Source organism: Scardinius erythrophthalmus, assembly GCF_964197995.2.
Source record: "Scardinius erythrophthalmus genome assembly, chromosome: 9".
NCBI classification, from domain to species: domain Eukaryota; kingdom Metazoa; phylum Chordata; class Actinopteri; order Cypriniformes; family Leuciscidae; genus Scardinius; species Scardinius erythrophthalmus.
Genome location: NC_138229.1, coordinates 26,772,219 through 26,900,153, shown reverse-complemented (window position 1 = coordinate 26,900,153; position 127,935 = coordinate 26,772,219). Strand labels below are relative to the sequence as shown.

Sequence of the window (127,935 nt, the reverse complement as noted above, 5' to 3'; positions counted from 1 at the left end):
ACTCTCGCCAAAATTTAACCTAGGCTCTTTTTGTTAATCTACCCGAGTCAAACTTTTGTGTAAAAGCATAATTATAATGGAAACGCCACTTTTAAGATTGACCGCATTTTCGTTTTAGGTCAAAATGCCTTTTGAATGGGAGTGCATGGGGCACTTATGATAGCATCAAAATCGCTATTTTTAAAACACTAAGGAGGCTCGACACAACATAAAACTGTGCTCGAAGTATCAGGGCTCTACACATGAACTTGAGCATTGACTACATTGTTTGTGTGCACAGTTTACTAAAAAGAAAGATTTTGTATGACTCACTAGGCTATAGAGAGCCTAAGTCCCGCCCCTCCGATTCAGGCTCATGGGACCTTACTTCGGAAAAAATATGTATGGAAGTCAATGGCGAGAGATAACTTATCTATTTATTCCTTCTGAACTGTGCCCTGAATTACACATATGATGTTTGTCAATTTAAAAGGTAATTATGAAAGTCAAGAAAGGCGCAGTTTGTCATAAAACAGAAGAGTAACGTTTAGTTTTATGTGAAAATCGCTCAATGAACTACATCTCTCGTCTCGCACTATGTACGTCACAAGATCCGTTGCTCGTATGTGTGTATTCTGGCTCAAAACACTCAGGCATGACGGCGTAACGTTACGATTATAAGGTAAGACTATAGAAAAAACGACAGACGTTAGCTTCAGTAAAGTTACCTTCATTCATTGAGAGAAAAGGTATGACGTCGCATGTGCGCCTTCTGGGTTTGTAGTCTTTCTAATTACGTATTTTCACAGTCTTATACCTCAGCAGTTTTACATCAAGCTGCGACTTTCTTGACATTAAAATGTATCTTTTCAATTGACAAACATCATATGTGTAAATCAGGGCACAATTCAAACGAGATCAAAATATTTGTTGTCTCTCGCCATTGACTATCATACAATATTTTTCAGAAATAAGGTCCCATGGTGGTCGACCGGAAGGGGAGGGACTTAGGCTCTCTATATCAGTTAGTATTTCCGGTGGCTGACATTTTGTCAGTCAAAAGTAGTCGATCTCCGAATGCAACGTAATGAACTGACTCCATATGAGGAAATGTCATGAACTTGTAACTTCAATGAAAAGCATGATAAATTATCCGTGAATTTATATGGAAATATGCTTTAGGAGCTTTCCATCTTTACTCTCCTCATGTTACGTTGCATTCGGAGATCGACTACTTTTGACTGACAAAATTCCAGGATGGAAAAAAAATTAGGATGGAAGATTTTTTTTTAATCTTTTGCGTTCCCCCGAGAAACTTTGAATAGGCCTACCCTCGCAAAACTTTTGCGTTCCCAAGCAAAACTTTTGCGTTCCCTGCAAAACCTGTGTTTAATGTTTAACGTTCCGCTGCCAGTGCTTCAGAGCTCCATTCGTTAATTTAGCGTTTTGAACTTGGACTCAAATATAAAGAAATGCGGTCGGTGCTTTACTCAAGGAGTTCAGTGAAGTTGTCAATAGGCTATATAGCCTACACACGCTATTCGAAGTTCCCGGATTCGTGAGCTAAACGTTATTAAAACACAAAATAGGCCTACACCTATTTACAATCACAGTAACCTAGACAACGAGCTACAACCCAATTTTCCTCAAAACGAGCTTTATAATATAAATTTGTCTCTAACCAGCCAATTGAGAGAAGTCCGAATAAGGGACCGTCTGCAAAGTACAAAACCCTTCTGCACATTTTATTAAACATATTCAATATCTTCACTGTGACAAACAGTAGGATACTGTTACCAAATTCAGTTTACACATCACTGCTCTCCTGCTGGTTATACTACAATACTTTTTTATGATATGAAACAAAATCAATAACTTCACCTTTTTAGAAAAAAATATTAAATAACTTCACACTGTAATACAGTGTAATGCCATCAAATTCAGTAAGCAAATATAAGGCAAAAGCTATGTTGTAACTATAATGTCAGCTGCATATAAGATATAATTTGTGAATAGGCATTTATGTGCAATTACTTCCCAAACCAAGTGTTGTATAACCAACATTAGAGCAGTGATATGTGAACTAAATTTGGTGTGTTACAGAATATTTTTCATAATATAAAATGTGCAAAATTAGTGTAGTATGACCAGTGGGACACCATTGGTGTAAACTAAATTGGGTGGCACTACAGTTTGTAACATTGAAGTTAATTACTATTTTTGTAGTCACGTTTTTTTAGGTTATATTGCACAGATGGTCCCTTTGGACTTGTCTCTCAGCCACCTGCTCATAGAGATCCATTTACCTATATTATAAAGCTCGTTTTGAGGGAAATTTGGTTTCTCGCTCTACGTTACTGTGGTATAATTTATGTTTTATCAACGTTTAGCTCACGAGTTATTGATCCGAGAAGTTCGAATCTGTATCTTGAGTTAAGCACTGACCGCATCTCTTTATATTTTAGTCCAAGTTCAAACACTATGAAACGCTCCATTACAGAGCTCTTAAATACTGCTAGCGGGACATTAAACAGGAAATGTTTGTCCGAGATCACAACAGGTTTTGCGAGGGAGCGCAAAGTTTCTCAGGGGAATGCAAAAAAAAAAAATCTCTTTTTTTCACTATTTAGGGGCTCCGTAGATTCTTTTTTTATATCCTTGTTATACAGTTATTACTTTGGATGTTTGTCACATATTGTCAGTGTTTTGATTCTTTGTGTTTAGTCCCTGTCATGTGGTTAGTCAATCGATCAGTCCCACCATTGTTCTTCTTTGAACCAAAAAGCCTCAGTCTTTTGTTTGCATTTAATAAAGAATTGTTTGCAATTAGATTCGCCTTAGTGCTCCTTCCTTGACAACCAGGCGTGACACTATGAATGTTAGCGCATATATTGTTGGATATATAGGCATTTTTAAGTTAATTTCATTAGATGCATTATGGTAAATGCTTCTTTATTCATAAGTTCTTTTGCCCATATAATCTTTAAGCTAATAAGGTTGAGCGTATTTGGCTTGCTGTCCGCAGTGGAGGGGCTCAAGGAAGCAGCTTCAACTCGAGCTTAGATATACCCCCTAGTGGGACTACTAATGCTTAGATGATGAGTATGGTAGCAAGATGCCTAAATTATGTTTGTGGAGGTGGAGAGATGACAAAACAGCTGATACCAGAGCAAGGTGAGCGGCTGCTTATATGCTCTAGCGCTTAATTGAAAGATTAGATGGGTTCACTCATCCTGAAATTACAGTATGAACTTCACTAAATAGCATCAGATGTGCTATTGTCTATTTTGTCACTGACAATGTGAATTGAAATCATTTTGTTTCTGCATTGAGCATGTTGCAATTTTTTGGCCTCTGAATAAGAACATTTTTGTGAGAAATCTTCTATGATTATGTGTGTGAACTTCTCCTCTATTTGGACATTTCCTTATTTGACCCTAAAACACAACACGATGCAATCTGTAATTCAAAGTCCTGGGAAAACACCGGTGAAAAATCAATACAGAAAATTATTTTATATTAGTCCGATACATTGGACCCTTTTCTTTACTGACTGAGTGTTTATGATGTTCCTGGTTAGCATTTTATTGCCTGTCATCATCCCAGTGTTGTGTGATGTTCTTCTTGTAATGTTTGAATGAGCGAATGAGATGGGAGACAGTGAGGAAGTATCGTGTGACAGCAGAACAAGCTATCAGCCATTTCATGTCAAAGTTTGTCCTCTTTAACAGAGTTCAAGGTGTCTGAATCAGACAAGAAATCTCATCTCATCTCTCTCTGCTGCATTATCTGGTAATTGCCCTGTTTGCTAATGTGCTGTTGTTGATTCCCAGTGAAAATGCAGGATCTCTAATTAGAAACAGACAGTGTCAATCTGAAGCACGTGTGTGTGTACTTAGCCTGTGGATACCAAAGAGCCACAGTGAAAGAAGAGGAAAATTGCTTAATGTGCTGAGAGGATATTAATTCAGCCTGCATCCACATCCTACTGTCAATAGGAGACAAATAAAACACTGCAGTCTGATAAAAGCCCTGGTTTGTACCACCTGTCTTATTTTGAGAGCTGCGTGGTTTAATGTAGTTGGCCCGACCACACTCAATTAGCCAGCTCGTCATTCTTTCATTCAGACGTTCACCCACTCATTTAGTCTCCATCTGTTTTTTTTTTCTTTAAGTGTCAGCTAGTAATGAATTTTATGCCATTATACCATCTTAACTCAATGAGGCACCTATTATTTGGATTACCTAGACAACAGTGATATGTGATACTTTAACTTCTATCTGCTCAAATTCTCTTAATTTCATTTATTACAATCTTATGTGTAAAGTATACTATAGAGGTAATGTAATGTTCTCTAATAAAATCCCATTCACATGCATTAACACTTCTAAAACCAGACAGAAAGCAACGAGACAAAGAGCTTTGCCATTTAGAGTCTTTATTATTCAAAACAAGATGCATTTAGCATCTCTCGACCTATCTAGAAGAACAAATTTAGCAATGTGGCCTTAAGAATAAATGAAAATCACTCTGGGTATCTGTTATTAGTCCTGTCTTGTCAGCTGAGGAGTCACAAGATGAACAATTCTAATATCTCCCCTGACCAGATGCTAACATTACCACACATTCCTTAGAGAAGCAATAATGCTACAAGGAGGCTGTTAGTCACCCAAGCACCATAACATTTTCAAAACGTGTCTTCAAACGATTCATGTCTTTCTATGTGGCTTACAATTTTGAGAGAAGAGATTTGCTTAATAGTCCCTAAGAGACAATGAAGCTATACAACATTAGAGATAAAGATATATGTTATGGAAAGCACCAATGCTATGTTTTGAGGCTATTGCAACCTAAGAAGTGCATCTGAGAAGCTCTTTCTTCCATCTGAGTTGGGATTTGCTTTTACAACGTTGTGTATTAATTCCAAAACATTTTTTTATTTTCTAACATAAAGATTTACCCATGAAAAGTAAGTGATTAGTTTTACATCTGGTGCCTATAAGCTAAAAAAGAGCAAATCATTATTAGTGAAATACAGCATGGAAAATGCAAAAAAACTGCGCAAACTCATTCATTCACTACAGGCTTGTTTGTTAGCATGTTTTAGCGGCATATCATTAGCGTATTATTTAGCGGGAGCACTTCGACTCGGCGCAGTAAAAAGTCACGCCTGAAAAATCCTCTCCCTCTCACTTCTGTCATTAGAACCAACGTGACTTTTTACTGCGCATAGTCGAAGTGCTCCCAGTGCTATTCCGCCATACATTATAGTTATCCTTTTTACCCGCTTAGAAAAGCGCCACGTTTTATTTTGTGTCACCATACTTGGTCATGTAACTACTCGTGTAACTGTATTTAAATAGTGGAAACGTGGAGGTGTTTGGTCGCTTCTAGCTTCATCTCTGTTTGGTCCCTAATGAATGAACTGGGCTAAGCTAAGTGCTATTAAAGTGTCGCCGCGCGCCAGAGTGATTGAGTGCACGCAATGAGACGAGAGAGGTATGTATCAACTCGTCTTAGTTAAGGGAATAACATAGTTTTAATATGAAAAAATGGTGGAGTGTTCCTTTAAGCAGTAGGTATTGGCTGAAATATGGCAGAAATGAGTATTACAGTAAAATGCTACTACACCACAGGCCTGTCCAAATACCTACACTTGCAGTCTATGCACTTGACCACTTGACGTATTTCCTGTATTTTGCCCCAGTGATCAAGTGGGCTTGAGAACCCTGTTAGAACGGTGTCGTGTTAGCGGCCCCTAAGTTAATAACTAATGATGGTTGCAATGGAAGTGAATCGATCAAAACTAACTTGAGCTGGACAATAACTTTATTTTGATAACACAATATAACATTGACACCAAATGAAAAGAGTTTTTACTGTAATAAAAACAGATTTGGGAGCATTAGCAGAACTGAAGGTGTCCGAATATATACACGAAACTCACATGGTCATTTTCATCAGTGAAACCGACCAATCGTGAAACAGCTGTCGTTATCAGAATTTGTGCAGTCATTTGCTCTCAAATCGCTCTCGCAGTGCGATAGTATATGTCTACATCACAGTCACGTGGCGTCGCCGCTGTCTCAAGTCATTCAAAATTTCTAACCAGCATACACTACTTCAAATCAGACACCGATCAGTCATTTTCGGATTTGACATTTCAGCTCCTATGGTCATGAGATACCGCAGGCTATTTGCCTTGGTATGTGTAGTCCTATTTTGTACAACATTTGCAACTGTTTTTATCACTAGGCTATAATTAGAAGCACCACAATTTTAAATTTGTGTCTTCTGTTAGTTACATAGCGACTAGCGAACAGACATGTAGAAGTTTATTTTAAAATGCAAAGTATTGAAAATATAATAAATAAAAGCTCTGTAAACACTTGCGTTTTTTGCAACTAAGTGTGTCCCATCGGGTGATCAATAGTTCTACACATAAGCTACTTTGAATCTTTATGCCTACTTGAATACTTGGGCCAAATAGAGGAAATATGTCATGCAAGTAGACAAGTGGTCAAGTGCAAAGACCGCAAGTGTGGGTATTTGGACAAGACAAACGACTACACACTTCAGAATCTCAGTGGATGCCATACTTTATGTGAATAATTGTCCGCTTATGTGTCATGAATTTGGACATCCTACTCATGGACATGTGCATAGCATTAGTGTTTTTACTGCATTTTTCAAATGAATGCAGCCTTGGTGAGCATAAGAGACTTCTTTCAAAAACATATTGTACATGTGCATCTTTGGTGGGGTTTTATGAATTGGAACAGAAAGAAACAAATTAATTTCCTATTCATTAAGCTCAGCCTATTTCATGCGGGATGGTTGTGTAGGTGGCTTCAAAGTTTAGTTTCCCTATCATAGGAAAGAAGTACAGGAACGCAGGTGAGCTGAAAGCGACACCTGTGGCATTTTTTCCTTGCCTTTTTCAATTAAAACCTCTCCTGAGCTCCTGAAAAAAGCAAAGACTCGTGTTTCTCACCTTTGAAAGGGGCGAGACTAAGTCACAGCGGCTCCATCACACATCTTTCACAGCACACGATTCAGAATCTGTGCTCTGCTGGGAAACATTAAGCATCTTTCATTCTCTCGCACGCTCTCTTGTGCTCTAATGACATCTCAGGGACAAAGACAGTTCACTTTAACTGTGCTTGTTGCGTCTGAACAAAGACTGGAAAATTTGGAAAGAATAAAGAGAGAAACGGCGCTTGAGACTGTGTGTAAGGGTGAAAGACAGAGATGCGTGGAGGGAGATGACGGAGGAGAAAACCAAACGCTCTGATGGGTCATTAGATTACAGCATTTTTACGTCAAGGTACGATGTGATGAGCAAACACATCACACAGATAACGTCACTCTTGCTGACAGCACATCATCATTTAGATGTGAATGAAGACATAGCTCTCAGTCTATCACTCCTAACACCTCTCCACATCCATTTGATTAAAAACCAGGTTTTTCAAACTGTGGTCTGGGGAATTCAGTAATTATTTTGAATTAAAAAGATTTTTAATGTTATTTATGCTCACCAAGGCTGTGTTTATTTGATTCAATTGATTTGAACACAAAAAAACAGTAACATTGTGAAATTTATTACAATTAAAATAACTGTTTTCTATTTGAATATTTAAAATGTAATTTATTCTTGTCATTTAAAGCTGAATTTTCAGCATCATTACTCCAGTCTTCAGTGTCACATGATCCTTTAGAAATCATTCAGATATGATGATTTGACACTCAAGAAACTCTGTAGTTATAAATTGTAATAATACTTCTCAATATTTTTGTTTTTACTGTATTTTATCAAATAAATGCAGTCTTGATGAGCATAAAATACTTCTTTCAAAAACATTTAAAAAAATCATAACTTTTGACAAGAAGTATATATATATATATATATATATATATATAGACTGGAATTCTTTTCATACGAAACTGATTTTATACAGAATTTGGTGTCCTTCAGTCATTTTAAAATTGTCATGTGTGATCTAAAGAATGAATCGATGTGTAAATGTTGTAAAGGCTGTATGTTTTATGTTTGTTTTATTACATGTTGTTAATTGTCAAATATATGTATTAGTAAATGGCAATTATTTATTTTATTTAAGAATTAATCTATAGCTGCCTTTATATTTTAAGAAGGGATTCCTCATATTAGGGGGTCCTTGGCTTTAAAAAATGTAAAAACCCTGCTAAACTACCTCAGCAAGAACAAATGAACAGCAGAAGGTTTAATACTGCAGTCAAGGAGATGTGCGTACATAATTAAAAATTGACTTAGTTAACAGTTAATCACTAAACAGCTTTAAGGCACACAAAATCGAGCCATAATTTATTTAGACAAATTTAAGGCACTGACTGACCATTAGAAATTGATGCCGCAATTCATGAATGAATGGCTCGATTGGGACATTGAAGCTCTATCATGAGGGACATACATCAACACCATTGACCACTGAGACATCGGTCAAATGTCCCCAGTGTTTGAAGTAAACAAGTGTGGTGCATTAGCACATCCAGTAACTGAGGTCTTCAATTAACTTTTCCAAATAAAAATTATCAAAGGGCATGAGAGACAGATCATGTGCAAAACAGGATCTCAATCCAACGTACACTATAGCATTCAATAGTTTGTGTCAGTAAATTTTTTTCATGTTTTTGAAAGAAGTCTCTTATGCTCACCAAGGCTGTATTTATTTGATCCAAAATATGGTTGAAATGGTAAAGTTGAAATGGCAAAGCTGAATTTTCAGCATCATTACTCCAGTCTCTTCACTTCACAGTGCACGTATTGTCTATGTATTCACAGACACAATGCTCTATGTCACAGCTGTTATACGGCTGGAGGACTGTATTATCCAATCAGGAGCCATAAACCAGCATACTTCAAAACTAAAGTAAGTATGCTAAATGTAATAAAACAATAAAATTTTACTTTGTAGATGTAGATCTTAAATATTTACTTGCATGGGTTTCAGTCTGCATTGGAACATAATAGGTGTGCTATTTGCAGAAGAAAAAAAAACTATACATAATGTAGTATACGAAATATTCAGGGTTTTGTTTTATGTTATTTTCCTTTCCAATAGAGGAAGGTAAATGCTAAACAGAAATATGTGTCATGACTCAATGTCATCAGTAATTTCAACCATGCTCTGAGTGTCAAAACAACTGTAGACAGTAACAAAGGCATAATGCAACCAGGCTTAGCTGTGTGATATTTCTATAGCAACAGCTAATCTTGTAATTTGTTGAAACGTGCTTCATTAATGTAATTGATTCTCTATTGACATTCCATTGATTGAGTGTGTAATCACCCTTTTTGTTTTTTCTCTCACGGGACATTCATCACAACAAGGGAACAACTGAAATGATTTGGAGCAATAATAATTCACTTGACATGGACAGTTTAAAGATTTAATTTTATTTTACACAAGTTACACAAAACCTGTCCTTGTATATAGTGTATGTGTGTGTGTGTGTGTGTGTGTGTGTGTGTGTGTGTGTGTGTGTGTGTGTGGAAAAAAAATATATATACAGATATATATACAGATATATAAAAAGATATATATACAGTGCTATGCATAAGTTTAGACACCCATGTTGACTAAAAAGAGGAATAAAAAATCATATTTTGGAAATTGAACTTAATGCCTTAATTTAAAAAATTAGGAAAAATCCAACCTTTAAGGACACCAATTTTCTTTGTGAATGAATAATGTATCGTAAATAAATAAATGTTCTTCCTTAAAATACAGGGTGCATAAGTTTGGACACCCCTATGTTAAATTCCCATAGAGGCAGGCAGATTTTTATTTTTAAAGGCCAGTTACTTCATGGATCCAGGATACTATGCATCCTGATAAAGTTCCCTTGGCCTCTGGAATTAAAATAGCCCCATATCATCACATAGCCTTCACCATACCTAGAGATTGGCATGGAGTATTTTCCATGAGATCATCTCTCAATGCAAATCAAACTAGCTGTTAGGCTAACTGAAATAAAACCATGCCAATAGGTATGGAGATATGCACCCTGTATTTTAAGGAAGAACATTTATTTATTTACGATACATTAATCATGCAGAAAGAAAATTGATGTCCTTAAAAGTTGGATTTTTCCAAATTTTTTTAATTAAGGCATTAAGTTCAATTTCCAAAAGATGATTTTTTTATTCCTGTTTTTAGTCAACATGGGTGTCTAAACTTATGCATATCACTGTATATACATATATATATATATATATATATATATATATATATATATATATATATATATATATATTTTTTTTTTTTTTTTTTTTTTTGCTATATTTGTACACATGTAAATATGTAGGCTACTTTATATGTTTTAAAATGTAATTTATTCCTGTGATGGTAAAGCTGAATTTTCAGCATTATTACTCCAGTCTTCAGTATCACATGATCCTTCAGAAATCATTCTAATCCAGGCTAATGATTTGCTGAAACATTTATTATTATTATCAATGCTGAAAATATTTGTGCTGCTTAATATTTTTGTGGAACCCAGGACAAAAAAAAGAAAGTTTAAAAGAACAGCATTTATTTGAAACAGAAATCTTTTGTAACATTATAAATGATCATTTTGATCATTTCAGTCATTGCTGAAACTTTTGAACCCTAGTATATTAACAAGTGAATTTTAAAATCTTGTTAAAAAATATGTAATTTTAATCGTTTGATTGTGATTAGACTGTACTGAGATCCGGTAGCCTAACAGATTACATGTAACGCCAGTTACACAAACAGAGTACCTTTTTCAAGTAGGTCTAACGAACACATTACTTTTAAATTTACAACAAAATCTACTTTCTTAAATAAGTAACGCAAGTTATTTTGTTTTCCCATTTGTAGACTGACACCTCTCCTGTCCTCATGTATAGAGAAATCGGGAGTAGGTGCCGAGCATCCACTATGCAAGTTCGGACACGGAAGCTCGTGAGCCCTTGCACACGTCACGAGCCCTTGTTGGCACCGGAAACACGGAGGTTCCGCACGGCTCGTCCATTGAAAACAATCTGAAAAATACGCTTTGGTGGACACATGGCCTAAATGTGAGCATACATTTATCTAGCCTATCTCACATGCCCAAAAACGGATTCAGTATTGCTCAAAATTAATAAAAATAGCCTAGTGAAATACTAATTAAATAGGCTATTACGCAAACCTGCTTTAAAGCTTTATGTATTTAGCTGCGCCCTATAATGTACACGTGCGTGAATTTGCTTTTCCTTCACCCTGAGGCTTAGCCTATTCATTTCATTTTGGTGTGAAAGAGCTATTAGAACTTTTATTTTATTTTGTTATTAAAATCAAACGAGCAAGCCCAGCCCAGGTGAAAAAGAAGTAGGCTAACACAAACATAACCTAACGTATTACTTTCCATAAAAAGTAACCAAGTAACACAATTAGTTATACTTTTGTAAGGAGCAGCACAATATTGTAACTCTTTACTTTTAAAAGTAACTTTGCCCAACACTGCTGAAATCTAGCTATATTACATAATGATTTTGTACTAAATGGGAAATGATCAAGGTGAATGATTTATGCACCACTATTTGTGCTATAAATGATTCTCCACAGACATTTATAGTATGTTTGCTCATAAAATAGATATCTGTATATACTTACCACACACACACCTGTACAAAAGCAGGGTATAAATGCCTCCTCTCCTGTGTGTGATGTGGGCGTGTGAGTGTTGGCGTCTATGGCCAAAAGGTTATTGTAGCAAGATATGAAAGGCTGAGTGAGATGTTTGCCCGGGGTGCCGGTCGCACACACACTGACTGCTGCTTGCATCAGGGCAGAATCTACTTATAAAGACAGAGACACAGCAGAGCCGTCACACGGTGGCATCCCTCTTTAACTCCCTCGTGATGATGAATTCTTTCATTACCTCTAATTAGACCTCAAGCCCTGGGTTCATGATTGCTATCCCTGTGGTAGACAGAGGAAGAGCTTTATCGAGATCCTGTGTTGAGAAAGGCTCTCCCACACTGGCTTTATATAGATTCCTGCAGATTCATAACCCTCCCCGTGCCTAAATACTCCCAAATGGATTAGGAGATGGATGCAAAGACTGTCCCAGTCCAAACACAGAGATCAATACCTCTCCTCTGCCAATATCAGCTCAGGATGTGCAGTGTGTGTGTGTGAGGGACTGTAAAATGGCATCACAATCATTGATTATGTGAGAAGACTTCATTCAGTTGACTAACAAAACTTTTTGATGTATAACAATGACATCTGCTTCACTATAGCATAAACCTTTAGTTTATTACAGGTACAGTGATAAAGGATGCAATACTGGCCTTGTCAGAGACAGAGCTATACAATACATTCTTAATGACGTTTAAGACTTTCCAAGATGAGGCGAAACAAGAGAAACAGACAATAATTCTGTTTGACAAAACATACACACACACACACACACACACACACACACACACACACACACACACACACACACACACACACACACACACACACACACACACACACACACACACACACACACACACACACACACACACACACACACACACACACACACACACACACACACATATTTATAGTAAGTTTGTCAATAACTAGTGTACTTGGCATGGCATGACATCTAATGTTTTTGTTAGGTAACCTAAAATGCTTGGTAAAATCTAAATAGATGTTGATGATGTTGTTCAAGTCCAATATTATTTAATATGATTAAATCAACCTGTCAATTTAGGGGTCTGATCAGGAACAAATGGATCATGAAAGGGATAGTTCTGCCAAAAATAAAATAAAAAATGTGTAATCAGTACTCCCTCGTTTCGTTCCAAACCTGCATGACAGATCACATAAGACAATACTTTATTAGACCTTAATTTTTTAAAAATAATATCTTCTTGTATGTTCTACAGCCTTGCCTTGCCTACAAGTTTGGAACAATAAAAGGGTTAGTTTCATTTTTGGATACTATTCCTGTGATTAAAGCTGAATTTTCAGCATCATTACTCCAGTCTTCAGTGTCACATGATCCTTCAGAAATTCTCATGATCCTTCAGAAATTAGTTCAACCAAATGATCAACCAGTACTGCATGCATCTCATGACCCTTCGGTTGGCAAGCATATAAGAACAACAAGAAACCGTACAGGGTCAACAGCCGGGAAGAAAAGGACTATGCGGAAGGCATATAGGGAGGGAGGCAAAACAGAAGAAGAGGGAGAAGAGGTCAATTTCCAGTGAAATAAAGGCTTCTTTTGTGGTCCATGTTCTCAATCATGGCCTATATGTAAATTAGTACTGTTGCAATTATCTTTTTTTAAAAGACGCTATAGGGCAGATTTATCAACCTGGGTCACTTTTTCAAATGCCTTCACACAGTGAGCATAACAGCAGTCTATGTGGGCTAAACTGTGGATCATTAATCATTGCTTTAGCTTAAAATGCATTCAATAACTACTTTCAGATTACATCAATTATTTTCTAACTTCGACACAACCACCGCCAAAACTCTATACCTACAGGCCAATTTGCACGTTTACATATAAAACGGTTAAACTTAAGGTCAAATTAAACCTAACATAATGCAACACTGAATAAGGCAGCATTTTGCTACAGTTCTACAGTAATACCATATTGAAATATATTCTCTGAAAAATGAAATACTGTCAAAACAATTAGATGTAGCTGAACATCACCTATACACAGATGTTAGTCTTTCAATTTCATTACCATACAAAAGGGACTCAGGAATCATTTTGTACTGCAATGTAATCATGGACATGTAAAACATATATTTTAAGAAAATGTACAAAAGAAAATACAGTAAAATCAGTGCTACCTGTTGTTAGTGTTTTTAGGTTGTTTAATGAGTGACAAAGAATGTTTGTTGAGTGCAAACCTTTTCCATTGTGCTAAGGAAGATTGAGTTGATTTGAGACATGTATGAAGTGTTTTGGTAGTTTTAGAGCATTTTGAAAGTGAAATGAACTTCTGTGCCAAGTTAAAAGTTGGTTAGTTAACTGTTTGAAGAGTAAAAACAAAAACAAAACTGTAATATTTACCATACAGCCTTGTGCATCAAAACCATCACAGCTTACATCAGGAAACATTGTCAGAGTCAATTTTACTATACTGACAATTACAATGACAATTGTTTACAATGACACAAGGACTTGTCATTCTGATGGCACTGATATGTTCTGACATAAATACTTTTGAAATATGAACTAAGGATTTTGGACAAGTTACCAGCTTTTGCAGGTAATCTATTGTGTGGTGCTGTCTGTACTAATTGTTTCGAGACTGTTTAAGGATTATTCGAGAAAAGTACATGTGACTGAGAAAACTGTTAGAGGATAATTTGTCTTTTCAGTTGAACGCTCAGTTATTAAGCTATCATTCACAAGAAACAAATATACAGGTATGTAATCAAGTCAGCATATATTATTATTATTATTATCCATTTAGAAACCACAAGCAACAGAAAAAGATATTGCTCCGCAAAATAATGCAGTTAACATGCAAAACATCTGACACTATTCTTGCAATTCCTAACTGAATTGAGCTTGTTACAAGCTACACACCTGCGTTTACAATCAGCTATATCTGGCTGCATTGGATTGCATGTGACGCCATTCTCTATTGATGACATCACATGGAGGAAAAGAGGAGCTGTGGGTTTCTATAAAAGCAGTGACACATAAGGCACAGAGAGATACGAGTAAACGTAAGACGTAAAGAGATCTGTTCGTTATTTATTTGGTGAACTCTCTGGATGTGCAGTGGCTGCACACTGTACTTATGGAAAGTGGAGACTTTGGGTTTGTTGAGCCACTTGCACCTGTCAACATATCAGACATGAACGATTCACTGTTGAACCTGGATTTGAATCTGTCAGAAGTTCTCGCGCCTTTCGCCAACAGCTCGTCTCCTGGTTTGCGCCTGGACTATCGCTCTCTCATCACTTCGGCCACTATGTTTGGCTTCGGAGTCCTCGGAAACCTCGTGGCGATCGTGGTGCTTTGCATCTCCAAGAAGGAACAGAAGGAGACCACCTTCTACACTCTGGTGTGCGGGATGGCCATCACGGACCTGCTGGGCACCTGTTTCACCAGTCCAGTGGTCATCGCCACATACATCGCGGGCAGGTGGCCGGGCGGAACGCTCCTGTGCCATTTCTTCTCCTTTTCCATGCTGTTCTTCGGCTCGGCTGGGATGTCTATTCTGTGCGCCATGTCAGTGGAGAGATATCTGGCCATAAACCACGCGTACTTCTACTCTCAGCATGTGGATCGGGCCATGGCTCGGTTCGCGCTGATGGCGACGTATCTGGCTAATATCGTGTTGTGCATCATGCCCAGTTTTGGTTTCGGAAAACACATGAGACACTTTCCCGGAACTTGGTGCTTCTTGGACTGGCGCGCCATGGACCCCGTCGGTGCCTCGTACACGTTTCTGTACGGAGGTTTCATGCTGCTGTTGATCGCCATCACCGTCCTGTGTAATTTCGCTGTGTGTCGTTCACTGGTCGGGATGAGTAAGATGAGTCGCATGGCGAGGGCAGATGTATCTGGCCAGCGCAGGTTCAAATTAACATCTGCGGCGGAGATCCAGATGTTCTGGCTGTTAATTTTAATGACCATCGTGTTCCTAATATGCTCCATCCCTTTAGTGGTGAGTTATTCAGTACTACTATATTATCTGTTCTTGTGCATTTCATATTATTTATGAATAAGCGCTATACCAGTGGAGCTTGTATCTAATCCTGCCAATCATAACGCAACATAAGTGGCTCAGGCTACCTCACAACCATGACAAATCTTTCAGCACCCGTTCCAACCACAACCTCAGTCCCACTTTTCTAGAAATTAACTACTTAATTTGTCATCATTAGCTTATTATGGCTTTTTATAGCTCAAGTGGAGTCTCAGACTCCAAGCAAGCCAAATTCAGACTTGATTTGATTATACGAGGATTAAATGAGCAGGTGAACTTGTTATGTGTCGCCTCTTGAAAGTGGGGGAATGACGTGAGCTATTAAATCGCTAACTTATTTAAAAAAAACATAATAAAAATGCAACTACAAAAATGAATCAGGTTTCTTAAAAACCTGATTCAAAGACCTTAAAGACAAACTCTTAAAAAAAATGAACTTTAAAAATCTGTGAATCAATTTTATTTTAAAATATCATTGAAAAAACATTTTGTTGTCATGTGACAAGGAAATTATTCAGACTCTAATGACGTCGGTTTACTATTGTTACTATTGTTATTATTAAACGGTTAGTTCACATAAAAAGGACAATTATTTAATTAATTTTTCACCCTCATGTAATTCCAAAGACTTTCATTCATCTTTGGAACACAAATCAAGATCTTTTTGATGAAATCTGAGAGATTCCTGTCCCTCCATAGACAGCTACACACCACACTTTGACGCTCGCTTCAAAAAGTTCATAAAGAGATTGTAAAACTAATCCATTGAGTGGTTTCCTCCCAATTTTCTGAATAGACTTGATCGCTTTATATGATGAACAGATTTAATTTAGGCTTTTATTCACATATAAACATAATGATCAGCGAATATAAAAAGAAGCTCAACCTGCTTGATGCGCGAGAATGAACCTCATTGGTTCTTGCTGAAGCTCAAACGTGCTGCGTAACACGAGAGAATGAACCTCGTTGGTTCTTGCGGAAGCTCAAACGTGCTGCGTAACACTAGAGAATGAACCTCATTGGTTCTTGCAGAAGCTCAAACGTGCTGCGTAACACTAGAGAATGAACCTCATTGGTTCTTGCGGAAGCTCAAACGTGCTGCGTAACACGAGAGAATGAACCTCATTGGTTCTTGCGGAAGCTCAAACGTGCTGCATAACACGAGAGAATGAACCTCATTGGTTCTTGCTGAAGCTCAAAACGTGCTGTGTAACACGAGAGAATGAACCTCGTTGGTTCTTGCGGAAGCTCAAACGTGCTGCGTAACACTAGAGAATGAACCTCATTGGTTCTTGCGGAAGCTCAAACGTGCTGCATAACACGAGAGAATGAACCTGATTGGTTCTTGAGGAAGCTCAAACGTGCTGCATAACACGAGAGAATGAACCTGATTGGTTCTTGCGGAAGCTCAAACGTGCTGCATAACACGAGAGAATGAACCTCATTGGTTCTTGCGGAAGCTCAAACGTGCTGCATAACACGAGAGAATGAACCTGATTGGTTCTTGCGGAAGCTCAAACGTGCTGCGCAACACTAGAGAATGAACCTCATTGGTTCTTGCGGAAGCTCAAACGTGCTGCATAACACGAGAGAATGAACCTGATTGGTTCTTGCGGAAGCTCAAACGTGCTGCGTAACACGAGAGAATGAACCTCATTGGTTCTTGCGGATGCTCAAACGTGCTGCGCAACACTAGAGAATGAACCTCATTGGTTCTTGCGGAAGCTCAAACGTGCTGCGTAACACGAGAGAATGAACCTCATTGGTTCTTGCGGAAGCTCAAACGTGCTGCATAACACGAGAGAATGAACCTCATTGGTTCTTGCGGAAGCTCAAACGTGCTGCGTAACACGAGAGAATGAACCTCGTTGGTTCTTGCGGAAGCTCAAACGTGCTGCGTAACACTAGAGAATGAACCTCATTGGTTCTTGCGGAAGCTCAAACGTGCTGCGTAACACTAGAGAATGAACCTCGTTGGTTCTTGCGGAAGCTCAAACGTGCTGCGTAACACTAGAGAATGAACCTCATTGGTTCTTGCGGATGCTCAAACGTGCTGCGCAACACTAGAGAATGAACCTCATTGGTTCTTGCGGAAGCTCAAACGTGCTGCGCAACACTAGAGAATGAACCTCATTGGTTCTTGCGGATGCTCAAACGTGCTGCGCAACACGAGAGAATGAACCTCATTGGTTCTTGCGGAAGCTCAAACGTGCTGCATAACACGAGAGAATCAACCTCATTGGTTCTTGCGGAAGCTCAAACGTGCTGCGTAACACGAGAGAATGAACCTCGTTGGTTCTTGCGGAAGCTCAAACGTGCTGCGTAACACTAGAGAATGAACCTCATTGGTTCTTGCGGAAGCTCAAACGTGCTGCGTAACACGAGAGAATGAACCTCATTGGTTCTTGCGGATGCTCAAACGTGCTGCGCAACACGAGAGAATGAACCTCATTGGTTCTTGCGGAAGCTCAAACGTGCTGCATAACACGAGAGAATGAACCTCATTGGTTCTTGCGGAAGCTCAAAACGTGCTGTGTAACACGAGAGAATGAACCTCGTTGGTTCTTGCGGAAGCTCAAACGTGCTGCGTAACACTAGAGAATGAACCTCGTTGGTTCTTGCGGAAGCTCAAACGTGCTGCGTAACACTAGAGAATGAACCTCATTGGTTCTTGCGGAAGCTCAAACGTGCTGCGTAACACGAGAGAATGAACCTCAGTGGTTCTTGCGGAAGCTCAAACGTGCTGCATAACACGAGAGAATGAACCTGATTGGTTCTTGCGGAAGCTCAAACGTGCTGCGCAACACTAGAGAATGAACCTCATTGGTTCTTGCGGAAGCTCAAACGTGCTGCATAACACGAGAGAATGAACCTGATTGGTTCTTGCGGAAGCTCAAACGTGCTGCGTAACACGAGAGAATGAACCTCATTGGTTCTTGCGGATGCTCAAACGTGCTGCGCAACACTAGAGAATGAACCTCATTGGTTCTTGCGGAAGCTCAAACGTGCTGCGTAACACGAGAGAATGAACCTCATTGGTTCTTGCGGAAGCTCAAACGTGCTGCATAACACGAGAGAATGAACCTCATTGGTTCTTGCGGAAGCTCAAACGTGCTGCGTAACACGAGAGAATGAACCTCGTTGGTTCTTGCGGAAGCTCAAACGTGCTGCGTAACACTAGAGAATGAACCTCATTGGTTCTTGCGGAAGCTCAAACGTGCTGCGTAACACGAGAGAATGAACCTCATTGGTTCTTGCGGATGCTCAAACGTGCTGCGCAACACTAGAGAATGAACCTCATTGGTTCTTGCGGAAGCTCAAACGTGCTGCGTAACACGAGAGAATGAACCTCATTGGTTCTTGCGGAAGCTCAAACGTGCTGCATAACACGAGAGAATGAACCTCATTGGTTCTTGCGGAAGCTCAAAACGTGCTGTGTAACACGAGAGAATGAACCTCGTTGGTTCTTGCGGAAGCTCAAACGTGCTGCGTAACACTAGAGAATGAACCTCGTTGGTTCTTGCGGAAGCTCAAACGTGCTGCGTAACACTAGAGAATGAACCTCATTGGTTCTTGCGGAAGCTCAAACGTGCTGCGTAACACGAGAGAATGAACCTCAGTGGTTCTTGCGGAAGCTCAAACGTGCTGCATAACACGAGAGAATGAACCTGATTGTTTCTTGCGGAAGCTCAAACGTGCTGCGCAACACTAGAGAATGAACCTCATTGGTTCTTGCGGAAGCTCAAACGTGCTGCGTAACACGAGAGAATGAACCTCGTTGGTTCTTGCGGAAGCTCAAACGTGCTGCGTAACACTAGAGAATGAACCTCATTGGTTCTTGCGGAAGCTCAAACGTGCTGCGTAACACTAGAGAATGAACCTCATTGGTTCTTGCGGAAGCTCAAACGTGCTGCGTAACACGAGAGAATGAACCTCATTGGTTCTTGCGGATGCTCAAATGTGCTGCGCAACACTAGAGAATGAACCTCATTGGTTCTTGCGGAAGCTCAAACGTGCTGCGCAACACGAGAGAATGAACCTGATTGGTTCTTGCGGAAACTCAAACGTGCTGCGTAACACTAGAGAATGAACCTCGTTGGTTCTTGCGGAAGCTCAAACGTGCTGCGTAACACTAGAGAATGAACCTCATTGGTTCTGAAGCTCAAAAGTGCTGCGTAACACTAGAGAATGAACCTCATTGGTTCTTGCGGAAGCTCAAACGTGCTGCGTAACACGAGAGAATGAACCTCAGTGGTTCTTGCGGAAGCTCAAACGTGCTGCATAACACGAGAGAATGAACCTGATTGGTTCTTGCGGAAGCTCAAACGTGCTGCGCAACACTAGAGAATGAACCTCATTGGTTCTTGCGGAAGCTCAAACGTGCTGCGTAACACGAGAGAATGAACCTCGTTGGTTCTTGCGGAAGCTCAAACGTGCTGCGCAACACTAGAGAATGAACCTCATTGGTTCTTGCGGAAGCTCAAACGTGCTGCGTAACACGAGAGAATGAACCTCATTGGTTCTTGCGGATGCTCAAATGTGCTGCGCAACACTAGAGAATGAACCTCATTGGTTCTTGCGGAAGCTCAAACGTGCTGCGTAACACGAGAGAATGAACCTCATTGGTTCTTGCGGAAACTCAAACGTGCTGCGTAACACTAGAGAATGAACCTCGTTGGTTCTTGCGGAAGCTCAAACGTGCTGCGTAACACTAGAGAATGAACCTCGTTGGTTCTTGCGGAAGCTCAAACGTGCTGCGTAACACTAGAGAATGAACCTCATTGGTTCTTGAGGAAGCTCAAACTTGCTGCGTAACACGAGAGAATGAACCTCATTGGTTCTGAAGCTCAAACGTGCTGTGTAACACTAGAGAATGAACCTCATTGGTTCTTGAGGAAGCTCAAACTTGCTGCGTAACACAAGAGAATGAACCTCATTGGTTCTTGCGGAAGCTCAAACGTGCTGCGTAACACTAGAGAATGAACCTCGTTGGTTCTTGCGGAAGCTCAAACTTGCTGCGTAACACGAGAGAATGAACCTCATTGGTTCTTGCGGAAGCTCAAACGTGCTGCGTAACACTAGAGAATGAACCTCATTGGTTCTTGAGGAAGCTCAAACGTGCTGCGTAACTCATGAGAATGAACCTCATTGGTTCTTGAGGAAGCTCAAACGTGCTGCGTAACTCATGAGAATGAACCTCATTGGTTCTCGCACATCAAGCGAGAACCAATGCTTGCTAAACATGCTTGAGCTTCAGTTTATCATAACTGATGTGTGCATTGATGAATGTTTATATGTGAATAAAAGCCTAAATTCACTCTGTGTATCATATAAAATGATCGTGTCTCTTCAGAAAATTTCGACTAAACCGCTCGATTCATATGGATTAGTTTTACAATCTCTTTATGAACTTTTTGAAGCGTCAAAGTGTCAGATAGGCTACTTCACGAGTTCACATCTACATATAATTAATACAATAAGTTTATGCGTATTTGGCGTGCTGTCCGGGGGGAGGGCTCCGAGCTCGGAGTTAGGCCCGAACCCAAAGTACTCCCCCCAGTTGGTAAGAGTAGATGGAAATGGAAGTGTAGATGGAACTGGAAGTGAGGAGATGGGGTGGAGGAGGGATGCTGACAAACTTTCAATGAACAGAGACAGGTCTGCTGTGAATTTATACTCTGTCATTGAGTTGATTACTGATTAATCAACAGCTGTGCATGATTTGGTTAATTATCTGAACCTGCTCCTCCCGAACTTTGTTAAATAAAACCTCATATAGCTGTCAGGGACAGAAAGCTCTCAGATTTCATCGAAATATCTTCATTTGTGTTTGAAGAAGAACGAAAGTCTTAGAGGTTTGGAATGACATGAGGGTGAGTAATTAATGACAGAATTTTCATTTTTGGGTGAACTAACCCTTTAAGACAGGTTTTAATGAGGTCAAATGGAATAACCTTAAGTAAACGTCTCGGTTACTAACATAACCTCGGTTCCCTGAGATGAGGGAACGAGTGTTGCGTAAGGCTAGTTTACGCTATGGGAAAACTCCTTTTCTCGAGAATATTGAAGCAAAATCTTTAAAACGCAGTGCAGCTGCACAGCAGACACAGATAAGTGTCAACGCGGTCATTGGCTGTGCTGCGGCAACTGCACGAACCTATGGCGAGGCGGCTCAGACGCGTGAACCAATCAGGGCACTTCCCGCCCTGACACGTCAGAGCCCGCCAAAATGGGTGCGGCTTTTGCCTATAAATAATGCATTTCTAGCCTAGGAACCCAGGTTTAATCGACTGAAGCGATCCCCAGATCACAGCACAGTAGCACGGCGGGTTATGCAATACTCGTTCCCTCATCTCAGGGAACCGAGGCTACGTTAGTAACCGAGACTTTCCCTTTCGAGAGGTCTCTCGTATTGCGTAAGGCTAGCTTACGCTATGGGAACCCCCTTCAAAATGCCATGCGTGCTTAACTTCACTCCATACTATAGCCCAAGGCAGACGCTTGAGACTCATAGAAGAGTAAAGTATAAATCCTAATATAAGCCAGTCCTTTGACGAGCTTCATATAGGGAATATATATATATGAACCTCAGTTCAATTGGCCATAACCAGACATGTGTCGAGCCCTATGGCGAGATGTGTTTTACACTTTATACAGAAAGAACCCTCGCTTGCAAAGTGGGCACTTCCAAGTTGTAAAATCGTATAAATGTGGACGGCGAGGCCCAGCCGGCCGCCTCACATATATCTTCAATAGGTATTCCACTTGACGAAGCCCACGATGAGGCCATACCTCTTGTGGAATGAGCTCTGACGCCTAAGGGGCAATGAAGGCCCTTAGACTCATAAGCCAGCGCGATAGCGTCCACTATCCAGCGCGACAATCTCTGCTTTGTGACGGCAAGCCCTTTAGTGCGGCCGCCAAAGCATACAAAGAGCTGTTCCGACTGTCTGAATGAGGCAGAGCCCTGACAGGGCAGAGTCAATTTGCGTTTCTTTTGTTGTCTGGCGAGGAAAGAGCTGCCAGCTAAATAACCTGTGCTCTGAACGGAGTAGAAAGCACTTTAAGAACACAACCGTGCCTTGGCTTAAGGACGACTCTGGAGTCGTTTGGCCCTAACTCAAGGCAGGAAGCGCTTATTGATAGCGCTTGTAAATCGCCCACACGCTTAACTGAAGCCAGTGCTATTAAAAAAGCGGTTTTGAGTGAAAGTGGCTTCAGGTCCGTAGACCAAAGTGGCTCGAATGGGGGACCCTTCATGGCTTCCAGGACCGTTGAAAGGTCCAAGATAGGCACAGAGGGGGGTCGAGGAGTGTTTAATCTCCTTGCACCTTTAAGGAAGCGCACGATGAGGTCGTTTCTTCCTAGTGGTTTATCGGCCACAAGAGCGTGAGATGCTGTTATGGCCACCACATACACTTTGAGCGTGGAGGGGGTGCGATCCGCGTCCAAGAGCTCTTGCAAGAAGGCGAGCACACTTGGTACTTCGCATGAGTAGGGGTCCAGGCTCTGTGCTGCGCACCAGCCAGAAAACACTACCCATTTCTGAGCGTAGAGGCACCTAGTTGAAGGTGCTCTTGCTTCAGTGATGTTTTTCAGCACCCTATCCAGGAGACACCCGGGTACCCGTTGAGGGGCCATACATGAAGGGCCCACAAGTCGGGACGGGGGTGCCAAATCATCCCGTTTGCCTGGGATATGGCGCGCCGGATGGCACAGCAGAACAGCGGGCTGAAGGCGGCGACAGGAAGCCGGCGTCCTCAGAACTGCGATGCAAAGCTAGCCTTACACAATACGAGAGACTGCTCGAAAAGGAACTAGATATTCATGAATAAAAAAATCATAATGATTGTAAAAAGATTTTTTTTAAATAGATATACATTTTATATGTATCATAAGTAATGATTAAGTTGTGTACAATATTCAAGGTGCAACAAGGAAAATATTTTCGCACTTTTCACTTGTAGGATAGGCCGTACTTGTATAATGTGTAAAATGGACACAATCGTCATTACTTTCAAAGAGTTTGTGATCTTTTCTCATTTTAATGGGATTGAATTTTTGTTCAATTTAACAGGTGCGCATTTTCGTCAACCAGCTGTACGATCCTGCTCACATATCATCAGGCAGAAGTCCAGACTATCGCAGTGATCTCCTGGCCATTAGATTCGCCTCCTTCAACCCTATCCTGGATCCATGGGTGTATATTCTGTGCAGGAAAAACTTATTAACCAAAGGTTGCACGGGACTCAAGCGTATTATCAGACTGAGGAAAGGGGATCATAGTCATGTTTCGGGTTGGATGAATGGTCAGCACTCCCCTCCGTCATTTGCGCAAAGCAATTGCACAAGTTATGCATCATTGCGCACAGCCATCTGTAGAAACGACGTGTGTAAACAGACCTGCACGAACACTAAATCTTATGTGGACTTAACCCTTCGCCAGGCATGGGACTTTGATACAGCCCTGGCTGACTTTCATCCTTTCAGCGTCGAGCAGAACGGTGTCATGGGTTATGATGAAGACGAAGGAGCATCAAGCCCCAAACTCCTCACCAAGACTGTTGTGGCCCCACCAGCCACTGAAAAATTAGAAAATAAAGCTGAAATAGTGTCCTGCACTTTCAGTACACCAAGTTCATGTGTATCGGGAAAGTGCATGAGACAATGACCTAGATGCAAATCTAGATTCAATCTGTAAAGCACTGTGAGAAAAAAAAAGACTTTTTCTCTTTTTTGTGTCATTTTACATTCACAAATAATTCTGTGAATTTGCTTATTTTGATTCTGAATGATCCTGATTTTAGGATTAAACCATAACACTTGTATATCTATTATAGATGACATGGATGTTAGATGACATGGATGTGTTTAATATGTGGTCATGGATATGCTGCTTCCTTCTACTGTGCTGTGCCACGTTGCATGCTGGGTTGTACTTGACTGTGACTTGTCAAACTGTGAATAATTTATTAAAGGTGCAATTTATTTTCATCACATGTAAGAGTACAACTGACCAACAAAGCCCAACAATTCAACAATCCTTAAAAGAAATGCTTCTATTGTAAAAAGCTAAAATCAGTCTTTCAGATAAAATTATACAAAGAATTTCATTCACAGATGATCTCAATGATACTATATTTTGTAACATCCAAATACTCTGATCCATCTGAATTCAACACTTAAATACAGCATTTATATTTTTGAAACGACTCTTTTAAAATAATGTTGTATTTCCATAAAATGTTGTAACAGAATATAATACTTGTTGTTTTAATGTTGTTGTTTTTTTAAAAAGAGGGTGTGATAATACCAGAGGTGGACAGTAACAAAGTACATTTACTTGAGTACTGTACTTAAGTACACTTTTTGAGTATCTGTACTTTACTTGAGTATTATCTTTTCTGGAAACTTTTTACTTTAACTTCACTACGTTTGAAAGACAAATATCATACTTTTTACTCCACTACATTTCTGTCAAGGTCCTTGAGTAGAAAGTAGTAACGTCAGTCAGTGGATGATTTTGATTTGGAAATGAAAGTCGGGTTGACGTCAAAACCCGACGACAGATTTACGTCAGAACCCGATGTCAGATTTACGTCAGAACCCGCTGTCGGACAGACGTTGGATTTTGGTTGGAAATGAAAGTCGGGTTGACGTCAAAGCCAAAAAACTAAGCCAAGGGCACTATTTGAGGGAACAGCCATTTGGGTGTCCGAAACCATTGTAGACGTTATTGAGTGAACTTATTCAATCTCATATTCAATCGCACTACTGGAACTGTGTTCTAGAAATAAATGTGATATTGATATGAGGGAAGGCAGGCATAGATTCAGAGGCATAAGGTACTGTAAGTATTACATTCAACAGTGCAACAATAATAAAACAATGCATTGACATTTACTTTTTACTTTTGATACTTAAGTACTTTTAAAAACGAGTACTTCTGTACTTTTACTTAAGTAAGAATCGGTCTTTACAACTTTTACTTGTAACGGAGTAATATTTGACCAGTAGTATCTGTACTTTCACTCAAGTAAGGAAGTTGTGTACTTTGTCCACCTCTGGATAATACAAGTGTACCTTTGAAGGGCTGTCAAAGAGAAATATACGGTTTGCAGCCAGATGGTGTAGTTACAGCATCCACCAGCAGGGGCGAACTAGCCCATGATGATTACACTGGTCTACAGCCAAAATGTAGTCAAACTTTACTAATGCTGGGTCAATGAGAACGAAACCGATGCTTGAAATTATTGACTGAGTCTAGTTTTCAAGATATGCTATTAGGTCAGCATGACCTTGGGAATGCCGGAGGATAAATGAGATCTAAATTTAAACCAGAAATCATTAAACTACATCTTTGACTGTATCTATGAATAAATCTACGACTAGGTAGGACAATAGTCATACTTGCTTTTTAGGCAAAACAATGCATGAACTGAGGTTTGCACCCCTGTAATAGTGTCATGCTCTCTCATTTGTCAGTGTTTGATTTTGCAAAGGGACATATTTCTGTTTAGCCAAAGTGAGCAGAGAGGCCTCGTGTGAACAAAGCAGATAACTTCAAATGGAGCAAATGGAGCCCATCAATGCTTGCTGGACAGTGACAACAGATGCTCCATTTAATGAATACAAGAGACAAGCCAATCAGTTGTCATATTTGAATTCAGCACATCAAAATACATAATAAATAGCACATTTAATGTCTGAAGTAAATTACTTCTCAAAAGTTGTAGACCAGTGTAACCAGCCAAACCTTGACTTGTTCTCTGCGTATAAAAAATGTAAACAACGAGGTTAATTGTGCTAACACGTTTATAATAACACTTGACATTTTTGTCTGTGCCACTGTGCATTAATTCCCATGTAATGTGGCGTGTGAAATTACCGTGATGCCACAGAGTCTTATCTTACCGCAACGTTTTTGGAGGACAGTACCTCACATATTACACTAATGCTAGTCCTTCATTAACACACAAATGGAGGCCTTGGACTCAACATGTTTATTGTTTTCAGTGCAGCTGTGTGAGCAAGCACATCTCTTATGATCTGCCAGGATGTGAAAGACTTATTGAATGAGGCTTGATGAATACTCACTGCAGAATGTCACAGCAGTCAATGGGGTACATTTTCTATTGGGTTGTTGTCTGATAATATGTAGAGCATTGCAGTCAAATTAACAGAAATATTTAAATAAAAAATATTAAAAAATTATTACAGTAATACTGATAGTTTATCAGGTATATAATATGAATTGTCCAATGTGAATATTTTACTTACAATAATATATATAGGCATAGATGCAGACTGTATGCTACTGAAGATTGCCACCATAATGACACAAAACAACCTGCATTATCAAAACAGACATGTTTGAGAGTTGCCGTCACTGAATTATAAACGTGTGACTAAAAGCCTGGCAGATGAAAACATAGTATGTGCATAGAATCTGACCTTGTTTATATCTACCATTAAAAGCCTGTAATGCGTGTTTGAACCGACATAACTCTGTTGAACAATTGAGCTTTGTCGTAGCTTATATTGACCAGCAGATGTCAATACCGCACAACTTTTAAACCGTACTTAAACGTTGACCAAACTAAGTTGATACAATAACAATTTTACATGGTCTGCTGAACTGACAGACAAACAGACAGACAGACAGACAGACAGACAGACAACGTAAGTTACTTAACTAAAGCTATTTATTGGCGCCTGCCACGATTTTTGAATAATATCCTGGACACTATTTTCCAAACAACGAAAGCTAATGGGCACCTTTCAAATGACTAAAAATATCACCATAAAGAAGTCCACGACGTGCAGCTTAATTCAGAGTCTGAGACCATAGATTTGTGTGACAAACACAACAAAATATGAGCCTAATTCTGATTATCTTCATTCCACTGAACAGCGACCGGATCCTTGAGTCATTGAACCCGAGTCGATCAGTTCGATTCGTAAATGAATCATTCAGACAGGTTTTGTGAATGCCGAGATTTGCTGAGATTTTCACTGGATGCTGATTTACAGTTCGCACACAGGTGTAATATGCCATTACAAGATTTGAAATATTATAATATGAACCACTTTAATGATGGTGTCATTGTGGACAATCAGTCCATTCATTTTCATAAGGCGCACTTACAATTTCTCAATTTTGTGTCCCACGGAAGAAAGTCATAGGCAGGTTTAGAACGACATGAGGTTGACTGAATGATGACAGAACTTTCATATTTTTTTTAATATTTAATATGTTTTTTAATGTAAGCTTGCCATTTGCTGATTTGTGCTTATGTGAATAATGCCAATAATATTAGTTTGTTTCTCACACAAGAATTGGAATATAGATTTTATGTAGGCCTACTATTAGAACTTTTTGAATTATGGCAGTATAGTTTATGACCCTCTTTTAGCTATACATGCTTATGTCAACATAAGCAGCTGAGACAGCAAAATATCTACAGTGCTCCAATTAAAAAAGAACTATGGTTTTATAACGATTTAAAGGTCAAACATAAATGCTTTATTTATTTTTTGCACGATCTGATCTTTCAACTGCAGACCGCTGAAGAGTACTAATATATTGTGATCACAATGTTGTAAGCATCTGGTCCTAGTAGTGCAGTTATACCTTAAAAATGCAGAAGAGGCTCCAATCTCCTGTTAATTAAGTTCACCCATGGTGTGAGAGGTGCAGACTCACTGCACAGAGGCCCCTGAGCCACAGCCTGGCCGGTCTGTGAGGGCTGCGCTCATTAGCAGCCCGACAACAGATGGAAACGTTCTTTGCACTTTAGCAGATGAGAGGTTCACCTAGGGCCTAATGGTGCTGTAATGTACATACATGTCTCCAAGCAGTCTACCTGACTACCTGATGATTGCCATTAGCTGAACTGAGACAAGAGGTCAATGGAGGGAAAAGCTCTGTGGTGCGGATGAACTTTTTGACGATTTTAAGTTGAGTTAACATGGAAGCATACAAATAAAATCGCACATGCTATATACCCAAACTTAATCTCTCTTGGAAGAGTTTGCAGAAAGATGCAAGACCCTTAAAGTGTTTGCTGCTGCACCTAAATGAAAGGACAAGAATCTTAATTCACATTATGTATAAACAGCTTTATTCCTATACAGAAAATATGAAGTACAAAAATAAAGAGTAACTTTGCCAACAACAACAATAATAATTGATAAATAAAACATGTAAAATACTGAAGCAGAGCCATTTATTGTTATCAGCTTTTTAAAACAATATTTTTGGAGCAGCTTTTAATATTGAAACTGGATACAACATCAAGACTCTTAAGGTCAGCAGATTGGGCAGACAGATGGACTCGTCGGAACAACATAGCTTCTCCCCCTTATCCTTAGTGTTTTGGAAGAAAACTATTTTAATTTCCTTTTCATAAATTGAATCTGAGACTTCCCAGTAAGTGCTCTGAGAGTTTTATAACCCTTGGAGGACAAAAAAGCACCCAATGAAATCACTTAACAGATCATGACAAAGTTATCTACAAGTTCTTCCTACTCCATGAAAACATTTGGGTTAAATAGCTCAGTTTTTCCGCAACCGTGATATTTTGCAGCTGACATTTTTTTTTTCAAAGGCTTGTTGTTATCCATGCTGGTTCATCATGAGATGACAGGGATTGAAGAACACAGGCCAAGGTATAAACAATAAATATAAACATCCACAAGACACATGTGTAGACACAGTAATAAATAAATAACTTAAATGAAAAAATAAATATGATATCTGTTAGGTGTACAGTAAATGTTAAGGGATGCATGGCATCCATTTGGTAACAAAAAGATAAACAATGACAACTGCATTGTGGTCATCATCTGTGTTGTTTAAAGAGAACGCTAATGAGCCTGCTAAAGCACAGTCTGGTTGACATCACACTCTGGCGCAATCAATGTCATTTTATTACTACATATAAACATATAAATGCTAAAAATGTCAGGTAAAATGTATCAAGAACTGACTTTTAGCTCAGTATGTAGCTGAATCCAACTATCTTTTCACATAGTTTGACAATTTAGACCTACGCAATGCTTCCCTAATGTATCTTATTAATAATATTTGTATATCATATGTACTTTGTATATTAATATTTGATGTACCATCATAAATAAATCATTAAAAATATTTCATTGTACTATTGGTTAAGCATCAAATATTATTTAGTATTTTTAGATTTTATTCACTTAATATTTATCTTTCATCAACTTTCTATATAAAAACCTGGGCTTATGGAACACGAACCCTTTTAATACCTCTTACTTTAATTTATGGTATTAAAAGGATTAAAAATGTAAGTTAGAAAAATAGTTCATATCAGTCCTGTAAAAATCCTGAGAAATGAAAATCCTACTGCAAATACAATCAACCTTCAGCGCTTCCAGCTGAAAGGGTAATACTAACTGGCCTGTGTGTTTTCTATGGGCTCAACTTTTAATAATACTCAACATATGTTTGTGCAATTACATTGTAATTACACCATTAATGTGCTGTTAATGAACGATCCAAACGTTGCTAATCTGGCTGAAATATTACATGCCAGATCGAAGGCCAGGAAACTGGGCACTGACATCCAGGATCAACAAATGAGTCTGACAAATGAAACAGGGTTTCGTTCTGTATCCAAGTCTGATGAAACTCCTAGTAAGCAAATGCTCGTTGAGTTATAACATGTAGTTTTTGTTTATAGAGCCATTCAGATGGACGATCCAAAGTTGCAGTTCTTCCATCCGCAAACTCTCTCCACGTTGAGTCCAAAGAGTCTCTTGTCGACATGGTCGAATCATATTCTAACACCATTCAAGCTTTTCTGTCGAGGCTCAGGCTGTCGAGAACAGGCTGTTCTGAATCACTTACAGCCCAACCAAATTCCCTCAAAGTGTTTCACCACGGCCAACCCGCCCGACCTCGTTCTGTAGTCACGGCCCAGGAGGCTTTCCGATTCCTCCTTTCCTCTCTTTGACCATTGCGCAATTTCTTCAGGTCACGCTCCCCCTCCCCTCATTCAGCTCTCCTCATCCCACGCACTCACAGTCCGCAGCGGAGAGGGACTTGATGGTTCGCCAGGTTGTCGCAGCATCCATGAAAGAGACCGGTTCATAGCTCGTGGGGCGGCAGCAAGGGTGTGCGCTAACCTTCCTGGCGGTGCGCTTGGGCAGACTACCGTTGGCCAGCAGAGTGCGCAGAGCCAAGTCGTAATTCCCACGAGACCTCTGGCAGGAGCCGACGCAGAACTTGAAGAGAACAATCTCGTCCGAGTCGAAGCCCATGCCCAGGTCCCGTACGCGCATCTCACGTTTCTCCACGCGACAGTCCCGACTGCTATGCCGTCCCCTGCTGCTCTTCTCTTTCTTTTTCTTTTCCTCCTTCTCTTTTTTCTTTTTTTTCTTGCGCACTCCTTTGGTCTGTATATCAGAGGTATCCGGTGAGCGGGGGGAGCGTTCCCATCGCGCTGGCTGCTGGTCGTCCTCGACGAGAACATATGGCTCTGCGGGAGAGACGGAAATGGACAAAAAGGAAGAGACGTTTATCACCCGGAATAATTCCTTATTGATTCATTGTAGAAATGATTCCCAGACATCTGACTCACCAAACAGGCCGTGCCACGGGGAGTCACTGCCCTCCTCAAGCTCTTCCTCAACGTTTGGAAAAGGCTCTAAAGGCAGCTCCTCCACCCCAGCACCAGCAAATCCCACCGCAGCTTCGGATTCTGCTCGAAAACGCGACCTGCCTCCCGTTACTAGCGGCAGTAGAGACATCACAACCCATGCAAGCACCTGAGCAAACAAAGCAAAGGTGGATGGCAAATGAAAGGACATTTTTTTCACAGTAATTAGAGCATCTCCAGGTTACTTGAATCAATGGATGACCTAGCAAAGAGTTCGCCCGTTTATACACACCTGCCAGCGTTTCCTGTGACATGGTGCGTTTGTGACTGATGGCATGGCTGGCATTGCTCTGATCCAACTCCTCGTCCACCACCAAACTCCCACCTGCTTGGAAAGAACAAAGAACGGCTTTATTATACAGTGACCTACAGTTATACAAGTACATACCAAGGCAGGTAACGTAAACTCCAGAGCGCAACATGCGGGTGACACATACACATGCATACAAACGTGCAATCAAAGGTGTCCCATTCATCACGGTCATAATGCCTTTAGAAACATGCTCATTGTTGTTATAGAGAGAGACCAGTGCGATCTCTGAGCACGACCGGTGCTGACTTGCCTGCGGACAAAGCTACAGTGTTAAAAAGAGCCGTTGTCCATCAAATAAACTGCCTTGAAGCAAACTCTGTCAAAAGCATTCTTGATGTGGTTAGATTGCAGCGTGTAGAAGGAGCCTCATGCTCTCAGGGAGTCCTACAAGCCACAGAGATACAGAGAGGTTGATAAGAACTCTGAGCAATGCAGATGTTTATTGACTCATTGCAGTGTGTGACTGTGTAACCTGTGCTGGGGGCTTTGATTTATATCAGGGTCAGGAATGGGGCACAGTGTCTCAGTTAACACCATTCAAACAGCAGGACTCAGTCAAACACGGCAACCCGAAAATGATTGATGAGGACAGACCAATTATTTGCTAGGGAAAAAGGGATGGCAGGCAGCACAGCAGAGTATGCTGTGCTTATATTTTGGCATAGTTTTATAGCGTTGCAGTTGTGTGGAGATGACTGAGGCTGGATTCCTTTATCTTGCTAACCTCTGAGAGATCCGCTCCAGAGGAAATGAACTGATGGCACACTTAAGCCCAATTTACAAGAATTAACTCACAATAAAGCAGTTAGCCACAAGAGGATGTGCCTTCATTTTAGCATGGTTACAGGGTGTTGTTAGACACACTGCATGCACAATTAAATATCCAATTTAAATCTCTAATATTGGCAAATAACCAATATGGTACTGATATAGTTCCTAAAGCATCATTTCTAAGATGCTCTTTTCCATACATTTAATGTGTATGGTAAAGACGACTGTCCTTGCTCCCAATCCACTTTCATTTGATCTTATTTGGTGTTCAAACGAAGAAAACAAGCCACACAAGTGGGGAAAGACATGAGGATAATTAAATGACGACAGATTTTTCATTTCTCGGTGAAACTATCCCTTCAAGCCTGCATTATGGAAGTATTTAGGAAATGTAAGGCACAATCTAATTTCGAATCACATTAATGGGGGCTGGACACTCACTCTACCTGTTCTGTTTTTTCTGCATCATTTGCGATGTTAAAGAAATGTCATTGGTCAGAGGATCTTTTCTCATGCAGTAGGAAGCCATTCAAGTCAAATCATCCAGACTCCTGATCTACTCACAAGCTCACCTTTGGACAAAAGTACTTTAGAATGATATACAGAATAAATCTTTACTGCCAAAAAATAAAAATAAAAAGTAGTATCTCATGTGCTTCTCAGGAGCATTAAAGATGTCTAATGCTGTATCTTAAGATCTTCAGTCATCCTGGTTTATTGGCTGCTTAAGGCAAATGTAGAATTTATGTCTTCTAAATCCAGCCAAATAAATATGAACCCGGTTTCAACAGCTTCAGGACATATTTATGGCGTCTCTGGAGGCCGGCTTCAGCTGAGAAAGACCACATATGTCCAGAGATGAATGTGGACATGCTGTCAAGAGGGTTTATGGGTATGGATTGCCATTGAAATGTGACTTTGACCATCCTTCTAACTCCTTCATGTGTTGCATTAAAATCGAAGTGTTGTTTATGAGCAAGGATTTATTGTATTCTGATGATTTTCTAATTATAATTGTATACATATCTGAAACCTCCTTAAATATGCATCTAAACTGCCATAATTGCTTTGATCATAAGTGACATAAAAGCATACGCCCTGAGCTGCATATGTGATTGTTTGTTTATAAATGGTTTGCGTGCGTGTGTATGAGTGTTATGGCTGTGACTCTGTGAGCGTACACATCTGTTTTCCTGACCACAACAATCATTCTTACAGTCTGGCTGGCTTCCCTCCTTCACTCTTCAGCTTCTATCCAGCTGAATGTATAAACCCAATGCAGAATAACCAGGCTGACCGTAACAAGCAAATCAATATCAGACACCTACGGAGAAACAAGACCAGCTCCACCACAAGAATTTGGAAATGTATCCATTGCAGACTATGGAAGTGCAATCTGGCTAATAGGTTGGTCTGTACTCGGGGTCTGTGCGGCTCATTTCGTGCTGTCAGTTTCTAAATAAGCCCCTTGGCCTCTCGTTCCCTGACGACCCCCCACCTCACTGCTTCCTGTAAGCCGAGCTGGCATGCTGGGGGCGCAGGCCAGAGGTTATGATAAGAGCACTACCTGCCTCTCAAACGCACAGCAGGCCTTTACAGCCAGATAAGCATTGAAAACGGTTTATGACACAACAAATTCACACTTGCAATGCAAATTATTAGTTAATGGCTTCCGAAAAGGCAGGCATCACTATTATTATTGCTCACACTACGTCAGGTGTTTATTCTAAACTTCCAGTTCCAGCCCTAAGAATTCAGCTTCGGTGCATAACCTGTCCCGCACAGTTTATGCTACAGATATGAGAGATACTTCAAATCAAGCATTTCAAAACTGTTCTAATCACTTGGCAGGCACAAAAATTGGCGACAATCCAATAAACATACATTGAATGAGGGATCGAGTCATATGTAGGATTCAGAATATCACAGAGGGTCTCAATCAGTTCCCGTGTATACAAATTCAGGCACTGGTAAGGACAGTAAGGACCCTGGCTCATTACACATTGGGACACTGATGACTCTATTTCCGGCGACATGTAGAACATCACTACTGGTATTTACGAACAACAGCAGAACTGATATCTTTCTGACATTATTTATAATTTTATTTAAAGTACATTATGATAAAACTTTGCTTGTTACATATATGTGCAACATTTCAGCTGTAAATAAATTATAGGGCTACATGTTAGCTAGATTGTTCAATTGTTCATTGAAATATAATTAAATAATGGTTTGTTTTTAAAAAAAAATTATTGCGTGTCATTATGTAGTGACTTATGTTTTGCACTTCAGAACTGCCGGTAAGGGAGCGTAGTGAGTATTGATGCTCCCTGGTTTTTACAGTAATCGATTGCCGAGTTCACGCGCGTGATCATTGGTAACTAAACCTATGCGCGTGAACTCGGCAATCGACTACTTTGGACTTCAACCGAAAAACAGGATGTAAACAGGTATTTGCGCTGGCTTAAATAACATAATTTTTATACATATCTTTTAAATCTACTGCAGTCAGATCCACTCGTGTTCACTTAGAAGGAATCACTCACATTTTCTGTGCACTTGTAATGACACATCAAGGATGTTAAGAGGCTAAAAGCAGGTTTAAACATTGCCCCATTGAAGTCAACAGGGTGCAAATTTTAAAAATAGAATAACTCGGTGTAGGCAACACCGATTTTTGTCGTTGTTCTCTGTATTGACAGCACTCCAAATGTACAAAAAAATGAGCTCAATGTTAAAATTGACCGGAGTTCTCCTTTAAGCAAGTAAGCATCCACAACTAGAAACTGCATAGCAATGCCCTGGCAACCACCTAGAAAACCCAATACCCTATCACTAGCTACGTATACAGGCAGCCAAATAATTCATTAATAATCGGATTCATGGCTCAGTCGGATTGAAAAAGCCTTCATGTAAACACCTCGATCAATCTGAGTGAGCTCGGATGAAATTTCAATTGGACTGGAAGGGCTGGCATAGACCTGAAAGAATACGATCAATAGCAAAAGTACCTTGGGCACACAGTGTTGTGATGCGTATATTTACATATGTTTTACGACTTATGAATGTGCCTATGTTTATTTTATCTTTAAAAAATGGTCGGTGCAAATCAAAATGACAGTTAAATTCACGGTAGCTCCAGTGAAATTATTGCACTGGTTTTCTCTGGTTCTGAATGCAGCAACTGGGCACTACACATGCACTGAAGTTTTGTTCAGAATACATAAATGTACATTTAAATGAACATGTGAATCAGATTGTAAAGTTTAGAGTTTATATAAACAGAACTTTCAGAAAATGAAGTCAGATCAGATCGGTTCTGATTGATGAAAATTAGTGCATGTAATACCTATTGTCGGCTTATTAATAATTCTAGTTTCTTGGTTCCATGAACAATTCTTTTAGTATAAAAAAAAAAAAAAAACAATTAAAATTCCATTGCCAAATGATGAGATAATTTCAATAACAAATACATTTAAATCACTTCTAGCAAAAGGTGTGTTTGCATGACCTTTGAATGACTTCAATGTCTTTTTAGAGAATGCAATCCAGTAGTTGGCCTTACATATAAGCCAAAAAAAAAAAAAAAAACTTTTCATAAAATACTATAACAACAAATCTCAGTGTTCATTTTTAAATAGATATTGTCATGTGAACAACCAGTTAGGAAATTTAGGTCTCAAGAATTAGTTGAAATCTGTATTAGATTCACTTAAAGTCCCCTTGTAGTCAATCATTTTATCCCTTAAAACCCATCTTTGATTACCAAAATTACATATTTAAAAGTTTTTTTTAATGTTAAATTAATCATAAAATTTCTTAATGTCTTAAAATAACTTAAATGTAACTCTACACCCTTGCCTTATTTAGTACACAGTTCTATGAATATGCAAATTTTGCTATTCATAGAGCTAATGTTTTTTTTTAGCTCTATGTATATTTGTTGATATGTATGTTGTTTGTTTGTTTTTTGGTTTGTATTTGTTTATGTCTGGGACTACGGATGGAAATTAGCACTGTGCTAAATCCGGCGTATTTGCGTTCAACTTTGATTGTACGTTCATGAATTTGCACTGTCCCATCTAAATAAAAAATAAAATAAAAAAAAGCTCCGCCTCCACTCACTCACACCAACTCAGAGATCCACTTGTTGACGTGATTGGTTACAAGGTAGTTTGACACATCAGAAACACCAGCAATTACAATTACGAACTCTTAAAACATATTAAAAACACCACATATACATATAAACAACATTAAAAGCTTGATTTTCACCACAGGGGGACTTTAAGAGTCAATAGTTCAGGATTCAGACTACACTTTTTCTGCTGTATGTTTGCTTCACTTAACAAAATTGACTTATAAGAGTCATTCTTTTGGTTGCACTCCACCAGCGGTGTCAAACCCTGTTCCTGGAGATCCACAGCCCAGCAGAGTTTAGCTTCAGCCCTAATTAAACGCACCTGATCCAGCTCATCAAATCTTTTAGACCTATTTGTAAACTACAGGAGTGTGTTTTGGAGCAGGATTGGAACTCCAGGAGCTGAGTTTGACACCCCTGCACTACACTGTTCATGCTGTAAATTCAGCATTTTTGAACAAGCACATGTAAAAATCTCTTACTGACTTTTCTTTATCCTGTGTGAACTGACCATTTCTAAGACGTGTATTTGTGCAAACAATCTATTATACAAAGCTCTTCCATGAATGTCAAATCAGTGAATATAATTAGCAGCACTTAAGCAGGAAAACTGATTTACTTAAAGGCAACTCATTTACATCTTTACAAATAAGACATAAGAACCCTCTAGATTTGGTTTCAGATTTGGTTAGGGAAGCCCACACGGTCCTCAAAGCACATAAACTCAAGAAAGTGTGGTTGAAGTGCAAACCCACACTGACCCAAACCGTCCAACCGCCCAAATCTTCCTATGCAGTGAGAAGCATCTTCCACAGTCCCTCTCACCCACCTCTAGAGGTGCACCTGGTTGTGTTTAAGTGCCCTAAGCAGTGTCTTTGTTGGCCAGTCGCTCTGTGCCTCCTGTTAACATGTGAGCTGAGGGTGCCTGAGGGACGGGACCATGCGGCTGCACTCTTGAGGAACTGCAGAGCGGTTCTGACAGCCTGGGACTCATTGATTAAAGGCATGCTTCAAACACACAACAACCTGCCCTCGGGCACTTACATGCCACCGTTAAAGAATACAGGAGTATCACAGTGGCGTCATTGTGACTAACGTAGATACCAGACATCTCACCCTGCAGAGTCTCATTTCCGGGAGATGGCACTACACCCCACCCCCCGTGAAATGAAAAAATGACATTATAAACTATTATTATATTCATTTGTGTAAGCCGCATAACACAGGTTCGTTCATTCAATAGTATTAGTGTGCCGAAAGTGAAAGTGACCGAGGGTATCCCAACATAAGTGGTCACAGAAGACGCATTTTGATCAGCGGGATTTAGGGATATTGTATATAATACAAGTTATTATAAGATACCTTACGGGAGAGGTGGGATGTCTGGGATGCAAACTCCTCAGTCGTGACGACAGATGCAAATGATGGGCTGTCATTTTAGAGCTGCTACGAGGGTGTTGACTTTTGTGATGTGCGTTGGAAAATCTATATCATAAATATACATGATTAAGCAGATGATTTGTTAATTATTATGTTTAAAAGTAAAAGCTGACATGATCATTTTTTCCTGGAATTTGAGCCGTAATCTGTCTAGACTGGACTCAAGTTGGTGCATAAGCGAGTCTCGAGAGAGAACCCCTGCGTTTTTTCACTGTCCCCCTTCCATCTCGGACAGAACCATTAGAGGTGTTTGATGTGCCAGGTCTACCTGTCACCATTAATGATGAGGAGCAGTGGTGTGGGATAGGCCACACTAAATCAGCCAGCCAATAAAAGACACCTGGTGAAAGCAGAGATGCAAAGTACACTTCACCAGCCTGGCCTGCTTGATCATTGCCAGACACGCTTTTATCCGGGGGTGTGAACTTCAGCCGTGAGGTGCGTGTAATATATCTATCCGTGTTCCCTCCGGCTTGCTAAACTCCATCGGACTCAGTCTCCAATCTAAAATTGGCACATGCAAAGAGCAGGAACCGTGCATGTCCTTTCAAGTTCATAGGTCTTTCCTTCTAACAGTACTTATTACATACACCCTGTATATAATGTATTGGACCTGTTACAACGGACTGCATTTTGGCTATTTGCAGATATCCGAGACACTGGTTTTATGACATTTTAATGTGCTTATGCTCCAGAACTCGAGTTCAATCGCAGCATGTCTGAGTGCGTGACATCCAAGCGTATAATTCAATAATCCTTCTCTGGCAAAAGGTAAGTTCTCATTACTGTCAGAGTCCGGCCACTGGAGAGGTGAAGAGAGAGCGTACGCTGCCAAGAAAACCAGCATTACCTGTTTGAAACCCTCTCCTCTTTTGTTCCAGGATCCAAGGGGGAAAAAAACACACTGATTATTGGATTGTGAACACATGTGGTTTTCAGACCACCATTCATGTCACTGAGTGAACATGATAGCAAAAACAACTTCCATTAATTGCGAAGATCCATCATTCAGGTCTCTGCTGCTTTCAGTTTCTCTCTTAGACAGACTCTTATTCCAGTACAGCATACTCATATCCATAGATTGTTGCGTGTAATGGAAGAACATGAACGGCAAACGCAAAAAATGCACACAGTACAGCAAAGCTAACACAGGGGTCCTCAAAATAAGAAGATTCTCAAAAATACAGGATCTTTATTGGTATCAATGGCTCCATGAAGAACCTTTGATATTCAATGGAACCTTTCCATTGCACAAAAGCTTCATTATAGTGGAAAAAGTTTTTAAAATATTCTTTACACTAAGAAAAAAATGGTTCTTCTTAAGAACAGATCGCTGAAAAGTTCTTTAAGCAACCAAAAATGGTTCTTCTATGGCATCGCTGTGAAAACCCCCCTTCTGGAACCTTTATTTTTAAGAGTTTATTCAATTAATCAGAGTCATCTGAAAAGATCTTTTAATGAGTTCAATTTGTTAACACAATAATGATGCAGTCAAATCAACATCAGTGATGTGCGCACGTCCTGGGTCGTTCCCTTTTGACTTCTTACGGCACTAAATTCCTGAATTCACGGTACATCAGCAATGAAATCAGCAGTGTTCGAGTTAGAGGCTGTGAGCCTTGACAAAAGAGGCAGGTTGGTTGGTAGGCTTTATTTTTGCTACGCAAATGCAGTGGCCACTGTTTGCATTCCACACCACGCGGCTGCATCACGAGCCTGACGGACGGAGCTCAAGAGCGCGTCCCTTCCCCTCCGGATCCTCAACTGAGGCACAGGCCTGGACCACACAAACAGCTCGCTCAGGCACCTACAAGCGTGCATGAATGCACATATCACAAATGGCTCAGATTTGGATAATTATTTTATCATTGTTATTATCATTATTTATCATCTCATTTCAAAACAGTTTGAAAAGCTTTTTACTAGAGATCTACTATTCCTGCCTCCCAACATGTTCCGATGTCTGTTAAAATTATTCAGTCTAAACACTCTCATGCATCTTACCCACTCATGCATTTCAAACCCCTCAAAATAGTTTAGTTCTAAAATTCTCTAAAATTATTTAAGTTTCTTTAAAGTAGAGATGGATGATATTGCCTATTCTCTGGTATTGATCACTCATTTGTGCTCATTTCCTCAGTTTTTACATTTAGATTAACTTTGCTGTCATCTATGGCTCACAGAAAAGTTCACTTAAAAAAGAAAATTCTGTCATCATTTACTCATCCTCAAGTTGTTTCAAACCTGTATGAATTTCTTTCTTCTGCTAAACACAAAAGAATATATTTTAAAGAATGTCAGTAATCAGACAATTGATGTATCCCATTGACTTCCATAGTATTGGTTTTCCTACTATGGATGTCAATGAGGTCCATCAACTATTTGTTTACCGACGTTCTACAAAATATCTTCTTTTGTGTTCAGCAGAAGAAAGAAATACATACAGGTTTGAAACAACTTGAGGGTGAGTAAATGATGACCGAATTTTCATTTTTATGTGAACTATTCATTTAAAGATAATCTTTAAAAACCACTAATAAATTAATAACACTGTTAAATTTAGCAAACATAAATGGCAATTTTTCATACTGTACATTATAAAGTTGTGATGCCTTAAATCACTTGTAGCATTAAAAAATATATAATTTTGTTTATTAACACGAAACCGTACAGAATTAGGTCCCACTTTAACTACTGTACTTAGGTCAAAAAAAATTGTTTGGTACAATGTACTTATTGTGTTCATGTGGTATTCTAAATCACTTTTGCTGCTAGCAAGGTGGGTTATGGGTAAGGTTAGGAACAGGTTTGGTAGTATTGTTAGGTTTAAGGGTGGGTTAAGGTGTAAGGGAAGGGTCAACAATATAACCAACTATAGATGTAACTGTAGAAATTACAGATGTAATTACAGGCAGGTATTTTTTAGAAAAATATAAGTACAACCTAAAACATATATGTAAATGATAAGTGTATTGTATCCACTGTATTAAATTATACTACATAGTAGTTAAAGACACTTAATGTAAAGTAGACCCCAGAATTTTAATAGTAGCCTGCCATGTATCATCATCCGTAACATCAAAACAACTATCAGCTTTTCGGTATTGGCCAACATTTTTAATATCAGTGCATCCACACTTTAAAGCTTATTTTGTTTAATCTAAAGAACAAACCAAATTTGATTTTCAAATCAGAAGAACGTGTTTTTCAAGTCTTCCTGCTTGATGCTCAGCATTTATGATCAGTAATAAATGCCTATCCCCATTCACTCATCTACTTCACACCCCTTACAAATTTGCAAAAATGTATACATTAGTCATGTTTCTCTAGATCTAAAGAAAATCAGCTATCATTCACCTGGCAAAACATTGTTAACAGGCTGGTTTTATACAAAAGAGCCGTATGAAGTGGGTCAGCATTGCAACTCTGAGAAGAAGATCTGAGCTGACAGCCAGCAGTGGCACCAAGTCATGAATTTGAGCTGCAGGATTATTAGAGAACAAATTTTATAGTCCAGAAAGCAGTAGCTAATGTCGTTTCCTGTCTGAAACCCATCCTGAACAACAGCTTTACCTTCTCTTCATTAAAGTGTCTAGCCTTTTGCTTTGATAACCAAATACAGCCAGATTAACTACATTTAAAAGGGACCGACAGAGCGAGAACACTTGGATGAACAAGTCCTTAAATGGGAATAAATTAGGGAAGAGAGGGTAATGGTGAAGATAGTATTTCCCTCCCGAGGTTTAGCCTGAGCAGTCACAGCGACCTCTAAAGAGAGAGAAAGAAAGAGAAGGATAGACTAAGCAACTAAATACTCTATAAAAGGAAGCCAGAACAGTTAGCCTTGAGATAAAAGCTTCATCGCTGAATTCACGTATCATATACAAACCTATCCTATGCACTCAGTCAACTTCCTAAGCCATCGACCTGTGTAAAGGACCACCTAAACCTTGCTCTAGCAGACTCTTGGTTTCTAAATGAATCCACAGGTAATTATTTCAACCAAGGCAGCGCTCGGGCAGAGGCCAGCCCATCCTCATAGGCCTTTATACTGTAGCTCACGTCTCATTTGTTCAAATTAAGCTCAGGGAGGGGGGAAAACTAGCTATTAGTGTGTCTGGATGAACTAACGACATCCAAAGCGTTTCCATGTCGCCCAGTTGAGCCCCAGACAGGCTTCGAGTAATGACCTGGCCCGCTCTTTCAAAGGCACCGACGCCACCATGATTAATGCATCTGACCTGGCAATTTCAGAAGAATACAGCTTATTGTATTAAAGACTGCTTCCAGCCACAAACATGGGTGTACAATAAGTCCACTTAACATTCTTCGCTATCAAAAGTTTTTGTAAGAGATGTTCAGATAAAGAGAAAAAGGTAATATCCCTCATCAGTGTCATGAATGAAGTCTTGAGCGTACATGCATTTCATCTGGCAAAAACACCAACAATTAAGCGAAAACCAAGGGTCAGACCTGGTGAAAGTTTTGTGTGCATTTATAAATTTGGTTTTATTGTATGAGCAATCGTCTGAGTGACTGAGTCTGAGGGTCAAGATATAAACAATCACAAAATCTGATTTTCGTCGTGCCACAATCAAGGCAAATGAACGAGCTCTGTCAAAAAACTATTTGCGTGTATAAAAAGACTGTGTGTTATAAATCTGCAGAGTATGAGGAATGCAACAATGGAGCTATGCATCAACATGAATAGCTTTTGCTAATCATTTTTGGTAACCACAAGAGGGAGGACGTTCAATCTGTTTTACAAGGGGGAGACTGTGTGGAATATCCAGATTGTGTAAGATAAGCATAATCATACCAATGGCAAAAAAAATTTTGTCCACACAATGAAAGCTGTTTTGGACCCCAAAGTACTTCATAATATCTTCTTTTGAAATCATGTTCACCTAAGGAGGTAACTAGAAACAGTAAATCACTCGAGCACAGGACTGACACACCATCAGTAAGTCATTATTTATCACTTTATTATAGATTTTTAGTGTGTGTTGTTTAATAAGTCTTAGTAGTTGACATTTAGCTAACTATCCTGGGGTTCCAAAATGACAATGTGGCTCGCTTGTGATGAACTTCAGCATATTGCGCCTTCCTGAACACTTCCTGAAATTCCTTTTCAAAAGCCAATCCCCCTTAAAAGCCATTGAATCATTTGCACACTGGTTGGCACCATGATGAATTTTCTAGAAACTGACACAGAGGCCCATTCAGATGGAACACAGACAGTTGCACTGACCCTTAGAGAGAATGAGCTCAGGTCAGCTAAGGCCAAGGGACGTGGACCCTGCGGTAGAGTTGCAGGACACTGTGAGATATCTCAACCTTCTCCTCAAAAGCACTATAATCTCTTCTTCACACACATGCCTGAACATTTCTGTCACATTCTGAACCCAGCTTATTCATTGTATATTCCAGTTATCTTCTTGATAGGTCTTGCTGCGCTAGAAGCCAGTAGCAATGTCCAGTGTGTGAATGTGTCATCATTTAAACCTTCCTACCATGCTGCTGAGGTTCGGGAATGTGCACATGAAAACACAAGGAGGGAGGTGCCACATTTACGCCGGGGGTTTGAGAGATCATTATATGACATGAAGAAGTAAAACCTTCAGAGGTGAGAGCCAGGTCAACTAACACATGAGTGACCGAAGAATTGGAGGAAAAAAAAAAAAAAACCCTCATCCGTGATAATAAATAAAAGTGTGCTGCTTTTTTTGCCTTGCCATGTGATTGGTTCTCGGTCGTGGTTTCGGAGGACCTCAGCGCTGCACATTTTGGATGTGTCCTTTTTTGAAAACACCTGGTTATATCACCTGCTTAGCTGACCTGAATTGGGTGTGTCAGATTAGGAAGACATCCAATATGTTCAGTGTCGGGGTCCTCAAAGAAAAACGAATGAAAACCACTGCTCTATAGTGAGACAAAGTAAAATACAAAGCATGTAAGCTATGCAAAAACACACATGGACATGTCATTGAGGTAGGTGCGGTGCTAGTCCAGGGCTGATCTGAAAGCAAAGATTCCAGGATGACAGCCCTGAAAATGGAAATCAGTGCACAAAAAAATTAAATCCAAGCCTTCAGTGGAATCTGATATTTGAAATAATTTGAATAAATCGAGTTCTGCTCACGTGGAACTCTTTTATGCTTCTCTGAAATGTACACTATAAAATATTATGTGATCAATAAGTTATGACAACATATATTTTTACATTGCTTTAACTCATCAAAATAAGTTTTTTTTATAAGTTATACAAGATTCAACACATTTTTAAAGTCAGTTTAATGGAATTTAAGTTGAAATGACTTAAACATCCAAGTTGACTGTATTCGAAAATTTAAGCACTTTTAACTTTTTTTTTACAGTGTATGTTAATCATAAAATAACATACATTTATTTACAATAGGTAATAGTAAGTAGGCTATAAGAAGTCAATCAAACAGCAACAAGAAAACAGATTACTTTAAAAAAAAGTGTGTTTAATGTTAATTAATGTCAACGTTTAACCACAAGAAAAATGCCCTTTTGATCAACTAAAACAGCTTTAAAGTGGAGACGACTTTCACGTTAACCAGAACGATATCTTTCACTATTTACGCTGTTGAAAACATCCCTTTCGCCTCCAATAAAACAATTTTGACAGTTTCCCTCTATCCATGGCAGCTCAATATCTACTGCTAATCACTCTAAATAAATAAAAAACGAGCAACCAAACCATGTTTGTTTTCAAGAATAAGTTCAGCAGGCTGTGAGAACAGAATGACAGGTAGCTTACAATGCCTCTCAGACCACACCTGATGACACCCGGCTAGTAGAAGTTTCAATTACACACCAGCCGTCTAATGTTTATTGCCTGAGGGGACATATTACAGAGGTCTGATCCAAATCCTTTGACAATCTATAACTCAATCAATTCAAAGGCAGCCGATATGTCAAGAAGTTGAAGTTTTGCGTGTTACCGTGCGTATGGAGTGCTTGAGCGCGAGCGTGCCAAATCCTTACAGCCTCGCGCTTCTCGTAGGCAGCTTGTCTTCGCGAGTAAAATCCACACGCGCCTCTGTAAAGCAACTGACTTTCTCACGGGTATGTCCTCTTCTAAAAACGAGAGAGCAAACTCTTCAAAGGAGAGGAGGACGGAGAGGCGCCTCCCTCCGTGGCCAAGCCTCTCTCTCTCTTCATCTTGTGAGATGATCCTGAGAGGAATGAAAATCAAAGCCAATTTTCCATGAACGGCTTAGCAGCTACAGTAATGATTTAAATACTATTAGTAAAAATAACAGCTAATATTTCGTCGTCATTTATATAGGCTATATATTTTTTAGTATTTGAGCAGAAATTGGTTTCGTTAAGCCATGGGCTTATTTCTATCGATTCACATAGGATAGTTTAATCTGTATTAAAACATAATTTCCCATTTTCTCACATAAAGAAAAGGGTGATAGTTTTAATATGAAATACTCTCCAAAAATCAAACTCCAACTTAACAAAAGTTCGAAACATGATTAACAACAGTGACCGATCTAAGAATTATAATATGCTAATGGTAATAAAAGTCTCTCGAAACGCTGCTGTGATTTGAATCAATAGGCTTAATGTGATTTTAATCACTGTTGTTGTGATTCATGATCCTGTATACTCAGCCTGTGAAAGTGAATGTGAGAGAACGTCCACCCTGCTTTCATTAACCTTCTCAGTCCTGAGATGTGAAATTTTACAAACAATGCGTATTTATGAAAAGAAAATGTTAATGTTAATCACTCTATTACTGGACATTTAGAAATAAAATCATGCACGGCACACTTTGTCTACAGCATGCTTAAAGGGATGATGACATATTAAAACAAATTACGAATTCAAAAACAAACAGTTCATGTGTATTCTTAGCAATGTAGGCTATTTAATGTGTAATTTATCTAATTATTTCCTGGAGCAGTTTACACATTGTTACTGTTAGTAGTTTGTAAATATGAAATGTGTGCATGCTATATGGAATATTGTTCTGTAAAATGCAACCTAAACGTCCGCGCATCAAAAATAACTTATTTCCCCCACTTTTCATAACAAAAATGTTTTAACATGGAAATTATGACAAATTTGTCCGGTGAAACATGTTTTTAAAAAATAACACGCATTTCACCCGGTGTGCGAGGATCGCTTGGACGCTTGTCTTGCTCATGGTGCCACAATATCTTTCTTCTTCTTTTTTTAATACTATTTTTAGCCACTCATAGCTACTATGTTGAATGCAACACAGAAGATTATCATAAATTAATCGATTCATCAATAATAATAATAACCAAAATAAATCGCTAAACTAATTTAAAACGTTTCTTCATCTCGTGTGAGATTAGCTACAGCATAAGAATTCATAACCCGTATTACGCGCAGGTAGCTTGGCTATTTTAATTAATACCGAGCACAAGTTGATTGTATGATGCACAAACGTACATAAAATAAAATTAATCATGATTAAGGACGACATAGATCCGATAAATTACTTACAGGGACGCCCAGAAAGGGAAATTCTGTCATCATTTACTCACCCTCATGTTTCGTTAGGCTACTTTCTTTCTTCTGTGGACTGTGGATCACAAAAGGAGATGTTAGGTAGAATGGCCATTCACCTTCACCATCAAAAAATTAAACATAAGTGAATGGTGACTGAGACTGTCAGTCCCTCACATAATGCCTAATATCAAGGGTGAGTAAATGTTGACAGAATGCTAATTTTTGGCTCAGGGTCAGTACAGACTACACAGTTTCATTCCTCAGTTTCGGGTCGAGTTCCTGTATAAACTCTAAATTTAAATGTTGAATTTAAATGTCAGATATCAAGTATAATGATTTTCATCATCTTTCATGCAGTCACACTCAAGCTTATACTTATTTAAACAGACCATGCACTGCTGCTTTTGACAGTTGATATGTCTGCATATAGATGGCAGAGATGAAAAACTCTTTGGCCCTTGCTCTGCGAAACCTGCCCTCTGCTCCCCAAATGTCCATCAATGAAGTTCCCTCCGCCCACAGACAAGCGCTAACTTTGGCACTCCTTCCACTACAAACACCAAGCTCAAAGCACAAAGACTGGCCAAACAGGGCCTTTCTCGCTTTAGGCTTTCACAAAACATTAAAACAAATTCTGGGAGGCTCTCCTGAGCTCTATTTATAGACCAAACCAACAATACACACAACTGAGTAAGGAATGGAGGAGTGAATCACAACTGGTCTGACATATGATCCATTAACAGTGTAAAGTTCAAGTTCAAAAAGATTGATTGGGAAATCTCTCATTGCAACTAGGGTTTCCCCTCAGGTAACCCTGCTTGAATCACAATGGATGGCATTTAAACAGATAACATTGCTGATTATGTAGCCGTCATGATTTTCCGAAGTTCCTTTTCATGAGCACCACAGCATGTCCCACACAGGGTTTCACCAGGTGCACTGTAGGTATTTTCCAAGCTAGAACGTTCAGTTTGTCAAATGTCCTGAGGCGGTGCTCAACTGCTGTTTCATTTGTGCTCTTTATACAAATGTTTATTACTTACAATGTTTTTAAGAGCTGATTACTGGCTATTAAACAGCTGGAGGACACCAAATGACAATATCTTGATGAAAGAAAACATAAAATACATCTACAGATGCCTTCAGTGCATCAAAATGAACAACTTGGCATGAAAACTAATTCACTAAAGTAATAGATAAAAATTCATAAGAGCCCATGAGCGCACACCTTCTTTGACATAATATGTGACTGTCTGCTTGAGTGATGAATGTGAACGTGCACTATTGTGTAGGGCTGAAGAACACGTCCTGTGTGTACTCACGGCTAAGCCCATGAGCACACGAACAACAGATACAGGCACCCAGTAAACAAACCGCTCAAATACCATCAAGGGTGACTGAGCTATGACAAACACAACTAACACTTGTCATGCATCCCCTCCCAACAGCATCCATGCTCTCGGCATGTAAGCCATGCAGTCTGTTTACCCTCACAGCTCCAGTTTTTAGTTCCAGGTTCAGAATGATCATTACACCAGCATATTGGAAGGTTGTCCTACTGACAATCCTCAAAAATACTTGCAAACTATTATAAAAAAATAAAATAAAAGATCAAGACATCAGGTCTGTTTCATGTGAAAGCCTGTATGAGTAAAAAAAATAATTTATATATTTTAAATCACTCTTTGTTATAACAGTCACAACAGTCAGACAAATTGTGAGATACAGTTACATAATTAGTTATAAAGTCGCAACTGCAAGATTTAAAGTCACATTAATAATTAAAGTATCAAATGTTAGATGTAGTGTCACATCATTAGCTGTAAAATCGCAATTTTGAGATTTAAATTGATATTAACAAAGTCTCAAATGCCAGATGTAGTCACATTATTAGTATTAAAGTTGCAATTCCGGGGTGGTGGTGCTAGTGAGCACCGTATGGAGTAGACATGTTTTGCTGAGCTCCTCTCCATATAAAGTTGCAATTACAGGATTTAAAGTCACATTATTAGTAAAAAAAAGAAAAAAGAAAAAAAGGCGCAATTGTGACATTTAAAGTCACATTGTTAATTAAAGTCTCAAATGTGAGATGTAGTGTCACATTATTAGTTATAAAGTAGCAATTACAAGATATTAAGTCACATTATTAGTTAAATTCTCAAATGCGAGATGTAGAGTCACATTATTAGTTATAAAGTTGCAATTACAATATTTAAAGTCACATTATTAAAGTCTAGAATGCGAGATGTAACGTCACAATTGTGACATTTAAAGTCAACATAACGATAATGCAACACAAGAGAAAGGCAATGTAACAATGTGTCCACAAACAATACCAAGAAAATAAGGAAATAAAACAGAGGGCATTATATACATGAGAAACTAATGAACTAATGAGGGACAGGTGTGAGAAATCAATCAAACAATGAATTACCATGACAACCAAGGACAGGCAGGAACATCGGAACAAAGGAAAGAGGAAAAAAAAAGAGAAATTAACTGAAAGAACTGGTGGACTGGTGACAGAAGAGACCACCAGGGCAGAGCAGATGGAACAGGAGACATACAGGTCAGAGTAGACAGATCAGGACATTACCAGGGAGTAGACAGAACTAGAGACCCCAAAAGCCAGACAGGATTATGGTGACCCACAGCGGTACAGATGGAGGAAGAAGCCATTGTAGAGTCCTGAACTCGACCGACCGAAGTGATGGCGTGATCGGCAAAGATCTAAGTGGAGTCCACTGGATCGCGAGACCAGGCACCAAAGACGGACTAGGAGACCAAGGCGGAGCCACAGTGATGAGTGGCCAAGGTGGAGCCAGGGTGCTGGAGGACTGAGGCGAAGCTGGTGTGAGTGAGGACTGAGACAGATCCGGAGGGAAGAAGGAGGACCCTGATTGAGCCGGAGTTGTGGAGGAATGAGGCACAGGACCGGAGGTCTGTGGAGAAGGTACAGAGACAACTTACAAAGGTGGAGCAGGAGGGAAGAGGGATCCCAGTGGAGCCAGAAGTACGATGGTCCTAGGTGGAGCCGAGGGAGCAAGGAGCCAAGATGACTGGTCGACAGGCAGAGGTGGAACTGTGGGTCTGGAGGTCTGAGGCGGAGCCAGGGGATCCATACACCACGGCAGAGCTGAAGACCTTTGTCCAGAAGAACTGTGCGGCTGACTTGGAGGAGGAGGGAATCGGAGGCTGATGCAGGACCATCAGCAAAGATGGAGATTTGGCACTGTGCAAAACCATCAGCAACGATGAAGACTTGGAGCTGGGCAGGACTAACGTTGACAAAGAAGACTTGCAGCTAGGCAGGACCAACGCTGATGAAGAAGACTTGGGGCTGGGCGGTGCCAGCGGCAAAGAAGAAGACTTGGAGCTGGGCAGTACCACTGGCGATGAAGAAAAAAATGCGAGACTGGGCTGGACCACTAGAGGATGAAGAGGTTAATGGGTGGGGGACAAGGGTGGGAAGTGGCTCTGCCGAATCCCAGTCTATCAGGCCACTCTACATCATCCAGCTCTACTAAAACTCCCATGGGCACAGATTTATAAACCGGCTCATACATCTGGTCAGACTAGACATCAGGCTTTGTTTCTGGGAAGAACAAGGCTTCAGGCTCTGGCTCCATTGTGGGCATTGGCTCAGGCACAGCATCCATGGTGAGCATTTGCTGGGTCTCTTGATCAGCGGTGGGCTTAGGCTCTTTATCCGCAGTGGGCGTGGTTACTGGATCAGAGGTGCTCATGATGAACAAAATCAACAAGTGGTTTGTGCATTCCAGACATCGCAGATTAGCTTCTCTCTACGTTCCTCTACTCAGGTAAGTCGAGCAGGGTATAACAGTTCGCTCCTACCCAGTATAACGTTTTTAGTGTCTCATTGTCATAAGGAGAGCACTGGGCAAGCTGGCAAAACGAGCGGTATAATCCAAAATAGGTAATACTTCACGGGCAAGGGCAATAAATTCTGCTGCAATATACATATTTTTTAACGGTCTGGTGTTCTGTCACAGAAGGATGGTGAGGATGAAGATGAGACGTGAAGGATCTTAAAATGCATTGTGAATTGTATTAAACAAAAACAAAAGAGTCCAACATAACGATAATCCAACACAAGAGAAAGGCAATGTAACAGTAACAGAACACAAACAAAACCAGACAACGAGGAACTAAAACAGAGGACATTATATACACATGAACTAATGAGGGAAAGGTGTGAGAAATCAATCAAACAATGAATAACCATGACAACCAAGGACAAGCGGGTACAAAGGAAACAAACAAAGTCCTTGAAAATGAAACCAAAACACTGACAAAAAGTGACAAAGTCACATTATTAGTTATAAATTCTCATTTGTGAGATATCACTCCTAAAGGTTCTTTATTGGCATAAATGGTTCCATGAAGAACCTTTAACATCCATCGAACCTCTCCATTTCACAAAAGGTTCTTTAGAGTGGAACATTTTTATTTATTATGTACTTCACAATAATAATAAAAAAATTGTTATTTTAAGAACTGTTCATGAAAGGTTCTTAGGGGAAGGAAAATTGTTCTTCTATGGCATCGCTACAACCCCCCCCCTCCCCTATTTTAAAGAGTGTATTAAGTCACTTAATACTGATGTATTGTAAAACTTTTTTAGATTTTAAATAAAAAAATTGACCTTTTTTTTTTTGAAACACAGTTTTAACTAAAATACTTACAAAAACATGTAGATTGCTAAATGTACTAAGTTTCAATGAAGGAGAACTCTACCAACTTGTTTTGTATGTCTTCTACAGTTACTGTCAGGATGGACTGCTTCTTCCCTGCCATTGTTTATGTACATTTGTGTTAAACCCTCAAAGCATTGCAAGAACATGCTGTACCCAATTGGAGTTTGTAAATGTCATAAAGAGAGTAAGGGAAAAACATAGTTTGCAGCCACATCTAACAGAACAAGCTAACACAAAGCAAAACAAATGGAGTAGCACAGCAGTGTCGCACACATGGGCCTTTCTTCATTTAACATTTAATAAAACCCATCTATTTTCTTAACCACACATGATTATTATAATTATGTTGTAAAAACAAGATAATTTTTCCTTCAAAAATTCACATAAAAAATGGGAGAAAACGTAAGCTCAGCTAATCCGCCAGTTAACAAAATGCTTATTATCACGTGCACACCTGGGTATCTTTAAGTTATTAAACCCTCCTTCGACATGAACCATCAGGCTTATGCCAAAATATCCCAAAAGTTATTTAGCCAATTCTCAAGAGCAGGCTACGAGGAACGTGGTTCCATATGTGTAGATCAGTTAAAAGTCTTTCACAAGCGGCACGCTCGCTCAGATAAACTCATAACCTTCTCATTTTGTGACTCCACTACTAAGATAGACAGACTGAGAATTTAACAGACACCATGATTTAACAATTTTCAATAAAAACAAGCCAATAAGATGAGAGGATTGTTAGAAGAAAAGGTTCTATATAGAACCTTATAGGCTTCTGTCAGGCGCTTCATATAGATAACCTTTAAGGGGTTCCCATCATGGGATCATTTTATGATTTCATTTTAATCATTTTTTTAATTTCATGATTTAAACAGCTTATAAACATACTTTATCACTACAAAAAAGTTGAAATAACATGTTAAACTTGAAAGTATTATGCAATCATTTAAGACATTAAATTTGAGTCAAGAATCTTGTTCTTTTGCACAATTTATTTCTAAGAGGGGCAGCAGCATATGGTAAATGTTTGGTGTCGAACAACTCTACGATGTAAAAAAAGACTTTTTGAAGTTGTAAATAAAGCAAAGATTATTAGAGTATATGTTTTACAAGAAAACAATATTTCAGGATTTGTATTTTAATATTTCACGGTCACGGTCAATTTTTTTTTTTCCCAGTGTAGCTGACTAGCTTTGTCTATCAGGCGTAAGGAACTTTCTTTTGGAAGGTCTGGGCCTCAACCACCAAATGAAAGTGAATAAATGTGGTGGGGTTTAGCAAGAGGTCACCATAACTCCATCTAGCATTTACTTGACTCTGAACACGTTCAGGTTGAGAGCTTCCAGACTGACATGCAATATGCACCAATCTCATGTGTCACGTCAAGCGAACAAACCACAGGTCAATGTAATCGCCCAACAGTGGGCTGTTCTGTGGTTGATGGACAATTTATGGGCAGTTTCTCGCACCTTTCTGAATTTATGAGGTATCAGCCAAAGCATTATGGGTTGGATTGCTTATCTAGGAGGAAACGCAGCTGAATTTACGTCTATCAGTGTAAAAGCACCAAATGATGGGAGTGAGTTCTCGGCTCCATTAGTAATGTGTGAGAGCTTGTATTGTTTTCAAGATTTTTTGGGTGCAAAGGGACTGTTAAGTCATCTTAAAGGGAACTGCCAAAACACAGAGTGGAGTTTTTGTGCCAAAACATTGAAGGTTATATTACTGGCCTGTATTTACAGTGAAACATACATTACCGCAGTCACTTTAAAGGGCCTGAGTGTCACCCTATCAGAATACAGTTATAACATCTAGCAGCTGTACAAGCCCAGCTGAGAGCACGTCCCACTGTTGGAGGTGTTCTTCTAGAGCCACACATATGAAATGAGATCCTAGTCAATGTTACACTTGAGCATTAAAAGAAATAGAGAAAAGGAGAGAATCAAATAAAGCAATGTTATCCCCCACTTTGCTTTTGCACAGTCTCTCTCTGCTAGGGTGAGGGAAGGTCCTTGCTTTTCTTCCCGATTGACACTTATGTTCCTGATGGATCTAAGTTGTAAATGAAACTGTATTTGCTTTAAAAACCCATCAAAGAACCTATTTGCATAAAATAACAAATGCAAATAATAATATGTAAAAGAAGAGCCAGGAGAAATAACTTCAATAAACAAAAAAAACTTTAATGTAATAGACATTATCAACATTTGGTTTGTTAAAGAGGCCATTTGATGCTTTTTAAAGTTTTCCTTTTCCTTCAGTGTGTAATGCATCAGTTTGTGCATGTATAAGATCTGCAAAGTTACAAAGCTCACAGTCTCCCACAAAAAGGATTTCTAAACAGAGAACACTGATCCAGACCTGCCTTAAGACGGGTGCACACTCTCCGATTTATAATAGTCTTTTACGATTGTTTCTTGTCAGACTGTACGAACTTGATCATCGCTGTAAGCCATGTCACACTGTAAGATCTCAGTTGTCATAAATGGCAGTCAAGACGCGTTAAAAACAAGAAAACTCATCCGGAGTTTTACATCATCAATCAATGACACGTTCGGTGACAGTGGGCTGCATTATACGAGGGATTGAAATTTTGAAGAAAAGTCTAATGTTAATTTTGGTCAAAAATCTAGCTGTAATCCATTTTTTTTTTTTTTTTTTAAGCTTAAAAAAATTTCATGGTGGGATGGAAGGAATGAATCTTTAATGACTTAGCCTGACACAAACGGCTGTTATAAACCACTTTTTTTTTTATTGTTCTCAGGTCTCTTACATGACACCGATGGTGAAATTGAACAAGGATTCTCTTCACCAGCTTCTTATTTTTGTTTTCAGTCCTAAGCTTTAGACAGGTTAGGTTAGACAGCTCTCTGTATGTCCTGGCTGACCGGTGATTTGGCAGTGGTTTTGACAGCAGATCATTCTAAGTGCAGTTACTGCAGGATGCTCCGCTGAGGCCTGGACATCTACTTCCCTCCATGGAAAATCCCAATTCATCATCATAGGAAGGTCTAATACAGTGATTAATCACTTCTGGATCACAGAAGTGATCAATCAGACTCTATTCACTGAACCTGATTGTGCTGATTCCATTACATATCAATATAATCACCATATTTTTTCCTCACAGTATTATTTCTTTGCACATTTATATGTCTTAGAGTTCATTAATAAAAACCAAATACGCGGAAAGTTAAAGTTCTGTGTTTTTCCAGAACAGACAGGGCTATTTCTATGAGGTACAATCAGTTTATGACCAGCAGATTCACTCATGGTCAGATTATGAATCTGTGACATGCATATCATATAGGGATGTCGTTGTCAACATCCCTCCATGTTAAATGCATTTGATAGTTTAGTGTGTAATGTAAAAACAAACATGCTTATATGGTGACAAATGTTTCCATTAGTTATCATATTATTTTAAAGGCATTAATAAAAGACTGCTCAAGGCTGCATTTGATCAAAAATACAGTACAAAAGTAATATTGTAAATTATTATTTCAAAGTAAAATAACTGTTGCTTTCTATTTTCTATTCTGTGATTTAAAGCTGAATTTTGAGCATCATTACTCCAATCTTCAGTGTCACAGGATCCTTCAGAAATCATTCTAATATGCTGATTTGGTGCTCAAGAAATTCTTATTTTTTATTTTTCTTATTATCAATGCTAAAAACAGTTGTTCACTTGCGCAAGTTTGAAAATATCAACCTTTCCCTGATAATGAGCCACGTACCTTCAATTTGTGATTCAAATATAATCTGCATTTGTGCAGTGTCTTTGAAAAGAGTAGAGAAAGAGAAAGATGAGACACAAAGGGCCAAAATTCAATTTAGGGCTAAAACTGCCCAACACATTAATTTTATTACAACTTGAAGATATATTTATATTATATATATATATATATATAAAAGAAACAATAACACTTTAGTATTTCCTTCTAACTCCAAATGATCATCATTATAACGCTGATTGGTGGCAGACTGCACAGTGTAAATGCACCAATCTACAATGGCAAAGAACTCTTTAAAATGTCTTTCAGTCAGGAGGTTGACATGATGACTCCTTCCTGTTATGGGATCTTGATGAATTGAGTACCAGGTGTAGTGAACATCTCTGCTGTGTAGTGTAACATGATGAACTCTGATGGCTAGTGCAATGCTATGTTTCCAGTACTTGCTCTGAAAGCTCACATCTTAAAATATACTGAAACAGTACTCCTTAAAATGGCCCGTACCACCAAAAAAGTACAAAACAAACTCAATCTCTTTTGTATATATCTGTGACCTTTCTAATCTTGAAATGTACTTAAAAAAAGAAAATGGTTCTTCTTGGTGTACTGGTCTGAATTCAGGATGGCAGTGTACCATGACGTCAGGTGATTTTGAGGTCTGTCTGAACTAGGGATGCACCGATCTGGGGTGCGTTTTCCGTACAACGACATAACTCGCTGCTTAACTACCATAGTACGATGCATCGTTGAAGAAATCAACTAGCTAGTCCTGACTGTTTCCCGAAACCGTACTGTCGCAAATTGGTAGTTCAACCACGTTGGTTAATGATGTCACACAGGTGGAGTAATAACTAATTTTAATGAATCTGTTTGAGATTGAATTAATGCTATGTGTTTTGCTATTAATTACGGACATGGCATCTGAGGACTCTCTTATTTTTCTCTTATATTTCCACATTCAATCATAGACTCGTTCTTACGTACTAGCGCACGTTCGCACATGCGCACACAAACTAAAAGACGTAAATGACATTTGTATGTATTCTAAATAAAATATATAGATTGTACTGAATGTCAGCTTGCTTATTTGGCTCAAAAGAATGATGTATTAAGTCCACATGTCATGCAAACATGAAACTATGCTTCTAACCACAGGTTGAGAGCTGTCGTTCCAACCACTCAAATTTGCGATGATGTCTACAAATGTTCGATGGAACTATTGTTTCGGGAAACACCGACTTGTTGAACTATGCTGATAACGACGGAACTTTCGACCATAGTTGGCTAACGATGCTTTTGGGAAACACACCCCTGGATTGTATCTGCAAAGACACAGACATTTTTATACAGATATCCAAATCCGATATTGTGCGCTACCCATGGTTGTTACTGTGTGGACAAAAACTTATTAATGCAAGTTTTCCGGCAATATATTCCAAGTCCTTTAAAGCCATTCAATAGCTTTATGTAAGTAACAGATGGATATTTAAGTCATTAAGTTTAAGTTCATGAAAACAGTCAGATGTCATTACCCATCATCCAACTCTGTCCGAGATGTCCTAATGTTCCCATTTTCATGCATAATCTGTATATAGAGGTCTGTGTTTTTGTTTAAAATGACAACATTTTGCTACTGGGTGTTTGTTAGATTAGAGCACTAACAAATGTTTGAAGTCAGTAAGATTTAATGGTTTTAAAAGAAGTCTCTTATGCTCAACAAATCTGCATTGATTTGATAAAAAATACAGTAAAAACAGTATTGTGAAATACTATTTAAAAGAAACAGCATTTATTTGAAATAGAATTAACAAATGTAGCTTAGTCTTTACTGCCTCTTTTGATCAATATCATGCATCCTTGCTGAATATTTTTTTTCGTACAGACCCCAAACTTTTGAACAGTAGCATAGAATATGTATGTTTCTGTTTTCTATTTAATTATATTGAAGTTGTGTTTTTATGAAGCTAGAGGCCGATATGGAATTCCAATTCAGGTTCTGTAATTAAACTAGAAAAATATGGTATCCGTGCATCCCTAATAGGTACTGAGTCTCCCACCTCAAGTAAACTGTAGTGTGTATTTATAACAGAAGTCATTTAGTAAATGTAGCTTACGAAAAAAAAAAAAAGAAAAAAAAAAAGCCTTCATCTATTCACCAAAATAAATAACTTCGATATTGAGCTCCTTTCCTCAACAAAAGAAGCTGTAACATAATACGCTCACATTCAGGAGATAAAGAGCCTCCTGTGCTCAGAAGAAGGGCTGAATCAAAGACCTGCCTCTGCCCTTCCACACACTGTGGCAGGATACGCAGGAGTGCCCTGGACGGAGAATCACGTGTGAAGGCAGGGGCCATAGCATTGAAATAAACTGTAAAAAAATCTTTGATATTTACACCGTTAATACATTCAGGCAGGAGAGGAGGGGCGTCTCCTCCGTTAGAGGTACATTTGGCACAATCAGTTAATGTTGCGACTCGCTCCTCAAGCACATTGTGTTGGTCCCCTCAAAGTCTCTGTTAGCTTCTATCTGTAGACTTCTGAGATACTGAAGAACCCTTCAACGTTCCGCTCAGAGGAAGCCTGTCGGTAAGAAGGCACGTGTGCATCTTAACTGAGCAATCGTTCCCACCTATGAAATTACGCTCTTCAGTGTTGTCTGGTCCAGGGTTTCCCAGGACTCTGCGCTTTCAAGTCCTCCAAGAAAGGCACCCACCTTGGGAGGTTCAAATCCCATTGGTTAAGTCTGTGATGATGTTGGCCCTCACCAACTTGCGAAGAAACTCCTTTTCCTTTGAGATGTTGTGAGTCCATGACTGTGGGGGAAACAAACAGCAGAGTGTCATTTCTTACTGAATGTGACTCTTGATAGGACAAGTCTGCCCTTTTATTCTCATTATACCAAGCATGTTAGTCTTGGAAGCAAGATTTGAACTATTAGCATTAAATTTGGTGAATACAGCAACTTAAGTTGGTCGCGAAGCATCCATTCAAATACAAAGGGGCATAACACATCATAAACAACCAATCACACTTCACTTCTCTTGTACACGACATTTAAGGCATTATCACTTATGAATATCGTGTCTGTGACTGATTGGATAAATAGCCGATGATGATGACATGAACCTGTTAGCCCCACCCCCTTCTTATTTCAGTAAAATGCGCCATTCCAATTTCATGAGAAAACAAGTGTTTTATTAACTTTTCATTTTAGAATGAATTTGTACAAAATGTTCAGATTTTCATTTAAAAAAAAAATGCAAGCATGAAGGTTGACCCCTAAACCTTACCGTCAAAGGGGCGTAGGTGAAAAACGTAATTTCAAAAATTAGATTGTACAAGTTAACCACCAATTTGCCAAAATGTAAAAAAATGGCATTGATAGTGTATTGAATGTGCTCCTAAAGTGGTATAATTGATTGGATATTATTCTTATATGGCCTGGTAGAAATTGTGACATCATAAAACATTGTTGCCATTTGTTTTATTATTATTATTTATTATTATTATTATTATTATGCAGGAATGTATTTAAAATAGCAGAGACTGTGAATCAGGTGACAAGAGAAAAGCCTAATTTGAAAGAAATTGCAGCTGCTTACATTAGTGAACTGAACTGTTTCAAATGTTTTTACAACACATTCACTATAACAATGTGAACTAAATCCACAAAACAATAACCTGAAATCAATCGGAATTTACCTTGCTGAGGGTGACGCGTAGTTTAAATAAATCTTGAGAAGTTCATGCGGTGGAATAAAGATAAAAAATAAATAAAAATATGGCTTGTATCCTCTTGGGGTATCTTATGTCACTATTATTACTGGCCCCAAAACATTTTATTGTGTCTTTGGCCAATTGCTGTAAATTTGCATTTAAATCCAAACATGTAGATCCTCCATAGACTTGTATTAGAGACTTGTATTAAAGACTGTCACACTTTAGATTAGGATCCAGTTCTCACAATTAACAAACTATTAACTACTGCCTCAAACTACTAGTTACTAAGTAAAGGTGGGGTAAGCAATATTTGAAAAACACTGTTGGAAAGTTGGTCGGACTGACACAACAACAAACGTGTAGCCATTCAACATTAGGGGGCGTATGGCGGTGGAGGAGAGAGAACAAGCAAGAGGGAGATTTGAAGAAAGACTGTAGAAAAAGAGATGGCTGAGAGACATTACAAAAACTGGAAAATTAAGGGTTATGATCAGGAAAGAGCTTTCCAGCGCTGGAGAGAGCTGAGCGGGAAGGCCTGAAAACAGGAGAGGCCGTTGCAACTAACAACAAATTCTTGTTTGCATTTACTCTTGTGTATGCATGTTCATTTTTTGTGCTTCCTTGTCGTTCGTTCATCATCTTCACTTTATTTTTCGTGACGCATTATTTTGTTGCGCTTCTGCTACGATAAATAGACATCCACTCTTGCATAACGGAGGCCAGCTAGTGAGAGTAGTGCAGGCTGATGACTGCTAGAGAATGCAGTGTTTACGGTTTAGCATCCTTGTTAGTGCATCCGCCTCGCATGCCAGCGATCGCAGAGTCGGAGCAGGGCAGTTAGGATTGGAGGGTGAGCTTTGGAGGCGGAGCAATAGAGAGAGGGGTGTGTTTGTTTGTGTTGATTTTAAATATCAACAATGTTCAGCAACGACTTTGAGAAATAAAATACTGCACCTTTAATAGGAATAAGGCATCAATATGTGCTTTATAAATACTAATAACATATCCTAGTAATATGTATGTTAATAAGCAATTAATTAATAGTGAGAATTGGACCCTAAACTACAGTGTTACTGAAAAGACATTTGCCAAGTGTTGATCAGTATTGTTTTTTTTTCTTCACAGATTTGCAGGTTAGCGAAGGTCAGTATCAATCATGATACAAAGTTAGATTAATTCTTAGTTCCACAGCACTTCACATCCACTACTATCTTTTATTACAACAATAACAGAGCTCTGAGTCACAGGAGAGGGACTGAGTGTGGTCTGGGATCAGAGAACTGGAGCTGTATTGACTCCTGTAAAAACCATCCTCTCTGGTTTTCCTTTAATATCCTATTGATATTTAATGTGATTTTCAGATTCAGAATGCCACAGCAGAGGATCCACTGGCCTGGCAATGCTGGATGAAACCAGAGCTTTGGGTTCCTGTGAGAGGCTCTTGGTCCGAACGGTTGCGACCCCACTGCCCCTGACAGGAGGTTCTGGGCCTGCTGGGGCCGTTATATCAAGCCAAAAGCCTCTCGTCAGAGTCTCTGACTGCTCAGCCCTTGTGACGGATCACATTCACAAAAAAACCAGCAGATCCAGGAGTAAAGTTTCACTCTCCGAAAGAGAGAAAAGGGCACAGGCCAAAATGAATGCTGGGTTAAGAGTCTCCTCAGGCCGAAATGCCTTAGGGAGAGAGAATCTGAAACAATCTCTTCCTTATGCCTCAATACTTAAAGAAACAGCTCTCAGCATCTGGGGTCGGTAGGATTTGTTTAAGTTATTGAAATAAGTCTCTTAGGCTACGTTCACACTGTCAGTCCAAATACAAAGATTATTTGTGTATCCGATTAGAATCTGATCTAAAATTATTGACTGTCCACATTTGTGTAACGCAACTGTTCAGATCCATTTCCTATGCCACTTTTTAGTTTTCTGGAAAATTTGCATTGGTTTCTATGGCAATGACGTTGCGTTGGTAGGCGTATACGCCAAAAAACAACAACAAAAAAACAACCACCACCACCACAACATGGAGGAGTTTGCAATTCAGATGTTGTCTTATTTATGACACGACAATGAGTAGCCATCGTGCTGGACTACTCCATCTTATAAGGCAGCGGCAGAACCGTAGGAAGCTGGTATGCGCGGCTTTATTCCATGCTGTCAAAATGCATGTCTCTGTTACATTGGGAATTCTGCTCGTCTGACACTTTGCAACAACACAACCTTGTTTCTGCAGCGACTTTCAGCATATTTTCTTTAAAAACGTCTGACGTTTATGTTTTAAGTGCTGTGAGAAAGTCATTTAAACCACGCAAAATCCGATCAAAGCGATCAGACAAACAGATTTCCAGAAATGCGATTTCAAACCACATGAATGTAGCTCAAAACAGATTTGTAACAATCGCATTTCATGTGATTTTTTGCCGTTCACACTTGCTAAATATGCACAAAAATCTAATTTGGTCTGACAGTCTGAACGAGGCTTCACGTTCACCAATGATCCATTTATTTGATAAAAAATACAGTAAAAAACTGAAATATTGTGAAATATTTAAATTTAAAATAACTGTTTTCTATTTTAAATTGTTATATGTAATTTATTCCTGTGATCAAAGCTGAATTTTCAGCATCATTACTCCAGTCTTCAGTGTCACATGATCCTTCAGAAATCAAATTATATGCTGATTTGCTGCTCAAGAAACATTTATCATTATTATCAATGTTGTAAGCAGTTTTGAGCTTAATATTTTTGTTGAAACCATGATTTCTTGCAGGATTCTTTGATGATTATAAAGATCAAAAGAAAAGCATTTATTTGAAATAGAAATCTAATTATGACTTCACTGTCACTTTTGATCAATTTAATGTGTCCTTGCTGAATACAAGTAGGACTATTCATAAAAAAAAAAAAAAAAAAAAAAAAAACTGACCCTAAACTTGTTTTTAATGGTAATGTACATAATGTTTCATGATTATATATGTACAGATTAAACTACTCAGAGAGACATTATATAGGTTATAAGTCATTTCCTCACAGGTTTTTGAAGTGCATTAATGTAGATTTCACATTTTCCCCAACAAACTGGTGAAACCTTTTTCTGTGATCCTGGCATTTACCACTGAACGCCATAGTCATAGAGTACTGTAGTAATGAATCCCTTACATCAAAGCAGGGATGAAGACTCCTGTCAAACCTACATAGACAAACACTCTACACCAGGGGTGTCAAACTTATTTTCACTGAGGGCCACTTCAGCATTATGGCTGCCCTCAAAGGGCCGGTTGTAACTGTAAGACTTTTAAAATGTTAATATATTGTCTCTTTATTTGATTATTACTAATTTAAGTTACAAATATTGTATATGCATTTGCAGGGGTGTTTCTAGGTTTTAAAACATCAGGGGATGAGCCCGAAACATCAGGAGCTGGGTAATAATGATTTGATACAGATAATATTGTATATTGTATATTGTATATAGGGCCTATGCAGGGACAAACTGGCTAAAAAATTCAGCCCTGGCACTGTAGCCACACCAGCACACATTACCACACAGTCATGCTTATTCAAATGTGAGGTAGTTAGGGGGGTTCGGGGACATGCTCCCCCGAGAAATTTGGACCTACATGTGCATTTTAAGATGTTTAAAGGCCAAAAAATTTGGATAACAATAGCTTTAAAAGCATGTCAGTGGGCAGTATAAACTATTTGTCAAGATAACAGATTCTTAAACATGAGTATGAGGATAAATGTTGCAATGAATAATCCACACTACAAAATGGAAATGCAGAATGTTTCTTCTTATTGTTGACAATACACAATCACATATTCCAAACAGGAATGGCCTTAAATGAGAAATCTTTCAATGATTGTTTTGCACAGATGTTGTTGTTTTACATTTCAATCAAAAACCAGTGCAATCCTTTTTTTTGTCCAGAGGCAAATGAGCAATTTATATATTAAAATAATATAAAATATCAATATATTATTCTTCAATCAGTTCTATGCAGCAGAGCAGCACGGCTATACACACCATGTTACAGCACAGTGCTATTTGCAAAAAGAAACAAGTCCAGAGAAATTTCATGTCGGCACGTTTTTTAAGCGGATTTTGCCTTTCCGATGAGCGTGAGCAGAACTAGCAAATAACACTCTCTCTCACACACACACACACACACACACACACACACACACGGAGGTTGCTTGCGGAACATTGAGCAGAACGCGCTGTGGACACGGAGCGGAGAGCACAGCGCACACACACAGCGGAACGCGTTTAGAAGTTATGCATCTTCGGAAGCGGACTCGCACGCAAAGTCATAAAACACGCTGAGCCAGAGTCACACCATCGCCGAACACGGAGGGGCGCGGCGGCTTTTTAGTATCTTTCAGCCAAAAACCGAAAATGTTATTTTCGGCCGAAATTTTTCGGCAGCCTAAATTTCGTTGCATCCTAATTTTAAGACACCCATATGCTCTCGCGGGCCATATAAAATAATGTGGCGGGCCGGATTTGGCCCGCGGGCCTTGAGTTTGACACATGTGCTCTACACTGTTACAGTATGTGTGTGTGAGCTACTAGCTATACAAGGCCAATAGCTTAAATCCCATTTGTTTCAGTTGACATTACATAGCACACAAGTCTTAAACCGACAGAATACAGGCAGCAGGAAGTGAGTGAGTTCTGCATGAATGGTACCTGACTGTGATTTGACAAGGATGGGTGCCAGAGCAGTCAGGAGCTAACTGTGCGTTAACAGCTCTGTTTTATGAGCGTGCTTTTACAGCCATGGCAAATATGGACAGAAAGGAATTTACAAAACATAACAACAAAGTTATCTACATATGGACTGATATGAGAAAAAAAAGAAAGAAAAAAAAAGAAAAAAGGACAGCAAGTAGCCTAGGACATTCTGCTAATGACATCATTGTAATTTTCCATAAAGTGACCAGATAAACAGACATTGATCAAACAATGGTCTGAGAACTGAGCTCACAGTTCACTTTACAAAATGTTGTGTCTATGCGTTAAAACACCTCCACAACAAATCCACAGTACTGTTAGAAATGTTTCAATTTGACATTTTGTCAATTTAACAAACAAACAAATAAAACTGTTACCTCTTTTATAGCAGACATTTTGACTGTTTCGTAGTAGTGCAAGGGTGCATGAGGGGTGTTCATGTCATAGCCAAATCCAGCCACAGCGACCTCATCGCAGTTATGAAGAGCCATCGTTATGGCGACGGTGCCCAACGTTGGAATGTTCTATGGAAAAGAACGCAAGTTTAAATTGATACCGTACAATAAAGCAGCCTTTTTAAATTTCACCATCAAGTACTAAGCATGATACTAAGAAGATAATACAAATGTCCGTAACTGCAATACAATAACTTGCACCTGTTTTGCGAATAGTAATGATAACACAGGCTCATCCGGGTTACTGAAGTCGGCAGACTGCACTTTATGCTTGCAAGGAAAGTTTTTTCCTCGTGGAAGCTTTGCTTTTGGTGAGCTGATAAAATATTAAAACTCAAATATTTTGTGTACAGTTATTTAATTATGTCATCCGGTATTGCAGACTCACTCGTTTCATACAAACGCAGCTACTGCCATTTAGAGAATAAAAAAAAAAAAAAAATTGTACACTGTAATGGATAATAAGATAACAAACAGGTAAGTTCTCTTATGCCCATAAATATTTATGTAGTGAAATACTGTGTAATAAGTGATATGACTGCATACCGTATCCCTTAAATGTCCGTCTAGTTTGATCTTGCCGCTTGCTAGCAACTGCTCTATCCGAAGAAGCTTTGCGTTTAAAGAGCTAATAAAATATTTCACCTCATATCAATATTTAAATGTCTAATTATTTACTTATGTGACAAGTAGCCGTATAATGAGTGGGATAATGTACATCCAGCCGGTTGTTATCACAGAATAAACCCTTTCAGGGTAATGCAAGACCCCTTTCCGCTTCGTGTCGGGGTCCTGATCACTTTATCAGGGTTTATTCTGCGATAACAACCGGCTGGATGTACGTTATTTCGTACATAAAGCACTATTTTAACATTTCTGGCATCGCTATCAAATTTACAGTGTTACATAAAAACCATGAAAGCAGGTTATTTTAATCAATCAGTTAAAAAGACTCATGAACTCAGAAGGTATCAGTCTAACAAATCATTTGAATCCATCAGAGTGGTTAATGCATTAAAATTAGAAAACTGACTGGACATTTGTATATGGCATATGTGTGTTGATAAGCAGAATAACTATGCTTGCTGTGCTGTATTTTAATCTATTTAACATCGCTGTCTATGGTCTGCTCTGGTCCAGTTCTTCCGCAATGTCTAGATAGCATTGTGCCAGAAGGAGTTCTGGCTTAGTTCTGGTCTGCAGTTGTTAACTCATCTTGAACTGCCTGTGATTAACAATTTGCTTAAACAGACCCCCACCCCTGACACAGCAATTTCAGGAGGCAGACCTTCACTTCCTCATCTCCCTGGGGGAGTCAACCATTCTAAATCATTAGCTTACAGTGGCCTGGGGTCTGGTTCTCTCACTCACACACACACACACACACACACACACACACGCACAATTAAGATCGTGTCAGTGTATGCAGCCTTAAGCAGGTGGGTGTTTGGAGAGCTCAAGGGGGGAGGCTGTGTCAAAATGTATCCCACCTTGATCAGTACCGTATGGGACAGCTTCCCTTCTGCGCTGCCCCCCTACCTACATAAACCTTAGGGGCCTGGGCTCTTCTCCATGTGCACTGCACATGTTCCACCATTGAGAGCAGGTTTGAGTTTTCAGGAGGTGGCCAAGCTCACACACAGACCCTTGTCTGTACTCGTGCCATGATGGGATGGCTGAGAGCTTCATCAAGCTATGATGCTAGTGGCATTTATCTACTTTCTCAAGTCCAATTTCCTGGGACTGGAAGTAAAGTGTGTTGTTAATGAGCTCTTAGTAGGCAAGTACTCGTTGTTACAGCCCATGTTTGAGATCTGAGGCATGTCACATACACTTCTTTTTTTGACAGTGCTGATTCCCAGTCCTCCCCGTGGGCTACTGCACACCCATGTCTTAATAAAATATGTTTGCTAATTGGGTGGGGTGTTCTAAGTGTGGTCACAGCATTCATGAAATTTTTTTATAGTAGAATTTAGTATGCCAAATTATATGCAGTTGTGGTCAGGATTATTGGCACCCCTGGTAAATATGATCAAATTTTTTTTTTTTTTTTTTTTCATCTGATCTCCTTCAGATCTTTCATTCAAAAAATTCACAAAAATCCAACCTTTCATTGAAGCAAACGAATTGAAAGTGGGTGTAAATCACATTATGAAATAAATGCTTTTTTCCCAAAACACGTTGGCCATAATTATTGGCACCTTTTCATTAAAGGGGGGGTGAAATGCTATTTCATGCATACTGAGTTTTTTACACTTGTAAAGAGTTGGATTCCCATGCTAAACATGGACAAAGTTTCAAAAACTAAGTTGTACGTTTGAAGGAGTATTTTTGTTCCAAAAATACTCCTTCCGGTTTGTCACAAGTTTCGTAAAGTTTTTTTCGAGTATGGCTCTGTCTTACGTAAGATAGAGCGGAATTTCCTTATATGGGTCCTAAGGGCACTTCTCCGGTAAGATCGCGGGCGCGCGCGCACTCGTAGACTAGAGCAAGAGAGTGAAAGCAGTTCGCCATCAAAGCGCCCTGCCCGGCTTTTGGGAAGTCAATGTCACCAAAGAAGTGGGTTTTTGGTTGCCAGGGCAAGACAACCCTGCACAGATTCCCAAAGAACCCGGCGTTAAGGAACCCGTGGATGGAGTTTGTTTTCCTGAGCATAAACGGAGTTGTGTAAGACTGTTGTTCCCTGCATTTCGACGATGATTGTTTTATAAACAAAGCCCAGATCGATGAATTTGCAGATCGTCTAATGCTTAAGGATCGAGCAGTCACAATGATAAAGGTTCGCGGTCATGCGTTGGAACGGTGAGTAAAACTGTTGAACAAATGTCTCTGTGTGTTGTTAGCTAGGCGGGTAAGCACAACTTTAGCTTCGCCCACACGGCCCGCCCACACGGCCCGCCCCCAGCCGCTCGTTTTTTTCCGGAAAGACTCGGTACAGCCTATCTTTCAATTAAAAATATAATAAAACAAAAGACTTTTTGGAGATATGAAGGATGCAATATTACTCTATAGGTACGCAAGATTAACAGGAGATTGAGTGAAAATGAGCATTTCACCCCCCCTTTAAATACTTTTTGCAACCTCCTTTTGCCAAGATAACAGCTCTGAGTTTTCTCCTATAATGCCTGATGAGTTTGGAGAACACATGACAAAAGATCAGAGACCCTTCCTCCATACAGAATCTCTCCAGATCCTACAGATTCCCAGCTCCATGTTGGCGCTGCTTCTCTTCAGATCTTGATTTGCTAGAATCCATGATACCATGTATCTGAAAAAGATGTCCAGGACCTCCAGCCAAAATAGGCCCAAAACATTAAAGATCCAGCAGAATATTTAACCGGGGGCATGGGGTAATTTTTCTGTTCGCACCAAACCACTCTAGTGTGTTTGCTACCAAAAAGCTCTTTTTTATTTTCATCTGATCTTAGAACCAGGTCCCTTTTGAAGTTCCAGTCGTGTCTGAGGACTGAATATGCTGGGATTTGTTTTTGAATGAGCAAGGAGGATTTTTCTTGAAACCCTCACAAACAACATGTGATGTACTGAAGGTACATGTGCTGTTTTTTTATTTTTTTTTCCCAAGGCTTTCTGACCCCAAGACTCAACTAATCTCTGGAATTATCCAGCTGCGATCCTTGGAGAGTCTTTGGCCACTCTAACTTTCCTCTTCACAGTGCACTAGGATGATATAGACACATGTCCTCTTCCAGGCAAATTTGTAACATCTTTAGTTGATTGGAACTTTCTAATTATTGCCCTGATGAAAATGGGAATTTTCAATGCTTTAGCTATTTTCTTACTTTTCTTACCACTTTCTATTTTGTGAAGCTCAACAATCTATTGCTGCACATCAGAACTATATTCTTTAGTTTTACTCATTGTAATGGATGATTAAGGGAATATGGGCTTTGTGTTTCCTAATATTTATACTCCTGAGAAACAAGAAGGCCCATCTAGACAATTTCATGTTCCTAGTCTCCCTGGTGTGCTAATTTTTTTTTTATATATTAATGGAATATACGTCAGAGACATTTTACTCATAAAAAAATTCTAATTGTGGCCAATGTCTTTTAGAGAGAAAAATTATTTCATAATGTGATTTCCCCCCCACTTTTGCTTCAGTGAAAGGTTGGATTTTTGTGATTTTTTTTTATGAAAGATCAAAAGGATAAACAATGCAGATTTATTTTTATAGCAATCTTTGATCATATTTACTAGGGGTGGCAATAATTATGACCACAGCTGTACAAGGTTCCCACCTCTTTGAATCGTTGAATTTCAATGAAATTGAATTCCAGTTGTTTGTGATTATTGGATAAGGATAATCTGCAAATCTGCATTCAGTTTGCTACCTCAATTGTGATTCATACCTTTTTTTTTTTTTTTTTTTTTTTTTTAAATCTAACTCCACTTACGCCTGCTGTATTATTTTGAGATTTGAAATTTCTCCTTTAAAATTCTCCTTCTTGAGATTTGCTTTGTCCAGGTTTGGGCAAAATAAATGGCATTAGCTCTCTCCACCCATTGGATTAGTTAAGCTGCCTTTGACCTATGGTGATCTTTATAATAATCACAGGCTAATTGAGGAAACACGTGTCTAAGGCTTCCTGTGACCCCTATTAACATAAGATTGACTAAAGGCATTGCCTGCCATTTTGGTTCAATAAACTGGAGCAGTCCAACAGTTCCTTTCGAAAGAGCTACTGGTTTTAGCAGTCAAATTCTCTTGCATTCAATGTGTTTAATGTAAACAATGTTATGAACAGTACCGAAACTTAATGAGCATGTTGCTTACCCCTTTACCCATGAGGCCATTGTTCTGTGGAAGGCCAATAAACTGGAAGGAAGCCTCTTGTATGAAGAAGGGGTTGAGGATCCGTATCTCAGAGGGATCCCGGGGCACATAGTGCGCTACAGACTTCCAGAAACCCTCTGTTCCCTGCTAAAGAAAAGAAGAAAAAAAAAACAGAGTGAGAGTGAGAGTGAGAGTGAGAGTGAGAGTGAGAGTGAGAGTGAGAGTGAGAGTGAGAGTGAGAGTGAGAGTGAGAGTGAGAGTGAGAGTGAGAGTGAGAGAGAGAGAGAGAGAGAGAGAGAGAGAGAGAGAGAGAGTAATTATAATATGGTCAAATGAGACAGCACATCCAAGTTTGATCACCAAATGCATCATGAAAAATGTATGGAACATTTTTGTTTCATCTTACAGCAGAAGTGAAGAAATCATCTCTTCCATAATCATGAGTTCAGGCACAAAGCCTATAAGGTGCCATCACTGCATACTGATGGCTTACGCGTAGACGGTTTTCATTAAAAGTGAAGCAAGCCGCCCAGGTTGGGCGAGCCCACAGGAAGTGGACAAATGAAATCCTGACCTCCACGAGCGTTCGGTGAGCAACGGCCCCCAGCTTCTCCCATAACAATTACTCAGGAGACCTGCAGAGTGCCATAGCTCAGCAATTATTCAATCTGCGACCTGGCACTGTGATCATCGGGTATTAGAGTTCTGACTAGACGAGCTCTGCGAAGCCACGGCAGCACTGCTGGCAAACAGCCAGCCAGGTCATCGGACTTAATGGGAGTCACCTGTTCAAATAAGCAGACTGCCTTTGATATAGCCCAACAATAGGAGCAGCTATTGAGCCGAACGAACGGCTTTGAAGCCGTTTTGGAGGCCCCCGCGCCCACAACAAGCCATGGCAAGAAAACATCTTCTCTTCTGTCAACAGTACGGTTTTGCTGAACAGAAGCAGAAATTCTGGGGAATGATGAAACCACAAGCAGGTGTAAACAGGGGAAAAACTCGACAACAACAATACAATCATGAACTCAGAACCGGTGCATATCTACGTAACCACTGACATCCAGAGTAAAGTACAAACTGGACATATCTTGCCAAGCTGAAATATGCCTCCACCTAGAATGTAACAGTATCCAAAACAGAGTATGAGCAAACACGTGGGAAATGTGCTGGCATTCGACGCCAGTAGTGTTTGGTGTAAGAGTGATAGGATGTTTGAAGAAGAAATAAAACAGGAAGTCCCTGATTGATTCTTTTAAAATCACTTAGCACAAGTGAGGATGTCTCTTTAAGCTTTGACATTCCTTCCACTAGATCAGGCATCTCATAAATATGGTAAGATAGTTTCCTTCTCGAAAGAGTTACTCTTGTGACTTACATAACCTACATGCTATGGAAAAAATTTGAATATTCGTACAACGGTACATAACATTAAAACTAGGATCAATCTTTCATCAAAAGTGTCTACAGAAGCTTAGGTACAGCTTACTATAAATCCTTTCAAACAACACTGAACACAGTATTGTTCTGCTTGTCTATTCATTCACTATTCATATATTCATTAAATATCAAGTACTAAAGGCTGCCAGCACTAATATTCTCAGCCAGGCGTGTTGAGGACTGTGACTTTTATAAGCAGTTTTTAAACATGCCAGGCAAACACTCTTGTGTTCAGTGGGACAATAAAACACAATTTTTATTAGACATACAGTGGCTTGAAGAACAATGGTTAGCCAAATAAATGACTGCCGTTGTCACAGCTAAATGTAAAAGACAAATCAAAACAAAAAACCCTCTAAATGGATTTCACAGCATGTTATAATAGTTATAGCGATAATGAGTAAAAGTAGTGCTAAAAAAAAACAAAAAATTTCTGTGCTCGTTTCACAGCTGGAAACAGTACTGGGAAATATCAACTAAAAATACAAAGTGCACAGTAGGATTTCATTAACGCATCTGAAAAAGCCTAACCCATGAGTTAGTCTAGAGCCAGACTAGTTAATCAGGTTAAATAAAAGATAGTAGTAATTAATGAAGTGAATGGTGTAAGCCTTTGTATAAACCAGGAATAGGTTTCCTGTAGCTCAAACAGTAGAGCATGGGGATGGGGATAACAATGAAGAGATCATGGGAAATATATATATATATATATATATATATATATAAATATAAATGCAGCTTTGGAGTACAGACAAGACTTTATTTTATTTTCTCAAAAACATAAAAAAAAAATCTTACAGACCCCAAACATTTGAACTGTAGAGTACCTTGAGTGCAAAGTCATTTTGGATAAAAGTGTATAAATGTAAATGTGCCTTCACTGATAAAAAAAAAAAATTCTTACACAAACTCATCGCTTCGCTTCAGAAGGCCTTTATCAATCCCCCCGGAGCCATGTGGAGCACTTTTATGATGGATAGATGCACTTTAATGGACTTCAAAACAGAAACAGCCATTCACTGCCATTATAAAGCTTAGAAGAGCCAGGACATTTTTTTATATTTTTTATAACTCCGATTGTATTCGTCTGAAAGAAGAAAGTAATTTACACCTAGGATGACTTGAGGGTGAGTAAATCATGGGCTAATTTACATTTTTGCAACACGGCGTGACACCATTATTGTTGAATGTATGAAATGTAAAATTTGAAAAATTTGCCGTGTCTCGATTTTCTTATTGCCAACTGTTTTCAAAGGACTGCACCAGCCTGATTCTGGTTTGCATTACAATCCCACCAAAGCTAGACAAGGTCATTCTAAACATAGCTCCATTGTTGACATCATCTACATTGGTTCCGCCTGGCTTTACTCCAGACCTCTCATCGGCATTCCAGGGAATCGCAGCCAGGACTGCAGAGAAAGAAAAAGTGAGTGAGATACCCTGATTGATCACCTCTCCAAATCCTCAAAACCACAAGTGGTCTGCACTGCAGGAACTTTAACAACCGCCACACTCTCGTCAAACAGGACGGCCCCTGTAACTGATCTATTTAATAAAGCAGCAGGTGAGAGAGGCCTCTCAATTCCCGAACGCAGCTCCAGCACGCCCTTAACAAGCTTCCAGCATGGCCGCCGAGTGTTAAATCACTCCATAAAAATCACAGGCCACATCGCCGACCTCTCTCTCCGTCAGCCGCTGGAAACGAGAGGTCAGGGTGAACATTCAGCGGTGGCTGGGAAAACCTGTTCCTGACTGCAGATGTGCGGTGAGAAAAATCTTCCCAGGAACACTAGAGGAGGATTTTCTGTTAACAAAAAAAATAATTATAATTTGCATTGACGAACCAGGAGTGGAGAGCCTGAAATTCAATTACAGCATTTAACATGTAAAATAAGCCTAATATCTAGATCAGGTTTTCCAATTGGTATTTTTCTTACATGCCATGATAAAACAGACAAAGCTGGATATCTTGGTGACAGTGGCTTGGGGACAGTGGACAGTGACTTGGTTCTAGCCATTAGAGAAGTTCTGCATATGTCACCAGAGAAAAGTCTGTCATTTCACCGATATGACATTTTCATGGATAATTTCAAGGTCAGAAGAAATAATAATAATAAAAAGAAACCTATGCATGGAAGATATGTTCACAATAACGATCAATAACATCCATGTAGAAAACTGAATTTTCATTTCATACTGACTTGCCTAAAAAAGCTTGTCAAAATAATAAAAATGTAGATCTCATGATTGGTTTCTAAAGAGTCATGGAATTTATACAGTACATGCACTCTTTTAAAGTTTGGGACATTTAAACATTTTTCCTGATTGAACAGAATCATGGAAATTCCATTTAATGTTTGTCAAAACACAAAATGACGTTTAGTGCTGACAAATTTGCATTTAAGATCTTAAGTTTCAAGGAGTACAGGTGTGGTTGATGTTATTTGCATTGAAGTGTGAAATGCAGTGAGAAAGGTATTTGATATGTTCTCCTTTGACATCAGTGTAAACACTTCTGATTTCGTTAGTGTTACGCAAACGTAGATAGTGGGGAAAGGCAACAAATACAAACGCCAAACTCCATTATAAAGAAGCTGCAAGCCAAAAAGTTAATGCACAATGAGAAGAGAAATCTGTTGTTTTCAGGGCTCAGCTGGGTGGACTCAAATTTGGGGAGGCAGTGCTGGGGTGTAATGAAAAACCCTATTTCAGCAGCACAGGTCAATTTACAATACAGTTTTTAAAAAAGTGAAATGTCAAAACCGCAAGAAAATAGCCAAAAAAAAAAAAAAAACTGTTTCCCCCTGATATTAAAAATATTGTGATTGTTATATTTCATGATCCTTTAAATACAGTAGATGTAAACCGAACATCAACCACTATGGAAAGAGTTAGTTTATATTATTCACATACTTTTACAGTATTTACAAATATTTTAAATTTGCTTTTAATTTTTTATATTCAGAATTATATTCAGTCATTTTTGTTATGTTTTTTTTTATGAGTTTATTTTTATTTTTATATATAATAATTTTATATATAATTTTTATAGCTAATATTTATTTTGGTAACACTTTATTTTAAGGTGATGTAATTACACATTACTATAGTAGGCCTAAGTACATGTAGTAACAACAGTAAATTATGCATAATTACAAGTAACTAACCCTAAACCAAAAAACTAACCGTAACTCTTAAAATAAAGTGTAACTTTTATTTTTATTCTAGTTTTATTCAAATTAGTTTAGTACAACTTAAAAGTTTTTATCTAATATTTATATTTTATTTCAGATTTATTTCAGAATATTTTATTTCAGATTTATTTCAATTAACAAAAACAACTTTTAATACTTTAAGTTAATAACGCAGAATGGAAAGTGCTCTAGATCATGTTGTATAGAAGGTACACAACTTAGATTTTCACTAGCAAAACTGTCGCAAGGAGTTACCATGCAACGGATAAGAAACTGAATCCGTGTAATTTAATGCTTGCTTCTTTAAAAGGGGGGAAAACCTCAAGCATACCTTTGATCAGGTTTACACTTGACATGGTCAGATTCAATGAGAAAAGTCTGCACCAAGACTTTCTTTCAAAAATGATGCGCAAGGAAATCTAATCTGGTCACAGAGGGGCAAACAGGTTGTCAATGGCCCATTCCCACAGGTGCTCACGAGAATAAAAATAGTCAAGGGTTCCTTTGTAATATGAAAAATTTAGCTGTTCTCTTACAAATAATCACAATCCTTTCTCTCCGTATCTCAAGATACTGCACGCACACGGTTCAAGCAGAAGAAAACACGCTATTTTGAAAAAGTTTCCTGTTTATCTTTAGGGTTATATTTAAAAGGTCAATAAACTTGGGAGGTACACCGTTAAAGTGAAATGATCTTTTTTATGGTGTGTGCTCTAGCCGACTGAGCTGCAATCAAAGCCTGTCTTCTAGAGGCTCAGGCACGCTGTCAGACAGATGTTATTCCTGCTGCTCTAGTTGCCATGCTCTGAATGCCTATAAACATATCAGGCTGGATGACAAATTTGCAACTGCAGCTAGGCCGTGACATATCAACATGCAAATTTATACCACCACAGTCAGAGATGAAGCCTGATAAGAAGTGTAAACCTGCACTGGCAAAGAATTTCACCCTAGGCTCTGCATGATTCATATGAACTTCAGTTTGTATATAAAGCTCTGAAGGTTTACTCTGAGGGCCCCAGCAGAAATGTGCACATTTCGTGGAGCACTCATCCACAACAGGTCAGGTTCATGAAATCTAGATCCCGTTGCTCTTGACCGGGTCAGGAATCCAAACTCTACTGGATACTCAGATGACACTCCTTTTGTGAGCAAGAATCTCAGCTATTTGCTCTTTTTTTGTCGCCTTTGTCCTTGTTCTGACCTTTCTTTGCCTCGAGAGCCGTGACTTTCTGCTTTACAGACTCCCTTGGGTCATCCAGTGTATGCATCTTCACTCTTCAAGGAAGCAAACAGGACAAATGGGTCAACTGACATCACTCAGGCTTTGGAAAAAGCGTGTTAGTAGAAGGAAAATCAAAAAAGTATAAGCAAAGCATAAGGTTGTATCCACATTACTGTCAGACCATCTAAATGATATGTTAACTGAACAATCAAAGTTTATTTCATCGTTATGTGCCATTTAAGAATGGGTCTCATCTTAAATAAGACTCAAAATAGCCCGTTTCTGCTTGTCAAAAAGCATTAAGCACAAGTGAGGATACATAAGGCATTAAGCACTGGTTGCATTTCAGTAAGAAAAGCAAAATATACAGTTGTGTTTGTAGAGTTAAAGCTACAATATGTAATATTTTTCGCCACTAGGGGTCGCTAACCTCTTACAATAACAAAGGTGTAGGTTGATGACGCCTGTGGTATGAAGCATGGCACGATTGCTAATAAGAGACAGATATCAGTGCCACACGCGAGTCCCACGGATGTAAAGGAATAAGGAAATGTAATTCTACCGAACTACCCGCAAGTGCAGAATTACTACTCTTACAGGTCAGTTTATTTGACGAATTAAACTTGTGAGGTAACGCAGCGCAGTTTCACTTGGTCTACACTATCACACTAAACTGCATTTGAGTGTGTTGAAAGTTATAATGTTATTCTGTGTGTTAGTTTGTTGGCTATATGAGACTAGCAGTAAGCTAGATCAACATTAGAATAACATACTGATCATATTCTAACATTTCATTATGTTGAGCTATATAACATTTATTCGTTTTATGTACATTTGCTCACCTGTCTAATAGAGTACATGCAAGATGCTTGACTCTGTCAAGTCGAAGTTAGTCACGGATGTAAAGCTCTCGAAAACGCCACACCGATATTGATCCTTGTTAGTTCTCCTTTTGTCCCAAAGTCTGCTTGCCATGGTCCATAATGTTTGAATGAAACAACAACAGCGTGAGTGTGCCGCTAGACGTAACGCAGTTGTCCATGTCTGTCGCCATGGTTATACTATGGCAGAACGAGCAGAAACCTGTGTATTTCATACATTCCAATAATATTTCATCCTCCAAATGGCTTGTTGTAAAGTCAACTTAGTTGCAGGTAGACTGCGAAAAGTCAGCCAATCAGATTAGAGACAGTAATTATTAAATGGTCAATTGCAAATTGCAATTCAACTGCAAATGGCCAGTGGTTGGTCCATTGGTATGTCATCAGAGACTGACACTACCCTAAGCATACCAAAGGACTGGTTAAAAGGTCTGGTACCATTTTTACTGCCTCAAAAGTAATAAAGAGACATACAAGTGACTGTTTGGCTGATGAAAGCCTGGTTGTTGGTATGTTCAGAAGCAAACAACCACATGTCCCCTTGTTAACCCCTGGCTTGCTGCCCCATACAAGTGAGTGGTCATTAGGTCAAATGGAGAGACAACACCTGCATCAAACTCTAAAAATAGACACGTTTTTACAAAAACACCACTACAAAGGGCTTGAAAATGCTGACTTGCAATCAAGCTACAAAGGGATCAAAAGTGCTGACTCTCAATGATCAAAAGTGACAAATAATGAAAGGATTCATGAAGCTTGTTTCAAGCTTCAAAAAGAATTTACTATAACTCCCTGATCTTCCCTTCTAGGGGGCTGTTAAATCAATGAATGAATCATTTAGAGGAGTTTTGAGAATTGGATCAACGGATTAATTGAAAAGAATGCAAAGAATGACTCGTTCATGAGTAAGTCATCGCTATTTTGCTCATGAACGCCAGGTAGGGCAGATTCCATTTCTCACAATGCTATTGACTTTGAAAACTTTGAATATAGTGAACAAGCCTTATCAGTACTTTTTATGAGTAGTACTTCTGTTGCTTTTTGCTTTTTTTTTTGGCTCTTTACATTAAAAAGACTGTCCAGGATTGTTGTAAATTCCCCAGGATGACTATATTATGACACATTTTTTTGGGTGAACTATCCCTTTAAAATTTCGCAAAAGTGCCATGAGTCACCTTTCCTTAAGGATTCATGAGTAAACAAAGGCACGCTCTCCACAGGAATCAACAGAGATAGTCATGCACAAAACAGTGTTTACTCCAGGAGTTACATACAAATAAAGCTACTACAAACTAAACCACAAGATACAATGGAGCAACTATTATACAACTGGCAAAGCTATGCAACACGCCGACACACGGAAAGTACCTTCAGTAAATGCCAAAAGCGGGAGCCTTTTGATAAGTGACATACTTTTGCCTTGCTCTTACCATGTAAGGCTGAAATAATAAGGGATTAAGACATATGGAAGAAGGAAGTGATGGGTAAATATATTCAGAGAGAAGCCAGAGGATTACCTAGTCAATGGTATTCTGAATGAAAATAATTATCGTGGGAGCCACATGCTCCTCCGCGACCTGTAGGACTCGTTAATTAAGTACGCTCTTATCACACATGACGGCTAGCCCATTGCCCATTTTCAAATCAGGCTCCTTCGTATGTTTTTACATCACTGACCTCTGAGGCGTTAATCCATTTAGAATGACTAAAATAGGTGAAATCAAGAGAACAATGTGACGCGTTTATGGAGTTTTAACAAATCTGAGTTGTGTCAAGTGTTAAGTGTGAAAGTAATGTTCCGAGTTCAAAACGAATTCAACTCCGTGACCACGGATTAAATGGGATTTAAGGTAAAAAGAAAAAGAAAAAGAAAAAACAGTTAAAAAATATATATACGCATGGATAAACAGTTCATTATAGATTGCTGCAATGATGACATACTGCATTTTTGTAGGCCAACCTGAAAGTTAGCATCACCCTGGTTCCTTCGACAAAAAACAAAATAGGCAAAATCCATTGGCTTTTGGATGATTGCAGAAAATAAGCTCTGTGATAAAAAAAAGCTAATGATTCTTACACAACTATACTGAATTTTGAAGCCTAAATACAAATCGCCAGAAGTAAAAAGCTAAACGTGGGCTATAAACGAACTACACGGTGATTGCATGACTTCAAATTCCCCACCATTAAAATTCCAACAAATGTTTAAGTCTTTATTTAAAAAAAAATAAAATAAAATAAAAAAATAAATCCCTGAAAGGTTGAGTTAGAAGAGTTTGCAAGAGCATGATTATAAATACAGCGAGGCTGCAAGTGGACTAGTGAGTAGACCTGAGTTTACCTGTTCGGTGTGATGTATAATGTCCCTGACAACCTTTGTAGTCCAATTTAGCCACTTGTTAGCAACCGCCTTTTACAAGACAAATAAAAAGCCTACATTTTTTTTTTTTTAAATCACATGGGGAAATTACTTACGTATTTTATGTTGTAGAATAAAACGTAAAAATATTTAGAGCTTGACCAAAAACTGGCAAACAAGACACTAAAAAAAACATTGACTTCAGGATGATGGAACTTAAAAAGTGCTAAAATCCCAATTTGTTGCTTGGTTTTGGGTAACAAATATATGTTATACCTGCAGCACTCTATAAGACCAACAACATGCATTAAGAAAAATATGGCTGTGGCGAGCAGGATGAGGCAGAGGGCCGTGAGAGAACGGCGTGACTGATGATGAGCGACACCTGCGCGACGCACCGGTCTCGTATCTCTCACGGAAGAGCGGAAGCATAAAATGAGGAGCGACGACAGTGAAGTACGAGAGAGGACCAGGCCTGGACTATTTATGTTATGTTTTGTTTACATGTGGCGGCAGTCGCCCAGGAGGGGCTGCCGCATTTACTTTCGTTCTGTTGTTTGTTTATTTTATGATTCTAAGTTTGTTGGAATGTTCGCCGGTTCCCATCCCCTTCTTCCCATAACAACTAACCTTGTTACAATGGCTAATTTTGATTTGATGTCGGCTTTAATGCACATTCATGATATTACTGTTAAATATTCATCACATGCATGTTATTCCAAAAACAAAATTGTTTGTCTTCATAATCTTTCATCAAATTGCAATAATTCGACAGGTGGTTTGCATTTGTGAAGAGTGCTCATGCCTCATAGCTTAATATTCAGGTGAACTCCAGCAAGATTCTTCAATGCTGGGAAGACACCCGTCTACTGTTCTGTCAATACGAAGTTACGAACTGAAAAGGTTGGCATTCCTTCCACCCTTGAGCGTCCACAGCGTACAAAAGAGTAGCAGAGAGAAAAAAAACCTTCAAAGCTGCAAGCAGCCACTGTTCAAAGTTACATCAGTGTGACTGTTTGAGATGAAGAGAATGAGGAGTCAGTGCTAGTCAAGGATTACACTGCAGTCTAAAGCTACGTGCCTTTCTAAAGCAAACTGCCCACACAGTCGCACATGCTTTATGCGTTCATCTCCAAATGAAAGACGTCGCCACACAATGGATCTCAATCGCTGTTGTCACCGATTGCATAAACAAAGCGTTTTCCATTTCACCACCAGGTTTCTGCCAATAAAGGGAAGCGTTTATATTTTGGCAAAGTAGCAGCAACATCACCACATGTCAATCAACAGGATTTTTCTTTGTAGCGAAGAAATTTTTAAAGATATGTCGTAAGATCTAAATAAGACTTGGAAGCGGCCTGCAGGGAATGTATTTGTTTTCAGACACGAGATGAACTGTATACTGTTGTTAGGGACACAGTGTTTGATAAGATTATGTGTGATTAAGCATGGTGATGAATAGCTGTTATTGTTTAGAGATTACTCAAATTACTCAAAGAAACATCTGCGGTACGTATAGAGTGCACAAACTAGATAAACGCCTAGTCAGATTTTCATCTGACCGTAAAATACCACCCTTCGCCAGTTAAAAATAAACACAGCCAAAGTTAAACTGTTTGAGAAGGGAGCGAGGGAATGCGAGGGGCTCTCGGAGTCTGACGTTGATCAAGAGAGAAGAATAGAAGTCAGTCGTTTTTCATCTGTAAGAATTCACAATAGTGATAGGCTTCATTTGTCAAGTGACAATCGGTTAAAAACTCCACTTTAAACATGATACTCTAACAACTTAATACATGCACGGGAGGTCACGTAGACTAGCTGGATATAAACATCGTTTACAGCTGTGGCTGTCTGCCGGAGGAAGAAAAACAATCAGGAACTGCATTTTTACATTTTCGGAAGAAAATCTGAGTGCTGCTTGCCTGAACAAAAATCACTGCCAGGGGTTTTTATGCAGTTGCTAAGGTGTTCTTAGTGGTTTATGTCAATTGCTGTGGTTGCTAGGGTATTCTGGGTGGTCTCTGTGATATTCTGTTTCTAGATATGGCTTGGGTCCCTCCTTCATCGTAAGGCTAAGAGTTTATTTTGCCCATTTTACTATCCATCGGATAAAAATCCAACTGTATTACAGTGATTGCTTAGAAAAGTAAAAGCACATGTAAACGTTTGCATGTAACGTTGCAAAAAGCTGATTTTTGGTGTGCATGTAAACATAATTCATTGAGGACGAGTTACATACCAAAGCTTATTATGACCAGCAATACGAGTCATGCTTTTTTATTAGCAAACGTCAGGTATCTAGAATCTTCTTATTTTTATTTCCATTTTTACAACCAAGAACCTCCCGGTTAGATTCCAGTATGGCTGGAACATCCAATGTTCCTTTTTCAGGTAAAAAAAAGCTATTCTGTTAACTAATACTATGGTTTTCATCAGTCACCATCCTCTGAACGCTGTGTCTAACATTATGGCAGACACATTGGAGCTTTCTTGACCCCTCATTTGGTGAAGGAAATTCTTCCTTTCATGGGATCAAAGCCAATGTATCAGAAGCCAGAGGGCAGATCAATTATCTGAGCACTTTCCACTGTCCAGCTTGTTACGATCAGATGTTCAGACAAATCTGGCTCTTTCAGGGGCCAGAGGGGAGGGAGGGTGATCAAATAGCTCTCTATTTTTCTTCCTCTGCCAAGTCTATTGCACACTGACAAATGTCATCCTGTAAAAAAATCCAGAGCTAGTCCCCTGAAAGCCCAGCAGCTGTGTTGGCCCGGGAACTCCTGAGGCACGTTGCCGCCAGATTCCCACTTGACAACAGGGGAAAACAAGCAGGTGTGCAGCTGAGGAAGACAAGTATATCCGAAAAGGGAGATTATGGGGGAAACCACACACGCCTTGACCAAACGCCTTGACCACAATTACATGGCAGAAGACTGGAAAAGAAAAAAACATGTCCTTGAGTAGCCGAGTCAGCCGACTCCAGAGGAGAAAGGAGTGCTTATGCTTGCTCTTTATGTGATAAGAAATGGGATGGAGGCAGAGCCATTAAAACTGTGTGAGATAAGAGAGAGCTCATTCAGACGTGCCGACCCTCCTGATTAAGAGGCTAATTCACAAGATGTCAGTCAAACCTGGAAGGAGAATGTTTTACCACACGCTAAAAATGAGACGAAAGTCCTTGAACAATAGAAGCCTTTTCTTCTATAGCTATTCTTTATCAAATCCTTTAACCACAAAAATTTCAATGCAGTATTTTTTTGTTGGATGGCAATATTAACATTACTCTGAATTCATAAATGATTTCAAGTTTAATAAAAGTTAAATAAAATATAGAGCAGAAAATGGGCCTATAAAAACAACTGGAATCATTCTACCTCCCACTCAAATAAATAAGGAGACCTTAACAAGTAAACAAAAAAAAACAAAAAAATACAGATTTTACTGATGGAAACAAGGTCTTACCAGTTTCTCTCTGTTGACCATCTGTCTCAACCACTTAAAGTCGAGAGGTTTGAAAGCAGAGAAGACAAAGAGGGAATCTTTTTCATAGCGTTCAGGCTTCTGGATGGCCCCCTCAGGATAGGTTATCCTCATGGTGGTCTTAGTACCTACATCTCTGGTGTAACCATTCACTGGGGCCTCGTTGAGTCTAAAAAGTGCAAATCAGCTGCATTTGTGTCTACAGTTCTTTTGTTTGTTCTGTTTATTGATTTGAACATTAAAAAAGCAGAACATGGTGACTGTGTGCACTCACCTTACTACAACATCGTATTCGTCGATGCGGGATCCTAAAGACTTGTTGCTAAGGATACCACCATTACCTACTATTACACACCTTTTACAACTCAAACTGCAAAGAGAACATATGAGAAAAAGGTGGCATTACTCCAAAACCTGCATACATCTTTACAACCATATTCAGCTATTAAAACTGACACAAGCCTAACCTGATTTTGCCTATAACTGTAGTTTAAAAAGGTCAGGTAAAAGATGATACACTATATACATGCACTCTATTATGCAAACCATGACAATCAGAGTCAATCAGAACATTTTATGCTTAATACACATTAAAATATACACACATCATTTTTTTTAAAGAAATTAATTATTTTATTCAGCAAGGATGCATTAAACTGATTAAAAATTACTTTAAATACTTTTACATTATTAAAAAAAAGATTTCCATTTCAATTAAATGCCTCCTGGAATCCGTAAAAAAAAAAAAAAAGTATCACTGTTTCCACAAATATATTAAGTCGCACAACTGTTTTCAACACTGACAATAATAATAAATGTTTCTTGAGCATCAAATCATATTAGAATGATTTCTGAAGAATCATGTGACACTGAAGACTGGAGTAATGATGCTCAAAAATTCAGCTTTACCATCACAGGAAAAAATGAAATTTTTAAATATATAAAATTGAAAACAGTTATTTTAAATTGTAATATTTCATATTATTAATATTTTATTGAAATAAATGCAGGCTTGGTGAGCATAAGCCTTATTTCAAAAACCTAAAAAAAAAAAAAAAAAAAAAAGTCTTACCTATCCAAATCTTGACCCAGTCCATAATTCTTTGTGGAAGATAAAATAACATCTATGATTCTTTCTGTAGAGAGAGAGAGAGAGAGAGAGAGAGAGAGAGAGAGAGAGAGCGAGATAGAGAGAGAGAGAGAGAGCGAGCGAGAGAGAGAGAGAGAGAGAGAGAGAGACAGAGAGAGAGAGAGAGAGAGAGAGAGAGAGAGAGAGAGAGAGAGAGAGAGAGAGAGAGAGAGAGAGAGAGAGAAGGAGAGAAGGAGAGAACAAAGAAGATGAAACAAAAACATCTCTAAATGGTTACGGCTCTAATCTGACTTGAATGATTTTCTCCATCAGTAATCTACACTTCTGGTGGTCTGATGAAGAAGCATGATTGTATTATTTGCTTGGAGGCTCCTGGAAGTTGTATTAGCAACTGAAAATAGGTTACTGACACCTTGGAAAAAACAGTCTGTAAAAGTGGAACACCATTTGCAAACAAGTAAAATTCCTGTGCCAAAGACTTCAATTTAATGCTCTACACTGCCTTTAGTATGTCACCTCGTGATGTAACTTTACAGAGCTGTTTGGTCATAGCGATCATTCCTCCGATACCCTCGAAGGCATTTGTGGAAGCCATTTGTGAGGTAACTAAAGCATCAGTATGCATACTATAAAAGGCCAAAGATGAGATAACGGATTGAAAAAGTGCTAATTCAAGGAGTAAGGACTTGCCCATTTTCCCAAAATACCCTTTTGACCTTAACTATATTCCAATGAACAAGAATCAAGAAGGCATAACATGGAGGGAAACACTTTGGGAGGTCTGCTAGGCACTTTGCAGTACGTGTGAGGCGCCAAATCTACATCTGTACATAATTCTTCCTTTTTTTCCTCATCCGGTGGTTTGAAAGCATCTACCCTAATGACTACCATTACTGTTTCTGACAACAAAGAGCTCATATGTGAGATTATCTTTTTTTATTGTCATAGACGCTATGTTATTGAGAGGCAAACATAATAGGATGCACCAATGTAGTCCTGTGGTTTGGTTTGGTTTGGTTTGGTTTGAAGTGAATGGATGTGATTACAACAATACAGCATGTAAAAACCTTCTGTAAATTGATTCATCCAACAGTCGGTGTAGTGTGAAAGCTAACGTAAGAGCTGGAAATCTGCATTGACCCTAAACTGTGACCTGAATGATTAAAAAGCAGCAGGGAGTAGCCGTCATTGTTTGGACAAAGTGCTGACGGCTCACATCAAGCATCACCACACACTGCAAAAACAGCGTCGGGACCACAGGGAATACGAAACGAATATATATATATATATATATATATATATATATATATATATATATATATATATATATATATATATATATATATATATATATATATATATATGGCTGAAATGTTTATGACGTTTATCTGAAAACAATTCAAACCTATTGCTCTTCCCATTTATATATCTATCTATCTATCTATCTATCTATCTATCTATCTATCTATCTATCTATCTATCTATCTATCTATCTATCTATCTATCTATCTATATATATATATATATATATTCTGAGAACACGAGTCACATGATGACACATTTCTTTCATGTAATGTTGGTCAAGAAGCTTTTTTTGTTTAAAAACCGATCAAACATGCTCATAAACTATTTAAACAATTCATCGTGAGTTTTAGAGGAACTTCACCAAAGTAGCTAAGAGTGACAATTCATCCTGAGTCACCGGAGACATTTAAGAGGCTACTTAATACTGTAAGGCACTTAAAAGGCCAAACTTACAGTCAAAACAGCCCTAATGGTTTATTCTCCTTTGAGGTATTTGGTTCTCCCATCTTTAAAGGATGTTGGGATTACCTTACGGTCGACAAAACCATCTGCAATGCTTTGACTGAATGTTTTCCACTGAGGGCGACGTAATCAAGAGCAGAAATCACAAAGTCGTAGGTGGCCGCAGGGATCGCTTATATCAGAATTGGTAGTGCAGAAATAAGACATCTATTTTTATGCCTTTCTGGCCCACGACTCGAGAACCTTTGTCAAGCTCTATTCAAGAACCACACGTATCACCTATCCAAATGAATAAAGTTAAAAGCGAAGTCACGCTAGGCTCACGATCCGTGCAGCAAACAGAAACCAGGTGTAATGTAAACAAGGGACCTGCTCTTTTGAAAGTCTTCATGTGTGTGGACACGGCAGCCCTTAAACGAACACAAAGGTTACATTCAAGGTACCCTTATGTGCCCGTTGCCCTCAAGTGCTGGAACATTTGACAATGTGCTGAAATCTAAGATGTAATCGTCTTTTCAGATGGAGGGGGAAAAAAACTGAGCAGACAACGGAGGATTACATTAACAACCAATTGGTTTCAAGAAACCGTTTTCTTATCTACAGGTCTTTCTCTGAATGTCTCATTCTCTTTGATACATTCACAAAGCTCAGTAGAATGAAGTTCTTGTTCTCTGCTGAATGGAATAAAACCCCCACATCACTGAAGTACATAAATGTCTGCCATACAGTGCATTACATCAGGCCACGTACACACAACAGAGGTTTACTCTCAGACACTCCTGCAATATAAGGGTCATCCCTGTCCTGAACCGGCAATGGTTGATCATAGTAAGAGTTTGGCATCCTACTGCTATATAGAAACATGAACGCTAACAGTTTAAAACATTTGGAGTTTATGACAGGAGTCATTTTTGTGACCAGAGATCTATTATTGTCCAGTAATACTTTTTATTTATGCCAGTTAAACTTCTGCTTTCTCTTTGACTTTTCGAGAGTGAAGTTGCTTGTCAAATGCAGTTGTATCAATAATAAGCTCTATATAAGAATGATAGAATTCCAGATAGGATTCTGATTTAATTTCATTATTTTATTTGGGTCTGTTTTGTCCATTTTGCTTAAAGGGGGGGTGAAATGCTATTTCATGCATACTGAGTTTTTTTACACTGTTAAAGAGTTGGATTCCCATGCTAAACATGGACAAAGTTCCAAAAATACTCCTTCCGGTTTGTCACAAGTTTCAGAAAGTTTTTTTTCGAGTATGGGCATGTGTGACGTCAGATGTGGCGGAATTTCCTTATATGGGTCCTAAGGGCACTTCTCACGGAAGAGCGCGCGCGCACACGTAGACCAGAGCAGAGACATTCACTGACCAGAGCGAGAGAGCGAAATGTCACCAAAGTGTGTTTTTCGTTGCCAGGGCAAGACAACCCTGCACAGATTACCAAAAAAAAACAGCATTAAGGGACAAGTGGATGGAGTTTATTTTTACAGAGCATCAACGGAGTTGTGCAAGTGTTTTTGTTTGTTCCCTGCATTTCGACGATGCTTGTTTTATAAACAAAGCCCAGATCGACGGATTTGCAGATCGTCTAATGCTTAAGGATCGAGCAGTCACAATGATAAAGGTTTGCGGTCGTGCGTTGGAACCGGGCGGTGAGTAAAACTGCTTCAAATGTCTCTGTGTGTTGTTAGCTCGGCGCGTTAGCACAGCTTTAGCTTCGCCCACACGGCCTGCCTCCAGCCACTCGTTTTTTTCCGGAAAGACTCGGTACAGACTATCTTTCTTTTATAAATATAATAAAACTAAAGACTTTTTGGAGATATGAAGGATGCAATACTACTCTATAGGTACTCAAGATTAACAGGAGATTGAGTGAAAATGAGCATTTCACCCCCCCTTTAAATATTCTTGAAACCTTCATCACAAAGGTAGGACTATTGTTGCCATAGCTGCATTAACCTTTTCTCCATTGCATAATTCAATCTAGCAGCACCAATACAATTGTCTCTCTTTTGTCTCGCCATGTTTGAAAGCTGTGTTGCAGACGCAGCGTCAGTTGTCATCCACTATGGCACACTATACGAGATGCGTTCTTGCGTTCCGACACCCATTGTCATTTATGAATGACCATGACACCCTACCCTAACGGATATTTAGGAAACATGCTAATTTCACATACTCGTTTCTCTGAAAAACACTTCTACAGCCAGTTATTTTACTTATTATTTTACAAGCTCCATGTTGTCAGTCGGGTTTTGTTTGGTCTGTGTGATCTCGCCCACTGCCTGTTCACCGCATCGCAGTCTTGGAAACAAGCAAACAAACCGGGTCAGTGATTGTAGAATTCACACAACCTAAAAAGCCTTGACATCCATCTAAAAATCTCTATGAACGAGAGCATATTAGGGGCATAACAATGAACAGGACACAACAATAACAAAAATTTGTGGGAAAAGAATTTAGCGGGAGTGAGACTAAAAATCCATCCGGTGCAGACCTCCAAAGAAGTGCTTCATACCGATTCAAATACTTAACTTGTCGTTTTAAACGGTTCATTAAAAGAACAGGTTTTTGGAAACAAGACAGCATTTGGAGAACATTGTTGTTAAAGGGCAAAGTCCACCTTAACAAATCTATTTTTTTTTAAAGATACATACCTTGTGTTTTAAATCCAAATGGAGGTAAATAGTTGTTAACTTTAGCAAGCCGCTTAAAGTTTCGGTCCAGAAACATGGAAGCTGGCTTACTAAACCTGCAAAAACATTAGAAACAAAACATAATGAATGCACATTCTATGGACAACTAACATTCAGATGTAGACAAATGCAAATTCAGCAAATCTAACAGAAGACTGCAAATTTTTGCACAGTACCAAAAATATCTCCATATCAATTCCATATCAAAAGGGCTAATAAAATATAGCCAAACAACACATTCCCTTCCTGGACATCAGGAGCTTGGGGAGTCAAAGGGGGCTTTTGTATGTGAGAGGTCTCACTTCATCTCTGCTTTGACCTGTGATTAAAGTTTAAAACAGTGTGGCTGAACCAGCACCAATCAATCACGAATCCAGGCCTCCGTTCACCCCTTCTCAAGAGGAGTCAGGGGATACCCTACCCGGAGGCCATTTCCCAGCACACTCCCCTCTTAAAGCTTGATGTGCAAATGCAACGATAAATGCCTGTGCTTCTGACCCACAGATCCTCACTGTCATTTTTTATCTACTCCGCCTGCTACCAAAGGGCATTTCGACAACATTTAACGCAATACAAATGGGAAATATCCAGGAAGTGGAACACTGAGCTGCTCAAAGGTGCCGGTAAGCAGTGTGAACTTTCAGAAGCAATCAAACAACATTTTTCAATACAGATCCCTTTCAGGGGTCATTTTTATAAGTCTCAGACAGCAGAGCATCTTCCACAAACACATTGTGAACGCTGCCACTTTTCTGCTTCCGTAAGTGTGGCCACACGATGGATGTCTGTTTTTACGACCCTCCCAACTCAACAGGCTCATTATTCATTTACAAACATGAGGATATTGGATAATTTTTCAGGGTTCCCCCCCCCCCCCCTCTTTCTGAGGTCTTTTATAATTAAGTTAGAAAATTGCCGTAGATTGGTCAGGGGGAAGACTAACAAGGAAAGCTTGTCGAGAGGTACAGGCGGTTTGAAAAAACTAGGTTCCCTTAAGAAAACTTAAAAGACTAATCATGGATCAGTAAAGAGAACACAAGGGTAATTTAAAAAAACAGCTCTTGCTTTTAGGAAGAAAAATTAGCAGAACCCCTTTCCCAAAATCCTTTCCAAAGTACAGAGCAGCAAGAGTTAATGACCATCAAAATTCACATTAAAGGAAGCAATTTAACAACCCTTTTTGGTAACAGAGGACTCCAGTTGCTTTTGAACCATCTAAATCTACAACAATGTCTGATATGTTGGGAAAATGAGGACAAAGAGGATGTCAATTGAAAAAAAAAAAAAAATCAGAGCAATGGCAGGAAATGAGATGAGGAAATGAATGGGCTCACTATTGGCAACTGTTTAACAGATTCTGATAAAAGTGTTTCTATTTCATGTACTAATCGCCGAAGGCTAGAGGATGTCCGACAACGTCAAGAAAAAAGAAAAAAAAAACGGTCGCATCGGATACTCTTCTGATATCACATGATAAAAGCAGACAAAGCGAAGTCTTGCCAAAACAAACTGTGATTAATTAACTTGTGGCTTGTGGGGTGCGGACTAACTCGTATTATAAATAACTGGGTGAGAGAGCTTTAGGTCTAAAGACAGACAGGGGTCTGCTTGTCATAAAGGGGTCCTGAACAGGAGGCCTGTGCACATTGTGCTCATTTCCTCTTGGCTATCTCTCACTGGGGGCAGTATTTTTATAACCGGCCGCTCAAGTTCAACCAAGACATTTGATTTAAGAGTCCAATACAAACAATTTTGGGAAAGGGGTAGAGGTGTTGAAAATAAAGTTGATTCCATGGGTGAGCCAACGACTGAACTAACAGAGGGTGAGATCACATGGCTTCAGGTTTTCTGGTTTTCTAGACATGCAGGGATCCCGTATTAAAATGAAACCGCTAAAGGGAGAGATAAGCAATTGCCCAAATGACCACATACATGCAATAGGGCTTTAACCCTAATAGGACCATCTGTATTTTATCCAACCACTGATTAGTGAGGCTGATAAGTTTTTCTAGATTTAAAAAATAAATTGTTTGAATTTCACGAGTATAGCATTTTAAGAAAATTGTTTAATTTTAAAAGCATGTAAAAATAATGAAAAAAACATTAAAAAAATATTGGGGTTTTGAGCATTTTCAAATCAGACTCTTCTATTTAATAAAGAGCTTTAATATAAAAATTTAAAGGGACAGTATGTACGTTTTTCCATTAGAGGACTTTTATTCAAAACAATAACAAAGGCGTAGCTTGATGACGCCGTGAATGAGCGCAGAATAGTGGGAGTTGTCGTCTTCACCTCCACAGCTGATGAAAACCAATCCGACGGGACTCGGGTAGAAATCATGTTCATGGATGAGCTAATGTATTAAAGTTTTATTAACGTTACTGTGGTATGAAGCAGGGCTGGGCTGAGAGCTGTCAGAGCGGAACGTGGCCAGTGGAGCGAATGCTAATGAGAGAGACCTACGCGACACACCGATCTCAAGTCCCGTGGAGGAGCTCCGGAGCTTTTATTATTATTCTTTGTCGAAGTCAGCCGCAGCCGCTCCTTTCATTTTGTTGTTTATGTTTATTTTACGATTTAAATGAAATTGAACGTCTGCTTCCTTCCCTGAACTTGAACTTTGTTACAGTTATGTTTGATCACTTAAATTCACATTTTATTTCATTAAATGAAATGGCCACAAATGCTGAAAACTACTCAGAGTTGACAAATTAAAATTGTGGGGTAACGCAGCACTGTTTAACTTGATCAAAACAATCATACTAAAAATACATTTGAGTGTGTTAAAATTTGTTAACATTACTGCGTGCGCTCGGTGGCTGGTATGAGACACTTGTTGCACACTACAGTAAGCTAGACTGAAATTAGAATATCATATTAATAAAAGATGGATGACCTGTGTTTGTTAATGGCATACAATTAATTTTAAAACATTGTATGGTGGGAAAAAATGCTGTATTACTGTAAATAAAAATAAAGCTCTTTCTGATTATGCCATTTTAGCCACTTGTCAAAATAGTGTTGTCTGATTTACTTTCTGGGTACAAACATGTTACTCACACAGTAAATCAAGAAAACAAGATTCAAACCGTTTTGAACAAGTATTAGTTTTCTGTCGATGACGGTATCCAAACAGTTTCTCACCTGCCTAATAAAACACATAATATATTAAAGTTTTGGCGTTTCCTGGAAAATCGAGGGTAATGGGACATGACGTCACTGACAGGCGACCCAATGATACGGACCATTACACTGGTTAAAATAGCTGATTTCTCTGGATTTAAATCTTGTTAGAAACATTTGGGATAAAGTCCACAAGTCAACAAAATATTTAACATTGTTCTAGTGTTTTTTTGATATTTTAATCCAAAAATCTTACGTATTGTGCCTTTAATTATACAAGGTGACTTTCTTGAAATTGAGTCTTAAGGTTCTTTATCCAAAATGTACACAGTTAGTCCTCTTAGATGCTTAAAAAATATCCAACTACAAAGTTACTATGCTTTAATTAATTCAATGGAAACACTTAAGGTTACATTTTTTTACATTAGCTAAAGCATTAGGTATCATGGACATGCACTAACAATTTTCACAGCATTTATTAATCTAATGCTACTAGTACTGTACTGTCTACATATAATACTTCGTTTTTTTTTTACTTTAAAAAAATGCAAGCTTTTTATATTATTAATGAGCATGAATTAACAAGGAACAACAGTATATTTATCATTTATAATTAATTATTGTTGTGCAGTTGTCAGTTTGTGAAACCTATTATACGTTTATACGTTCAAATAGTACATAAAATGTTTCTTTAGTTCACCGTGATTCTGGCAACATCTTAACTGAATCAATGTATCCTAAACATCATTATAAATAATTTATCATGCAATAAAAAAGCTCAAATATTTGTGTTGTAATGATGTGGCAGCAGTGCATTTTGACCCCGAAAAATAAACAGAGACCCTGAGAACCTTGATCCATCACGTGTTAATTAGAGGCACATTGTAGACACTGTTAACACATATGCCATTAATTGGGGGACCTGTTAAAACGTTTTAGGCACCAATTCAGTCATTGCTCTGCTTTATGGGTCTCTTGATGCTTGTCCTGCCTATAGACAAATAACAACAAAACAAAATGTCTTCTGCAACGTGAACTTGTCATTCTTGTTGTCAAGTGTTCTTTACACTCTCTCTTCTTTAAAAGGTTATTTCCTTAAATTAATATTTTTGTTTAGTCAGTTTTTGTTTAAATCAGTCCAGGGCAACCATCTGACTAAATATTGCTGTTGCTATTGTGTGATAGTTACTGTTTTGTGATAGCTGCTAAAATCCCTTCCAAAATAATCTTGCTTGATTGGTGGAAAAGCTATTTCTAAACAATCTTATGGCGATGAGAGAAATATCCATGAACAAACCAAACCGTGATGCTTAATGTTTATCATCGTTGGGCATGCTGTAGTGGAAAAATGACTTCTGCTAACAATAGCCAGCCGGAGAATTATCCTAAAGATGAGGGAACAATGGAATACGGATGCCAGCAAATACGAAAAGCTCCGTCAAAGGGCCATGTCGTCACTGAGGGTCTCTGAGCGTTGTGTGACATCATTGAGAGTCGAGGAGAGCTCTGAGGATTTAGTCAAATGGAAGAAGTTGAATCATTCGGTTCTCCACAGTGGCTGCTTTAGAGAGCATTTTCCTCTCAGCCACAAAGACAGAATCACTGTCCACTTCCAAAAGAGTAACAACAGGCGCATTGTGGAGCTGGCGAGCATGCGGAAGTGGTTGTTTGTTGTGGTAGGTCACAAATTAACAAGGACTTAATGGATCAGAGGAACAGCTTTCTGTTCAATCTGAGATATTATGAGACTGGCCTCAGGGGGTTCATGGCTGAGAAGTGACATAGTGTCTCTCAAAACCAGGGAGAGTTGAATACACAAGGAGCTTGGTAAATCAGGACTAAAGAAGTAAATCTTTAACAAAGCGGTCTTCCATTCACAGAGTTTGTACTTAATTCTGAAGACGACAGAGAGCTCAATATAGCAAAGCCTTCCAGATCAAAAGCAGGTTTCAAAAAAGCTGAACAGATAAAAAAAAAAAGATGAATAAAAACACAGCATTCAGCCAAAGCTTCTTTGTGTTCTTCCAACCAAACATCCATCCCATCTGCCATCTTCATTTATCCTCCTTTTGAAATATGAAATACCTTTTCTCAAAACACAACCACATCTAGCAGTGTGCAAATTCAAGTGAAACTGCAATAGACCTCAATTCATACATATCAGCAATCAACAATAAGAATGTTTTTCTGTCAGTCACCACTTTGATGAACAATTCATTTTATATTTAGACATTTGTTTTGGAGAATTTTGTTTTTTCATATAATTTCAACAATATCACCCATCTCAGACAGCTAACTTTAACTAAAGGTGCACCAAATTATTTTTACTGAAACACCAACACCGAAATTATTACATATGTATTGTAACAACCAACAGTCAAATAAAAACTGAGTTGTACAAACATTTAAACTGCATGCAAGGCAGTTTTTTAATAATCGAATTATGTTTCTACTCAAATTTGTAGAAACATTTAAACGGTGGCTGTAATATATTTTGACAGGTTTTTTCAAACATACATTAAAGTGCCCCTATTATGCTATTTTAAAGGTTCCTAATTTTCTTGTTTACATGCAGCCCAAAAAAAAAAAAAAAAAAAAAACACTTTAATTTTCTGATAAAATCCATTGCACATCATCTCTTTTCTCAAAGAGTCTGAAAATGGTTTGTTCGAAGATTCATTCTCTCTTATGTCGACAACACGAACCAAACTCTTCCAGGCCTCAGCTACAACTAGAGTGTTTTGTACAGGGTCAAAGTAGATGTTTGCAGGCAGTCAGTGAAGACCAAAGGCTGGCATTATGCAAATTTGTTACATTGTTATATAGGTATGTAACAGGAAATGAGACTAGAACTGCTGACAACTCAACACTTCTTCATTTTAGGAGAACTTTAATTGTCATGTACTTTGATATTTAAAACTCTTTAGACCAATTACACTCACAAACAGCTATATTACACACGGCATGAAAGTTAATATTTGAAAAAGCATAATGGGGCACTTTAAATAATTATGATTAAGACATCACTAACAGTATAAGTAAAAATATAATGAATATGTCATACAGAGCATATTTACCTGTTATAGCTTATACATGTGTGCACGAAAAAGACATCAGAAAAGCACTAATTTCAGCCGAAACGTAAAGTGTATTCAGTGGCCTAAATATCAGTGCATCACTCATTTAAAACAGCAGATTGTTCAACAACATGTACAATAAGTTACAGTAAAAGGCAATGGGTCATTCTTATTGTCGAACCCTGAGTATTATGTTAATAAAAAAATCGGTTCATACTTTGGATAGATAGCAGTCATTTTGGCAGCTGCATAGCCAGGTTTGCAGGATCCTTCACTGAGGTTTCCATACTTGTACACCAACTCCGGAGGCCTGTAGACAGTTAGAGAGGAGAAGAAAGAGGAGGCATTCATTTTGGGTTGTAAATGTTAAACCTGACAGGAATATCAGACAGCATAACTATGCTACAGGGTAATGGTGAATCTGAGGTATATTGTTTTTATCTTGCCTGGCACATGATGGATGACATCTAGATCAGGATGTGATGGATTACTTTGTGAAACTCATTTATCGCTGATGTGTTAAATAAATGAAATAGTCAAACAATAGGAATGCAACACATTTTGCTGTCTACACAAACAGTGAGTGTGTTTATTTCATACTTTTCTTCTGAAAGAATGTTCCAAGCACAAAACAGCTAACGCTCTAAAGACAGCATTCGTGGTATGATGTTAACACAGAAAACAATTTTGACTTGCCCCTCAGTTTTATTTTTATAGGAAAAAGGCAAAAACTGGTTACACGCTCAGTAAACTAAACAGGGCCAGCGTTCCGGGTAGTTTAAAAGCTGAAATGTAAAGTACTTACACTAATTATTCCATAAAGCTAGTTTATTTTTCAAACAATAAAATGGTCTACTTTTCTAGATGAGTAAACATCTGGTTATGCGTGACAGAAGTTTGCACAATGCAAACAATGCTTTACAGACAGCAATGCCATATAACTCATGTCTTGTTAAAATCTGTAATGTTTGGAATCTTGTGGTTATACTTTATTGCCTCCATTGTAGGTGCCTTACAGTATTTCTTTTTAATGTAATTTTTATTTAAATGTTTTCATTTTAATCAGGGTAGAGTTCTACGGGAGTCAAAAATATTGGGTATGACACTGACACAAAAAAAGTTAAAAACTTGAACAGAACCAGGAACAATCAGGCCTCTTTTTAAAAGACTTTCAGTATTCTATTTGTTACAATTTCAGTTGAGGCAGAGGCAGAAGCAGGATCTAAGTGCAGCAGTAATATTTAATAAACAGTCTCAAACTAAACAAAAACTCAGAACAAAAACCAGAACAACAATGTAAAATAACTGACCAAGAATAAGACAGAACACAGGCTATAAATAGACAGAACTAAAGAGACAAATTAACAAGACACACCTGAACTGAACTAACTCAATAAGTAACTATGGAAACAAACAGGCAGGGGCGGAGGAAGACTAAACTGAACTAATAGACAGAACACAGACAAAGACAGAAATGAAAAACAGACTGACTAAAACTACTATTTTTAGATATATTTACACCAACATTCAAAATTATGGGGTCGGTAAGATAAAAAAAAATATATATATATTATTTTAATATATAGAAATTAATACTTTTATTCAGCAATAATGCATTAAATCTGACTTTTTACATTGTTACAAATAAAACGGTCAAATAAATGCTGTTATTTAACTCCTCAAAAAAAAAAAAAAAATGTAAAAAATAAAGTTATGATGCTGAAAATTAAGTTTTTACCATCACATTATTTTTGTATTTTGACCAAAAAATGCAGCCTATGTGAGCACAAGATAATTCTTTCAAAAATATTTTAAAATAAAAATATCTTACAGACCCCAAACTTTTGGACATTTTGGATATATTTATAATATATCAAGTGGTTGTATACAATAATAAAATATCGAGAAATCCTCTAAATGGATGGGGGCAGCAGACACGCTCCTACCACCTAAACTGAGCGGCATCATTAATAACCTGCAGCTCACAACGAAAGCAGTTCAAATAAACAGGTGAAGAGGACACAGGTCAGGTCTGAGAGGCCAATGGGTTTCTGTGCGTGTGTGTGTATGTGTGTGTGTGTGAGAGAGAGAGAAAAATCAGGACTATCAGAGACTGGAGGTGGTTGAGAATGGACACATGCTGGCTGGACCACCTTGTTAAATGGCATCTAAAGCATCAACTGTGTTAATCTCAATACTGGATTAAAAATCACTATTAAATAACTATGTCCATTTTTCTGAAGTGTCAGTAACACAATAAAAAAACAAAAAAACATGTTCTCCGAATTTGCATTGTTGATAAAATGCCGAAACTCCAGGTTTCAACATCAAATCAAATTGTCTGACACTAAGTGCCTTTTCAACAGTTAAAATAAAAGCCACAAGACACTTATTTGCTGAAGCCTTCATTTTGATTAAGTGGTTGGCCCAATGGGGCAGTGTCATATTTTGTTGTCGTGACAGCTCTGAGTCTTTGAGCAGCAGAACGGGTGGTGGATTGAGGCCAGCTGAATGATGAAGTGCACCACACAGACAGTTTTTGCTCACAGCGTCAATGAAATCTAAACCTGTCGAAGGCTTTGCTTATTGTACGTGCGCATGGTGTGGACAGACATGCCTTCTCTGATGCTCAACACTGAGAAATTAGGGCGAGGTGAGAGTCTGAGAGTATGGCTGCTTCAAAGATGAAATGTAAACATATACCTACCACACACAGACCTATCATACATCACAACACGTCACACACGAGGTCGCTGGAATAGATTGCTCAAAGACACTGATGGCACTGAATGGGGGCAAAAGCCTTTATTGCTTTAAAGACTTTTTAGTACCCTAGATTTTGTATTTATTTATATTTCTCTATATAATATGTATTGCTACAACCACTTGATATATTAAACACTACTATTCAAAAGTTTGGGGTTAATTTTTTTAAGAAATTCAGCAAAGATGCATTCAATTGATTTAAAGTGACTAAAGCCATTTATAAAGATTTATATTTCCCCCAAAAAAGCTGTTGAACCTTCTATTCAAAGAATCCAATAAAAAAAAGGTTTTATAATAATCATAATAATAATAATAATAATAATAATATTATAATAAGTGTTTCTAGAGCTGTAAAGCAGCATATTAGAATGATTTCTGAAGGATCATGTGACACTGATGACTGGAGGATTGTCTTTGCCATCACAGGAATAAATTATGTTCAAATATATATTAAAAAACTGTTTATTTTCACAAGTTTACAGTTTTTACTTTATTTTTTATTTAAAAAATACAACATTGGTGAGCAAAAGCAATATATTTTGGAACAATAACATTTGTATTTTTAAAAAATTCATTTCTTACACTTCAGGACGACTGAACTGAACAAGTGAAAGTAGAAAGGCAATGTGGTGACAAAGAAACGGTGACCAGTGACAGCATCTAATACCTATAATACAAATTCTTTATGTAATCTAAAAATCATGATAGTAAAAAAATAAATAAAAAATTATTAAGATAAACTAAAAGGCTGTTTGCTCTTGATCGTTGTTTGTACATTTAGATTATTTTATGTAAATTTTCTCTCTATTGGTGAAATGTATAAGGAAGGGATGGTATCATACAGAATACTTACAGCTTTGTGTCCAAATTCAGCACGAACCCTTGCTTATCAAACACTGTGAAGAGAAAGATGAAAATGAACATTAACTCAGAACATTATAAGCCAAACACAAAAAGAAATGTAAATCCTCACTTGTTATGCCATCATCATGTCAAAATGCATCACTGGTGCATTTTTGTACCACTAAACATGTAAATAATAATTAACATTCAAATAGGTAGTAATAGAAATCCATCATCTAAAGGATTTTAGTGTACGCAGAAGCAGCAGCAATATAAGATTAGACCAGCCAAAACATTCCACATTTCAACTGGGATATTGTTATAAAGCAGCTCTCCACCTATGAGGGCTTCATAAGACCATAGGTGTCAATGATGCTAAGCCTTCAAAAAAGAAGAGAAAAAACAGAAGTGTGAGCAGGGGGAAATGAAAAAGCAGTAAACCAAAAGCAGGTGCATACTTAAGTATGCCTACTTCATTCCGTCTGGTCAATAAAAACAGTAACATGTTCAACTTTAAGCATGCTTAATGCGATAGCTAGAGCAGAGCCGCTAGAAACAAACAAACAAAAAAAAACATTTAACAAAAGACCAAATATTTACCAAGCAGACTGAAATAATGGGCTCAGTAAAAAGGACTGATGAACAGGTAAATGTGGAACAAAACATTAATTTAGCTGCTACATTCTCATTAGCAACACTTGTAGCATTCACAGCGTGAATAAGGCATCAGCGAGGGCAGCATTGCTAATCATATGGCACTAAGGCATGGGAAGGAGAGTTTGAGAATGCCTCTGATGCTCTCCAGACAGATGCTGTAGATTGGAGAGGAGGAACTGGTTAGAAAGTGACCACTGCTGAAAAGGAATCATTCACAGTTGACAATTCAGAGACAGACCCTCCGAGGGTGTTTTAACTGTGGAACCACAGCAAGCAAACTCTTAGATACCCGCCGGGGTCAGACATGAACCCTTTCAGATGGAGGCCCAAGTTTTTGATTACAATTTCACAGGGATGTAAAGTGGGTTGCAGAAATAAATAACACCAAAAACTGACAATCTAAGTGTCTCTGGTATAGGTTTAGGCTGGTTTAGCAGCCTGCAAATCACTGTGATTTATAATGCAAGTCTTTGCAAAATGAAGAGTGAAAACCCATTCATATTATAACTTAACAGATTCTGCTATAGTCATAAAGACATCATTCTAAGGTATGAAGGCTAAGATGTGGTTTTCATTCATAGTGTATTGTTTGTTGGTGACATATGTGTGCTGTTCTGTATGTATCCCAATGACAATATAATTACTGATGTAATTAAAAAGATACTGAAGTTGGTTATATTATTTTATAGATTTAACTTGGGTTTCATGTGTAATGCAAAATAGCTTTTAAAATAAAAAAGAAAATATATCCCTATTAATCATTTACTTTATCAAAATATTATGTAGTTTTTCTAAAATGTCATATCACAATTCACTTAAAAATAATACAATGAAAATAATCTGATGTCATTTTTTTTTTTTTTAAAGGTAATTTTTTATATATTTTCTTAAATATTTTTATTACGTTTCTCTTGGAGACTTAATCAGCACTTCAATGTTTACACAACACCCATCTCATTAAGTTCAAGTTCAACTCTGTTATGGAAAAAAGACTGCACAAAGCACAATACTGACTGTAAATAAATGAGATTCACTTTTTGGTGGTTACGGCCCTGGTGCTCAGAGAAACATGATTTCTTAAAACTTAAGGGGGGGGGGGGTTCCTGATAATGACCCATGTACACTATCTTAAGACCCTTTCACACCAAGTGAAATTTTGAATAGAAAGATTATTATGCCGCTATTCACAGCAGGGATGAACTTTCTCTGACATTTTTTTAATGTCTGTTGAACATTTTTTGTTTCGCCTGGAGATAAAAACACACCAACCAAAGAGATCTGAGAACGACTGATTGCATATACAGTACACTACAATTTAAAAGTTTTGGGCGTAACATGCAATAAACCAATCAGAGTGTCATCTCCCATTCCCTTTGAAAGCCAGTTGCTCTCGTGCCATGGCAGATTCGCTATTTACATGGTGGAATTTGCAAGCGGAAAGACTGAACGTGTCTCCAGAGCGCAAACGGATCTGCTCGTGCGTGAGGTTAAAGCGCACAAGCAGACCATCTACAGGACAAGCCGGATTCCACCATATTTTTATCTATACAATACTAATCTTTTACATTGTAATTTGGCATCTTTGTGTGCTGCTGCCAATATTTGGCATCCATGTGTATGTAGTAAATAGCCGCATATTACTAATGCACCCTTTAAATAATAAAAAAATACTGTGCCATTGACCAGGTTTCAGTTGGTCAATGGTGCAGTCTTTTAGTTGCCTCAAAATAGCACACGCCAACAATGCGCCCGAACACACCTTATTTTCAGACCAGCACACCCATGGGCGCACAAATGCATTTGCTATTTAAACGTGGCGAAGGACGTGAAAATGATAACTGCGTCGGGCTGAAACTAGCAAAAAACACTTGCATCGCATTCCAATCCCTTCAATCTTCGACGCACAACAAACATTGACAGTTAAACAACTACCACTTTGACGCTTCAAAAATTTCATAAAGGGATCATAAAACTCATAAAACTAAATGATTTAGCGGTTTAGTCTAAATTTTCTGAAGATATACGATTGCTTTATATAATGAAAAGATTGAATTTAGGCCTTTCTTCTGGCATGTCAAACTAGTATAACAATTAAGCTTGCTTATAGGCTTGAAACATTATAAATGAAACTTATACTTGACACTCGGTACACGTCAGGCTTTTCTTGCGATTTTGCCGCCCGTCATGTGTACAGATCCTGCACATACACAATAAGCACGTTCAGACCCGGACATGCAAGTGGTAATGAAAAACAATACCTTAGTTATGTGAACTAACTTTTATTTGAGAAAATATACTTCTAATAGGTGTTATGCCACACAATTGAGCTTACGCAAGAACCAATGAGGTTCATTCTCATGTTACGCAGCACGTTTTAGTTTCAGCAAGAACCAATGATGTTTATTTCTCATGTGTGACGCAGCACGTTTGAGCTTCAGCAAGAGCCAATGAGGTTCATTCTAATTTTTGGGTGAACTACCCCTTCAAGGTACAGGTCAGGCACAAAGCGGGGCACCTTTCAGGTATCTGTCCTGGCTGGTGTGAGCTTTATTGTCATTCAGCACCACCTGTTGTACTGGTGCAAATTCATTCCATTATTCGTTGGTTTGTTTTTTGTTTTCTCAAATCGCATTTGGTGTGAAAGTGTCTTTCGTGAGTAATGTAGTGGAGGACATTATCTCTGGACTACCAGGCCTCCCATAATAACTGCTAGGGTTCTCATGTTGACCAGAGTGCACTCTTTGCAGTAAGGCTGTACCTGAGCCTACTGTTCCTCCCACGGAGACAGGACCCTCGACCACCGGCTCTGAAACACAAGACCATCAATTAGGCCTCGTGGGTTCTGTCCTTGACACAATCTTCTGGAAACTTTGAGGTCACGCTGAATGACCCTCAGGCCAAACCCACAATAGCCAACCTATTTCAAACAGTACGAACTAGAAAGTTGCATTAGTTCCAGGAATTACATGAGGTTGAAAATTTCAGGATCCCCATCACCATAGTTTCCAGCTGATACCATTAGTAAAATTGATTATTTAAAAAAAGCTTTAAAAAAAAGAAGCCCAGATGGATAAGGATGTTAGTGCCCGACGGAGAGCTCATTGATTATTTCACCAGTCCCCAATAATCGCCACAACAGAAGGAGCGGTAGAGAGTTTCTACCTTTGGTCACAGGCGATTTGACAGTATTTTTAGTGACTTTACGGACTTTTACTGTGGCTGGCACATCTTTATCTGTGAAACAAAAGAATTAAAAATTAGCAGACCTGCTAAATATGTGCAAAGTCAAACAACATATGATAATGAGGGTAAACATTATGAACATGCAGAAAACAAAAACACTCATTAGCATAAAGGGCCTTCAGAAAGTTTTCAGGTTTGATGCCACAGATCTTTTCAAAATGGACAAAACCAGCTTTGAAAACCATTACACTGAGTCTTGAACATTTAACACTATATCTCCACTGCGTCAAAGTAGCATGTCATCTCACAATTAGGGGTGGGCGATATGACCATATATCACGATAGGAGTAATTTTATTTCAAGATAATGATATATCACAATGTAGTTATTTTTGTTTTAAATAAGGTTTTTATATCACAATTTTTGATACCATTCAAATTTCTAAGTAAAAAAACTCAAGCTTACTGAAGACAAGTGAACAGTCAGTGATAAAATAAGACAAAAGAAATAAATGAAAAGCAATAGGATAAAAAAAATACAATAGAACAAAGACACAAATGAAATAGACCTGAAAAAATTACAACACTAAATAAGAAATACTACATAAATTGTAATAAAATAATAAAAAGTAATTAAATGTACAAAAAACACTGCATAGTCTTCACTGTGCAAATTAAATTTAAATGTATTCTTTTTAAAGTTAGAAAAGTGATTTAGCCAGGAGCAGTGAGGGATTATTTCTTTGTCTTTTGTTGTTTAAGATTAATGGCACAGACAGCAACAGGAATATTAGGCTGCTGCCACTTTAAGACCAAATGCACAGATCCAATATACTGTGACACATACGCTTTCTCAACTGTTTACGCTCACTTAAGAAATAAATGACTGTGTTTACGAGGATACTCGCAAAAACTGACATTTTGACACGTTCAAACCCAATAAGGTGGCAAAAAGACCTCAGTTCAGTACTCATGCACTCTATAAGCAATGGCTTCATGTGCGCGTCTCTCAGAAAGAGCTCAGAAACCTTCTCTCAGATGAGTTCTTACATCTCTTTCACTGCTTTTTGCACTTAAATTATTTAAAATCATTTGTTTTTAAATTGCAATGTTTAAAATTGCATGCAAGCTTTTGTGGCAGCGCAGCATATCAATGTCACGTGAGTGCATAACCGCAATGGAGACAATAGTCCAAAATCTCTCCCGGTTGACAAATTTCTACCGGTTAATCGTCCTCCCCAACTAACAATATTCACTAACATGGGCCAATCAGCTGTAAGTTTGATGCTAGACTTTAGCAACATTTAAATTAAAACAATCCTACAATTTTACGTTTTTGTGAGCCTATAAAGGCTATTCTAGATTCTATTTTAGAATAGTAAATATTACACCATTGCTACTACTGCATAATTAGCTCAAAACAAAGCTGATTTAAATTAGGAGGCCAGAAATCACACGCTAAGTTTGACATAATGCTAAGAAGATATTTAATAGCTTTTATTTTATTTAAGGATAAACGTCATAGCAAATATTAATAGTTGTCATTAAAACAATTTTATTTCAGACGAACAAGAAATATAAAGTGAAGCTCTACAGCTCGTCACTTTAGCTTCCTTTAACCAACTGAACTTTCAATGCAGACAGCTCCATTGATTATTATGGGATCTTTTTAGTTTGGATGCATCATGAGGCTTGTGTCCGGTGTAGAGTAGAGACAGTGTACTAGCTCTGCTATGACCTGGATCTGGATGAGTTCAGACTCTCTAAAACTCTCTAATAACATTCGATTTATAAGGAGCATTTGTAAAAAAAAAAAAGGAAAAAAAAGAAATGTTTTTGCCCTCTCTTTGTCATTTATCATCAAAATAGGGTTGCGTTTCCTTCCCTTGTACCATTTTCAGAGCCATTTATTGTGATTTGTCTTTACAATGTGTCCTGAAGTGCCTTTCATAACAGGGGTGAGGTTAAAAAAAAAAAACATCCCAGGTTCACAAAATTTTCCAAAATAAACTGGGCGCAGCTGTCGAAATGTGCCGTTTATAATTAGTCTAACTTTTTCCACAGAGGTTCAAGATACCAAAGTCAGAGAAGGCAAACATGAATTGAACAAACTGAGAACAACTTGCTTGCTGAACACTAAATAATCTCGGAGACTGTACATGAGGAGAGGAATAAATGAAGAAACCTGCCAAATCCATTTCCTCAGCTGCGTTTCTGAGAGCCAATACGAAACCATTAATCAATACAACTTTTCAAAATAACTGCAGCAACCAAATAGTTATTTGCCTCATCATCGGTCTATAGCACAGCTCTTTTCCATATGAAATGAAAACACTTTATTCTGCCTTATCAAGTAGAACATCAATCATATTTACACACTATTTACACATTTCAGGCCGTTTTGTAGATCAGGAACACGGGGACCGTTCTGACTTGTCTGCACCAGGACCGAGCCGTATTCCAACGGCATGCTAAAGTACTTCAGTGTTAGTGCTGCACATGATAAACATCATGCTCCTGTGGTGAGTGTGTGTGTGTGTGTGTGTGGACTGAAGCCGCCTTTCCACCATCTCCAAAATTCAACATTTGATTGTCGCATTTCTCCCCCTAGTGGCAGTAGCAGAACTTACAAATCATTTGTGAACCAGCCGTTACCCTCCGCTTATTCAAAATGAATGAATAATAAATATATTAATATATCCACACAAAACAAATGACCAAAAAAAAAAAAAAAAAAAAAAAAAGGTTTTCTAGAGCTATATAATGTAAATAATGCCCACACAAAGGGCTTAGATTAAGCCAGGATTAGTCCTTAGTTCAATTAGTACATTTGAGTAGCTTTTATAAATGTTCTTTGTTTGTTTGTTTATTAAATTTTTAATGCCATGTTAGCATAATAGGCTACATGGCAAACACAAGGCCAATATCACAATCCATAGAATTTTAATTATTATATAAAACATTTCAACTTGACATAAGATAGAAAATCTAAAATACACTCGGGGGCTACATTCAGAAATATTCCATGTAAACATGTTTCTGAATAAAAAGCGCTTTCTAGTAGTATCATAAAAATTACAGTTCAACAGAATATGTTCAATAGTCAAAGGAACGAGAGACATAAAGGAGGACAAAAACTCTGCCTATCAATTGAAACCCATGTGTGAGTCTTGAGTGACCCAGTCAGCACTTGATTTAAAGTTATGGAAATTTAGACAATTATGGGGTGACAAGACCTTGAGTCAGAGGCAATTAAAAAGTTCTTGACCCTTCTCAATATTTTCCAAAACCAGGAGTAATGTTCAAGACTCAGCTGTGAAGACAAAGCCTTGGTCTGGAATTCAAATGCCATATTGTTGATCTCCTATCACTGCTGCTGCTGAAACGCAGTTATCAGTCTATAAATGTTCTTTAGAAGAAAAGAAAAAAACATATTGAGACAAAACAATGGCATAGACGTAAGTTGTTTTCAGTTAAAACAACCCAAACATTCTTTTTAGCCTGGGACTAGGCTTAAGCCTCGTCTGTGAAACCAGGGGTTATTATTTTAACATGCAGTCTGGTGGTTGCATGCGTTCTAGTAGCAAATACACGTACGGTTGGTATAATAAACCATCATCACCCAGCAGCGGCCTCGGTGAATCTGACACGAACTGTGGTGCTCTCCCTCCCTCTAGTGGCCAAGGAAAGATTGCAAATAGAAGTACCTTATTTTGGGATTCATCCGATGAAAAATAGAGTATTCCAATGGAAGACCATCAAGAACCTGCCTTATAACATTAATATCTCTGTAACCTTTCATTGGGCAAGCACAAAGTCTGTATCTTAATTCCATGTCAACCATGTCACAATATCAAGGTTATTTGAATGTTGCCAGTAAACATAAGAGTAAGTGCTTGCATTAGGGATGTGCACAACGAATAATTTCATTAATGTTTAAACGGAAATGTTGCAACCAACTAGTTGACTAGATATTGTAAAGCGCCTATGACAAGAGCTGTTGGCTCGGGACCCAGTTTCAAGTCCTACATGTCCTGACCTGGGGCTGGTTGTATAAACTGCTAAGATAGACTTATAAGTTCATCATCACATTTCTTCCTTTAAGATGGTTCAGAACTGTTTTAAGTCAGTTACATAAAAAAAAAAAAAAAAAAAAACTTTTATTGGTCTAATTTAAAAAATTAGGCCTGATTCACCCTTGACTAACCGGTAGTTGGTCATACTAGTACTTAAGACAGTCTTACCATAATGACTATGTTTATGCAACTGGTCCCAGATCTCATTCACCTTACTGTCTCTCAACTTTCCTGATTCTGGACCTATAAATAAAGGTTGAAATAATTCCATTAAAAAAATGTACAAATAAATAAATAAACACTTCTGAAACATTTGCTTGGTGGGCTCTTTAATATTGTATTAACAGTCCTGGATTTAAGGAAATATCTACTGTACATTTACAGTATGTACTCTCTCGATGTATAAAAAGTAAATGGAACTGATCAACACTCAGTGTTATTTCCAAAATAATACAAACATTTTTAAACATATGTTTGCACAGGTTTTGTGAAAAATGTGCCTACAAAAAGTATAAAGGTACAGAGGTAATTGGGGATTACAATTTCATAACTTCAAATCAATAACAGTTTGCACTACAAACTTTATAACATTCCATTATTTTTTTCTGACACACAGCACGTCCTCTTCTGCGGATCTGATAAGCCTAAACAAACAAGGAGCCTCTAGATAACAGAACTGAATTCACTCATTTCATAAGGAATATTGGTTTCATGCAAAATTTCATCTTTTCCAATCAGGGCCGTTTAAACGACGCCCTTTTCAGGAAAAAACAGAAACTTTTTTTTTATGTGTTTTGGCCATTCATTTACACAACAACAGTGTTTTGGGGGTCGATAATGATGATAATGTTATCGTCTCCGTGTAAACTACAAAGCGTGAATTTGTGAAAACGGTGATGTCATGCATACACGTATTATGTTTTCCGTCTATAAGCGCATAGTGTTTCTTTACAACTACTTCTGAAAACATTGTCGTCTTAACGCGGAAAACGCGAAGGAAAAACTTTTTCATTTTTAGTAGCCTAAATCGTTGTGTAAACGTAACCTAAATCTCTTTGCTGACACTATGGATCTAATTTAAAAACCCTTCTAGAAAACTGCTCATGACTTGTTCTTCATATGGCTGATCAACCTTTTGAATGATTAAAATATAAATATATACACATTTAAAAAATATAATTACAATAATATTTAATGTCTTTTTAGATAGAATCACAATGCATCTGGGTCATTCTTAAAGTATGGTGACAAAAATTTGACTGTTCGGTCACGAAACTAAATTCAAAGAAATGCACTAAGCTTCCGACAACTCTTTCGCCTTTTTCGAGACACATAACAGCTTAAAAAAATCATGAGTGGGGTAATACTGATGGAATTTTTGTCATAGAATAAAACGTGAAAGTGTTCACCACAGACCTTATTTCAGCCATTTAACCAAAAACCCATTCAAAAAGCCCACTGACTTTGGGACGATGGAACCGGAAGTGCTAAAATGCTAACTCATTTCTGCGTTTTGGCCTTCAAAGTGATAGTGTGGGGAAATCTTTTTCGGTTCATTTCAGTCCGTCAAGGTCAGACGTCCGCGGGTGAAAACATGAACACACTGGAGAGCTGCTTTATAGTAGAAAAAAGTTGTACTTCTGATGAAACACTAGGCTATATTTACATATTCATCTAAACGCCGCTCTCAGCAGAGCTCGCTAACAGTATGCCGCTGCTCACGTATTTAAGTGTGTTGAGTTCAGTCTTAAAATGTTTCAGCTAGCCAAGCTAGTCAAATCACTAGAGGTGCGGTAATATGGGTCTCCCATGATTTGGTTCCACAGACAATATGAGATTCACAGTTTCGATAAAATCTTGATTTTGATATAACATTTAAAATGACAGTATGGCAGATTTTTTTTTTTCTTGTTAGCGATCTAAATTGGATCTATTGTTCCATCACTACAAATCAATGGTGTGTGTTTTGAGATGCTTGACAAAATGCATCTTTGTTTAATTTATGAAATTAAATTGATTGTGATTAGCAACAATGTCAAGGTGTTACCCTTAAAATGTTGAAATTTGTACAGCACTTTGGTACACACTGTGTTTTATAATGCAGATATAGACCTTTTCTACAGCCAACAAATAAGTCATCCATTATAATAACTCCCACCGAATCAATCACGGCCGGCCCTGACCAATTTGCTGCCCTAGATTTAACCTGGTGGCTCTTGGGTAACAGCCCAATCCATCCCATCATTGTGTTCATGATATTTTTTTAAAGGCTTATGATAGTTAAACTATAGAAAAATAGCACCTAAGCTACATTATAGCCTAAACACAAATAGCAAGAGTAATTACATCTAGCATTAATGCACAAACTATCCATTGAGCACTAGAAAGTGTTTGTTTTCCATTAGATGGCAGAAATCTTTCACTTAACTATGGCACGTTTAATTTTTTTTACCATGAATAAACTGTTTTCACACTGCCTGGGGCCTCTGGAGAACCCAGAGCTGTTTACATAAAGTTTAGGCTAAAAATAACTGCAATTAATTAGCGAACATTACTAGTATCTTACTACTATGCACTATGACTCACATCACTTTACCTCAGTCTTTATCCCCTTTTTTCCTCTTCACGTAATAGTATTAGGGGAAATAAAATAAATAATTTTGGCACCCCAATGGATGAGTGTTGCCCTAGGACCTAGCATTTTGTTGGCCGGCCCTGCCCAATCTAAAATAAAAAGAAGATAATCCCTAATAACATAATATATACACAACCTGCAGACTAAAAAAAAAAAAAAACCCAAGGCAACATAAAAAGTAAAAGAAAGCAGGAAAACCACGGACTTGGCAACGCTGATTAAACCTTTGCCAAAATCACACCGGAACATTCAAATCTTGAAAGCAGATCAGTCTATCAGCAGATATATAAGGGACTCGCTGATAAGACACCTGCTTTCAAACACTCCCGTATACATCTGTGTAAGCGCTAGGTGAAGACAACAACATGTTTGTGAAGCGTTGATCCCAAAGTCACACTACTTCACACAGTCTTTTCAACCACACAGTACCATTATTTCTGAGCTACAAATATTCAGTTATCACAGAAGTACTGGGATAAAAGTTGATAGTCTATGGTAGCGATCAAAATAGAGCAAATCATAATATGATTATTATATAAATGATTTTAAATATAATCATAATATATGATTATATTTAAAATCATATATTAAATATATTTTTTGTGTTCCCATTTGCTCAAATAGCAAAAGAAAAACTCCTCTATAGTCTTTTCACAACTTTCAAAAAGAGAAAAAAAAAATAGCGAGAGTGTGACCTTCTCAGCGCCACCTTTCCCTTTTCTTTTTTTGCCTTTCCATCGTTTAGACATACATACACAGGAGCAGCACGCGCTGTAGTGCTTTCACATATGCTGCGTTTGCAGTGTGCAACTGATCCGCAGCTGTACCACAAACACAGGGACGTGCACAGACATTTTTAGGGGCAGGGGCTCAAGTGAAATAAAGGGCACTTCTCATAATTACGTATTTTTTTATTTTTTTACGCAACTCTGACTTCCTTTAAAAAAAAATAATTAGTTAATTAATTGTATCTTCCTCAAACTCACGCAATTGTTTCATTTTCAAAAGATGTCTACAAAATCATCAGTTCACACAGAAACCATGGTCTCCTTAGTATTCACTAGGTTTATAGAGCAGCAAAGGAAACCATTCCACAATGTGCATGTTTTGAAAACATTTTCTATGCTACTACTTTCAAGTATATATGAAGAGTTCAGATGCAAAAGCCTCTAAGTGCCATCTGAAATTTCCTTCTAAAATGAGCATTTTTTTCAAACTCGTATATTTAAGTTCAGTCATTTAACTTAAATGACAATTAATAGGTAATTTTCATTGCCAGTAATATGAAATAAGTGAACATAAACATACAAGCTTGATAAAAAGGATAATTTGAAGGAAATTTCAGATGGCACTTAGAGGCTTTTTCATCTGAACTCTTCATATTTAGAATAACCTAAATAACTGCATCAAGCAGAGGGGCGTGTTTTACTAATAATTTGTTTATTTTTGCACAAGGCACTACATAGTTTTAATTATTTTGGTGTTATCAGAATACATAACACTTTAAAATTAAACTTACCAAAATAATTGAGTAAAAATTCAATAAAAGCCAATGTCATGTATGTATTTGTGGTTGTATGGAATACTATTTTATAAAGGTTTAGAGGAAATAAAAAAAGTTTAATTTCTCATAAATAAAAAGTTAATTTATAAATATTGTTATTTTTAAAGTTTAATGTTAACTTATTTCTACTCAGTTTTATTTATTAATGTACCAGATGCAGTTACTCAGATTTACTACATTTTTTAGAGTGTATCCTCCATCTGTTTGCATCTGTAGATTTCTTCTAAATTCACCCATTTAGATTTCTAAATTTCAGGGGGAAAGACTCTTGATGTAAGTCATTAACTGGGGACGTTCTGTATGCAAATTAGGCGTCAACTAGTTAAAATGCGCACATTTGCATCTAATTGACAGGGCAATGCAGGTAAATAGGATAAACAAAATAACTAAAGCATATCACCTGGTGTTGATATATGCTTATTTTATTAACTTATTTTAATACATGGCTTGGTTGAATTCTAATGCAGAATGCGGTGTGTTATTTCTTGATAACAGACCGCTGTGCGGAGTATAACAGACCATTGCCAATAAAAACACAGCGTTGCTATGGACTCACAGGATTCTAACCGTAGAGACGGAGCGTAGGCTTAGGCTACTATTTTCTTTAGCAGAAGCTAATCGGGTTTAACAATTGGGGGAGAGGGAGCGCTTCAGAACTCTTGACCTGATATTTAGATACTATTCTTCAAAAAATATATTTGTTTGACAGGGAAGCTGTGCGCAAACAGAAATATATATTATTTTTCAAAAAAAAAAAAAAAAAAAAAGCACCCCAGAAAAAAGGGCACTTCTATATAATTATATATTAAGTAGATCAAGCAAGTGGTCAAATATATAACCATGTACTTATATTAAAATCGCAAACATTTTAAATTAAAACTTGAAATTTACAAAAACAGCCGACTCTCCCTTTTCTTTTGCATTTAAATGAATACAATAAATCTTGCATGTCACAAAGAACTTGTTTTTCCACCTCCACGAATGAGACAAGTGTTGTTCATTGTTGAGGTAAATTGTAGTTTTCCTTTCTTTACCCTGGTCTTAAAGTAAAAAAGATGACTGTGAAAAAAAAAAGTTTTTAATTAAATACATTTATGGTGAGATTACTACATTTTATTTAATTTAACACATTTATGGTGAAATTACGACATTTTCAGGTCAATCTGTGTTAATTTTGACCACGAAACATGCGCTGTCACTTTAATTCAGCGTTTGCAGCACAGCAAAAATAGACTCGGTGCGGAAACGATCGCAGCACTGCTGTATACGCACCGCTCCTGGAACGGATCGCCGGACCGTAACTACGTGCAGTGTGAAAGCTCTAACCTGTTAACATGGGTACGCAAAAAAATACGCACCGCATACGCACTGCAAACGGAGTATGTGTGAAATGGTCAACACTGTCTGTTAACGTTACGCCCGTTGAAATGAATGACTTCCGGTCGTTTCGAAGCCGTATCGGAGCTGATTTCAACTGCCAGTGTGAAGGCGACGTTAACCTGTTAACATGGGTATGGACTAAAAATACGGAGTAGGCCTACACTGCAAACGGAGTATGTGAAACGGGCGTAAGTCATTTGTCATGGTTGTAAAAAAAAAAAACAATGGCTATCTGAACATCTTTTCCAAGCGCAAACCAGTACAGAAGTAATCAATAAATTATCGGGGAGGGTCATGCCTTTTTTCATAATCATTTTGGAGGGTCATAGAAAAATGTATTGCTGGCGAAGGGAGGGTCAAGTCTATTTTGACTATAGATCTCAAATGTCCTCCGGTAGCCCCTTAAAAAAAACCGAACAGTCCCTAAGACTAAGAAAAAACTGATATTTATTTGTTTTTATTTCTATGTTCAATTTGTGGAAAGGGGTTCAATTAGGTGGTCACACAGCCTCAATCAGAAGTTCTGGAAGCTCATAATTCATGTATAGTAAAGTCTTAAGAAACTCAGCCAGTCAGCTGAGTTTGTGGCAAAACCACACAGTGCTTGTAAATTGCTGTCTTTCAATGCATTAGATAATTCATACTCATAAAGATTATTAGTCAAAACAGTTCAAAATGCACCTGCAGACTATTTTTCCAGTCATGAATTTTGTCATTGAGGATTTCCATAAAATATTGTGCAAAAATCTTGTCTCGTCTCATTCTCGTGAGATAAGCGTCTCGTCACACCCCTAATAGTAATAACAGTAAATTATGCATAATTACATGCAATTAACCCTCAACCAAAACCTAATTCTACCATAACCCTTTAGTAACTACATGCTATAAATTATTATTACTCAGTACTTACATATATAATTACACTGTAACAATGACACCTTAAAATAAAGTGTAACCAAAATAATCAAACTAATTAAACACTTTTAAATAGACTGCAGCAATTAACATTTTGTCAGAACCACTAAATTTAATTTTATTTTGTTTGGTTGTCTGTTCAAAATTGTGGGAGAATCGGGATCTCTATTTTAAATTTCTCAATTTATCCAAAATGGTGCAGCAAGAATTTATCTCATGACAGCGCAGAATTCAGTGAGCTTGCGGTTTAGAGATTGACAGCTGTAGTGATTATAAAGGGAGGACTCAAATATTTAGCCAAGCAAATCCATACCACACCTGTTAACCATATAACTGAAAAGGAGGATATTTGAGAATCTTGCAATTTAACAAATGCTAGCCCTACGGTCAAATGAAGCCCGGGTTATCACTGACTAATACTACAAATATTAAAACATCTTTGTGTTAACTAAAAATAATGCTGAAATAAAATAAAATATAAATCATACGGAAAAAATACAACAACTAAAAAGTTAGAAATATTGCCTTGAAGTTGAAGCACTAAAATTATTAACTGAAAATAAATATAAACTTAAAATAAATTAAAGAATATATTTTTAAAAACATAAAATGACAAAAGTACATAATGAAATTACTAAAAATGAAAGCCAAATTAAAATATAAATAAATAAATAAATAAATAAACACTGCTTTGCGCAAACTATTACAAAACCTGAGCTCTTTAAAAACAGTACTGCAAACTCTGTGAACCGACACAAGTATAATCACTTTGAGACGTGATCTGACCTAAACAACCAGTTGTGTGGCAAGCACGCAAGCGGACTGTTAAGCTTAATAATTCAACTGCCAGAGGGTCTAACAAACAAACTGTGGCAAACATACATATTGACTGAGCAAAAGGCGCCCACGTACAGAGAGGTCACAAACCTGACTCACATTAACAGATAGATGGCAATACGAGGCCTGAGAACTACTCACGTGGCTTCTGGCCCCACACGTACAAATGAAGCTTCCCAGAAGAGTAGTAGATAAACCCCAAGACCAGCATGGGACACAGGACGAACAGTAGTTTGTGTGCAGGCTTCATGTTCCTCAACCATTCACATGGTACCGTGTTTTTACATCACCTAGAAACAGGATAGAAAAGTCAGGAAAGCTGAATCACATGTTCACAGCATGCAGTCAAGCAAACAGACTCTCATTATTAAAAGTACACAAGTCAGTTTGTCAGCTGAGGAACAAAAAAAATGTACACACACGCATACACGTTTTTTTCCTCAAGAAATTAATACTTATGTTCAACAATTATGCATTAAATTGATTAAAGGTGACAGTAAAGATATTTACATTGTTCCAAATCAATCTTTTTTAAACTTACATACAGTAGTAAAATAAAATAAAAAGAATTTTAAAATTAGTAATATTTCACAATTTTTCACTTGTGCTATTCAAAAAAAAAAATTAAGAGGCGATATTTGACTTTAATACAACTTATTAAATGTGTCATCTTTTATGTCAAGTTTATAAATTTATATTTATAAATTGAGTTAGAATAATAAGCGTAATGAGGAAGAATAAGTTACCAATCAAATTAAATCAGTATTAACAAAATTCATCTTCGCACTACAGAGGTGGCATAGAAGAACAAAAAGGTGTATTAGGTATATGTACAGACTGTTTAATGAGGCTCAGAAGTGGCATGAATGCATTTAAATTAATGATAAAAATGTTATGCGATTAAGGTTTTAAATAAAAGGTTTTGGATATAGAAATTTAAATGATTTAAATAACACTCCCTGTGTCTCAGTGTCCATACTATCCATCCTAAATGGTATGTGAGATTAAAATAAGTGTGTCCCAAAGCATAGTATGTTGAAAAGAATATGTCAGAAGTCCCCAGATGGTCTACTATTTCCGGGGGATTTTCAAAGTGTGGAAAAGAGTAGCCTACATACTTTTAGGGCGTAGAATAAGTAGGCGAATTGAGACGCAGGGACTGTCTTTGTCACTGAATCATTCATTCAATCAATTCGTTCATACGGCTGAATCATTGAATGAATCACGGCATGAATCATTCAGGAAAAAAGAAAGCAACTGTCTTTATGAATGGGCCACTGAATCATTGACTCACTAGATTCATTTGAAAACGCAGATTCATTCATAAACGAAACACCCGTGTTTGCTCTGAGATGCGAAGCGGGTCAGCTGTGATTTTGTTTCGAACTATTTTCGCTTACGAAATAGATAAAAATCTGACAATACTGTTCTTAAAATGCAAGTCACTTAATATTAACTTCAAGTTTATCGAATTTTTGTATAAAATCAATATTACATTTGCCAAAGCCCTTTATAATCATTAAAAAGCTGTTACTCTTCTGTTCATCGCGATCTCTCAAACTCCCCTTATAATCAATGAAGTTGTCTACACTGCAAAATGAATCTCTTATTTACATTGTGTCTGTACTTTGTTATAATGAGAGGATTCACGAGCCTGCATAACTCAGCACTGAACAAACTCCAGGGTTTTGAGCGGTGAGTGGATTTTAACTTAAACGCATCTGATTGGCCACTGTGTCTCAAGAAATCAACAGATATGTCTGTGATTGGCTACATTGCTCAACGCTGCAAAAACACGTTCTCTCATCACACTCGTTCTCCAGAGTGGAAACACAAATATGCACAAATTGCGCTTTTCAAAATTTGTTTGGCCAATATGCTGTTATTAGTTTCAGCTGAGGGTGCACCCTCTAGCACCCCATAGAACCGGGCCTGATCGGGTCAGTCGCACTGCTGCTCCTAAACACTATTTCACAGTCGTATGCAGTCACAAATGCGACTAAAATGGTCGCTCTGTAGAGCCCTGGGTAAGATGAGAGAGTGGGTAAGTTGACCCAACGACCCATTTATCTTGGCAACCGTGTACACTTTTGTTGCCATGTGCCGATATATTTTGGAACCAACCATAATTTCTGACAGACTGAAAAGGAGAAGCACATGGGAGGAGTGGAAGGCACCCATTTACTTAAACTGTTTTTGGCTTGTCAAAGTAAAATTCTATGTAAAATGTAATGGCTGTTACATCAAAGCAAATTTGTCCAGGTCTAAAAATATTTATGATGTATATTGGTGATTTAGCGATGTATACAACAATGCAAATTATTTAGCTAAATATTAGCCTGAGTTGGTATGCTACCTTTTTTTTTTTTTTTTCTCAAAATGGCAGCTTTGGGGCAAAGTGAGCCAAATGGTGTGAGGTAAACTGAGCCAGCGTTTTAACTTACCCCACCATAAGGCACTAAAGTTAAGTTACATTTCTGAAGTATAATTTCAATGTAATATTATGCAGCTGGTTTAGTTTCTCTCTTATTTTTCCAAGTTTATTTTATAGGAACAGTGTATAGTAATTTCCTACCACTTAATTCTGAAGAAACCGAGACAGAAAAAGAGACAAAAAACCTCTGCAAGTAGTAAACCTAGAATACTGTCTAACACTTGACTCTGTCAAGTCTTCGTCATCAGTTAGGAACCTGGGTGTGCTCTTTGATACCAATCTTTCATTGGAAAGCCACTTTTCTAGTATCTGTAAAACCGCATTCTATCATCTTAAAAACATATCTAAAATTACTAATTACGACATAATGTGTTTGTGACCCAAGGCTAAATTACTGTAATGCTCTACTGGTTGGTTGCCCTTTAACCAGATCATGGAACTAGATAAATATTCTGAATGTTCTGATCCAATCTGACATCTGATCTGTAATGCTGCCTGAATCATAATCATACACAGTTCGTTCGTTGGCCAGAGGAGAACTGGCCCCCCGACTGAGCCTGGTTTCTCCCAAGGTTCCCCCCCCCCCCCCCCCTCCATTCTGTCACCTGATGTAGTTTTGGTTCCTTGCCACTGTCGCCTTTAACTTGCTTAGTTGGGGACACTTAATATTCAACAATATTATTGATCTGCCTGCATTGACACCATTTTATGAGAACTAAACTGAGGTGGACGATGACATTACTGTTTTCTTCAGAGCGTATATATATATATATATTTTTTTTTTACATAACATTTTTACAACAAATATTAACCATCACTGAACTTACTTAAGCTGGAATATGACGCTATTTTCTTCTAGATCTGTTGCATTATTTTCCTGTTATCACTGTAAAGCTGCTTTGAAACCATCTGTATTGTAAAAAGCACTAGGCTATATAAATAAAGGTGACTTGGCTTGACTACAAGTACACCAAATTATTATTTGATACGAACCAGAAGATGCTTAATCATATATATCTTTCCACCTGCAGTCCCTCCCTAATGGCCTAACATGTTCAACATTGCAGAAAAACTACCATGCCAAGAACCTTTTGACTAAAATGTTTATTAGTTTCAGTGACATTTATTCACTCATTCTAATTTAGTTTTTATTAAATTTTACTCAACAAACTCTCTGTTTAGTCTGTTGTTTTGGGGAAAGTTACAACTTTGGTTTTCAAAATATTGTTTCAGAAATGCAAACAATTAAAGATATTGAAATTTCAACTTCATTTGGTTGGTTTTATGTTGGTGGTTTAAGTTAGCTTTAAGTAAAATGATATTTTGTAAAAGGAAATTTGATTATTAAATTAGTTTTTAAAAAGGTGTAAATTAGGCTACCTTTATAATTTCACATGGGGTTGATTCAGATTCAGTTAGATGGTCAGTTTACACCCAGATGGTGCAACTTACCCACTGACTCGGATCAACTTACCCCTAACCTGGAGTAAATTGAGTCACAAGAACACTTTCTTTTATAAAAAGACATCTTTTTTAGAACCCTTTGTCATATATATATATTCTGATCATTTAAAACGATAGGAAATATCCTGAAATTACTTAAAGATACTTTCATTGTACTTCTACCTAAAGTAAAAAAAAATAAAAAATGGCTCATCTTACCCCACACTCCCCTCAGTCAGTTGCAAAATTTGTGTTTAAACATTAATGAAATTAGTTGTTGTACACATCTCAATGATAGCTTTGTGTGAGAAACAGCTATTATTGTGTGGCTGCAGTTAGCTCTTTCGATGGCTGCCTCGCGAGCTCAGCTTGTACGTTTTCTCGATGGAAACAGCTATTATAAATTATAATTTACATATGTGTGCACATCCAAATGGGAGGAATATTTTTAGTAAATAACTTTTATTTCTGTATGTTCTTCACACAAATATATCGTAAGACTTAAGAAGACTTCATTTTTGGAGCTTGACTGCGCCTGTTCACCATCCACTTAGATTGTATATGGAAAAGAGAAGCATGAACATCCTGCCAACTGTCATGATGACTATCCCCTTAACCACTCATGGTATAGCATGTCAAGGGAACAGTTTATGGGAATTAAATAAAAACAATTTTGTGTGTGGGAAAAATTACAGAAGCTCAAGGTGGATCAAAGTCTGTCATGATAATTGGTAAAATCCACTAAAATTTGTTGTCATATGAGCAGCACAACAATAATTTTAAACTTAATTAAGTGCTATAGAGATTATGTTCCCCTGTATGATACCTCAATGGCACAGAAAAACATACAAATACAGAAAATATAATCAAGAAGATCATAGTTAATTACAGGTGTTCCAGCACAGTAACTGCAGGGAAAGTTCATCACATTAACCTGTTTCACTAACATTTGATGACCAGAAAGTGTCACAACACGTTATCTTCATTTAGAAGAGTAAATAGATTGTTTAATCACTTAGAAACCTATTTTACTGCTGCTCTAAATAAACAAATACCACTTGTGTTGTTAACAATTACAACTAAACATGTTGAAATGTTACTTGTTTGTCACACTGTGACTGTATCAATAATTCACCCTACGAGTCTAATGTAACGTGGCATTTAAAACAAGTGAAGATCCATATTATGGTAGTCACTCCTCGATTGTATCTGTTAGCTATTTTCAGTTCGTCAAAACACAACTGACTCGCAGCAACAGCACCCGAGTGCACAGCGTGATAATGTTAGGCTATCTTAAAGTATGAAGACTTCTGAGTGATAATGGCACTGTTATGTCCCGATAGTGCATGTTTGCATTTCTCAGACTGAGAGCGCAGGCAGGCTAACGGTTTACCCTCCCCTTTACTTCACACACAAACCAATGGTTAGCTCTCAAGGTAAACACAGCATAACCGATACATTTCGACACGTCAAACAACATTAACGCGGGTCTAGAAGGAGAACAGGGTTAGAATACGTTACATATTGTGAAAAATATGAAGGAAACGCGATGGATTATACGTGCTCAGCGGCCTAAAGCAAAGCAGCCTATTTGCGCTCATTCAGCTAGCCAGCCACACACAAACACAGTCCAGACGGGCTCAAACTCATTCTCAAGCATACAGCATTTGGTACTCTTTTAAAAGCATCATACATTTGATGTTTGGCAAACCGGCGCCGAGTTGCCGGTAAGTTAGTAAGTCGCGCATATTGAACGGTAGCTCTGTGGTAAAACAACCGTTCGTCTAACGCATATTAAGGTCCATGAAAATTACCCCTTCCACGGGATACTTTCACATTACCTGTCCCCACCAGTCGTCAAAACCCTCGGGTTAAAACGTTATCGACCACATTTTCCTTTTCCTCCGCCGTTACTGTCCATCTCTCTTCAGTAAAAAATTGCGAGGATACTTTATCACCTCCTCAAAGCAACCAAAGTGAAGCTGCGTGTTGGTTTATTTGGATATCACCCTCCCCTCCCCTCTCTCTCTCTCTCTCTCTCTCTCTCTCTCTCTCCTCCGCACCGTTTAAGTGGGAGGTCTACAGACATGGTCCTAGCACGGTCGTGTCTCAAATGTTAGTGAGTCGACTACATAGACTGCATTTAAGACCATTTACGCATTACAAAATATGTGCATTTTGCGATATCGTCCACGTGTTCAAATTCGAATGTTCGACTACTTACAGTTCCCAAAAATGCAATCTAGTTCATTAATAAATCAATTGATATAGTTTACAAAAACTATCAGATTCAATTTTAAATTGGATTTAAATCAAATTCCAACTTTCCGACTCAACTCTTTCCAGAATGCCGAGAGCCGATAGCTGGGGCAGCTGATTTTGTAGTGACAATTTTCCTTAAGGCTAAGGGCGCAAGTAGGCAAGTTACTTTTTACATTTATCGTCATATAGCCTATATAACAATAATGTTTCAAATAAAAATATTTTCAGATGTAAAAGTCCATGGTTTAATATCAATGCAAAACATAGGCCTAATTTGTTTCCAAATGAATTTGTTTAAATGAGCCCAATCTGCAATAGCTAGCCCTTACATGAAATTCAGTAAGCGCATGAATTAATAAAACTAAATCAGAAGCTGTAATGTGTCTACTTGTTGGAACATTTTAGACTATAGAGCATGTAATAGGCCCTATGTCACACCGGCATGTGAGTATAGGCCTACGTCATGTATAGACAGTCACATAGCCTAATAATCGCTGAATAAATTTTCTGAAATTATTCTTTTAAACATACTGTTGTAAAGAACCGACCACCTAACTGAAATAGTCTCCATAATCTTGTTGTGCCTTCCTTCAACTGTCAACTCTGCTTTGAATATTTATAGTGTTATGTGGCAAATTCATGGCAATGAATGCATCTTTTCATAGGCGCTGTCTTTCTGTTCTTCACGTGGCAGTCTCTCCTCGTCAGCTATTGCATTATATCTTTGCAGTTGTGAGCACATGATGGGCCCAGTTTGTCCTTTGTGCCATTGGGCAGCATTTTAGTTCCACCATTGTTTAGAGCAGCCCTACACATGTTTTAGGCCTTTTTGCTGGAAAGGGCTATTATCACGGGTCTAAACACTGAAGGTGCTGGAATCCTATTGTTACAATTGATTTTCTTCCTCCTTATTTTTCTGCCCTAAAAGTGTATGGGCATCAGAGACGGTAAATCACAGATACACCAAACTCAGCTGGATGGTCCCAATCATGCACCGCACAATTTGCGGGAATTTGCATTTGCAGGGATAAAAACAAAATTTTCCCCTGAATCCTTGAGTCCATTTCCACATATACATTTTTTTTTCCATTTTGGATTTTCTTAAAAACCTACTTTTTCAAACTCCTCCAAGGCTGTTGGTCTTATCTTCACCAAAAATAGGCGCACGGAAGATGGGGCATGCTGGTCAAACGTTTTTACAAACAATATAAGTTAATAAATTGGCGAGGCAACAGATATTTCTACGAGTTGACCTATAGCTGCTGAACGCAAAATCCAAGCTTAACGAAACTTGACTCACATAGACAACAGGACATTCTGAGGGTGCACACCAAGTTTTGTACAAGTCCACCAATTGGGGTTGCTACATATAAAAAAACATTTTAACTCCGTAACCGTATGATCCATGAAGTGGAAAATTGGTGTGCATCTCGTTTGTTGGACGTAATAACATATCCTCTATATGACTCGGATACTACAAAAATATATCCACTAGCAGCCAATTAAATTTCAGCGGCTAATAACAGCAAATCTTAATGGCCTATCATTACAAGCCTCAAGGTGGTGCTATAATAAGCAGCTTTACATTTGAGCTACTACCTCCGCAACCGGGTGTGACAGAATCGAAATTATTGTTTCTTCTGAATTCTTAATTTAAGCCCCAACCCTAGCAAAATCTAAGTTATCAAATGAACTTTGATGTATTGAAGTTTTTTCAGATACAATTATTTTTAAAGGCTATGTGTCTGATATGACCAAGTATGCCTATTATGCCTAGCCTATATCTTTAAGAAGTCCTAACGTCTCCAAACTTTGTACAAATAGAGAAAAAATCTTTATAAAAACAGCAAATTGTAAACTATCATCAATTTCAACTGAAAGATGAAGGCTGTGATATTAATGTTGGGATAAGAAGTCGTACTCCTCTCTGCGGTGACGTCACGTTTTTTGACGTCACGTGTGTTATCGCGCAAAGTGATGGATCGCATAACACGGCAATGATGCATGCATGTCTTATACATGTGTGTCCAAATTCGCCTACTTATACTAAGCCATAAAAGTATTTACTCTTTTTAAGAAGAAAAAGTACATACTTTTGAGTGTGTGGCAGAAGAGTAGACAAGCTTTGGAACATAATATCACGTCATAAAATTGCATCTTTAATGGTTGCTCTCTGTTGCTTAGTTACACGCATGGCGTCACTTTCGACCATGCTTCAATATCTGACGCTCAAAGCACCCTTTAGCGTCCATATGAGACGCATAACCGTACCACAGACCTAAACCTACCCAACCGAAGCGTCACATATTGACGCTAAAGGGTGCTTTGAGCGTCAGATATTGACGCTTCCGAAAGCGTCAGTTACATGACGCCTAAACCTACCCATAACCGAAGCGTCACATATGGACGCTAAAGGGTGCTTTGAGCGTCAGATATTGAAGCATGGTTGAAAGTGACAAAAAGTGACGCCTTAGGTATGAGAATGTGTTGCGTTACCATAAACTGGCATGTCAATCATCTCGTTTTGTAGATTTTTGAACACTTTTTGCATTGTGATTCTGAACTAAATCCTCCTCCAAAGCACAATGGGTTGTGAGCAATACTAGCCGTTATAGTGAGCACGGATCCACTTCAAAAATCTACCGGAAATAGTAGACCATCCGGGGACTTCAACATACTCCTTTCAACATACTATGCTTTGGGACACACTTATTTTAATCTCACATATTATTTAGGACAGTATATGGACATTGGGACGCAGGGTCTGGTTCTGTGAACCAGAAGTTGTAACCGACTTTACTTCAGTGTTGTGACGTATTTCCAAGTGAAACAGAATAGAGGGCAGGGTTTTATTTTATTGCACCTCCTCTCCATCCCTCACTCATTCCTCGCAGACGTTTGGAGGGAAGTGGTTAAGGATATTCAACCCAAGCCATCAAACTGACGTCATTAGAGAAGTAACGCCATTCCAGAGCGGACGAAAGTTTTCAGGTTTTGATTAAAGATTACCAAAACAAACAATTTGTTTTTCTGTGTATTAACTTGCATGGATTAATTGAACGCAGCAGGTGGAAGCCTGAACGGAAAAATGCCTTGCATGGATTAATTGGGAAGCCTTGCATGGATTAATTGAAACCTGAACGCAGGTGGAAGATAGACAAACTGCAGGTTTCCTATGAAATGCTAAGAGACAACCTCAGCAGTTACCAGCATGCAGCTAAAGCAGCTAGAACTAAATATTTTTCAGACCTAATAAGTAGAACCGCGCACTGCCCAAGAGTTCTGTTTGGCACAATAAACGCTGTGCTAAACCAGACTATTCCATCTTTATCAGAATCTACACTATATACCTGTGAGGATTTCTTGAACTTTTTTGTTAGAAAGATTGAACTAGTAAGAGAAAGCATTGTACCCTATAATATTGTTCTAGAAACTCCCATGCTATGTTCTTCTTTACTGGATCACTTTGATGTTGTCTCTCTTCCAGCACTAGCAGATATAGTCAAGCATTTGAAACTGTCTTCTACTCCTCTGGATCCTATTCCACCCCGGCTCTTTAAAGATGTGTTTGCAACCATAAGCCCCGGTATATATCTATTGTGAATAGCTCATTGTCAAATGGTGTTGTTCCACCCTGTCTCAAACAAGCAGTGGTTACTCCCCAAATCAAAAAGCCTGGCCTTGATTATACTGATCTGAATAATTAATCTCTAAAATATTAGAGAAGGTCATGTTACTTCAAATTACGTCAGTTTTATGTGAGAATGATAGCAGGAAGCAGGAAAAGCTGTATTAAGAGGAAAAATTATTTCATTCTCCGTTTACCAAAAAAAAAAAAAAAGAAAGAAAAGGAACAAGAAATAGATCTGGAACAAAAAAATCAAACAACTAGAAGACATTAACATAAATAACCCAACAGAAGAAACACAGGATCAATTAAGAAAATATCAATTTAAATTAAACTAATTAATCAATAAATACACCCAATTCCTAATACGCAGGCTAAGGCAAGAAGACTTCCACCACTGTAACAAATCTGGTAAATATTTGGCGAATCAAATTAAACAAAATAAAGAAAAAACAACAATACCAGGGATTACGGACACAGCAGGGAAGTCCACCAACTCACCGGAAGAAATAAACCAAATCTTTCAATTTTTTTTACAGTAAATTATATTCCTCAGAAAAAGACCCAAATCAGAAAGACATCAATTCATTTCTCAACAGTATTAATCTGCCTCAACTCAGTAAACTTCAAATAAATACCCTTGAATCTCCCATAACAGAACAGTAACTTTTGAATGCCCTAAAACTCATGCCGAACAATAAAGCACAGGTCCTGATGGATTCCCTGCTGAGTTCTACAGACAATTTTGGACCATTTTATCACCACTCTTCATCCGAATGATATATGAATCAAAACAAAAATCAAAACTACCGGTTAACATGAACACTGCCACAATTTCACTCCTTCTCAAACCCAATAAAGACCCAACATTACCGTCAAGCTATCGTCCGATCTCCCTAATCAATGTAGACATTAAAATCATCACCAAAGCACTAGCCCCTAGAATAGAAAAAGTCACACCATCTATAATCCATCCAGATCAGACCGGTTTCATTAAAGGTAGACTCGCTTCCACTAACACACACAGACTTTTTAACTTGGATTACTCATTAACTCAAAAAACCAAAACCATCATAGCTACTCTAAATGCAGAAAAAGCATTTGACAGAGACAATTGGAAATTCCTTTTTTCCACATTGGAGAGGTTTGGTTTTGGGGAGTCATTCATTAACTGGATCAAAATTCCGTATACTTCACCTTCAGCCACTGTCATCACAAATGGACTAACATCACTAAGCTTCACACTGCACCGGGGGACTAGACAAAGATGCCCACTCTCCCCTTCACTATTCACCATTTTCATCTAACCGTTAGCAGCAGCTATTCGTCAAAACAGCCACATTAAAGGAATTCAAACACCAAATATACACCAGAAAATTAGTCTTTATGCTGACGATATACTACTGCACTACATGTCTTTTTTAATGCATCACATATTAGATGAGATACATACACACTGATTGGGAGCTTAAACAAGTGGTAAGAAAAAAAAACAGAAAAAGTATATGTATATGACCTGGGCTTTTTGCACGGAGCTGGTTCCACGCTGCATGTATCGCTTTTTTATTGCAGCACACTAGCAAACATATGTCCATCACAAGCAAAAAATAAATAAATAAAAATAGAGTAAGCATGGCATGTGTGTGGCGGCCGGAGGTTGGGAGTGTTCTGGGGGGGGGGGGGAAGCTCCTCTTCTTGGTGGACCACTGTAGTGTGGCGTGGGCAAGGAGGGATCAGAGGCAGCCTTTTAATACCATATTAGTAATAGCCTTACTATTGTTAGCGTTATTGTTACTATTATTATTATTATTATTATCATTTTTCCTTTTATTATCAAGTCACTCCCTCTCACATACCCAGTTACACTTGCACACACCATGTTGGTTGTTATGTTTTTATTGTATCTGTCATCTGCTGTTATGTATGTTTTGTTTATGTTGCAAACAAAAGAAAAAAAAGGAAAAAGAAAAAAAGAAACTCATCCAATCAGAAAAAAAGAAGAAAAAAAAAAGAATTATAATTCTACTGATTAGGAGAATTTCTGTGAATACATGGAAGACACATTTTACTCCTAATTATTAAAATCATAAAAATGCAACAAAAATAAAATAAAAAATAAAAATTGTGAAGCACTTTGGGCAACAACGTTACTATTAAATGTGCTATATAAATAAATAAAAGTTGAAGTTGAAGTTAATTGTTCACCACAAGACTAGTAATGTGCACTAACAAAGTAAATACTGTAGGGTCAATTTTGATTTCATGACGACTTAAGTAATAATATGCTAATAATATGTAAAAGTAATAAAAACAAAAATAAAAGAAGCAGTGAAATGGAGTACATCATATATCCTTGACCATGTATATTCTGAAGTAAAATTATATAATAATAGGGAATTATACTCTGATCTCTATGCTTAATTGATAGATTACCCAATGTCTATAGTGAAAAAGGTAATGTGTAATATTTTATTTAAAGTTGTTGAATGTGCCAGGTTCGAACGAACATTCCGCCATTTTGAAATTTGTAATAAATTTCATATCAACACAAAATTTGGTAGGGTTCATTGACACTATGTCCTACCTGAGAAGTTTGAACACATCGCCACTTAGTTTTCCGGAGATAACCAAAAATGCTTACAATTTTTAAATATTGTTAACAATTAGTTTTCTCTGTCGCATTACTGGTTTATGTCAATTCCGACGTTATCTCATTCGTCATTTTCCATCATGTTTGTCCGCCATATTGAAGTAAATGGAAAACCATTTTTTTCCCGCTACACCTCCTACAAATTTTGTCAGATTTTGTCCAAAATCTAATCTGATGATCTAAAACAGATTTTTGATATTTGCTACCTTTCCCAAGAAATAACTTTCTGAAGTCGACTGTCACTGAGTGTCTTGTTTTATGCTAAATAGCTTAGCATACCAATCAGATATGCTAATCAGAGGCCATTCTAAGGTTTTGACTATGAGGTTAAACAATTTACAGCCTAGTGAATCTGCGTCAACTGAGTGGCACAACTTGCTAAGGCACAAGCCTTTCAGGACGTGGTTTCGAATCGTGTGTGCATGCCCAGACCGCAAGGGGTACTGTGGCCAGAAATGGTGCAAGAAGTTGCTTCTGCTCCAGACATTGCTTCTTTCTGAGAATGATCTAATTTGAACTTTTTAAATATAACATGCAGTGCAATTATCTACTACAAAAATCATAGTAGTGTTTTGTGGTTTTGAGTTTCACATTGTAGAGCCTTTGACTATTCAGTGTGATGGGCTTTGATGTGCTTGCTATGATTGTTATGCTTGCAGTACATGCTGTATTCATTGAGCTTGCTGTGCCTTTGGGGCTTCATTGCTGCTTGTAGCTGTATTTATAAGTATATTTATAACTGAGCAAAGTCATCCAATGAAAAGACTTTAGACTTTATCTTGAGTGAATCATACTGGCTTTGTCTGGAAAGTATAAGAGACTTACTTTGTTTATGAAGAATATAAACTAATACAGAATATTTCAGTACTTTTTACTGTACTCACTATTTAGTAAGAGTTAAATCACTTCCTGTCCAGCCAGATAAAGTGTCCCTTCTCAGAACTTTGGTTCACCAACAATGTCCCTGAATATCCATTACTTTTGGGAAATCATTGGGAAATATATTGGAAAATCAAAAATACAGAGGTAAATACAATGTCTTTTTTTTATTTTTATGACAGGACTTTATAAATCTAAGATTTTCAGCTCTGATTTAAGACCTCTTTAAGGCCTTAATTTGTTTAAAGGCGAATTAAGACTTTTAAAGGCCTTTTTAAAACCCACAAACGCCCTGTCATTTCGAATGCTAACGTATCATAAAACATGTTGCAACTTTTTGAAATCATAAACATTTGCACGTTCTTCTTCGGTGAATGAGAAGTTTATCAGAATGTTGTTTCTACAATGAATGTGAATGATGACCAGGTGCTGTCAAATACACTAGAAAAGTAGTCCATGCGACTCATGTTACATTTGTCATCTGGGGCCAGTTGCATAAACATTATGTTAAGACAGTGCCTAGGATGACCCACTAGCATTTAGTTACCTAAGGGATGGTTAGTCTTACTTTTTGGTATCAAATTAGGCCAATATGCGTTATTTAACTGACTTAAAGTTATGAACAGTCTTTCAGAAGAAAAATTCGATGACCAAATTGTATGACAATAGTCTAAGCGGTTTATGCAACCGGGAAGTCACAATCCTTTTTCGTGAGTAAACAACTTTTTTTTCTGTCTGTTATTCAAACAAATCTATCGTAAGACTTGGAAAATAGTGCAAGAGTAGTATGCACTATGACTTTTATGGTTGATTTTTGGTCACCATCCACTTACAATGGGAAAGAGTAGCATGAAATCCTGCCAATCATCTGTTTGATTGAGATTATTGGAAATCATACAAATTTGCATGAATGATGATTATCCCCTTAACCGCTATAAATTTACCTCATGGCAGCCTATGAAGGGAATGGGAAAATGAGTTGGTTTGATTCCCAGGATGCATTGGACTATCACCATTGTGCCCTTGACAAATACACAGAACACCGGATTGGCTCCAGGGGAATTGTCCCTGTAATGTATATAGTGTTCGTTCCTCTGAAGTGTCTGCTAAATGACTGCTTACAAAAATAAACAAACAAATGTAATGTGATATTTTGTGTTCTATCTAGCATAACACACCTGGTCCAATCATATTGTATTATGCATGCAACACACAACCCCTGTGCTTTATCCATGATGAAGATTCTGCAATTCAAAAATGCAGATTAGCTTGGCTAAATATTGTTGAACTCTAAAGTATTTAAAAACAGACCTTATTCAGGACACCATATTCAATTTGATGAAAAAAAAAAAAAAAAAAAAAAAATTGGGATTGATGAACAGCCCAAACAATAGGTTTAAGGTCTAAGATCACATCTAAATTTTACTGATGGGATATGATATGTGATATGATATAATATGATATGAAATAGCATAGCCTAATATATGATATAATGTAATGTAATGTAATGTAATATAATATAATATAATATAATATAATAAAGGAAGTTAGTCAGATGCCACATGTGGACATGTCCACATCCTCAAAAATGTTGGCAGGTATGAAAAATACGACCCAGACTACATTAAATATGCGTTCATTACAGTGAGTATGAAAATAGTTTGAAACGACAACACGTGTTTTGTGATGATTTGTTGTAAGCCAGACAATACATTTTTAAATCAGGCAGGTATTGCTTATGATTAATGACTTTCATGTGAAAACTACTGTCCACTTGTTGATCCAATTAACAAACTTTTCACCTCATTTTTGTAAGAACGGTAAATAAATATGCAATTAATTATGCAATACATCTTTTTCAGTTCTCAATCGGTGGGTCCAAAAACGGGTCAGGAGTTTGTTCTGATCAGGTCACTGACATTAGGGGGGAAAAACAACACTGAATGCAAACAATAAAAATGCATTTAATTTGTAAGAAAGGAGAAAACGCATCAAGTTTGGAGAAAAAGGAAACTTCCTTTGACAAAATATGACCCATTAAATACAGGCTCAGCTAGTTGAAACCTGAGATGTGCCAAGTGTTCACTGCCTAGAGCACGAAACTGCAAAACTGTTCATTTTGCACATTAGTTCATGGTACTGATTTTAAGGATATTTTTGTATTCTTTTGAATGCTAAACTCTTTTAATATTGGTATTGGTATATATGGTTGATTCATGGAGATGTTAGAGCTAGTTTTGCATAAACAGTGCACCTGGAGGATTCTATGTGTTTACAGGGTATATAAAAATATAGGGTTTCCACCACTTATATAAATATATTGTGTGGCTTTTACTACGTGCTTGACAGCGCGCACATGAAGTTGGATTTCCCAACAGACAAGGGGGATTCCCAAAAGACCTTATGACTTATATTGAGGCTATTCAATCTGTTTCCATTTTGTTTAAACTAGAGTATGAATAACAATGACATTTGATATATGTTATCCATGTCTTTTGTTATTTGTGAAAATTACAATAAGTACATTCATGTTGGTGGTAAACCTAAATTTGTCAACCTGTAAATTTAGTACTGTAACCTTCTACAGCAAAACAGCAATGAACTCTACATTACAAAATTGCCCTGATTATTTAATTGATGTTGTTGTTTGCTAAATAATTCAGGTCATGCAGTTAAGTCCATGCT

General features: G+C 38.0%; 3 protein-coding genes across 7 annotated transcripts; 1 reads left to right on the top strand and 2 right to left on the bottom strand.

Moving 5' to 3' along the window:
• Nucleotides 1-14,864: 14,864 nt before the first annotated feature.
• On the top strand, nucleotides 14,865-24,393 carry ptger4c (prostaglandin E receptor 4 (subtype EP4) c; the record flags this gene model as incomplete). Its single annotated transcript, XM_081374198.1, has 2 exons — nucleotides 14,865-15,680; nucleotides 23,800-24,393. The coding sequence occupies 2 exons, from the start codon at nucleotides 14,865-14,867 to the stop codon at nucleotides 24,391-24,393; spliced, it is 1,410 nt and encodes a 469-aa protein (XP_081230324.1).
• Nucleotides 24,394-28,825: 4,432 nt separating this feature from the next.
• On the bottom strand, nucleotides 28,826-31,736 carry artnb (artemin b). The gene is made up of 3 exons (XM_081374469.1): nucleotides 31,650-31,736; nucleotides 31,340-31,526; nucleotides 28,826-31,237 (listed from the first exon to the last, which is right to left on the bottom strand). The coding sequence occupies exons 1-3, from the start codon at nucleotides 31,701-31,703 to the stop codon at nucleotides 30,765-30,767; spliced, it is 714 nt and encodes a 237-aa protein (XP_081230595.1). The 5' UTR covers nucleotides 31,704-31,736; the 3' UTR covers nucleotides 28,826-30,764.
• Nucleotides 31,737-55,955: 24,219 nt separating this feature from the next.
• On the bottom strand, nucleotides 55,956-117,892 carry st3gal3b (ST3 beta-galactoside alpha-2,3-sialyltransferase 3b). Of its 5 annotated transcripts, XM_081374463.1 has the most exons (14): nucleotides 117,673-117,870; nucleotides 112,096-112,244; nucleotides 104,792-104,866; nucleotides 100,528-100,599; nucleotides 100,124-100,171; nucleotides 96,719-96,761; nucleotides 93,317-93,409; nucleotides 86,860-86,954; nucleotides 82,417-82,480; nucleotides 81,619-81,714; nucleotides 81,327-81,513; nucleotides 68,766-68,912; nucleotides 63,893-64,039; nucleotides 56,826-57,872 (listed from the first exon to the last, which is right to left on the bottom strand). In XM_081374463.1, the coding sequence occupies exons 2-14, from the start codon at nucleotides 112,202-112,204 to the stop codon at nucleotides 57,783-57,785; spliced, it is 1,266 nt and encodes a 421-aa protein (XP_081230589.1). In that variant the 5' UTR covers nucleotides 112,205-112,244; nucleotides 117,673-117,870; the 3' UTR covers nucleotides 56,826-57,782. The 5 variants fall into 5 exon arrangements, with proteins under 5 accessions (XP_081230591.1, XP_081230592.1, XP_081230593.1 ...); XM_081374465.1 differs by lacking the exon at nucleotides 104,792-104,866 and having other exon boundaries at nucleotides 55,956-57,872; nucleotides 117,673-117,874; XM_081374464.1 differs by lacking the exon at nucleotides 100,528-100,599 and having other exon boundaries at nucleotides 117,673-117,808.
• Between the last annotated feature and the right edge of the window lie 10,043 nt (nucleotides 117,893-127,935).

Coding starts and splice junctions, on each gene's coding strand:
- st3gal3b (XM_081374463.1), bottom strand. CDS start 112,204: ATGAAGCCTGCACACAAACTACTGTTCGTCCTGTGTCCCATGCTGGTC. Junction 100,600..104,791: donor GCATAAACATAGTCATTATG/GTAAGACTGTCT, acceptor TTTGTTTCACAG/ATAAAGATGTGCCAGCCACA. Junction 64,040..68,765: donor ATGGCCTCATGGGTAAAGGG/GTAAGCAACATG, acceptor TCTTTTCCATAG/AACATTCCAACGTTGGGCAC.
- artnb (XM_081374469.1), bottom strand. CDS start 31,703: ATGCCAGCCATGCCATCAGTCACAAACGCACCATGTCACAGGAAACGC. Junction 31,527..31,649: donor GTCACAGGAAACGCTGGCAG/GTGTGTATAAAC, acceptor TTGTTTGCTCAG/GTGCTTGCATGGGTTGTGAT. Junction 31,238..31,339: donor CCCGTGGCACGGCCTGTTTG/GTGAGTCAGATG, acceptor TCTCTCCCGCAG/AGCCATATGTTCTCGTCGAG.